The 131,557-nt window shown below is 43.0% G+C and overlaps 1 protein-coding gene, 1 long non-coding RNA gene and 1 pseudogene across 9 annotated transcripts; 1 reads left to right on the top strand and 2 right to left on the bottom strand.

Moving 5' to 3' along the window:
- Positions 1-14,179: 14,179 nt before the first annotated feature.
- Positions 14,180-93,255, bottom strand: Atg4c (autophagy related 4C cysteine peptidase). 8 transcript variants are annotated; one of them, XM_060365943.1, is made up of 13 exons: positions 92,714-93,255; positions 75,632-75,766; positions 74,259-74,342; positions 71,928-72,161; positions 69,339-69,669; positions 67,751-67,821; positions 66,367-66,503; positions 58,183-58,261; positions 57,416-57,492; positions 51,889-52,008; positions 21,838-22,012; positions 14,858-14,893; positions 14,181-14,455 (listed from the first exon to the last, which is right to left on the bottom strand). In XM_060365943.1, exons 2-13 carry the CDS (start codon positions 75,705-75,707, stop codon positions 14,409-14,411), a joined length of 1,467 nt encoding a protein of 488 aa, XP_060221926.1. In that variant the 5' UTR covers positions 75,708-75,766; positions 92,714-93,255; the 3' UTR covers positions 14,181-14,408. The 8 variants fall into 8 exon arrangements, with proteins under 8 accessions (XP_060221927.1, XP_060221926.1, XP_060221929.1 ...); XM_060365944.1 differs by lacking the exon at positions 92,714-93,255 and having other exon boundaries at positions 14,180-14,455; XM_060365946.1 differs by lacking the exon at positions 14,858-14,893 and having other exon boundaries at positions 21,810-22,012; positions 92,714-93,242.
- Positions 93,256-93,593: 338 nt separating this feature from the next.
- On the top strand, positions 93,594-131,031 carry LOC132646837 (uncharacterized). Its single transcript, XR_009585159.1, has 5 exons — positions 93,594-93,862; positions 120,553-120,755; positions 121,565-121,645; positions 122,962-123,159; positions 126,634-131,031. It is a non-coding gene; the product is annotated as an uncharacterized LOC132646837 (long non-coding RNA).
- On the bottom strand, positions 124,380-125,781 carry LOC132646836 (isocitrate dehydrogenase [NADP] cytoplasmic-like; annotated as a pseudogene).
- Positions 131,032-131,557: the final 526 nt, after the last annotated feature.

Raw genomic sequence — 131,557 nt, 5'->3', positions numbered from 1 at the left:
GGGAGGGAGGGGGGCGGGCACTGATATGTACCTCAGTGAGAGCCTGGCTTCTTTAAGCCCTAGATTTGATCCCGAGCACCACACAAAGGCAGACATTTAGCTGTCAATAGGACATACAGAAGAGATGATGGTGACAAAGCATCACATAAGGTCATCTTATTAGTACTGGAATTTGAAATCAGGGCTATACACTCCACTCCTATTCTGGGAGTAGCTGTGGCTTAGTCCTGTAACCATGGCAACAGGCTAGGTTCTCTAAGTCCCCAAGGCCTTTTCTGTGGTTTTGAGAGCCACCTTTCCAGGTGTAAGACTTAAACCTAAAAAGTGATTTAAAGATCGTATCTAGCAGGAGTCTCCAAAATACTGCATAAAGCATTGTTACACGATATAATGGCACTTGCGGATCATTAACAAATGTGAGAAACTGCATTGCCAAAACATAAAACACCGCCATTTTCCTGTACATACACAATTAGCAAGGTGGGGATAAAGAGACGGCGCAGAGGTTAACAGTGCTTGCTGCCCTGCGGAGGACCGGGATCAGTTCCTAGCACCCACACGGCAGCTCCCAACAACCTGTAACCCCAGTTTCAGGAGGCTGAATGTCCTCTTTTGGCCTCTGTAGGCATCAGGCATCCACACAGTGCATGTACACACCTGCAGGCAAATACTCACACGTCTAAAATAAATACAAATAAACTTCCTAAAAACAGAGCTTTGCCGAGCAATGTAACAGCAGCTGGCTGTTGACATTACATTCTAGCCAGTGTAATAAGTTTGTCACGTGTCATATATTCCAACAGGCAGCCCTTTGAGGTGGTACTATCATCACCCCCAGTGAACAGATACAGAAGTACACTTGTGTTTACACTTTGCAGTGACTCTCCAAAGAACTTCTAAGTGCCACAGGCCGCATCAGAACTCGGCCCTGATTTTTCTTTGTATATCCAGACTTGGGTTAAATTCTTGTCTTTTTCCCATAAACCCCAATTTTTAAATAGAATATTTTAAAATATTTTAAAAATAGAATGTGTCTCGGTTCCTATTTCCCCTTTATTTAACTTTAAACAGGACCTGAAATTCCATGGTGATACTACACAAAGCAATGGCCTGAGTTATTATTTTTTTATTCTAGGTACCACAAGACCAGACACATTATAGTCAGGGAAAGTAGGGACCAGTGTTGCCTTCAGGGATGGGAAATGGAAGCAGCGTGGCAGAGGGCCTTGCTCAGGTGTAGCGCCTGAAGTTGTTAGTGATGGAACCAGGACCGCAGTCCGAGTCTCTCAACTTCCAGGGTGAGTATTTTCCACATTCCCTCTTGAGAAAGGTGTGAAGAGATTCTGTGCCCCCAGACACATTAACCAAATCCTGTATATAAGGACTGTTGTGGATATAAACATGTTTTTGTTTTGGTCCCAGGTGTGGGATATGGGACTGATTCAGATGGTCCACAGCAGCAGACTATTTGCCTCATGCGGGCTCTGAGAGGAGCTTTTTCTCAGCTGCAAATAGTGTGAATCTTAGCGCCCTGGGAAAGAAAATAAATGCCAGAGCCCAGAGAGTGTGGATATCAGAGAAAGAACAGTGCTGCTCCTGGTTACTGTTGTGAAACAAAGATTTGGAGATCCGCTAAAATGAGGACTGGACGGGCTCCAAGGAACCCAACCACCCTAACCAGCAGGAAGCAGCTAAGAAAGAACTGCACTCCCTCTCCCACTAACCCTTTCTCTCTCCTACCCAGTGTTGGCGTGATGGAAGGGATGGAGGTGGAGTAGGAAGAAAAAGATAGAAGAAACGTAAATACGTTTTTTTAAAAAAAGTAGTCAACAAAGGATAATTCGTATTTGTTGAGAACAGACCATCTCTAGGGATTTTAGTGAATTTTCATATTTTAACTTATTTAGTAAAGGTATTTTGAGCAAATAACAGAGACCGTCTGTGCCTACTCTTCATACGTCCCTGGCAAGTGGCTAGTCCTTAACAAGTACTTGGTGTATTTGTTCATGGAACTGAACGTTTATAATTTGCAGAAATATCTCTTTTCCTCTATTTTTCCAGGAAAGAATGAGAAGGAGAGAGGAAAGGAGGGAGGGGCAGGGTAGGGGAAGAGGGAGGAAGGGAGGGAAGAGAGAGAAACAAAGATAGAGAGAGACAGGGAGAGAAAGAGACAGGAATACAAACAAACCCCAGGATGTAGGAATGTAGACTGGCCCAACTCTGCTAAACTTAGTCACTTCAGTTGAGAAGAATGAGCCCCAGGGAAGCAGAGTAACTGGGGATGAAACTCCTGGGGAAAACGCTCCTTTCTTCCACTACCTCAGCCACACCAGGCATTGTTAATGGATCACATAGCGCCTCCAGAGTCCTGTAGTGCCTTGCCCCAAGCAACTCCCATCAACCTGTTAGAACTGATATACATACTGAAATCTATTTGTCACCCCTGATAGATTGTAAAGGTTTGTCTCTGTGGCCTTAATGGACCCAGGGCCACTGTTTGCTTATTTCTTTGGCTCTTAAGAGTTCAAGAGATCTCTAAAGCTGTTCTGTGGTACCATTCTGATGAAAGCCTTACTGTGGGACCTGAATGGATTATTCAGAAACTCTGAACCCTCTCACACACCTAATAATCTTGGTACAAATGCCCAGAAGTAGTGAACACAGCCTGGCCCCTGGAAGAACTGAACAAAATCCTGAAGACGACCTGGGTAGAACTGAAACAAAATAATCCTGAAGACGGCCTGGGTTCTCTTACTGGCTATTCTACCTACACTGGGCTAATAACAAGATCTCTGACACAAACGTCTGTGTGTTCCAAGGCTCAAAAGAACCTTGACTCAAACTGGTAGTTGAAGAAATTGAGAAACTTCTTTTGCTTACAACCAAGGCAGGCCACATGTGCACAAATAAGCATTTTCTAAACTAGGCATTTATAGCATACCAAGGTTTTGAAACAGAATTGTTATAACTACAGATTATGCCATACTTGACGGGGCCACACATGCTAAACTTTTAGAAAATGTAATACTATTGAGCCCTTTATCTGATTAAAACTAGAGCAAAACCTTTTCATTAATGTACATGATAGAAAAGAAAAAAACAGTAAGAGGCCACCTGAGGATTAAATGTCCTGGCTCCATACTGTGTCACTTTAAATGCCATTATTCACAATTCTGAATTTCATCACAATGACTGACCAGATGTCTATTGAGGAAAAGACATTTAAATCATAACTGCTAACCAATACGAGAGCTCATCTCTAACAGTTTGGACTGGAACATTAACTCATGAGCATAAAGTGCTACTTTGAACAAAAGGAAAATAATCCAGAGGTTGCCACCCAAAAGCGAAGCTGAAGAATTTAACCAACCCATGGGCCAGCAAGATGACACAGCTGGTAAAAGTGCTTGATCCTGATGACCTGAGTTCAATTCCTAGAACCCACATGGTGGAAGGCCAGAACTGGTTCCTACAAATTGTTCTCTCTCTCTTTCTGTCTTTCATAAATGTGCACGGGATGGTACTGTTGTTCTTCAGGGAGCATGTCAGCTTATACAGCACAAGCATTGAAACTACATGAGAATAATGTACTCCTAGTCAGCACTGAGCTCACTGGCAGGGGGAAAAAACGAATTTGAAAGTTGATTGTTTTTGCTTTTGTTTGCTTGTTTGTTTGAGGCAGATTCTTGCTGTGTAGAACAAGTTGGCTTTGAAATTGCTTTTCCCTGCCCCATCCTCCCAAGTTCTGGGATTACAACCACTATGTTCTGCTCTGTTGTTTTTTTGCTTTGTTTTGTTTTTTCTTAATACCATACATATTTAACAGAGTTCCTAGAATCAGAATAACTTCCATGAACCCCAAAGAAGAAAAATGTTGTACTTCAGACACAGATTGTTTTTAAAATGTATGAGACCAAATATGTATCAGTCGTCAGTCGTGTTGACCATTTAGTGTGTGCTTAGGTGTCTGGACACTTTTCCGAGCACTTTACAAAGTCCATCCCTACTATTGACCTTACTACTTGGATGAAAAGGTGTCCTGGGACTCAGAAGCCCAGGAACCACACAGCTCCGAGGTGGGACACTGGAGCCCAGGAACCACAAAGCTCTGAGAGGAAGTCTCCTCAGCAGAGGCATTGTAGCTCCCAGGAGACGGTATCCTCAGCCGATTTGAGGATCTCAGGACCTCAGCCCCATTCTACTCCCTTCTTCCCTTCATTGCTTCTTGGCTTCCTTCTGATTGAAGAGTCATACCACACAGCAAATCTCACAAAAGAGATTTAATGGGAGGGTCCAGGGTGTGGAGGGAAAAATCCAGGAGTTGCTGCCCCCTGCTTCCGGGGGAAGGACAGCAGGAAACTGAGCAGGGTCATAGCCTTTAAATAGTATTTTTTAAGATTTTCTTTCAAACCCTGAGCTTAGGGAAGCTCAGGGATTGGTGGGCTTTCTTGTTCAGGGATTGGTGGGTTCCTATGGGAAGCTCAGGGATTGGTTGACATTCCCGCTCAAAGATTTTTTTGTTGTTGTTCAGACTTTTTACCTAAAATTAGCATAACTAAAATTACCTAAAATTAGGGTCCTGTTGAGGGGCTGGAGATGGCCTTTGTGACAGCTACAGAGGCTAGAAAAGCTGCTAAGACCGTTAAAGAGGCCTTTAGGAGTGGCCTGGCCGCTAGAGCATCTCAGGCAGGGGCCTGGCCACTCTTCCGCCTTGAGGGTTTACAAAGTAGACGAAGTTTACAAAGTTTACAAAGGGAAAGCCTTTCCCCGCTGCGTGAATAGTCAACACTCACAGTAACGGTCAGGCAGACATTCGGAGGTAAAGAAAAAGAGGCACAAGGAGGTCACAGCGCTTACCCAGATGTGCCCACTGGGTGACTGCTCTACCGACGTCTCCCAGTTCTGTTTCATTCTGTCTTAGCACCCGAGAAGAAGAGAATCATGGCTATATTTTCTTCTGTCTGGAAACTGGGATGGGAAGGAACTTCCCGTAAGTCAGTTAAACAAATGGGTAATTCTGCTTTAAAGCACAGACGGAGCTAAACCATCCTGACACTGTCTTTGAAAGCTGTATTAACAAAGCCTATAACAATTTAAATAAAAACGATTACCTTTTTTTTTTAACATAGTTTATCTTGAGGCTGGCTTGTCCAGTTTTCATGCTGGAAGAGTTGCAGCACACAGATGATGCCAATGACGCAGATGACCGGGCATCAAGATCAGTTGGCCATCCTTCCTTCATCCCGTGGAAGTTTTTCTAACATCTGGTCTCTCTTCATGCTGCACAGTCCCTGGGTAAGTCACACTGCTGTCCAAGTCGACTAGCCAAAAGCTTTTGTTTCGTCCAACACCAACACAGTAACGTTCACTGACTTGAGCACTCTGTGAAGCTTCCATAATGAAAGTTCGGGTACACGTAGGCATGCACACGTGGCCACGCCAGATGGAACTAGACTGCCACCGTGAGAGTTGCTGTGGGGTTGGTTTACGTGTTATTAAACCACCCATCTGATCTCTGATGACAGCCTTGCTGACACTGTCTGACCTAGGCTGACAATCTGGATAGAAATTGTGGGGTTGGCTGTTCAATGGCTGTGACTTTTACCAGCACTGCTTTTGGGCCTCAAATCAATTCTCTCTGTTTACAGACCATTTCACAGCCCTTTACCTGCAACATCACTGGTGTCAGCCTCATAAATACTCAGGTGTATATAATGCTTGAATTAGCATAATAGTCTAAGCTTGAGGCTCTTAGCCCAAAGAAGGACACGTCAACATGCTCTCTTCACTTAAGCAATTAAGAGCTATTATGCTGCTTCAGTGGAAATATCATCAAGGTTAAAGACAATCCCAAACAGCCCTCTCACCTTTTTATTCCAAGTCTAATAAATGAGCCATAGAAATTGAAATGTTAGTAAACAGTCTTAGTTGCAAGCTCTTTCTGGACCGTGCTTAATCAGATCCTCCGTCAGCAGTCATTTGCAAAGGATTTAAGTACATCTACTGGATTGCTCATTTAATGCAAGAAAACTGAGTTTACTGGTTTAAATTCCAAGTCACAGTGGGCACTTATTGCATCTTTTGGCAGATTTAAAAAACTTTTTTTCTGCCCCAAGTTACATAAAATATCCCTGCACTGTATTCCTAGTTATAATAGCTATATTTCTAAACATGATAATGATGTTGTGATTTTTAAATGTTTATCATTAGTGTGTGTGTGTGTGTGTGTGTGTGTGTGTGTGTGTAAGTGCACACAGAAGTCAAAGGACAACCTTCAGGAGGTAGCTCTTGCCTTTCACATGCATTCTGGTGGTCAAGTTCATGTTGTCAGGCTTGCTCAGCAAGCACTTTGGCCCACTGGGCCACCTCAGCATTCCTATTTTGAGTTTCAAAGAAAAGGACATGTCCCACATCTTTCCATATTGTTTTCTTCAAACACCTTTCGTATTGGCATTGCTGAATTCTAATTTGATCTAATGCTTACTGTTAAGCATACAGTTTTGAGTTTTGGCAAATGTATACAGCTGAGCAATTACTGTTCTAGTCAATAATCCACAACCATAACTAGAAGAAAAAAAAAGGTGGGCCCTTTCCCTAGGTATGGTAGTGTTCTACCAGCCTTTAATCACTAGCTTTACCTTCAAATAACTGGACTCATGCAGCACTCATGCACTAGTCTTGCATACTTGGCTTCTGTGTTTCCTTCATACCTTTTCCCTTGACAGTAGCTGTAGAAAGCAATGCTGTGGGAAACACAAGTAGGATAGAATCCAGCATGGAGCTGGCTGTTGAAATTCCAGGGCTGTAGCTTCCTCTTCTGTAGACTGGAAGACTCCCCACAGTCCATAGGAGGTCTGAATAAAATTAGTGACTAAATCCTGAGATAAGGCATCACTTCCTTAGATTGGCCATGCTCTGTCCAGCTTTTTAGCTCATTTGCCAGCTGCTCACCAGAGCACTCACTTCTATGACTGATTCCAGCCACTGCCAAAAGCCATGAGGAACTTCTTCAGCCTTTGACAATATTCTGTAACTTGGAATGGTGAGTACACAACTGTATACATTTGTCAAAACTAATCAACTGCTCACTTAAGACTGAATGAAATTTAGTTACATAAGATTATATGTTATAATCAATTATGTCAATAATGTGCATCATTAATTATATAATTAATAATATCATCATAAAAGTGAGTTTTATATAATCAAAAACTAATCAGAGTGGGACGTGCTTGAGAATATCTACAGAGCTGACATGATGAGAAATAACCTTGGCTCTGAGCTTCATCCACAGAGCTTGCAGCTGTGGTGAAAGGGTCAGGGTCCTCCCCACAACCTGCACATCTCACCCAGTCCGCAAACAATGCGAGCAGGATTTGTAACTGTTGTCTACAAATCACCGTCTTTGTGTGTGTGTTTAAAAAAGGGTTCGTTTGTTACATTTATTTATTCAGTGTGTGGGTGTGTCTGTGTCTATGTCTGTGTCTGTGTGTGTGAGTGTATGACTAGGTCAGAGGACAACTTTGTGGAGTCGGTTCTCTCCTTCCACCATGTGGGTTTGGGATTCAAACTCATGTCATGAGTCTCGGTGTCAACAACTTTGTGGAGTTGGTTCTCTCCTTCCACCATGCGGGTTTGGGACTCAAACTCATGTCATGAGTCTTGGTGTCAAGAGCCTTTTCCAGCTGAAACACCTTATTGGCCTGTGTGCTGGCTTTTTAAGATTAAAAAAGCAGTTGTGTAATGGATGTATAAATAGTATGATAATATCCTTGTATGTATAATAAAGAAAATGCAATAAAAGGACACCGGATTCACCATTTTGAAGGAACAGCTTCAGCACGTCTTATAGAAAGTTGAATACGTGCAAGAAAACCTAAGTCAAAATTCCGGTGATGGCCGTGGAAGCACACACCTGTATTTCCAGCTCTTAGGAGGCAGAGGCACTTGATCCCAAATCTCGGGCCAGCCAGGGATATATATTAAATTCAAGGCAGTCTTAGACTCCCAGTGAGAACCTGTTCCAAGAAACAAAACAAAACAAAAACAAAAACAGAAATCCCAACAACAACAAGGTCTGGGGATGTAGCTCAGCAGCCAAGCACTTGCCTGGCATGTGCAAAATTAAGGCTCGGTTAACATTTAATTGAAATATTATTTTCCTTGGAACACTGTCCCAGGTGCCACCGACATTCTGACTTAGGCACTCACTCTTTCTGGTACTACCTTTCCTGCAGCTGCCTCCACCGCAAACACGTTTGAGTTACTGCCCATGTATCTGTCCTCTTCAGGTTGCAATCCTTGAAGATATATTCCTTTCGGCCTATTCGTGCTCTTATGTCCTAGTGTGACTTGAGTGTGGTCTTTGTTTGTCAAACAGATAAAATCCGATTTTCAACTCATCCCAGTTCATTGTCTGTGGGGGCTTAGACCTTCAGGGTCCCCCTGGCAATCTCACTCTGACAGCAGTCCCCAGTCATAGGATCATTTCAGAATGACGTGAAATAGAGTCTAGCACTGTGACTAGTCCATGGCAGCTTCTCCAAAAGCCTTGCCCGACAGGCGCTGGCCTCGCTATTACTACACAAGGCCTGTTCCTCGCTCACCTCAGTCCCTCCGTTCTCCACGGATTATGTGTTATGTTCACCCCTCTAACACTGCTGTTTGTGCTATAGCTAAAGGACGGCAAGGGAGAGCAACAGTTTTGAGGCCAAGTGACCTGGGCTCTCATTTCTTAACTGTATGCAAGGTACTGGGTCCCTGGACTTGTTTCTACCCATGACATAGAGCATCATACATAGCTTTAGCTTGCTCTGAAGACACCCAGCGATCATACATAGTATAAAGCACCTAATACGACAGATGTTCTATTGAGCCCATTTTACTTTCAAATCCACCCTTATTTCTCTACCTGGTCTGGCTCACTTGCCCTCTCCCCCCTGCAGATCTGGGTACCGCCTCTCCCCTAACATACATCTAAAGCTCCCCCCCCCCGCAAGCATCTCCCACTGACCGCCTTGCTCTTACAAGTGTATACCACGGTACCCCACACAACTGTAAATCACTCTTCTAACTGCTGACACTAGAAACCAGTCATTTCTCCAGTACATCAATGGACCTCCTCCCCTGCAGCACAGACGCTTCTGATAACGGCATCTCTTTGGCTCTCTCCTCAGATAGAGGCGTGTCTACACAAACAATTTCAAGATGCTAGTACCCCGTAAGCCTTTGCTGTAGACCGAGGCCTCCCTTCGCACATTGTCTGCGGTGCTATGAGCTCCCCCATTCTGAGGCTGCAAAGGGCACAGGGAAGGCCAGTTAATAAACCTCCTGCAGGGGCTGGAGAGATGACTCAGCAGTTAAGAACACTGGCTGCTCTTCCAGAGGACCCGTGTTCAATTCCCAGCACCCACCTGGCAGCACACAACTGTCTCTAACTTTAAGAACTGACACCCTACACGGATATTCATGTAGGCAAAAACACCAACGCACATAAAATAAAAATAAATAAATTATTGGGAAAAAAAAAAAAACCCTCCTGAAATCAGAAGGTAGGTAGGTAGGCAGCAGTTCTGGAGAAGACGTGACATGCTGGCCGCATGAGGGCAAGCAGCAGGGCTTCCGTGACCTGTAAGTCCACGGGTCTTCCAAAGCAGAGCATCTCCCGTCTTCCTTCCGGTTCCTCGGGGCCAGAAACAAATACTGGGTACTCGTTTAAAATGCTGGGTATTTGCTCATGCCGGTATAAAAGCAGAAGAATGATTATGGAAACTCTCCATCCCTGCATTGCAGACACTGGTCAGTTTACAGGAGCCAAGAGAGCCCCCTGTCCTCACCCTGTCAGGCCCACAGCCATAACTTTGCCCTTGACTTATATGCCATGCCCCGCCCACTCAAGGCTCTAGTTTCTTGGCTCAACTGCAGTCGCCTTTGGATCGGGAGCGAAACGGTTCCCTTTTGCCTCTGCTAACTCAAAACTCTGGTTTTAGCTTATCTGGACTTGCCAGTCTAACCAGAGAGGAGCTGCGTACGGGCTGTAGCAGAAAGCCATAATTCTAGTCTTGGCCTTAAGCAACCAGTGCTGGGACCAGGATATAACCACTTGTCCTCAGAGACCCAGCCTCCTCCTTCACACAACTTGGTCTTGCCCAGAACTGAACCCAGGTGGTCATGAGACCATAATTAGTCATAGTTGAAACTACATTTCCTGGAGATGTATATGGAATGGCCTGGAGGACATGTTTTAATGGTTCAGTTATTAGAGTAAGGGAAGTTGCCACTACCACACAAAAATTGTCTAAAGTAGCCTATAACACATGTCTAATAGGGGCCAAAAAGAAGGCTCTGTGGATAAATATGACTATTGCCAAGCCCGGTGACACAGGTTCCATCCTCAGGACTCACACGAGAGAAGGAGACAGCATGCAGCAGCATTTACTCTCATACATACGCATGCACACACACAAATAAATGTTTAAAAATTTTAAAACATAATATCTCATACATACGCATGCACACACACAAATAAATGTTTAAAAATTTTAGAACATAATAGTAAATAGAAATGAATACAAGCTTCATGTCTTTCGCATTTCAAAAACCCGAACCTTCCCCTATTCAAAGCTCCATAGGAAAAAGCTCTGCAGGTTGTGGGTAAGGAGAAAAAAATGAGAGTAGTAGGTCTAGCCAAAGTGAAATAAGTAAATAAATAAATAAATAAATAAACACACACACATATATGTGTATATTTATATATATATGATTCATTGTGCTTCCTTCCTGCAGCTGTATAATAAGGCTAATAAAATGAGCCGATGGCATAAAAAGATCTTCTTTGCTATGACAAACACTCTGACAGACAGTCATCACCAAAACATCTCTGATATTCCAGTAGCAAAATCAAGCCTACAACCAGGACTGGAGAGCCTATGAGCAGCCAGTTCCTAATTTTATTCGGCCTGTTCAGACTATGCTAAGAGGAGAAAAATGACAAATAGCCACAGAGATTTTCTTGACACTGTGCTTAACTGAAATTTCAAAATAAATCAGTCTGGCTCATTTTTTAAAGACTTACAACTAAATTATCATTGGGTCGTTTTGTTTTGTTCCAGCCTGGGTTTCTGAGGGACTCGTGGTGAGATACCCGAGATCTGAAAATGGGCCACAGTGCGCAAACATTGCAGTTTGGTTTGATTTAGTCTAACTCTTGTGTAATAACTTTCTTTGAAGTGTGGGTTGAGGAGCAGGTTAGAAGCCCGAGGCCACAAGCTCATCTTGTTCTTGTTACAACTCGGATGCCCTGCAGTCCCCGCACTATATATCAGAGGCTTGGCACTGGAGTCCCTAGGCTCATCAAGAGCGAGTCCTCATTCCCTGCACAGCAGAGCTGTTGAGAGACAAACAAAAACATGGTTGTGTTTGCTTGGGAAATCCAGCTCCTTAAAGGAAACAGGTGGGTCTTGGAGGAGCCTGTGAGCCAGAGGAAGCCAAGGAAAAGTGGTTGAAAAGAACCCACCTTACAGAAAGGCCAGTGGTTTCTCCAGTCTTGGGAGAGGCAGGACAGGTTTTCTGAACGCTGCCTGGCTGCTCTCCTTCCCAAACTGTGGAATGGTGGCTTCCAAGCAGCTCCTCTGACGTGAGCGCTTTTCAAGCGAGGAGGAAGTGTGCATCCTGGACCTTCTGGTCTCACGTCTTCATTGACAAAATAGAGTATTGTGCCAAGTGATCTCTCACACCTCACCCTACTATGAAATGAGCCAGTTTTGGCCTCGTGACAGCCTTGAACCCACCTCTGAATCCGGGAGCATCAGAGTCTGCAGGGAAAATTCTGTGTGAGGAAGCAATAGGCCAAGGAGAAGCCACAGAGGTGGGGCACTTCTAGGGCAAAGACTCCAGGCCAAGGCTAGGGAATGAGGGTTGTTCTTCAGCCTTTAACGGCATGAAAGGATAAAACCAAGGCAGAGAGGGAAGCCTTATTGAGTAGTAAAAGGCCACCAGTTCCCATCAGGGACACTGTTGGGAGGCAATACTCTGGACATTGAGTACTGAATGTCCACCTCCCATCAGGACTTGTGACTTTTACTTATATCTCACATTGTCATTTGGCCAGGGCTTGAACGGTTGCGAAAACAGCGGGGTCTATAACATGAGTAGATGCTTACATTCTCTCTCTCTCTCTTTCTCTCTCTCTCTCTATTTTGTGGCATATGCATGGGGGGGGGATGCATAAGACCAGGGTCTCACCATGTGGCTCTGGTTGCCCTGAATCCTAAAATGAAGACTAGGCCGGCCTTGAACTCATCTGAATCCAGCGTCTGCTAGTGCAGGGGTAGGTAAAATGAACGGTGGGATAAACAGCAACCTGAGACCGAAGCGACAAACCCAAAATACAGCCAAGTATCCAAGTCAGCCCAGAGACTCACAGCAGAAATGCTGGCAGCAATGGCACAGGCCAAAGGGCAATAGATTGTGGGCCATGTCAGCGGCTGCAGCCAAGCACGTCATCAAAGTGCCTGAACTGCTCTGAGAGCCGGAAAAGGTTAAGACAAGAAAAGAGTACAAACAGATACAATTAGAGTTTGTCCAGTTTTCAGGAGACACAAAAAGGGTTGACAGGATCATCCTGAGTCTTGACAGTAAACTTGCTTAGCAGACAAATTGCAGGTCTGAGAGCTCAAGGCGATGAACTTAAGAGCGCCATATATAAAAGTGTGTTCACCATATATAAAAGCCAATTGAACTGAGCAGGACTAAAGGATTAAAAAAAATGTGGTTTGGGGTTTGGTGGCTACAGACTGTGTACCATTTAAGTGCTGAGAAACAAAGCACCTTTTATGTTTTTGTTTTTCTCATTTTGAGACAAAGTTTCTCTGTGTAGCCCTGGCTGTCCTAGAACTCCCTCTGTAGACCAGGCTGCCCTTGAACTCACAGAGATATCAAATGCTGGTGTTAAAGGTGTGTGCTACCGCTGCCTAACACTTGTATTTAAAAAAAAATGTTCAAGAAGTATGAACAAGCGGATACAGAGTCCAGAAACCATTTCTTAGGAGACAGCTCAGCTGGAGCGACCTGGCAAGTCACAAAGGCCACCTTTACTTCCTGAATAAGACTTTCACGGTTCCCCAAGACAGAAGGCTGGGCGTGAGGCAGAACTTACAGCACCAGGGTGAGGCCCAGCCAGGTGTCATGTTCTCTATAACTGAAGGTGGACTTCAAATGGGGACTTGCTGTCCATTCAAGAACCTCTAGAAATGGCTCTGACATTGGACTAAATTTGACTTCCAAGATTGTCTTAAACCTTGTCCTGAACAACCACTCAGATCTGGGGAGAGAGCTCTGCCCTGCACTGGCCTGTGAGCTGGAAAGTCCTGCCCTAGTTTCTCCTCTTAAAATGAATGTCCCTTCTCAGCAAATGACAAAACTCCAAATTATTTAGACCTAAAGACGGAAAATGAACTTTTATGGTGCGAACAAGGCTTAGCCTCCTCATCCTCCCAGATATAATCAATCAGACTGGTTTTGCCTGAGTCTCAAGAATGTCCCAGAAGCCCTTTCCTCATTTCCACCTCTGTATCCCCTGCCTCAGCGCAGGCTGTCATGTCACCCAGATGCTTCTCAAACTTCTAGTATGCCTGCACACTCCAGGTTAGTGCCAGCAGGGTAGGCACAGTCACTTCAGAGAGCACAGTCACTACAGAGCCATGCTCCTTCTTAAATAGCAACCCAACTGGCCACATAAAACAGTACCAGCTCTCGATGCATGGAGAGCCCAGGGCTTGTGTTCTCTAACTTCTCACATATGTACCCACTCCCATCAACACACACACACGCCCTGTGCTCCTACGATGCCGAATTATGAGTAATTTCCCTCACTTGCTTGTTTGATTTTTGAGACAGGGTCTCACTATGTAGCTCTGGCTGTCCTGGGACTTAATATGAAGACTAGGCTGGCCTGGAACTGACAAGGGCCTCTGCCTCCTGAGTGCTGAGACTAACGGTGCACTACCATGTCCAGCTATGTCTTTCTTTTCAAATACTCTTCTCACTGTCTAACATACCTTTTTTGCCTCCCCCAGTCTCTACCTTCCAAAATGGAGTGTGTCAGGGGAATCTTCTTTGTCTATTTTCAGATAATGGTTTTTGTCTGGGCATAGCCTTTTTATTTTTTAAGTTTATTTTAAAGACAGCCACAAGAACTCCTCCACAGCCCACACCATCTTCCAGAGTTCATTGTTTCTTCCTCTTTGGCACCTCTACGACTCCCCACATGGCTCTGTTACAGCATTTACAGTCTTCGGAAATGCAGTTATTCGTCGTCAAAGTTCCTCACCATTCTTGAGTTCCAGATGCTACCCGATATGCGATCGGGGAGCTGCTACAGTTCCTGGGATGCATCCAAGCTGGAGTTCTTACCTTGGGGGTGGCGACTGGAAAGACAATCTTCGCAGCTTCGAGCCTGGAAGAAATCATCACAGAGGAAAGAAAATCCTAAGTATGGAATCCAGAGCACCTCACATTTACAGAGGGAAGGAGAAAGTGAGCATGAGGAGGACAGGAGGAGGAAAGCCAGTACCAGGGTAGCTTACAAGCCAGAAAGTATACAGGAAGGAGGGATGAAGCAATGCAGCCCTGGCGGGCCAAGTAAAAGCCAAGCAAACAAATAAAACAAAACAAAACCCTAAGAATTATCACTGCACTTATTCCACACAGAATCTTGAGAAGCAGGTTAACATGAAGAATAAGAATACTTGTTAGCATTGCCAACAAATATTCATGACCAACACAGACTATTTCCTAGAGAAGAAGGGGAGGCACAGGAACACAAGTAGCTCGCACAGATCACACAGCAAGGGCTTGCCTGGCAGGCTTGTGCAACTCCAAAATGCTCCCTTGCCTGGGAAAATGAGAAAAACCGGAAGTCAGCCGGATGTCAGGGAAGTCCCCGGGATGTTCCTAAACTATTATACCAGAATTCTGTCTGTCCCTGCTCTCAGCACAGTCTGCTGTACAGCTGGTTACAAGACACAGGTTCAAATTCTGCTCCTAGAGGATGTTATGTGCTTACAGAGTATGGTGCACAAGTGTGGCTCAGTTGTGTGGGCTGTAATGATTGGTGCTGGGGGCACAAGCGCCTCCTCAAGATGAGCCAGTCACATTTCAAGTGCAGCCCTGTCTTGTGGACATGCACTAAATGTTTTGTCCTGAACAAATATCTAATATGCAGCTTTGATGTGGTCATTCATCTCCTGGCAGAAAAAAAAAAAATTCTGTGTCCTATTACCAAGGTATTAGGTCCTCCTTCCTATTCAATAATTGTAAGCTGGTTATGATGGTATGCACTGTGATGCCAGCATTAGGAAGCTGAGGAAAGGGGATTCTGAGTTCATGTCTGTCATAGGCTGTACAGCAAGTTCCAGACCAGCTGGCCTAAATCATGAGGCCATCTCCCACCCAACAAAAAGACAGTTTCCTCCCTTAGTGTGGAAGGGTGGCATAGTTCACTGTGCCTGCATCATAGGAAAACAGCATCCTTAACAACTCTGATTTTAAAGAAATACCTTAGATTTGGGAGAGTAGAGAGCTGCTCTTTATAAAAATGGTGATTATATGGGGGGGCAGGGGAGGCGCAATCAGATGAATACTAAACCTGAACAAAACATCAGCAAAGATCAGAACCCTCAGCCCAGGTGGAGCTGCGGCTAATTCTGGGAAAAGAAATCACGAGTAATTTCTGCAATCAACTCTCTCCTTGAAGGAACCTTAACTGGTTGGTAATGCGCAGTCCACCAGGCTTGGCTTGAGCAGCTAATTCTACTTGTTAAAAACTTCCAGGCGAGCTGGGCATGGTGGCACCCCTTCAGTCCCAGCACTCGGAAGGCAGAAGTAGGTGGATCTCTGTGAGTTCGAGGTCAGCCTGGTCTACAGAGTGAGTTCCGGTCAGCCAAGGCTGCATAGCGGGACTTTGTATCAAAAGGAAAGCAAATCTCAAAGCTTCTAGATGTTGGTGATTTCGGCTTCTAAGCTTGCCCCAAAAATGGCCCTTCTTTAGGCAGCCATGCCTGGAATCTGCTTCTCTATGAAATCTAGTGGCCAAAATGAGCTCTATTCACAGCACCTCCTCAGCAGTACATGGGTGGAAATAAGGAATTTTTTTCTGTGCAGTACAGAGCTTAAACATAATCACGTTACCATCCTAGACACCTATTAAAGATGATTGAAACAACGCCCATTGGAAGTCTTAAAACCTTAACCACCAGTTTTACTTCTAAAATAAAGTAAACTGCCAAAAGTTCTGATAAAAGTGACAATTGATATTTTTTAAGTAGTAGAGCTGAAATTTCCCTATAGCAGCAGACAAAGGAATCCTTACCCAGCTAAGTGGAAGAGCACCAATAAATTTAAGGTAGCTTACGCAACTTAGCACTAATGAATGTCATCTTCTGTTTTGTCATGAGAAAAGATCTTTCTGCCGCTAAAGGAGACTGATTTAGATTATGAATAGCTGTAGTGATTTGCAAAAATGGCTCCAGAGAGAAAGAATGAGACTCCATATACTCATGGCACTTGAGGTTTCTGCCCTTTTTGTTGAAAATTAATTTGTCCTGTGGGTTATTGGATTCTAGCTCAGCCAATGTATATTGCTCAGTCATCACAAATTTACTTAAAATTTAGTGGAGCTGAAGTTCATTCAACACGACAAAAGTCTACAGTTGAAAGCTTCTAAAAATCTTCTTTAAAAACTGGCTAACGGTGTAACTGAAAGTGCTGGCGTCTAAGTAGATTCACATAATATTTTGCAGGTATCAATATATACTGTATTACAGTGCTTGAAATGGATTTTTTTACTTGTTTTCCAAAGGAGAGCAGACAGGGGGAATTCATCACCCTTTGGTAAGGGGGCTTTCCACTGAAGTGGCCACCTTCTAAAACTTCGTAAATCCCTGGCCTGGCTTACTTCCTGTAGTACACCTCATGATATTTCATTTGCTCACATACTTTTCTAAATTTTAAAACAAAATGTTTTGAAGCCAAATAGACCCAACAACTTCTACTTCCAAACCCTAGAGGTGGTACCGGTGAAAACACCGGAAGTTCTGACACTCTGGGCCCCTGCTTGGTCAGTTCTGCAGCTAGCTTACGGCTGGCTTCTCATGCTGCAGTGTAGGGATACAGGACCAAGACGGCCAGGGTCAGAAGAGCCATACTTCACATAGCACTCTGCAAAAGGACAATGCACCTCTACCCAGCAAAAACAACCGGAGAAGAAGAGCGGGCATTGTTCAAAAGAGGCCATTGTAAGAAGACGAACAGATGAAACGGATGAAATTTAAAGAAGAAATTGTGAGAAACAGCTTTTAGTTAGGTCTTCCTTTAAAGTGATTTTCCTTCATATTGTCTCTGCTTCTCCTCTTTACACATTTAAATATCCTTACTACACAAAACACACCTAAGTGTGTTTGATAGTCTTTTTCTGCCTTTCAAAAATTTAGATAAATGTCAAAACTTCTTCAAGAGTTAAAAATCACACCAGAGAACCTCAACCGTAATGAAGGCCATGGGGGTTGCTCCTAATTAAATTAATGAGGCACAGGCGGCAACAAATGTTGTCTGTTCATCTCATTTACAGATGAAAGATCACTAGGTAACAAGACTGTTTCCAATGAAATGTCGTGCTGTAAGGTAATTAAGCTAAACTCAGATGATAAAAACATTAGGCTGTGTCCTCTCATTAAGAAAGCAAATGCTATTCAGAGCAACCTAAACCATAAGTGTGTGTGTGTGTGTGTGTGTGTGTGTGTGTGTGTGTGTGTGTTGGGGGTGGGGTGATAAGAGCTTTGTTTCAGCGTTCCAGGCCTAAAACCTGGTCTCTATCGACAACACCCTATCGACGACACCCTGAGAAACCCTAAAGAGAGCAGCCCTTTGCTTGAGGTCCGCTGCATAAAATGAGATTGAGTGCTAAGCTAATTGTGGACCGGAAATGTTAGATCAGCGAGCCCCTTCGGAACCTGAAGAACCTTCACGCTTCTACCCAGGCCTCCTCGTTCCTCTGAAGATGGATGGGCCTTGCAACTGATATGCATCTTATCTCTTACTTTCAGGATTAAAGAGAGCAGATTCTGAAGAAGCATAACCCGGCATAACCCGGGATCGAAGATTATCTTTTTTTTTTATTAAGCGCTAAAATCGAACTTGCAGGTGACATGAAAATGACCGTGCATGTAGGGTGCATCGGGGACCATCTGCAGACAAGCCCAGCCCTCTGAGCTGCAGCTGACACTGATCCCCTAGCCCAAGCATGCATCAGCCAGGTGTAATCTGTACACCCTTAACCAGGAATTAAAACTCTCCGTGCTGCTGCTCCTTTAATTGATTGATGCTAAAAGTTTAGAAAATACAGCCTAACCCTCGATCACAGAGCACCTTTAACCAAGCCTTCTCTTTCAAAGCAGCGCCCTCAATTGAAACTGGCAGAGCACATTTTTAGCTTTCCAGCAGCTCTGTCATTCTACAAGGGATGTGTCTGCCACTTCACAGGATAGCCTGAGCTGAAAGACATGTACTTTGAATCAGAGAATCAATAGAACACTTAATGGACAATTAGGAGAACAGCTGTAGGACTGTCAGAGGCCCATCTGTACACGGCTCAAACAGCAAGCCTGGACAGGGCAGGGAGACCAACCTACCCCGCTCCAGGGCCCTGGCCCTGGGACAAAGCCTCCCTCTCAGCTCTCATTTAATGTGAATATACTGTTCTTTTTCATTACAAATTTTAACACGTGTAGAAAATTATGGAAATTGCTTAAGCCATTCGTCAACTTACATCATGTGAATTGATCAATAAATTTCACTACTTTGTTGTTAATGTAGATAAATTTTGGCATTTAATTAAGCGCGAGTGAAAATGTGGCCACTTTTCATTTCAGCAGATGCATTTGTAATACAGAACTACAGGGGTAAATACAACCCAACCATGCATTATCGCTAAATATTTATAGACAATGTAGCAATTCCAAAAAGAGACACAAAAGAGATCTACAATGAAACAATTACTGTGTGCAAAATCTGAATTGAGGGCTGGAGTCTACAGGAGCTGTGGACAGAGTCTCAACATTGTAACCCCACCCAAGAATTGTTTATGTGTTGTTGTTGTTTTTCCTTCACAATCTTGCCTCTATAATAAGTTTATGCTCCCCAGAAATAATTTCAAATTTTTTTCACAGAATGAATCTAGATTGGAAAAGCCAGTTCTCTTAAGTTTTTAGACAGGTATTAAATTTTCCATGTTAGAATAGGCCAGTCCTTTTTATATTTCTGTTAGTAAATTTATTTGAATTCGAACTAGAGTTTTTCTCTTATCAAATCGAAGGAAAGTCTCGGGATGCTAATTTCCTGAACATGAACGTGATTTTGGTTACAAGGCTGGTCAAGAGGATACTGGGTAAATGGAGACCAGACGCCAGACGATGGAAATGGCAGAATGAACTTTTTAGGCTTCCTCCATATGGCCTGAGGGGCCCCAAGATGAAATCCTTGCTCCTGACAGCGAGAAGCCCCATAGCCTTAACCCTCCGTGGCGGAGGCTGACATGATGAACTGCTGTACCTCATTTGGGGGGGAAGGGGGGGGAGGAAGCGCCTCTTTGGTGATTCTGCTGCCGCCTTCGGGGGGGAAAGGGGGATTCGGAAACACATCGCTGTCTTTACAGCGCAGTCCATCCCATAATTCGGTTCCCACCATTGTCTGCGTGCCGGCTTTCAGCTTGGCTGAGCAACGACTGCATTTTCAGAGAAAAGCCAGCATGGTGCCGGTGTGTAAATCCTTTGTAAGTATTTACAAAAAAAAAAAAAAAAAAGTTTAGGGAATTCAAAGCTGAGCCTCACTCCTGTTTTAACAATGCCTCCATGTCAGATTGGCTGGCCATCGTGGCTCCGGCAGCTTGGCACTTCCTGCTGTTTTGGCAGAGCAGGACCTGCTCGGAGATGACTCTAAATTCAGACTCTAATAGAGAAATGAGAATTAAGCAGCCAAGGAGAAAATGGATAGGGTCTTTTTGCAGAATGAAATTACCCATCTAAATTCCCAGCCAAATTCTTTTTTTTTTTTTCTGGTGTAATCATGTGCTCATGTTTCTTTTTATTTTGAAATTTAAATTTCCTAGGACTTCGAGACTCATTTTTACACACCTGAAAGGAAAAGAGGTGAGAAACTCTACCCTATCTATTAGGGATCCTTTGTGATCTCTGAAATCGGGGCTTCATGAAGTCATAATACAAGTGCTTTTTCTGAGTAAAGTATATCTGAGACTTTGAGGGAAACTGAGGAAAAACACTCTTGCTTTTGCTAAAGAGATGCTGCCATTTGTTGAGTATGTTATGTGGACAGCGAAGAGTCAAGAAAGTTAAAACACTGTTGTAAAAACAAACATTAAGGTCCCCTAAAATAGAGACGTTAGTAGATTAAAGATGGCCACTTCTCCTGACAATAAATGCTGCCTGTTCCCTTATGAGTCTAGGCTACCCTTTAGAATTTTTTTCCAAACTGTTTTATAACAAAAGAGACATCATGCTTAGCCTAGCCCAAACCTTTAAAAGGCCTGAGGCTACTGTTTTGGTGGGTTTTTTGTTGTTGTTGTTTTGGTTTGGTTTTTAAGAGCCAACTGCCATGCTGAATTAGATTTAGATTAGCTAAGGACAGGTCACTTGGGGAATGGTCCTGAATGAGGATAGACCATTTTACAACTTCAAGTACCACCACCACCACCACCACCACCACCACCCCGGCTCCCCAAGGAAGACAGCTGAATAAGTGACCGCAGCAGAGGAGCCCAACCAGACCACAGAATCACATGAGAGAGTAGCAAATTCTTCTAAAGTGAGGACAGTAAGCTTGGGAGACTAGAGCTGGGTACTCCCAAACTTTTACCCTCCTTCACTAGTGTGCCGTATGTTTACAAGGAGTAGCTAATGCGTTTGGAAATTATGCAATATGTGATACTCTAATAAATTAAATTATACTTTAATTTAGTCCAAAAATATAGATGTCCTCATACTGTCATGGATATTTTAAAGAAAAAAGAAAATGAATTTGGGTGAGATTTGTTTCACAGCAATCAAAACTTCCATTCTTTCTCAAATTCCACACTCCTTTTGAAAGTGTAGTGGCGGGGGAAACCAACAACCATCTTCCTTTGCCTCTTGAAATAGGAACCCAATAAAAACAGGAAGCCGAGAGCTAAATTGGAAGGGAGGAGGGCGGAAATGCTTTTGAAAAGATGCTTAAATTCACTGTTCTGTGGGCTCGCTATTTTCTCTCCACGTAGCATCCCTCAGCCCTCCAACGCTACATCCATGCTTCAACTGAATAACAAGGCAAAACAGTTTCTGAAACAAGAATGACATCTGCTTTGAGCCAATTTACTTAAAAAGAGTAGACTTTTTCTAAAGCAAATGGTGGCTATTTGTGCTAGTTATATTAAAACTGTCAAACAAAAACTACAGCATTTGCTGTTGTTGCCGTTTTGGAAGGTTCTACGTCTCACTACTGGGCAAACCACATGCCCAACGTAAACACGGCCAGGTCTCCAGGTTAAAAACGCTAAACAGCAGGTGCTTGCGGTGACGCACAGCACTGTAAACCTAGCACTTGGGGAGGCAGAGGCAGGTGGATCTCTGAGTTTGAGGCTAGCCTGGTCTACAGTGAGAGTCCAGGACAGCCAACGCTACACAGAGAAAAACAAAAACAAACAAATATGTTGAACTCCATCTGCCAGGATCGACTGAGGACCATGATTCACTGTAAACCCTCACTCTTGTCATCGTGTGAATCCTCACAGACCCAGCTTTGTTCTCCAGTGTCTTCTCTTGGAGTTCTCCCTGGTTTCGTTTCCAGTTTTCATCCGAATCCACTGAGGAGTAGGACGGTTTTGCTTTTGTCTCTTTGTTTCTTGGCCAGGAATCGCTGGACTCTGAAGAGTCTCATGGGAAGTCAGGGCGTCCAGGTGGATGGAGCACTGTGGCGGAGGAAAGGAGAGCAAAACTCAGCTCTTTCTTAAGGATTTATTTCTTTATTTGCTTTGGAGTTTTGTCTACACATACGCGTGTGTACCTGGTGCCCACGGGAGCTAGGAGATATTAGATTCCCTCAAGTGGAGTTACAGGTGGCTGTGAGCCACCGTGAGGGTGCTGGGAACCTAACCTGTGTCCCCTGCAAGAACAGCAAGTGCTCCTAATTCCTGAGCCATCTCCCCAGCCCCGGACACTAAACTCATTAAGATGAATTTTCTGTGAGCTACACAACCAAATTAGACCATAACAGCCTCCCTGTCATATACGGGAGCATAGCTTCCACAAGTAATTGTATCTTTGGGGCCTGATTGGGTTATAATTGTAAAAAGCCCTTTAAAACTCTGCCGCCTTTTAGACTTGTCATTGTTTTTCAGGCTACCCTAATCTATCTCTCATGTGATCACCTTGATATGAATCCAAAACTCCTTCTCTGGTGCCCAAACGCAGAAATGAATAGATCCTTAATCTAATATTTTAGCTCTAATAATCTAATATTCAAAACCCGAGACGACTGTGTAAGATGCTTCCTGAGAGAAAGCATAACCACGATCCTTTGTCTTCCCCTGTGCTACAAGAACATCCAGGAACGATGTCTCTACCGTGAGGTCTCTAAAAGTTCACGGCAAGCTCGGACACACTTTGCTCTTGGGAAAGACCTGGCAGGAACTGAAAAAAAGGGTGATAGCTTCGTAAGTCACTTATTCCCGTGCTATGTCTGACACTGAAAACTCGGACACTGGAAGTGACTTTGAATTTCAAGGGTGTCTCAGCAAAACATTCACCGGTATTCTAGAAAAGGAACGCTGCAGTTCATTAATTCCAGAAAAACTTGGTCACCAGATGTGGGACTGAATTCTGCATGGGTCCCTCGCCAGCCAGGTACTCTTGGGCAGTCCTCTTACCCTGAGCTTCCGTGTTCTTGCCCAGAAAGTGTAGACTCCCCTTCATAGCAGAACATGACGTGTGTGTGTGTGTGTGTGTGTGTGTGTGTGTGTGTGTGTGTGTGCAAAGTGCCTGGAGAGTAAGTACTCAATACCGTGCCCAGAGCAGCCAGCGCGGACCAAACTAGATAATTACGAAATTGGCTGTACAATTAAACAATCAGATGTGAGCTTCAGCAGAGCAGGAGCCTGTTTGAGTCATTTCTCTCTCCCGAGGTCACAGACGCGATGTCTAAGGAAAGGTTCTTATCCTGGCCAAGTTCCCCACCCTCTCGTCACGACGGTGTTGTTACACTTTTGATCTCGCAGAAATCGCTTGGTTTAAGCTTTGTATCTTTTCACCTCCTCTGGCCACTACTAAGACGACGTAGTTTTGGAAGTGGGGCTTGTCAGAGCTGCTGCCTTGGCAGCTGGCTTTGCAAAAGTTTTCTTACAGAACCAGAGACCTTGGGCTTTAAGAGACTTTGTGGAGTTGTTGTGACTGAGTTTGAAAAGAAGTAAAAGTGAGCGAGGTTGTAAACAGCTTAACTTTGCTGTAGGTCAGCCAGGGACCAATCAAACTCAGATTTCATATCAGTCCCTCTTTCATCACTCTATTATTTACCTTATTTATTTGTCTCTCACATTAAGAGAAAATGTGGCCAGTATCACGAAGATTTTTTTATTCGCCCCAGAGTTTTGCCTACACGTATGCATGTGTACCAGGGGCACACCTGATGCCCACAGAAGCTAGGATGTACGGTATTAGAGTCCCTGAAAGTGGAGTTACAGGTGGTTGTGAGCCACCAAGAAGGCGCTGGGTACCAAACCTGCGTTCTCTGCAAAATCAGAAAACGAGGTTGCAGCACATCATCCCAAGCTTTCTTCAAGGAACTCAAGTTGACTTCGGAACACACCGGAAGATCCATGATCAAAACCACATGATCCCGGCTAGTGTGAAGACTCACCTCTGGTTCATGTCCACAAAAATCACACCCCGGTGTTGTGAGCACCCACTGAAGGGTGATCCTGTTCCAGCTCCAAACTTGTGTCTGGTGCATTATCCCCAGACCCATGAGCCAGTTCATTTGGTCTCTCCATACAATCACACAAAACCAAACAAAAACACTGGTGCTCCAAGGTAAAACTACCACGGAGCAGACTTTTTCTAATTTTAATTGCTTTCCTTGTAGTTAACATGGCTACTAGCAAAGTTAAAGCCAATGAAGACAAGAAGGAAGCTCGGGCTCACAGGGAGAAATAAAATTAGGGCACTGAGAAAATTTGTAGCGAGGAGGCTGAGCCACACATACAACTGGTAGGAACCACATTTTCTAGGTAGCCAAGAACACATAGATGACATGAATTTGTATCACAGCCAGGCTGGCTTTGTCATCCTTTCCCCCTCCTATTTCTACAAGCAGCAAGAGAAAGAGTAGAAAGGACATTTTTCAGCATCTCCACGGGCCTAATTCGGGCTGAAATGTGAGTGTCTTGCTCTTGCTCTGAGGTTAGATGTTCTGACTGCTCTTCCAGATAATTCTAAAGCTTCGCCTTTGGTATGCTTGTGGCTGTAATGAGTTTTTAAGATTCTAAAGGATACTCTACCGAAAACCAACAATTATTACAGTCTCAGTGTTCCTTTCCCTTGTAAGATAAAAATATTAAGAACATATCCTTGATTTTGTGGTGGGCAGGGTCTGTAGCTTGGGAGGAAGCTGATTTGAATAAGAGATGTGAGTTTGGTTCCACTTCCAGAGCACATCAAATAATTTCAATAGATCACAGAGAGCCAAATACTAACTCTTCAGAATTTGATATGTATACAGGCATTAAAATGTATATTAGAAGTATATTAATACAACTCTATGCCAACACATTTAATTCTTAAATGCTACATATACTTGTTTAATCTCCCATTTTAAAAGTAGAAAAGGTTAGATTATAACATCAGGTTAGCTCTCTTTGAAGCAGGTAATAATTAAGTTGATTCACTGTTGCAATTACTGTCAAATCCCCCTTAATTACCAGAGACTTTATAGCGGCTTCATTACACGTCTGCTATAATGCATTGTGGCCCTAAGGAGAGGTGTCGCAGGAAATTCTGCATAGCATGGATAATTCTAACCCGAGGTTACAGCTTCCAGCAAAAGCTCCCACACTGAATTTATCTTTTTTTGACATTTCTCCCTGTTACTTGAGCAGTTAAACTGAGGTAACATCACTAAAATACCTTCCAAACTTTGAAAGTTAGAATTGATCTCTCCACAGCCATTTAAAACAAAACAGAAAAGGGGATGGGGGCAGAAGGGTGGAGAAAGGATACAGCAGCCACCAATGACTGCCCCGCAAAATCATTTCATTATTTTAGTGATGAAGTCAGATCGTGGCTTTCAAACAGACATCAAATCTACATACCTACATCAGATATATGCCTCGCATTCCTTCTTTTTGTGGGTATTTTTAAAAGACGAAGACAACAAGTCAACTGAATTTCTAATAGATAATCTTGAAGAGATTTTTATTACAACTAATTCTTGGGGAAAGTAATCATTAAAATACAAACGTCGTTTCGAAGTTTTTCTAGTGCACTGGAAAAATCTTTACAAACCTCGGTCTTCCAACTCAACAAAGTTCAAAACAGATAACTGAATGCCTCTCAAAGATCCTTTTTCTAAGCAAGGAATTCACTCCACGGAATATATTAGATTCAGAAGGGGTCTCAGTGTTGATGACACTATTGGCATCTGTGTTAACAGCTAAGGGCCTGGCTTTGTACAGCAGTACAGTTATTAAATTTCTCCAGAGACCATGACTCATTAATCAAATATTCATACATCTCTGTAAATACAAGCTGAAACAGAGAATACCCTTAGAGCTGGGCATCCCGACACAAGTGCTCTTTCATGTAACCCTGACAAAATCCTGAGAACATGTGCTCATGTTTTGCATTTCTAATGTACTATGTACTCTTCAATACTTCATTTCCTAAAAACAGAACACAAATGACCTTACTCATTGCAAGTGTTAGACGGCCACAATTAAAATGACTCCACTATTGCTTCATAACATCTTTTTTTAAACGAGGACAGTGAATCGGTTCTTCTGTTCTTTGTTTACCATCAAACAAGTAATTTTTTCCCAGGCGGATGAAGAAACCCAGGGCCATGCTCCTATTAATACAAGAATTTGTATTAGCATGAAAACAACAAATTGCTACTTCAACTGGGAAGGCCAAATAACTTAACATATTAGAAGACATGAACTTGCTATATTTTGCAAAGCCCTGGGTCTGTTTTGTGCCACTGGGTGTTTCTCTCACTCTGTACAGTAACAAAAGGTCTTTCCCGTTCGCAGTGTCTGGAACATCGGGGTCTGAGAGGCAGCCAAAGAAGAGAGAGCACAAATGTTTCTTCATGAGGCTGCCAGGCTCAGGCTCCTCACCTCAGGGTGGGCAGGACGAGCTATAGAAGCGGGGAGAGGGGGGGGCACGGGATGGAAATGTCCCCCTTAGCGTATAGCTCACTCTCCCAAAACAGGGCCTGGCTCCTCAGTGCCCCCCGAAGAGAAGCAGTCCTGCCCGGTGCTCCTCAGCCCTTCCATCCACCGCAGCCCTCCAGATACACTGCCTGGGTCTTTATCCCAGGGTGCTCCCCGAGCTTAAATCCAAGACTTTTCTCTACCACACTCTCTTCACCCAGTCTGCCCCAGTTGTCCTCCACCACCCACGGGCCACTTCCTCCAGATCTCCCCGGTGTCCCTTTTGGAACATCTAACTCCATATGGCGAGGGGACACCCAGAATCAGCCGTGGGATCAGGACAAACCCCAGGTCTGCAAATAACCAGGCATTTGACACTCAATTTTTTCCCCATCTGTAAAAATGGAGATGATGAAGAGATCTGCTTCCCGGGGTGAAGAAGGAACTGAAGAATGGACTGGGGGTGTGTTTTATAACCCACGGTACACGGCAGCCGCCATCACTGTCATCCCTCACATTCTCTCTCTCCACACTGACTCCAACTTTCCCATTGTCTGAGGATACTAACTCTCTCCCGAGCATATCAAAGAGAGCCCTTCCGGTGAGCACAGCTTTGCACACCCATTTCCAGATGCTGGCTCTGCCATCACTCCGTGCTCTTTCCTGTGGCACTCATGCCATCTGTACCATCCACCACGACCCCCAGATCTAGACGCCAGCCTGAATTCTACTCTTCCTGTCACTTTCAACGGCATCTACTTCTCAAAACTGCTTTATAGTAACTCCTTTGCATGTGTGGTAAAAGCTATGGGATGCCTCAGAAAACATTTAAATTCAAATGAAAATAAATTAAGGGGAAGTTACTAAAATGTTTTTGGAATGTGATGTATGGTACAAAAAAAAATGTGCTTCTTCAACAGCACATTAATAAATCCATGCAACAAGCCCTACCATAATTTCAAAGATATGTAATCATTTCAAAATATCTTCATTAACTATGACATGAAAACATCTGATTCCCATCTGTGGCAAGGTTATACCTACGGCTGGTAACACTGTGCTTTGCTTTTGATTCTTTTTGTTTGGTTTACATGACTTACCTAACTGTTCATGCTTGAGCTTACAGCATGGCTATTGTTTCTTTTTCTTTTTCTTCTTTTGCTCAAAAAAACATTTTCCACGGGGATTTTTTTCTTATTTGTCTTTTAATTTTATTTTTTTATATTAATCACAGGTTATTTACTTTGTATCCCAGCCATAGCCCCCTCTCTCATTCCCTCCCTCATCTTTTCCCTGACCCTTTCCAAGTCCACTGCTAGGGGAGGTCCTCCTCCCCTTCCATCTGACCCTAGCTTATCAGGTATCTTCAGGACTGGCTGCCATGTCCTCCTCTGTGGCCTAGCAAGACTGTTCCTCCCTCGGGGGTGGGGGGAGGTAAAGGAGACAGTCGTTGAGTTCACGTCAGAAATAGTTCCTGTTCTCCTTACTAGGGTAACCCACTTGGTTACTGAGCTACCATGGGCTACATCCGAGCAGGGGTTCTAAGTTATATCCTATACATGATCCTTGGTTGGAGAAACAGTCTCATAGGGGGCCCCTATGCCCTGATATAGAAATTCACAAAATGAAACAAAGATGAAAGAAATTCTACGTTTAACTGCGCGTTAGTGGAGATACAGATGCAAGCTTCCCCTCCGAGCTCACGGATCCCTGAGGTCTGGTCAGAGGTTCATCGGGTTAGGAATGAAATGCATTAAGTGACCTGTACTTTCTCAGCCCTATATAAATCCAGTAAGTATGTCCACAGAATCTACAGATTTATTCCTGGGTAAGCGACTTCACAGAGAAGTTTTAAATCTTCCTGGATTCAGGTGGAAAGACTAAACCTCGGTTCTGATTTCTATCAAGTTCCTCCTTCACAGTGTCCTTCCTTCCCTGCCTTCTTCCAGGCATCCACCTAGGCACACAGTTCAGCCTGGGCCTCACAAGCCTCGGTCGTCAACACATATCAGCATGTCACTGCCGTGTTTTGATCATCACCACTTACTAATGCCTCCCCAGCCAGTGTAAAAGCAGCCACAGGCACCTCAAAAGTTCCTAGAGGATGGCTCCTTTCCCAACCCCACTTTCGTTTGGAAACTATGGACCATGACCATGGCATTTATAGTACTTTAAAAAAAAAAATTACAATTTATTCACTTTGTATCCCAGCTGTGGTGCTCTCCCTCATCCCCTCCCAATCTCACCCTCCCTCCTTCTTCTCCTCCCATGCCCCTCTCCAAGTCCACTGATAGGACCTCCCCTTCCATCTGACCCTAGCCTATCAGGTCTCATCAGGACTGGCTTCTTTGTCTTCTTTTGAGGACTGGTAAGGCTGCTCCCCCTTCAGGGGGAGGTGATCAAAGAGCCAGCTGCTGAGTTCATATCAGAGACAGTTCCTGTTCCCCTTATTAGGGAGCCCATTTGGAGACTGAGCTGCCATGGGCTACATCTGTGCAGGGGTTCTAGGTTATCTCCATGCATGGTCCTTGGTTAGAGTATCAGTCTCAGAAAAGATCCCTGGGCCCAGATATTTTGGTTCTGTCTCTCTCCTTGCAGAGCTCCTGTCCTCTCCAGCTCTTACTATCTCCCCCTCATTTCATAAGATTCCCTGCACTCTGCCCAAAGTTTGGCTGAGTCTCAGCATCTGCTTCAATATCCTGCTGAGTAGAGTCTTTCAGAGGCCCTGTGTGGCACTCATAGTACTTAAAAAAATTTTTTTTTATTTTATTTGTTTAATTGTGTCTATTTATAAGTGGGAGATGACTGTGGGTGAAGTGACCATGGAGGCCAAAAGGATGGGGGGGCATCAGATCCCAGAGCCAGGGTTACAAGCTGTTGTGAGTCATCTGTTAATGTGGGTGCTGGGAGCAAACTCTGGTCCTATGCAAGAATGCTGGGCACCCTCAACCTCAGAGCCATCGTCTCCAGCCCCCTAATATGACTTTTTTTTTGGGGGGGGGTTCTATCATGCATTACAGTTTTGTGTGTATATTCTCCACCCTTAAGTAAATTTCTAATGCTTGTATTCCAACACCAGTTCAAAACATATCTCTTAAGTCCTTTTCAAACTTAAGACAGAGATTAACACATGTTGACAACATCTTCAGCACTTATTGATCCGCATGGGCCAGGCATTCTCCTCGCTCACTTCACACATCCCTGGCTGTAACTGTACCTGTTTCTGCAGTTGCTATTATTTCAGTCAATGCCTGTTAAACAACTTGCTCACAGCCCATGTGAAGTGACAACTGAAGAAGCCAGTGGGACCTTAAGTTCTCTGTCGTCTCTACAGTGGAACGTTGAAAGCTTAGCAAAATAACCAAATGCCTTGTTTCCCTACTCATGACGATTTCTTTTCTTTTTAACCAAACTAATAGCACCAAGTAAATTAATAAAACAACATTTGTGAAGCTTGGTTCTGGCAAATGTGATGTTCTTATGTAATACGTTTTACTTTCTATCTACCTTTAGTGTTCAGCATCAGTTTAATGTTATGAAAAAGTTCAATAATAACAATATGTTTTGAAAATCGATATTGAAAAACTGAGGAAATTTTGGCAGAAACAGACAAAAATCCTAAACTCTGAAACTGTCAAGGTGGCTGGGTATGGCAGGGCACAGCTCTAATACAGCACTCCACTGAAGCAGAAACAGGCACCTGTATCACGTTAGCATGTTCTAAACCAACAGAGGTTACATAGTAAGACGTGAGACAGAAGGGGTAGAGGAGAAGGGGAGCGGGAGCCAGGAGAGCGGGGGGTGGGGTGGGGTGGAGAAACAATAAAGGAAGCAAGAAAGAACATGAGTAATCTTAAAAAAAAAAAAAAATAGAAAATAGGCTGGAGACCTGACTTTCTAATTTAAAATTTTCTAGCAGAGTTAGAGCAGTGAAGACAGAGTGGACTTGATAGCCCAGGACCCTGCAGCCCAGCAATGTAGTGTGTGCCCAGGTTTCCAAACCCCGCCCCCACCCCCACCCCACCCCACCCCACCCCACCCCCAGCACTCAACTGAGGCTTCAGAACCAAATCTTTATATTGATGGTCAACCGATTTTCAGCAACCACTCAAACACCATTCAACAGGAGGAGGGTCAGTCTTTTCAACAGTGGCGCTCGGACAGCTAGAGAGCCAGAGGCACAAGGGCAAATCCAGGTGTGTGCTTTAAAGGATACGCAAAATCAGCTCAAAATGAACGCAGTGTGGGAACTAAAACTGTAGCACTCTTAGAAGGAAATACAGGAACTGCTCTTTTTAATCATAGATTTAAAAAATGGCTTCTCAGATGTGACTCCAAGAGCACAAACACACGGAGGGTTGGACAGAAAACAGAGAAATTAGACTTAGGTTAAAATTAGAACTACTGTGTGCTCTCCTTCTACCACAGGACCGAAAGCAAATAGAGCCAGTGGACTACGGACAGAAACCTTTATCACAAAAGTAAGAAAATCCACAGATTGTGAGAAGAAATCCAAGAATCATACAACTGACAAGTAGCTTAGACCAGACCATGGAAAGAAATCCCTACAACCCAATAATATGATGACAAAATTACCAGACTTAGAAAGGAGCAATCAACTTGAACAGCTTCTGTGGGGTGTGAAAACAGTAAAGCGAATGGCAAGATGCCCAACACCATTGTTAACTGGGAAAATCAAGGTGGGTGAAGAAGAGGGAAAACTGGAAGGATCCCTACTCTGAGGAGCGTGTTGGTAGCTCTTCAAATAGTTAACCATCAATTTCTCCACATAATTACCAACCTAAACTCCTAAGCATATTCCCAGGAGGATCAAAAATATATGCCCATATAAAATCATGGACATGGCTGGCCGTCACACCTGAGTCACAGAGACAAAAATATATAAAATAATACAAATGTCGGTCAGTTCAGAGAGAAGCAAAATGTGATTTTTGCAATCTACTAGAATACTATCCAGTCACAAAAAGAATGAAGTAGGTGAGCATGTAAAAAATGTCGTACTAAATGAAGAAGTCAGAAGAAATGCCCAGAGGAGGTAAATCATACAAGGTGAATCAGTGGCTTCAGGGCTGGAAGTGAGAGGTGAAGGGCCGGAGGGCAGTAATGGTAGGCAGGCACCGAGCTCTTTCTCAGGGTAACAAACATGCCGGCTCATCCCAATGTCAGCCATTGCACAGCTCTGTGACTGCATCAAAACAAAAGCAGGTGGCCAGTGAGGTGGCTAGGGGCCACCAAGGCTGACTGCCTGAGTCCCATCCCTAGAACTCACAAGACAGAAGGAAGGACAAACTCCTGCAAGTTGTCCTCTGACTTCTACACATGTACAATGGTGGTCACATGATCACACACACATGCAGGTATACACACATACAACACACACATGCGGGTGTACACACACACAAAAATACACACACAGCCCTAACAAAAACTTTAAACCTACAGAATAGGACAGTAAAAAAAAAAATGAGTGTCAATATACAAATTAAACCTCAAAAAAAAAAAGCTGTGGTTTAAACCAGGCAATAGTGTCTCACACATTTAATCCCAGCACTTGAGGCAGAGGCAGGCAGATCTGTATTCCAGGCCAACCTGCTCCACACAGCCAGCTCCAGGTCAGCCAGGGCAACACCATGAAAACCTGTCTAAAGGAAAGAGGGACAGAGATGAACAGACAGGTGGGAGGGGATTATTTTAAAAAGGAAAACCAACAGTGAGCTGTGAGATGCTGTTTCACATCCCTGTGCTAACACTCTGGTTGGATAAGCGGCCCCGGTAGGCCAAGTGTTAAAGCCTTGGTTCCAGCTACCACTGGGAGGCAGTAAAATCTTTAGGAGGTGGGGTCTAGTGGAGAGGAATTACCCTGGGAGGGGATACTGTGACCTGACCTTCCTCCCTTCTTTTTACCCCACCAGGCACTCCTGTCCTGATGTGCCTACCTTACCACAGGCTAAAAAGCCATAGGGCCAACTGACTATGAACAGAAACCTCCCAAACTATGAGCTAAAATAGGCCTTCCCACTTTTTAAGCTGACTACTCCAGGTATTTTGTTATAGTAATACATTGCTAACACAGAGGAATACAATAAATATACTCATCTGGAACTTAGATGCACATTAGATATAGAATCCAGTCATGTCCTATGCCCGCAGGCCCCGCACCCCACCGCAGCTACCTTAAATAACAGACTACACAATTTTTTTATTTTATTACCAGTTATTTTGTAACTAGGTCATGAAGACAGAAAAATAAAAGTAATAAACCTGCTGGTAAGAAATGCAGATCTCATAAATTTAATTAATGTACAGACAGAAATAATCGGCCTCTGTGAAATGCTCAGGTGAATGTATGTCTACTCTAAAGTAGACAAGTATATGTTCCACTGAACAAGAGAATAAGGAGAGAATGAGTTATAGCTATATCAAGATCATGTCAGGCCTATATGATTAAAAATAATTTGAGCTCCAAATATTATTAAATATTTTAAATTCTCTTTTATAATATTTTAAATCTTCAACTATTATTTTAAAATATCTACTATTCAGTCCCTTCACATTCAATTGTGTCAAGTCTTTATAGGGGCAAATTCTATGCAAAAATAGGAGTGTCTCTCAGTGGAGACATGGGCTAACAGCCAAAAGGGTTATGGCTAAGAAAGCAGCCACAGGTCACAGGTCAGAGGTCACAGGTCACGGGAATGAGCACCATGCAGGCCAGAGGTCACAATAACGCTGCTACATAAATTAAAACATGAAAGGCTGAATGTGTGGTGGCCCTCTTCACCAAGAAACAGACTAATCAAATAAAAACCCAAATCCAACCAGTGGGCATGCTTCAAGGATTACATGTACGTGACCTACAGAACCACGAAAGCAACCTATTTCGGCGGCAAAAGGTGGGAGTAACTAATGGAAATGTGTCTGTGCTCTGTCTCCCCACTAGAACCCCTGTTCTAAAATCACTCTTGACAGCAGGCCTTCCCAAACAGACCTAGTCTCCCTGCACTCATTTGCTGTATTGTAGTGCAAGCAAACCGAGCTGGACATTACTAACTGGAAGGCAAGCTGTAGGTAAACATACAAGCTGGGAGGCTCTGAGCCTACCGCCTCTGGAGCTGCCCAGCATGGCTCTGGGGGAAGAGACAGCTTTTATTTTTGTGGAAATTAAGAATCCCTTACCTTTCCGAGGAACAGCTTTTCTCGTGTACTGGGGGGGGGGGGGGGGCTACCCTGAGCATACACATGCAAAGGCCAAAGGAGGACATCACAGTTCTACCTATCACTCTCAGCCATATTCTCAAGACAGGGCTTCTCATCGAACCTGGAGCTTGCCATCTCGGCTAGCCAACAAGCCCCAGCAATCCTCCTGTCTCCACCTCCAGCAGTGCTAGGTTACATGAGCGCACAGGCATGCCATCTTCCACATCAGTGCTTCCTGCCTTGCAGAACTTTAAGTCTGTGTTCAAAGCAAAGTGTGAGGCTGGGACGTACAGCCCTTCTCTCTGACCCCAACAACAGTTCAGCAGCTGCTTCCCTAGTGAAAGAGTATCCGAGCTTCAGCTGGTCCTCAGAGGAGGGTTTAGCAGCCGGTAACCCAGATAAACCCATCCCTCTGAATTTCCACCCACATGCCCAGTCGCCCCTACACGCTACTGAATCCACTCGAGATGCGTACTATTGTGCTCAAAGTTTCTGATTCTACACATTTACTCCCAGTCCAGGGAGGTGATTTACTCCAGGTAGGTGATTGTGTTGTAAGATTTGTTTGTTTTGACTACACAATACTCTGAAACAGAAGATGCTACCTCCTCTCTCCTTATCACAGTCCAGGTAAAATATCCTACTCTATGATAATATCTGTAACGAGCTGGGAGCGTAATGAGGTTCTTCTGCAGCAAGCTTTTATACAGTTCTTACACGGGAACACTCCAGTCAGTCCACATGGAGCACTCGCTTGTCCAATCCTGCGGCTGCTGGGAGCTTTAAGAGACCAGAGGACCAAAGCACATAAAATCCAGCACATTCTTGGCTTCTTACTTTTATACTGCTTTGACATTCTAGGAAAATGAGTATCGAACTTAATTTGTCCAGATTGATCTAGGGCAAAGGGAAAATTTAGGTTTTAGACTGCTTCAATTCAGTAAACCATCCTCACTGGGAAATGTCAAACCTGTTTTTTCTTCAGGCTTTCTGAGGCTGCCTCCCACCCTCTGTTTTGGCTTTACATGTAACGGTGTAAAAGGGATTCTCTGGTGAGGGAGGTGGATGTCTACCCATGGTACTAACTTCTGCTTCTTTGTAAGCCATCACTCCACACTGAAATACAGAAGCTTCGTTACACAGTTAACAAACCTGCTTCCCGAGAAACAGCATCACCTCCACTCATTGGAGAGAGAATTCATCTGCGATGACGGCTTTTTCAATAAGAGAATTAAAATAATCCCAACATTAAAACCAAAACAAAAACTTTTTTTTTTGTTCTCATGTTTTTAATTAAAGTATTTGTTTCATAGTCCTGGTTTGGTAATGACTTTTATATTTTTATATCACAAGTTGGTCTTTAAGTAAACTCACAACATACTTAAGGCAGATTTAACCTGTAAAAAGTCTTAGCTCCAAAATACCATGACATCACTTTATACAAACAGCAAAATCAGAAAGCATCCATATTTTTCTTGGCTTTTATCTTCAGACTGAAAATTTGAGGAAAACATTAGATTTCCATAAAATTTCACCTTTGAGATGTGAAAAAAAAAAACAAAAACACAACAATTCTGTAATTTTCTTTACCTAATTAAAATAAATATAGATACTACTGACAACTTAACTTTCAAATACATGGGGAAAAATCAACACTTTAGGACAGCTCAGAGGTAGAACACTGACCTGTCTATCATGTACAAAACCCTGGGTTCAATACCCACCCAGTCCTGAAAGAAAAAGAAGGAAGGAAGGAAGGAAGGAAGGAAGGAAGGAAGGAAGGAAGGAAGGAAGGAAGGAAGGAAGGAAAAACCAATACTTCATATTCATTCCTCACAGAAGGTTATGCAACATAAAGAGTAGCTGCTATGAGATCATTTTGGTTAAGTATTGCCTTAAAATCCTGCTCACATAATTTTACATGTCCGGTTTATTATCCAGATACATAAGCCCAAAGCATCCTCAGGTTACATTAACAGCAGGAAGCTGGGTGGTTCTGAAGATCCAGTCTCTGGTCTCCTGTCATTAATACAAAGTGAGGTGTTTAAAGTAATTTGGTGAGATCCGAATCTTTGGGGGACCTTATATCCCAAAACCTTCAGGGGACCCGTGGGCTCAGGTAGAAAATGCTGGGGCCCGAAATGCTCGCCGATAAGTCAGTGTTTCGTTAGCTCATCTTTGGGAAACAGGAATACAGCCAGAATCACTTGTTATGTATCACTGGAAAGCAAGAGCCGTCCACGCATTTCAGAAAAATACCTTTACCGTTTGGGTGTTTTCAAACGTGCGCTGTTAGGGGCATGCGCAGTTAGGACCTGATCGCAAGCGACCTCCAGCTCGCTCGTGCCTCTCCTCGGCTCTGCCGTGCTCAAGCTCTTCCCACAGGCATGCACGTTTTCATCCTCAAAGCAGGACAAACTCTTCCGTGCTAAACCTTTTGAAGTTTTTCTTTTCATCTTCCGAGAAAAGGTCTTCTTCACTGGGTGCCGTAGACGTAAAATCAAAGTCTCTGGAGTGGCCGTTTACAAAAGTAAATAATGGATATTTCTCCTTGGAGGAAATTTTCAACATCTGGAAGAAGCAGCACAATGAATCACTCATTCAGTGCCACAGTGCATAGTAGGGCCATGTGACAAAACTAGATGCTTTAGCCCCGACCTTGCCTTGTCCATCTCTCTCACTTCCATTCCTCCAGTGCTATTGTTTTCACTGTCCTGCGTGCAGACCTGAGGCTCATCACAAGGCTTACCCAGGAAAACACAGCCAGATGACCCGTCCTCTCCACCCCAAGGGCTCCCACGGTCTTCTAGCTCCAGAACTAACTCCCATTTATCTTCTTTCTTTTTGCAAGTGACAAGAATGTGACAAAATGGTGGTGAAACGTTGTCAGAGATTGCTTGAGAAGGTGGCACACATAAAAGCGGTGAGGCACCAAGTCAGGGGTCCAGTCTTACCTCAACTACCTCAAAGAGACCTTGGGCAAACCAGTCTCCCTTCTCACCTAGGAGACAGCCTAAGTCAGCCAATTCCCCTACTTCAGAGAATTGTTTTTAAAAGACTAAAAGCAATAATTTGAAGCTCTTCTAAAAAGAAAAAAATATATATATATCGAGGGCCAGTGAGATGGCTCAGTGGATAAAGACACAGGCCACGAAGCCGGGAGACCTGAGTTCAGTGCCAGGCACCCATGGAAAGAGAATTCGTTCCCACGAGTTGTCCTCTGACTTCCACGTGTATACAACAGCATAAGCATACTCACATTTAAAAATGACATAAAAACGAAGAAATGGGTTTGGTCTTTCCAAAGATTCCTACACTAAAAATTTTGCCTGAACTATTTCTGCTTTAACCCAGTCAGCACAAAAGGGTGGTCTCCTGTACAATCATGACACATTGCCTCCTTACGAAGAAAGCAGCCCCTAAAACCTCACGGGAAACCTGCAACTGTTACATAAAGTTCGTGTTCGAGTGTACATCGAATAATTTAAAACTTTCTGTTAAATAAATTCTATACTCTGTCTCCAGACTGGCTCCAACTTCACAATGACCCTGCCTCTGCCTCCCGAATGCTGGGGTTACAGGCATGTGCCAATATGCCCAGCAGAAATCAAAATTTTGTTGTCAATAAGCGCCACTGAAACACCGTGAAATTCAAGTTATACACAAAGGCTGAGGGAATATCCGCCATACAAACACACATCGCTAATCGTCAGTTAAATACGGTTTGCTGTCACCTGTAGATTTATCGAACACGCATGCATGCATGCAAGCATGCACATATGACATCTGTTGACGCTCTTGAAACATGGCTTAAATAGGTAGCTATGGCAAAAGAAACAATGTTAAAAACATCTCAACGAGACACTTAACATAAAGCACATTTTTAAAACCATTTTTAACACAACCAAATCCTAAAAACATTACAGTTGATGAAACCAGATTTTATAATTCATATCAGGCTTCTAATTTAAATGTTGCTGTAATTTATTTGATTTACCTTCTACAAAAAAAAAAAAAAAAAAAAAAAAAAGACGAAGAGAAGGACAAAAAACATGGAAAATAAAGAACAAGAGGCGGAAAGGGTTGGCATCTGAGGAATCATCTTCCACCAGCCAGCAGCTGGGGTATACGCCAGACCTGCCTGTCATTTCACATCCATCTCATGCCACTTCTAAAGTCCTGTATCCGATGGGTAAGCATCCATATCACTCTGCTTTCAGATCGGCATAGCACAGCTAACTTTAGAATCTTCCAACCTTCCTTTCGAGATCAGAAAAGAGTCACTGAGTGTGTTAGCTATGACCAAGATGCTCGTCAATTATCAGAGTTAAATATGCACCCCAGGGAAAAAGTCAGAAAGAAAACTTACAAAGTGCAATTTCCTGCAATCTAAGGCCTCCTAAATAAACCTGTAGATTCTAGCTTTGAGAACTATCAGTGACAAATCTTTCTGAATTTATTTTAAATAATACTAAAGACTCGCAAATAAGAAGTATACTAAAGATTTATCCAGGGGGCTCAGCAGTTAAGAGCACTGGCTGCTCTTCCAGAGGACCAGGATTCAATTCCCAGCACCCACATAGTAGCTCAAAACCATCTATAACTCCAGTGCCAGATAGGATGCCCTCTTTCTGCCTTCTGTTGGGTACACCTGTAAGGAAAAACTCCTATACACATAAAATTAAAAAATTTTCCCCAAATTAAAATTTAATGTCCACATAAAGCCTGCAGCACGGGGTTGGAGAGGTGAATCAGCAGTTAAGAGCACTGGCTGTTCTTGCAGAAGATCCTAGCTCAGCTCCCAGCTCCCACAAGGCATCTTCAACCACCTTTAACTCAAGTTTCACAGGTTCCAACACCCTTTCACCTCCACAGGTGCCAGGAACACGTGAGGCACACATACATCCATGCAGAGAAGCATTCATATGCATAAAATAAAAACAAAAACCCTACATATATATGTTTATAGCAGATTTTTTTAAAGTGTCAAAACTTGGACTTGGATGTAATCAAGATGCTGTTGTTGTTTCTTCAATAAGAAAACACATAAACTGTGGTAATCCAGAACATGGAACGTTTTCTGTGCTGAAAAGAAATGAGTTATCAAAATACATGTAAAAACTCCAAGTGCTTGTTGCCATGTGGAAAGGGTCAGTCTAAAGAGGCTCCATACTTGATGGTCTCTGCTATTCGACCTTTTGGCAAAGGCAAAACGATGGCACGGTATAAACAATAGTAGAGGACAGAGGATGAACGGGCATGGCAGAGAGGGTTTTCTGGCAGATAAACACTGTTCATGCTATTATAAGGACATGTGTCTCAATATGTCTGTCAAAAGCCACAGAATGTATAGCAGGCAGAGTAAATCTTAAAACTCCAGACTTGGGACAACAGCAACATGTCAATCCGAGTGTCTTGGTTGTCACAAATACACTACCCTGACAGGGGAGACTGATAGTGGGGAGGAGGGCTTGTGGGAAGCTTCCTGTTCAAGCTTGTTGTAAATCTGAAGCTAAAAATTAAAAAGATTATTCAACCTATTATAAGTGGACTATAACAGACAGATGACCAGAAGATGATGCTACGTGAAAACCTACCAGCACATCAACATAATGGCAAGGAAGACGTACTTCAAGACAAATGAGAACGGAGATGCCAAAGGGCGCTTTGCAAATTGTCTAGCTCACTCTTTCCTAAATAGACCAATTCAGAACCAAAGGACTCAAATAATTACGTAGCCATGGAAGATGACGACTACATCAACAATTCACTATTGGTACATGCAGCTTCAGCAACTGCAAACAGACTTTCCAGATACTTCCCATAGCTACGAGTACCACAACAAGACAGCTTTAAAAATACAAAAAACTACTAGTTTGAAAAATTGGCATACTCCAAAGTACTCGGGGGGATCAGGAGTTCAATGCCAGCCTGGACTAAATATATCAGGTTGATGTCTTAAATTGTCAGAACTAAAACTAAAGCTATGTACATATAAATACACGTGTATATAAAATATATATATTAAAGAGTGGCCAGATAGATGGTTCAGTGGTTAGGAGCACTGGATGCTCATACAGAGGACCAGGGATTGATTCCCAGCACCCACAAAGTGGCTCACAAACCATCTGTAACTCCAGACACCCTGTCTGGCTACAACAGGCAGCAGGCACACAGGATACACAGACACATGCAGGTGAAACACCCACAGACACGGATTAAAGGGAATAATGAAATAAAGGAAAAACAGAAAAGAAGAAAGGAAAAGACAGACAGACAAGAGCTGTGTGGCTGAATCGCACTAAGGAGGCAGGTGCTGTAAACTCCCTTACATCTGTCCCCTCGGTATTCAGTCTTAAATCCCAGTCATTCTTCTAGCTCTCAGGTAAAGATTTAGTTCTTATTCTCACCTTGTATCTAAGATCATCAACCCTCGTGAGCATCTCTCTTAAACGTTACTTCCTTCTGTTTTGCAGTATTTTGCTTCCCCGTGTCTTCTGAGTGACTCTTTGTCCCTTCCCTCGCTCACTGTCTCCATTTATTTCCACATCCCAAAGTAAAGACACAAAACTGATCCTTCATCTCTCCTATGTTATTAGCTCCTTCTATGTTCACCCCTCAAAAATACTATCTGCTCTCAGTTTCAACTGTTTCTCTGAGAAGCATCGTTGCCATCTATCATCTGCAGACAAGGGAGTGAACACTGACAGGTCAGGTGAGTTCTCTGAGGATGCACGGCTAAAGCAACTGACAAAGCCAGGGGCCACCATGGCAGCTTCATTCTACTATGGCTACTATGCTGTACAGCCTTCCACAGCAAATGGAGGCTCACTGCAACATCAGATCAAATCACTCATAACAAAACAGAACAATTTCCACACACCCCCCATGAGTTTCCTTCGAGAATTCTGTCAATAGAGATACCTTTTCTATTAATTAGTAGTGGAGTTGTTGCAAGTGACAAATAAAAACAAAACAACAAACCAATTAGCAAAGGTTTTAAATAACAGGAACTGTTTTATCAACAAAAAGTCTTTTTTTCTTTTTCTTTTTTTTTTTTTTACTCGAATTGTTTAGTTGACATTAAAACAGTTTCTGTAATTCCCTGGCCTCACTCTCCTAATTACAGTAAGATTGCTAATGTCCCAGATGTTTTGTTTGCCTTCAGGGTAGGAGTAAGTGGGCATGAGAGTGGCAGCCTTGCATCTACCTCCCATTTCATAGGCAAAACATCCTCAGACGCCTGGTCCACGCCCACCAATGTGCCACTGCCCAAAGCAACTCTAAATGACTGGGACCCTAAAAACAGGAGCGAGACGACATATTTTCACAACAGATACTACCGGGATCCTCCTGGAAAAAACAAAAAAAAGACATACTGTTGGTGTGCCATTCACTGTTGGATGAGGACTGTGGGGGAAAAAAAAAGAACAAGGCCGTGTGCTAAGGACATCTTCAGGGTCTGTGGTCAGAAAGGACCAGGCTGAGACCTGAATGACAGGAAGGGAAAAGAAGCACTCTAGACAGAGGAGCCAGATGGACCGGAGGCTGTGGGTGCCAGCACTCTCAGCCCATTTGAACAGACGACAGAAGGGAAACACGAGTGCTCTCACAGGTCCTGCTCAGTCAGATGAAAAGCTGGTTTGCATTTCCCTGTTTGCTTAAACGCTCAACTCATAGCCAGTTCTACCACAGACTCCTCACAGCATTCTTCCTAGAGTTTCTACCCACGGCCTTCTCTGGTCCTTCCTCGTGCCTTTTTTCCCCCGATTGCATGACAATCAGTTCTTCCGGTTCCAGCCCAGATTCCACTGACCTCCTCCAGACCACACCGATAGCTCCTCCAAGGCTCTGAGAACTTGTCCAGTGTAGCGTAAAGATGACTAACGTTAGCTGTGGCCTTAGGCAGACTCCGTTTCAAAACCAGATACCGAAGACCTGTGTGAGCCTGATCGAGTTACTTGACCAAACTGTCTCATCCTACTCAGCCATAAATGCCAGTGATGCTACCATCTACCCAACAGAGTTACTGTGCAGGCCGACTCAGTCAGCATGTATGAAGGCCTCTCAGGACTGTCTGGTGTCTAATGTGTTGGCTTTACACTGTTATTACCGTTACCACAATATTAGTCTTCTGGCATTTATTAAACACACAGTCATTTATCGCTAATGTCTATTCTTGAGACTATAAACCCCTGTAGATTACACAAGAAATCAAAGGTTCTTATCACTAGTTCTCAGAGGGAAAAGGGATGCAGCTGGAGAACATAGAGCTAGAAGGAGCATCTCTGGGAAATATAATCATAAACATGAGCCTGGAACATAAAGCCATTTCACAAAGACATTTCTGAAAGAGGGATGGACACGGTAAACTGTGCGCCACTGGAGGAGCTGGGACCGTTGACCTGAGAAGAGGAAGCCGACTAACTGTCCCACTCAATGACTATTGAGAGCCAGGCACACCCCAACATAAAGCAAGCAACAAAAACAGACAGCTGTTCAACAACAGGACCTACCTGGAAACTGAATGGAGACCAGTCTGCTGGTTTGCTGCGGGGAAGGTGACTCTCGTGTACACGAGAGTCTGTGACAGAGACCTTGAGCAGCCTTGGCTGGGCACTACCACTTACGAGTTATCACCGTTTTCCCTAAAGACTTGTTTTATGTGTATGAGCGTTTTGCCTGTGTATAGTATGTGGGTTCTGGGACTCGAACTCAGGTCCTCTGCAAGAATAGAGCGTGCTCTTAACCACGGAGACATCTCTCCAACCCCAATAATTATGATTTGGTGAAGGTTGCTGACTTTTCTAAAACTTCCCTGGCTGTAAAAAGAATGTAACAGTATCTACCTCAGAAAGTTCAAATACAGTAAGTGAGATAAGACGTGGGGTGCTTAGAAATGGACTCGGCAAGCATTGATTTGCACTAAACTGCTTCTGTGATCTTGAAAGTCAATAAATTTAATACCCATTTCCTCCAGACCTACAGAATTACTAGCTATATGAGCTTTTTATGTTAACCTCTATTCTATAACTAAATGATTTTTGCTTTTAGTTTTTATTGATTTATCTGTTATTTTTACGTGTGTGTGTGTGTGTGTGCATGCATGTGTATGGGTATGTATGCTTCTATGAATTATGCGCCTCATATGCATACAGGATACCCTGGAACTGGGGTTACGGACATTTCTAAGTTGTCATGTGAGTGATGGGAATTGAACTCGGGTCCTCTGGAAGTGCAGACAGCTCTTAAGTACTGAGTTATCTCTCCAGCCCCAGTGATTAATTCTTACTAATTTTTTTCTGTGTGATTTTCTAGCCTCAAACAGTGGAACTATAGGGTAATATGCTTGCCAACAGAAGAAGTATCTTATTTGATAATCATCGTCAGGTTGGGAATAACTGAGAGAAAGAATAAAAGGAACATGAGGGAAATTACAAATACTCCCATTACCCTGCTTACAGGACACGGGAGCAGAGGGCGTGCAAGCTAACTCCACAGGCTAAACATGCATGCTGGCAGAGCCCAAGGAAAGCCAGCGGGCACGCCCTGCTGAGCTTAGAGAGAAACAGGGCACAGATGCAAAGAGATGTCATGAAAAAGCAGAACAAACAGATAAAATGGTCAGGCATGGTGGCGAACGCCTTTAATCCCAGCACTCGGGGAGGCAGAGGCAGGCGGATCTCTGCGAGTTCAAGGCCAGCCTGGTGTACAAAGTGAGTCCAGGACAGCCAGAGCTACACAGAGGAAACCCTGTCTCGGGGGGGGGGGGGGGATAAAATAAAATGAAGTCATTTTATCAATTTCAAGAAAAATCCTTTAAACAGAGATAACCCGGACACTCAGTGAACAGGATCCCACATGGAGATGGCTGAAGTCAACACAGTGGCTGACTTACAGCAGAACGGTAAACCGGACACTTCATAAACCTCACAGTTTCAGTCTTCAGCATGGTGTCACAGACAGCGCTAACTGCAGAGGTGACAGCCTGTCAGAGAGGGAATGTGCGTGCTCAGGGGTGCACAGCCTGTCAGAGTCGTTAGGTCGGAGCAGCCAGCTCTCAAACCTGAGACCTTCCAAAGAGAGGCATTCTCATTCGGGGGACGATAACTGACGACGACATCAAACTTGTCCACAGCAGCTCCCTACGGGAAACAGGGGTGCGGGCCTCCAGAACAAAAAAAGAAGGGGAAAGACAGGTGATTTGGAGTTGGGCTCATTAATCCCAGGAAAGAACCAGAAGCACAGAAGGGGAGAGAGGGAAACAGTCGTGGGAAGGGCAAAGTTAGTCTAGCTTTGCTTAACCCCACGAGTCATCACTTTGTTCCTAAACAGAGAAGCTTACGAGCAACCAACAGATTTTTAAGAAACATATGCATGTTATCTTGACACATAGAAAAATTAGCTTTTTAAAAAGTATACTTTGCATCATACATACTTACAGTACTAAGCAAATAGACTATTATATGTGGCAAGATAAAGCCACAGCAGTTTAAGGAAATACACTAGAATAGGTGACAAATACTAAAGACCTTCTATATAGCTCAGTCACTGAACTCTTTGATAACTTGTAAGAAAGACTTTTAACAACGCCTCTTTAATTCAGTCTTTCATTCAGCAAATATTTACTGACTCCCTAGAATGTGACAGGTAACTCTACGCCCTGATAATTCAATAAATTCAACCAATTTCCACAACTTTGCCAAGAGTAACACTGCAGTGGAAAAAGACATGTGCATGCCTGAAGTGGCAAATGCACACAGACATGTTACATACGTGTAAAATGAACGATAGCAATACGTGCTGAGGAAGGAGGCAATTACATGCAGACAGAAGTCTAAGCAGGGGGCATGAATAAAGGCTTGGAAGACGCGAAGGAAAGAACATGAGCATATCTTTCGTAAGGGAATGCTACATACAGAGCAAACACCACCAAGAAGAGGATCAGCGACTGTGGTTGAAGAGAGCTGGGAGAAAAGGGCAAGAGTGAGGTCAGGGGCTGATGGGAGGGGAGGCAGCCTTCCCTCATGGGTCAGTACAGGCTTGAGCTTTCACTCTGAATGTGTCGGAAAGAGACCACAGAGGTATGAATGAGATGTTACTAGCACAACCTTAATCAAATTTTTAATTATTTTATTATTTTGTGGGTAGGGGTATTTCGCCTGCCTGCCTGTCCGTCTGTCTGTCTGTCTGTGCAGTACATGCACACTATAGCCATAGAAACCAGAAGACAGCATCGGATCCCTTAGAATTGGAGTTACAAAGGGTCGTAAGCCATCACTCACGGGTGCTGGGTCATAAACCAGGTCCTCTAGCAGAGCACTGAGCCATCTCTTCAGCCTCTTCAGTACACTTTAAATAAAATCACCATGGTGGCTGCATTGACAACAGAGTGTAGCTGTAGCAAGGTGGCTGCTAGGGAACTAGAGCAGACATTTCAGGGAAGATGTCATGATGGGCCAGAGTAACGAGAGGCCAGAAGTTACCGCTCAAAGCACACGCTTCGGACACAGGGTGTGAGGTGGAGAAAGATCCAGGTTGAGGGCCCGGCCCATACAGAAATGGCATCACGGATTTATAGAGTAACCGAAGTCTTCCTCATTTGCTGGGCTTTAGACTTTAGCACTTTTATAACTTACTTTAGTGACCACATTCCTCTGGATAGATATTAAAGAAAATGTAAAACGTCTCTTTCTATATGGAGGACCTGTGGCAAAATTCCAGTAAAATAAAAAAATAAAAATAATTTTATGATTTTTAAAATGGATCTTTTTTTATTTTAGTCAAGTCTCACAGTTTAAAAAAGAAATGGCTAAAAGTCACTTTATAAATACCATTGTTAGGAGAGTCAGATAAAACAGCGTGTGTCAAAATGCCTCTACCACCAAGGGCAACCGTAAGGAAGGGATAAGACAGATAAAAAGCTTCTGAAAGCAAACAAGATGAGCACATTTTTTTTTGTTTTGTTTTTTTCTTTTTTGGTTTTTTGAGACAGGGTTTCTGTGTGTAGCCCTAGCTGTCCTTGAACTCACAGAGATCCACCTGCTTCTGCTTCCCCAAGCACACGGGATTGCAGGTGTGAGTCACCACGCCCCGCTGAGATAACCACATCTCACCAGTGAGAACCTGTCGCTGGTGGAGGGGATCGGGAGGTGCCACAGGCCAGAAGACAATGGGAGAAAGCGTTACAAACACAGAGCCCTGCGTCCAGTAAGAATACTTCCAGGATCGTTCATTTCCAAAGCCACTAGGTGGGGCTGGGCAAGGCAAGCTTCCTTTCCAGGGTGGGAGAGGTTCCCGGGGCCTACTTAAGTGCAGTGATGCAGTAGACATCTCCTTAAGTGATGGAAGTTAGGTGCCAGCCAGTGAAGTTCAGTTTGTCACTGTTGTCCTCAGCTACACATTAGCAGGGCAACCAGTAACAGCAGCACTTTCTAAGGCTCAGGTCCTAGTGTGATGAAGTCACTTCCTAATTTTGACAGCTCAACTGAGACTATGCAGGAGAATGTCCTTGTTTACAAGAACTGCGCACTCAGTTACTCAAGCATGACGGGACATGATGCTAGCACCTACTCGCAAATGCTTCCGGAGCAAAGTTAACCATATTATATTTTCAACTCTCCCTTAGAATTCCAAACTGTTTCTTTTAAATGGAGGCAAAATAAAGACACACACAAACAAAAACAGTATTTTTCATCAACAAACAAACAAAAGAAATAACTATGCAAGCCATTAAGAAAGACACAAAATGACCCCAGATGGAAGCAGTGTGAGAAGGAAGGGATAAAGGCATCAGAAAGGGTGACACTCACTATAACATGGGGAACTCAGAATCCTACAAGATTCAACTTTTGGACAACAAAGCACAGAAACAGATCATAAGGCAGGAAATATTACCAGAAATGGAGGAAGCAATTATGATTCTATAATTGCAAATGATTCAGTCAGCTGGGCGAGGCGGGGCAGGCCTGTAACACCAACACGTGTGAAACGGAAGCCAGAGGCTCAGGGATCCGGGCCGTCAAGATGGCTCGGTGGCCAAGGGAGCCTGCTGCCAAGTATGACAGCCTGAGTTAGGTTGTGGGAATCTATATGGCAGAAGGAGGGAACCGACTCCCAAGAGTTGTCTTCTGACCTACACATGTAAACACACACACACACTCACATACAAGCATGCAAGTAATAAGTGGATAATATTCAGAGAGAAAGAGAGAATGAATACCAGGCTAGCCTCAGCTATTTAGTATACAAGGCCAGCTGGGGCTACACCAGGCTCTGCCTCAAACAAAACAAAACATCAGTCGAGGGGCTGAAAAGTTGGCTTGGTGGTTTAGAGTACTTGTTGCTCTTCCAGAGAACCCGGATTTGATTCCCAGCACCCACATGGTGGCTGACATGGTAACTCCAGTTCCAGGGGACCTGATGCCCGCTTCTGACCTCCTCAGGCACTGAGCATGGCCAGGGAGCACAGACATCACGCAGGCAAAACATCCCACATAACATAAAATAAATAAATTTTTACTGAATCGGCAGAAAAAAATTCAACCAATCAGTAGATGCAACTGAAGAGTAAGACCTAATAATCATAACTGCACATAATTAGTGATATTACCATAAAATATATAAAACACAGAGCAAGAATATGTAAGGAAGAAGCAGAGGATTCCTTTTTTTTTTTTTTTTTAATGCAAGAACAAAGAGCCTTTATTTCAGGCTTAAGCTGGCACTCCCCACCATCCATCGCAGTGGATTAGGGAGGAGAGCCCTGTGCAGCTGCAAAGCTGAGTTTTCATTATGGTTTGAGCAAGGAAGGGGACTTTCCAGCTTGGGCAGTTAAATGATTGGTTTGCATTTAGCAGAAGCAAGCTTGTCATAAGCTGACTGGTTGGTGCTGATCTGGGGGACAGGGGCCACTTCACGGAGTATTCAAGCAACAAGGCGTGCCCAGGTAAGAAGCAGAGGATTCTACACCCTTAGGTAGAAACTTTCCCACAACTTACCTCGGGCTGTTGGACCTGGCAGCTCAGGCCCCCTTACCTACTGAGCCATCTTGACAGCCCAAATTCCTGACCCTCTTGCTCCTACATCTACATGACTCATTGCTCTAACAGCTCGTGGTTTCAGTGCTCAGTCCATCTTGGCGGGAAGGCGGGGAGGCAGGAAGGCAGGAAAGCTCTGCTGCTGGTGAAAGGGCTGTGTGAGGAGGTTGGACCAGGAAAAGGACTGGGGCCAGAAACAGGACTAGAAGCCTAGGCGGGGCAAACATACGGAAATTCCTAAGTGTAGAGCAGCATGAAAGTTCTGGAAGAAATGAATATGTTCACAATCTTTGGGTAATAAATGTTTTGATGATGCTAAATTTTAAAAACATTAAAAGTTATGTTTTAACATTTGCTGTCTTAAAATTAAAGGCATCATTAACAAGTCAAATAGTAGCTCAGCAGAATATATTTCCTATATACAAAGACAGCCAGGTAGCAGCGTCCAGATTTGTGAAGATTTCGTAGGGCGGGAGAGATGACTCCGTGATGAAAGCGCTGGCAGAGGACCTGGGTTCAGTCCCCAGCACCCACGTGGCAGCACACACCATCCGCAACTCCAGAACCAGGGAATCTGACGCCATCTTCTGGCCTTCCCAGGTACTGCACTTCATATGATACACCTACATACTTGCAGGTAAAACACCCATACATGGGCTGGAGAGATGGCTCAGAGGTTAAGAGCACTGGCTGCTCTTCCAAAGGTCCTGAGTTCAATTCCCAGCAATTGAATGGTGGCTCACAACCATCTATAATGAGATCTGGTGCAGTCTTCTGACATGCAGGCACAGATAGAGACATAATAAATAAATAAATAAGTAAATAAATAAATAAATAAATAAATCACCCATACACACAAAAATAAATGTGCACCAGGAGATGGTGGCACACACCTTTAATCCCAGCAGTCAGAAGGCAGGCAGGCAGAGCCCTGTGAGTTCAAGGCCAGCCTAGTCTACAGAGTTAGTTCCAGGACTGGCAGGACTACACAAAGAAACGTTATCTCAAAAAACAGACAGACAGACAAACAAGCAGATAAATAAGTAACTCTTCAAAAAAAGAAAATACAAGTAGAATATTATTTGTAACTAAAACATGAAATAAGCAGTTTTAGGTTCCTTAACAAAAGGAATTTTGAGAAATTTAGTCAGAAGGTAAGACATGATGTTTGTGGTTGTATGAAGTATGGGTGTGATGGACTCATACAATCTGGAAGTTACCAGTAACAAGTAAGAAAAGGAATGCAGCCGGGGAAAGAGCCACTTGCACTGGATTTGCAGCCTAGGTTATTTGTTTACAGAGTTCTTACAGCAGGAGGAAGACCAGAGCAATGACAAATATCTCAATGTATCTATCCAGGATAAAGTAAACACTTTGTCTGACATAGATTACAATAGCTGACTATGGAGACCCTGATAAATCAATTAATTGAATTGGAAAATTATAGTATATGTGTAATTTTTCATAAGCTCGGTGGTAGAAAACAGGCATTTTTCTTCACAGGTCCATATGACTGAAATTTAAATTCTGGTGTCATAAAAATCCATTATTAATGTGCTGCTCCAGCCTGACATTCACGCTTCTCTACAATCTTATGTCAATGTACGTTTCTGGTGTCTCTCATCCCGCGCTCTTTCCTAGAGCAGTGTCTCCTAAGCCGCAGACAGTCATGCATGGCCTTCACGGCTTCCCTCTGCGCCTTACCTCCGTGGTTATCAATGAACACTTTTCTTTTCATACAACTTGAACAATTTTGTAAAGTACACGGAAAGGGGAGAACATGTTGACTATACCCACCAAGTTTTCTAATACGAAAAGGGAGAACTGTGCAGATTAAATGTCTTTAGTGACACCTGAAAGCAGGTAGTATATCACGCCCTGGGTTAACTTCTAATGAGTTCTCCAAGTCTGCTGAACATCACAGCTCTGTGAGGACTGACGAGCCTAACCCACACCCTTCGGGGTCTGGCTCAGGCAGACAGAGGACGGAAACCCCGCCCTCTGTGTACACTGGGCATCCATCAAAGTGGACCCCTCTCCAGCGTTGCTTCTCTGGGCCTTCTCTCTCCTCGTTTCCTTAGCTTTGAGTACGTTTCCTTCTTACTAAGCAATGGAAATTATGCGTACACTTTCAGGCTCGGCTTAAAGATCACCATCACGATAAAACACTTTGACTTGGATATGCCATCTCTCTGGGTTCAACTGGCTCCCTTCCTCATCAATTCACTCCTAGTTCCACATGGACACATCGTATTCAATGCAATATATGTCCGCTTGTCGTATTCCCCCTCCTTAAGCGTAAATGTTGCTCGAGTCGAAAAGCTTTATGTCTCTTTCAAAGCAGGGATCCCACCTTGGCCGTTTTATGCTTTGTATTTAGTGTTACGAACATCCCTGACAGACTCAACGCCATCCAGTAATTAGCTTAATGATTTCTAGTAACATCTTTCAGTCACACAGCTTAAGGAGACTCTTTACCCATACAACAAACTAAACATGACGCTCCAGCCTGCCTAGCTTCATTTTCAAAATGAAAAAGCAATAAATAAATAAATAAATAAATAAATAAATAAATAGATCCTATTGAAAAAAATATAAAAAACATTTGGCTGAAAATGACAAATTCTGGTTTTAAGGTGTGTGTGCTTAACTTAGACCCACCCAAGCAAAAGCAATTGACAAAGTGAGGCTTTGCTATGACTCAAAAGCCATTCGCTTAAGAAAGCAGTTAACTGGCTCTTGAAAATTCTCCGAACTTCCGTCTCGGCACAGTTTCCCTTTCCCTTTGCTCCGATACATCAGCAATAATCGTAATTGCTTTTCTGGTGAAGAAAACCATAACAACTATTTTTGGTAAGAAGGACCAACATGCAGCTCCTCTGTAAATGCCTTCCACTTGCCTCGCCCACAGGAGTAGCCTGCGCTCCTGTTTCAAACACACTTTTCTGACCCGAAGAGAAAGTGCTAAGGAAAACAGGGCAATTCACCTTTTGTGGGAGATATCAATATCAGCATCTATCACCAGATTGCCTAGATGTGTATATCTTAGCGCACACACGGTATTTTACAAAGACAAAGAATTATCAAACCAGAACATACACCGTCAATCATGATTTCAGGAAGGAAGCAATGAGGACGCCATGTTCTGCTCTGCTCACTGGCCTCCCAGTTGCCAGGGAGAGTGAGGAGGTGAGGACTGTGGTAGGGACAGAGGAAGGTCTCACGGGCCTCCCTCTCTCTTCGCTCATTTTTTTTTTTTCTGTCACATTCTCATTTTTTTTTTTCTGTCACATTCCTGTGAAATTTCTCTTTTATCTCGGCAGGTCAAGTAACCTAAAATTCTCATTTGAGGCTTTGTACTTAATATTTTCATACTATTTTTACACTGTCGAAGGAAGATGGGATCCTCCTGTGACTACTTTCCTGGATGAGTAAAATCAGCTGGAGGTTAAACAGTACAAAACCCCTTTGCTAGCCGAGTGCAAGCTCACAGTGATTCTAGCACCGTTCTGTCAAAGGACAGCCTACGGAACTACCGGCCCCCACAGACACCATCCGGTTACTCTGGCTTCTTAAGCAGCGAGTCTTTTTTTCTTTCCTACGGTGCCGAGTACGGGAGGCCTTAACGCTCTGCGTGTGTCTCAGCCGCACTCACACAGCAAGAACACGCACCTGTTTAAATGGAGAAAGTAGCCAAGCAACGACTTCAGCGAGCCCTTAGGTAGCCAGCCAGGCCACAAGAGGCCCGGTTGCCGGAAGGTGACAACACACTTCATTTGATAAAGCAAAAATATCATTTCTCTTTTTAAAAGAAAATAAATAAAAGAGGCACTTGGACTAAAAAGAAATGAAATTTGACTTGATCAAATACTTCATTAATTTTTTTTTTCCACCCCTAAGGGAGTGCCCTTTAAAATCCTCTTCAAGTAGGATGTAAGCCAATTGCTGGCCCAGGGCCACAGTTAGCAGGATTTTTGTTTCAACACTGCCACCTAGTGGCCAACGCTTTTAACTAGTCACTGACTCCATTTGTCTCCCCAAAGCTGTTAACAGTAACATCCAAGGAAAATTTTTACAAACATTTAGCAGTTTACACACTTATTGTTATGAAATAGAGATCGTGTAACCTACAAACGTTATTGCATAGTGCTTTTAACAAGGTACCTTAGTGATTTCTTCAGATGCTCGTTCAAAGTCCTGGACGTTTCGACAGTAAAATCCTATCGTACAACTAGGATCCATTTTTCGAAATGACATCTTTTTAGGAGAAGGGCAGTGGAACGTCTGTAATTTTCAGAATAGTTTGAAATTAATCTACCTTTTCCTGATAGGCTGATGTAAATGCTTCTTCTCAACACTATAATAAACACATTTTCTAAGGAGTGTTTTGGCCATTCCCATTCTCTTTAAAAATGTGAAACACAAGAAGCAGCATTGTCCATTTTTAACCAAACCTTCGCCCTATATGACACTGCTGCTCAGCAAAATAAAGCCAGTTCTTCAAGTGAGAGACGCCTGCCTGCCTGCCTGCCTGCCTTCAATACATTTCTAATGCTTGAAGAAAGGAAGCAGCAAAGATGACCAGAGTCAGCATACGCAGTCTAGTCTAGAATGCTGTTAGCCAGCCATCTCTATGAGGGGACGTCTCATTCATTAGAGGTTCTTCATTGTTTATAAAATCCATTGCGGTTTTATCCATATAGCCAAAAGTGAGAAATGAACCAAATTACCTATAACGGAGAACTGACTTAAAACTTTTATGTTTGGGGGCTGGAGAAATGGCTTGGGAGTTAAGAGCACTGGCTGCTGCTGCAGGGGACCCAGCACAGTACGAGCTGGCTCGCCAATGCCCCCTTCTGGCCTCCATGGGCACTGCACACATGCAATGCATAAACTCATATACCTAATATAAAATAAATCAGTCATTTTTAAAATGTGAAAAAAAAATCAGGATGAAAGGTGAATAAATTATTAAAAATAAAGTAAAATTTAAAATGTGGAAAATGTCATACCATAGTTATTTGTAATTAAACTCGAACAAATAAGTACACCTGGATAGGGGTTCTTTCTAATCTTATATGTGCCTGTGAATACATGAAGGTTCTTCCTAATGTTTAAAACCCCTTTAATAAGATTATTCTAACACTCTAACACACACACCACAGACTTGTAAATGTACTATACTGATACAGTCAGCTTCAGAGTTTTTGTTTGTTTGGTTTTGTTATTCTTGCTACCATTTCGTTCATTTATTTCTTGATACAGGCCTTCATTGGGTAGCCCTGGCTAGCCTGGAAAATTGGCTATGTAGACCAAGCTGGCCTCCAGCTCACAGGGCCCCATCAGCTTCTGCCTCCTGAGTGTGAAATTATTGGCACATAATTGACTATTCTTCCAATTTTCTTTTCTACTGTTTTACATTCTTGTTCATTCCCATAAAGGACATGAGATGAGGCAGGTGAAACTCACCCATGGCAGGGCGTGGGGCTCTGCAAAGGATACACATTCTGAGCAGGCCGTCTCGGGGTTCATTCAAATCCAACATAACAGTAAACATCTACCAGGCCCGGACTTGTACAAAGCACTTTAATTAGTGGGGTCCAACCAGATAAACCACATTTCTCAGGAGCTAGCCAATACAAGTGCTGTCCCACTGGACTGTTGCTAATATAGTTTCAACTATTCTGTTTTTGACAGATTAAACCATTAGTTTACATATAAAGGAATGTGTTGGGGTACAAGGCACGGTTCTAGGTCATCTTTATAGAAAGTCTTTTAAAACAAGACATCTAAAAGGCAGCCTTTCCCCCAATTCATTGAAAACCAGTAACAAGAAATGATTCTTCCATTGCTACCACCTGATAAGGAAGACAGTCAGAAAGTCTGTACAAGGACAACGGAGCATGTCTGCCTCCCGTGCGATCGTGTCCTCTGCACACAGCACTGGCTAGAGCTTCTGGTATCAGTGACCCAATCAGTATGTGCTTGTTCCTCTGCGATTACCACGGAAAAGAACCACAGATACTACGCTGTGGCTTGTCTACTTGAGGATGACAGAGAACTTTTTAAAGGTCCTTTTTTTTTTAATTTATTGATTTATTTATTATTTATAGAAGAGGGCATCAGATCTCATTATAGATGGCTGTGAGCCACCACGTGGTTGCTGGGAACTGAACTCAGGACCTTTGGAAGAGCAGCCAGTGCTCTTAACCTCTGAGCCATCTCTCCAGCCCCAACAGAGAACTTTTAATCACCCACACAGCAGGCATAAATCTCCGATTTCACTCACAAGTGAAGCTGCTAGTGGCTGTCGGGCGTGAGAAGCAGGCCTCAGAAAGGCACGTTAGATCTGTCTCTGTGTTTGCCCAAGATTCTAAAGCCAAAACACTACTGTTTGTCGCAAAAGAAGTCCACCTTTTAAATACATCCCGCAGTGGTGCTGCCCCACTATGTTCATTTTATGATAATTCTTTAAGCTATGCATGTATGGTTGAGTTTGAAAATTCTGCAGCCTTCTACCTCACATGCACAGTTTAGGGAATAATGACCTTATATACTTCCTTCTGTAATGGGGAAATACATTCCTGAAAAAAAAAAAAGTCAACTTCTATTTATTTTATTTTTTAATGAGTCATTTTTTCTTTGCCTGAAGGAATAATTATTAGGGCCCTATTAAATTCCAGACATGATTAGATGTTTAATTAAGGAATGCATATCCTAGAGGAGAGACTGTAGGTTTATACTCTTTATATAAGAATGGTAATTACTGGCATAATGGATTCTATTAGCTAAACATGTAAACAACACCAGAACAACTGTTTTCAGGGATGCCTGTGCTTTTCTGGAGCTTGAACGAAGCTTCCTGAGAAGTTATACCATTCCCATTAACCGCAAGTTCACGTGTGTGATTCTTTCCCTGAAAAAGCCATGTCTCACTTGTCCAGCTGTCCCATAACTTTAGGGCCACTATTTTTCTTAATTTATTGGTGGTAATTGAAACAGTTACCATTGTGTGATCCTTCTAGGGTCTGAAATTTGGAATTGGGAGACCTGTAAATTTGAACAGAATCACATACCTATTAACAAGGCTCTTCTTACCTTTGAGGACTTAGGATTTTCCAGGAGTGCCGGCACATGCCTCTAATCCCTGTACCTCAAAGACAGTGGATCTCTGTGAGTTCAAGGCCAGAATGGTCTACACAGTGAGTTCTAGGCCAGCCAAGAAAACACAGTAAGACCCCCATCTCAAAAAATTTCTGATTTAGGAAACCTTAACTCATGACTCACATATATGTAATGCTTTCCTAGTTTGCTTTCTTTTGCATGCTAACAGCAGAGCCAAAAGTAACTTAGAAAGGAGTTTATTTCAGCTTATGGGTCACAGTCCGTAAATGAGGGGAGCCAGGGCAGGAACTCAGAGCTGAAGCCATGGAGGAATGCTGCTTAATGCCTCACTCCCTAGCTTCTGCTCGACTAACTTTCTTATACAGTCCGGGGCCTCCTCTCTAAGGATGGTACCACCCACAGGGGGCTCCGCCTTCCTACATCCATTAGCAATAAGAAAATGTCACACACACATGCTGGCAAGACAATCAGATAGAGGCAATTCCTCATTTGTGACGCCTTCAGGTAACTCTGAGCTGAAGCTGACTAGGAGAAACACTGTATATACATTTCATGTTGAGTACGCAGATACATATGTGCATGTGAATTTATATTTAATACATGCCTACGTATGAATACACACATGTATCATAGTCCTCCCATTTCAATGACTAAAGTTCTGTCTTATTCTAGTCACTGACAATGGAAACCAGAAACTCAGGCTGCAGTCACTGCTCAGGCCTCGAGTTCTCATTCTCTTCTAGTTCCTCACTTGTCTTTTTCTCTGAGGTTGCTCAACTGCTCCTGTCAACCCCACTGTCTCCTTGAAAATCACACCACGTTCTTCATACACTAACAGCTACCTGCAGCTGGGTGTGACAATGCACACCTTTAATCTTGGCACTGACTGGAGCAGAGGCAAACAGATCCCCATGAATCTAAGCCCAACTTGGCCTATAGCGAGGGCCACATAGTGAGACCTCAGAAAAGCAAACAAACAAACAAAAACCTCAATAAAGACAACTACAAATGAGGAAGATTCTCTTCCTTCTAGTATAGAATTCTACTCAATTTCACATGCTACATCAACAATATATCCTAACATATTCATGAGATAATATCACAAGCATGAAAATTAATATAAAAATAAACAAAAGCATTTGAACATACATGGAAGAGCTCAAGGGAGGTCTACAGACTCCCATCTAGAAAATGCAATAAATGACAGTTCATAAAAAAAAGAAGTTGACCAAACTTAATTTCAAAACATTGAAAGTTCAACTTTAAACATGTAAGAAATCAACATGGTAGAATAATAGCAAAGAATATACTTAAACATATTCTTTAGCTTAAATCTTCTACTTAAAATTTCACAATCCTGTTAGATCAGTCATTTAAAACGTCAGGATTACAGGTAATTATTTCCCTGGAGTTTGATAAAAGGTTTGCAATTTTAATTTCATCTATTTTTTTAAAAAGTCTACAAAAATGATATTAATAGGTAAAGTATAAAAGAGATGCTATTCACTGTCACCAGGTTTCAGTAGCATATACACAGGACCTCAGAGCAAGGATACTTGGGAATGAGGCAGTTTAAAATCTTCACTTGATATGACAAGGGCAGGAAGTGCAACTTTGGGGTTGGAGATTTAGGTCAATGGTGGTACTCTCGCCTAGCAGGGGTGCGGCCTTAGCCAGCGTATACACAGCTGCCCCAAAGACTTCCTAAGGTTTAAAAAGGTTCACATACAACACTCTGAATGGAAGACACAGCTGAGGGACTCAGAACTCACAGAAGAGGCTAGCTTGTTTCATAACGCATCTTCTGAGCTAGACTTTAATCTTGTAGTTTCTTTTCATATACACCCCTTTGAATACTATTAAGGATTAATACCAGGTCAAAAGGCATTTCTGAAACACACCATTTAACACATTTCTCAGAACTAGCCCTTTACAATCAGTGTCCTTGCCATTTGCGATCAAAATCATTTAGTCTGTAACTAAATGATATAACAGTTATCCATCTCACTTAGGAACTCAAACTCTTCTGACGCAAAATCCTGGATGGCAAAGTGACCATCTACAGGGAAAGAAGAGTCTATGAAGATGAGCTTCAGCAACTGGTGGAAATCCATAGAAGCACATGAAATGTAAGCAGAGACCAAGGCTCTGCCAGCGCGGAGGCCTCATCCTGTCACCCTAGCCAAGTCGGTCGGCCTTTCTTTGGGGAAACCATTCTTTTGTCTCCTCTCCTTCCCGGACAAACCTAACGCTATCAATCCTTCTGTTTATGTACTGCTTAGCTACCTGGCTACAAAAGTACTCAGAGGCTTGATCATTCATTTCAGTACAATCAAGGTACCTAACGAGGTGGAGACGGACATAAATGAAGAAGGCAATAAATTACAAATTAAAATTCAGCAGCCAAGCTCTCAGCCTTTGACCAGTGCTGGCTGTGGTTTTGTACACTAGCAAGAGACTAACTTGCGACTGTAATACTAGAAAAGCACGGGCTACCTAGCACACCTCTGAATAACAGTCTGCCTCAGACGATAAGAAAACAATCCCGGCTCTCCATGTACAGTACCTCAAGGGGGAAGTCCTTTATGCTGACATCTACAAAAGACTGGCAGTAATGAGGGTCCATGTAAATCAAACTGTCATCTACAAGGACAAAACAGAAGACAAGTAATTCAAAAAACACCTTATTATGACACTGCTTACAATCCAATTTCTATGTAGAGCAGCTGAAAAAAGTCTAGGTATAACAGGCTGCCAGCCTGATACTGACGGAGACGCGGGTCTGCGCGGCATAGATTAACTTTGCATAATCAAATATGCTTGTATAAGCAGAATTTTATAAAGTGATGAGACTGTCATTTAATTTTTGGTGATAAAATTACTTTCACAAACACACAATTATATTCTACAGTTTGCATATGAGAAATGCATTGCCCTCTTTGTTCTGACAGCAAGAACATATTGCTTGTCATCCCACCATCAGCTAACACCGCTAAGAAACGGCAAAAAAGTAAATATGTAAATAGCAACTGCCAGGACGTGGCAGCGGCGTCTTCTGGAATTCGGGGAAACCAATAAATTATGCTTTGTTTGTGCAGTAACAGAAATTAACCACACACTTTAAGGGATGGGATTATGTTGTGGACCACGTGACAAGTGAGTGGCTGAGGGAGGGCTGACAACAGCGGGAGGCCCTCAGTCACGGGGCTCCAGCAACCATCTTGTTTCCAAACAACCCCAAGGTAACTTCCCGCTTTTAAAAGAAAACAATAATAATAATAATAATAATAATAATAATAATAATAATAATAAACAATAATAATAGTCACTAACCTTGAAATCCAGCAAAGTAATAGGACTGCTTCGGTTTGCCGCCAATAATACCTACACAGTATTCGAGGCTTAAAACACCCTGTCAGAGGAAATTAACAGATTTAAATCAGGAGACGAGCGGGGGTGATCTGGCACAGCAGAATCCACGCTGCCAATTTTAGAAGCACCCCAACTTCTCGCCAGCGGTAACTAATCTTTTACGTTTGCTCTGTGTCCTGGAATCCTAGTCTTCCAAGCTGCCTTCCTTTCTCTTTAAACAATGCAGTATTAATTCACATTGCTTTTTTTTTTTTTTTAGCTTTCTGAGACAGGGTTGAAATTTGTGTAGCTTTGGCTGTCCTGGACTTGCTCTGTAGACCAGGCTGGCCTCGAACTCACGGCTATCCGCCTGCCTCTGCCTCCCCGAGTGCTGGGATTACAGGTGTGCGCCACAAAGGTTTCTTCACATTGCATATTTTTATCAGCGTGTTTCTCAATAATGCAGACAGGCCACAGTGTGCCACAGAAAACATGACGTCACAAGCAAGAGAAGTCCTACCAAGCAGAGCTGCTCTTCTTCTTCGTCTTCGTCTTCTTCGTCTTCGTCATCTTCTTGGTCTTCGTCGTCTTCTTGTTTGTTTGGTTTGGTTTTGGTTTTGGTTTTGGTTTTGGTTGTTTTGATACAGGGTTTCTATATGCAGCTTTGGCTGTCCTGGAATCCACTCTGTAGACCAAGCTGGTCTCACACTCACAGAGATCCACCTGCCTCTGCCACAGTGAGTGCCGGGATTAAGGGCGTGTTCCACCAACGCACGGCTTCTTGTTCTGCTCTCAATAAGAGCATCCTCTATGATCTAGAGCATCAGTTCTCACCCTGTGGGTCGCCTTTGGGGATCAAATGACCCTTTCATGGGGTCACCCAAGACAGATATTTACATTGCAATTCATACCAGCAGCAAAATCACAGCTAGGAACTAGCAATGAAAATAGTCTTATGGCTGGGGGGGGGTCACCACAACATGAGGAGCTGTATTAAAGGTCACAGCACTAGAAAGGTTGAGAACCTCTGATCTAGAGGATTAAAAAAAAAAAACTCAGATGCCCCCCCACCTTGCCATCGTCCAGCTCACACATGTTTTACTACAGTGCAAAAATCTGTTATACATTAATCAGAAACAACACTTGGAGGTGAATGTGGTGGCATGAACGTGGTACTCAAGAGACTGGGGCAGGATTGGCAGTTCAATTTCCAGACCCTTTCCTTGCCAAGCTGCTTTAGGCCATGGCGTTTTATCACAGCAACAAAAAACCTGAGAAACTGTCAACTTGACAGAAGCTAAATCGCCTAGGAGACACAGCTCCAGGCAGATGTGCGAGTGTCTCCAGAGAGGCATACCTGGGGTGAGAAGGAGCATCCTGAATATGGGCGGGGCCATCGTACAGACTGGGAACGCTGCTGGGTTCTCCTCTCTGCCTCCCTCGCTGCTCCCTAACCAGACACCCCTCTCACCCTCCTGCACCTCACCCTCCTGCCCCCTCGCCCTCCTGCCCCCAGGCCTCCCCTGCCAGGATGAGCAGTCAGGCATTTCGTCACAGCACGAGGCAGGTAACGAACTCATCTGTGTATGGACAGTGTTCTTCCTTCAGCAAGTTAACCAAATCAGAGAAAGTGTTTTCTAATCTAATTGGTTTTCTTAAAACTAATATGTCGACACTGTAAAAAAGAGATGTTCACAAACACAAAAAAATACAATATTCAAAGATTAATTTTTTAGCTTTTTTTTTTTTTTTTTTTCATTTTTGAGGCAATGTCTCATGCTGTCCAGGACAGTCACGAGCTTACTACATAACTGAGGATGACCCTGAACTAACCTCACTGCCTCCCCTTTCCCACCTGCTGGCATGTGCCACCACACCTAGCTTAGAGCTTGTTATTATTAAAATTTGGGGGAAATATCTTCTTGAGGTCTACAAATAGTTCACACACATATTTGCCAGTACAATTTTATAGGTGGCTCCACTGGATATGCTACTGTCTTTATACACTGTACACTGGATATGCTACTGTCTTTCTTTTTGGGTTTTTAATCCCTGTGCATGTGTGTGCCTGCGTAGGCTTATGTACACTATAGCAGTGTAAGCGCCTACAAAAGCCAGAGGGCAGCAGGTCCCATGGAGGTACAGGAAATTGTGAGCCACCTGATGTGGTGCTGGAAACTGAACCTGGGCTCTCTGCTAGAACAGTAAGTGTTCTTAACCACTCAGCCACTTCTCCAGCCCTACGCTACTTTATCTTTTTGGCACTCATCGTACCAGGAACGTCTTTTTCATATCGATAAATACATACATCTCTTTGACAACTAATGGTTGTATTCTATGCCTGTAAACCCTCATAATATTTGAACTGTTCTAGATTATTCATGTTATAAATAATCCTCTGCTACAGTTCAAATATTTTTATTTCCTCTAAAATTCACATGCTAGAAACTTAATCCTTATTAAAACAATATTAAGAGGTCAGACCTTAGGGTCCTGATGGCTCTACCCTTCTGAATGGATTAAAAATGCTCTAAAATAGGCCTGAGGGAATAGGTCCTCTGTCTTGCTTGTCTGGAAGAGACCCTTTGTCTGAAGCCAGCCCCTTGATCCTGGCCAGGAACATACAGAATACAAGAGAACGGATCTTTGCTCTTTATAAATTACCCAATCTCAAGTACTCTATTGCAGGAGCACAAAACAGACCAAATCAGCCTCTAAAGAACAGCCTCGTGGGCTGGAGCGAGGGCTCAGTGGTTAAGGGCATTTGCTACTCTCACAGAAGACCCAGGTTCAGTTGCCAGCACCCAGGTGGTGGCTCACAACCAGATTCCAGTTCCGCGGTATCTGCCAGCCTCCTCAGGCACTATGCACATAGTCACACAGATAAGATGGAAATAATTAAATCTTTTGAAAGAGAGCCTTAATTAATTACAATCTTGCAAAAAAACCAAAGTGGTTCATTATGAAAAGCAGCAACTGGTGAGCAATAAATAAAACATTAAAATCTTTGCTAACCTTAGGTACCCTGAACCAACTAACAATTAAAAATAATCCCATGAAAGAAAAGCATTTAACGGTAATCGTTGTTTTTGGTTTTTGGTTTATTTTAACAGTACGGTTTCTATTTCTTTCTCTTTAAGTAAAAACTGTCTTAGTTTCACAAAGCAACTGAATCAGCTGAATGAAATGTTAATGTCCTGGGGACAAATGAAGAAGTGACGGTCTCTCACGGCGGCGAAAAGAAAGAGACCCATCTATACCAAGAGCCATTGCGGACTCTTCTCAGAAAAAGACTGTGGCCATGTCTGTACTTCCTCTACTTCGGACTAGAGCAGACTCCCACAATGCACACCTGGTGACGAGGCGCGGCAACACCACATCTGCACGAGGCTGTACCTTTAGAAACTTGAGCTGCCTTTCGGTTTTTCAGAGTGCATCTCACACCGTTAGTGTGAGGATTTCCTGAATTGTATCCACAAAGCAACCAATGAAACTGAAGCTAACCCATCAAAAAGCAGAGTCCTAATTTGTCTTGTGGAAGAAGGAACTTTGAGTTCTCCTCATTCCATCTCCTTACAAAAATAAAGCTTCTTGTGTGAAGGATGATAAAGCAGACAGCAGACGTCTTTCTCCTCAGGCAAGGTAGCAGGACTCCGGGGTGGTACTATTTCTAGGATACTGTGGAATGACCTTGAGTAATACATTTCAAATCCATAACTACATGGTGCATTCTGGACTAATACTGCACATTGGTGGGGGGAGGGGGGATAAAACTGCTGACCACAAACACAAAAAGATGAGCAAAGCGGCGGTAGAGGAAAAGGGAAAGTGTCAGCCATGGCCTCTCTCCGAGGGCTTCCAGACACACTGCTTTTTACTTTCCGGTGGGTGGCTCTTCGCATCAACCCCTCTGGCCACGCAGAACACCTGCCATATAATCCCCATGCAATCACTCCAGGCGTTTTTGTCTGACTCTTCAACCCTCAAAAGTGGCTCTCATTTTAGTCGATTACAATGTAAACCCAACGAGCAGATGTTCAAGAAAATGTTGTCTTTCGAAACGTTCTTTAGTAGGGGAACTTTAAGACAACAAAGTGATGGTCTTGTCTCCAGTTCTGAATTTGAACATATCACTTGATTTCTCTGGGCCTTTTCTAGTTTATAAAGAAAACGGACCTGGCTATTGTGAGGGCAAAGCCTGTAGGCTTCTCTCGCCACACATTCAATACACAAATACAAACAAAAGCCATGGAGCAAAAGGAGGAAGGTCTGTGTGTCACTTTCACGCTGCACGCCAGCACATGCATGCTCTGACCCTGATTACGGAACACGCCGCTCAGAGAGCCTCTGCAAATCACTGAGCAGCTGCTCTGTGTGCGGGCGGGGATCAAGAAAGGGAGCATACCTACATAATGAACATTGATGGGTTGTTAAATACTGTTATCACATGAAGAAAAGGTGGAAACATAAAAGTAACGGGGTCTTCGGCATTGCACTTGAGAAGCGAATGCGTCGGTAGCTGGCTGGTGGACGTGACGGCAACTCTTAGTGGATTCCTCGGGTGCTCGTCGGATGCTGCGGTCCTAGTGTCACTCTGGCTGCTCACAGATGTGGAAGCGGCAAACAGCAATGGCCTGAGTGAGGTGGAAGGCAGAAGCCAGCAATGCTTGTCTCTGGAAGACGGAGACCTCTGGGAGTCTAGTCAAGAGACGTCAGCTTCTTTAAGATGAATTCCAGGGCGAAGCTCTAATCATTCCATGGGGAAATTAGCAGGTAATGTTTTATGGCAGCTAAACCTGGAATCCCAGACACTATCTTCTCAAAATTCTTGAACTCCATTTTCAAGGGGATTTTTTTTAATTTTTTTTTTTATAATTTACTTTATATCCCAATTGTAGCCCCCTCCCTCATCTCCTTCTACCCTACCTCTCTCTTCCCCCTCCATTTCCCTCCCCTAGTCCTCAGAAAGAGGGAGCCCTCTTCCCCTTCCATCTGACCCTAGCCTATCAAGTCTCATCAGGACTGCCTGCATCCTCTTCCTCTGTGGCCTGGCAAGACTGTCCCACCAGGGGCAAGTGATCAAAGAGCAGGCAACAGAATCCATGTCAGAGGCAGCCCTGCTCCCCTTCCTAGGGAACCCCATGGAGAATGAGCTGCCATGGGCTACATCTGAGCAGGGCGTCGAGGTCCTCTTCTTTCATGGTCTTTGGTTGGTCCAGCAATCTCACCACATATTTCTCTGTCTCCTCAGGGCTGTGTTTAACTAGTGTGTTGAAATGTATAAAACTGTTTAAAGAGCCTGAGTTTGAACTACCATAATTTTAGTTTCACTTAAAATGAGATGATTTGAAACACTGTGTTCATAAATTGGTTTTACCCTTGAAGACACATGTCTAACCATGAAAGGGAATGGCTAAATGCTACATCTGTAAGCATTTCATTTTCATTGTTTTCAAGTTTTCATTGTCAGGTTCTGGTACCAATTTTGTTTTTGATATCAAAAAGGACTCGATAACGTTGCAAATCATAAAATCCTCTCAGCGTCTAGCCTTGACTTAGCCTCTTATAGAAGTAGCCACAGTCAATGTCAACATTTTATGAAATTCTGGGGTGGGAGAGGACTAAATCCCTCAGTCCTAATGAAATTCTGTACTAGTTAAGATTTTCATGTCATTATTCAAGCTTCATGTTGCACACCCACATTTTCTTCATGCAATGCTCCGCTCGACACAGGTTCTGGGCAGTGGTGGCATTGTCTTCACTGCACAAGCCCCTCTCTTCTAGCTACTTTTCCCAGGGCACCACTGGAAACTACCACAGACGCCGTGACACGAACATGGCTTTGTTTTCTACTGCTTTGCAGAAACCCGTTGACCTGACTGTGCCTTTTAAGGACACTAAGGAAGCCATGTTTTCAGATTCACCGTCAGTGCCTTTAGTGACAGTGATGATCTGAGCTGCATCTGTCTGGCTGAGGTGTGACTGCGTGCCCACACAGAAAAGTTACAGTTAGTGGCTCTACTCCCCAACCTTCTTTCAAAAAAATTTCCAGTTTCTTCAATTTACATGGCCACAGCCAGGTGAGACAAACTGATTTTAGAACTGTCCCTTTTCTCAAAGCACGTAATGTTATGCCCGCCACGCTCTACATACATCACTTAATAAACTCACCACCAAGAGATGATTTTTTTTTGGCTATTAAATATGCTGTCACATAACTAGCTTTTACAATAGAATCTGTCCAAATCATAACTTTCAAAAATGATTTTGTTGAGACTCGTCTTTTGTTTGCCACCGCTATTCTGTCCTCGTGACACACAATCCTGACACACATCAAATCTGACAGCTTGTATTACATGCAGTGACTTTTCAAATTACGATCTTTGAAAACTTACACAAATTCCCTACCAGCTGGGCAAACAACCTTACATTTTACCTCAACAGAAAACTCATCACTTTGCACTCAACAGTCGTCTTCTCTCTATAATGTTTCTTCTTCTGGGCTTCTCTTCTCCTCCCCCCATCCTGGTGTGCATGAGTCTGAGTGCATTGTGGGTGCGTGTATGTGGAAAGATGATATTAAGTGTCTTCCTCGGTTGCTCTCTCCCTTATTTCTTGAAACAGGGTCTCTCACTAGTCCTCACACTCATTGACTAGCTGGACTGACTGACTGGCCAGCAAATCCACATCCCTCCTAGTACAGGGATTTAGGGACCATGCCCACCTTTCTGAGGGCACGTGGGGTTCAAACTCAGGTCCTCCTGGAGCTTGCCTAGCTGAGCCATCTCCCTAGCCCCAGTTCTGTTTCCCTTTGAGACACTGTATAAGCAATACTAGGATTAAAACACAGTAACATAGGGGATGATAACTATTTTGACCATTAAATTAACTGATAGAAAAGCAGAAAGATATGGGTCCTTCATGTCCCAGCTGCTGATGCAGTGCAAAGGGAAGCCAGCTGGCGAGTACGGTGAACAACCCAGGAGACGCAGCTGAGGAGTGGCAGCAACCTTGATTATCAGATAGAAAACTCTTCTGTCTTCTAAATAACATTAGATGCCTATTATCTGCCAGCGTTGTTGAAAGCATTACTGGTGATTGCTGCGTTTCACTCTCCTTCACGTCACCATGGGTACGTGCAGTGTCTGGTGCTGTACTGGACCATCTGTGCTTACAAGATAGCACCTTGGAGGACACAGACTGCAACACGTGCAGGCAAGGAGAAGATCACGCACACATGGGTTGTGCACGACAACACAGCGGCACGGCCATCACACCAACATTCACACTAAGGGACCATGCGATCTAGTCACCAAAGCAAAAGGAAAAGGGGGGAAAATCGTAACACCTGAGGTAAGTTTACACTTTTGCTAGGTTAGCATTCATAGCTACCCTGGGCTGCGTGTCGCCTGCAGGTTAAGGACTGAACACCTCTGCACTGCGAGTCAAAACAAACCTCAACTCCCTAAGGTTTATTCTGTCAAGTAGTTCATCACAGCAAGGAGAAAAATCATTTTATTAAAACTGAAAGTAATATTAAAGCTACAAACTTAACCAAATACTCAATATTACTAAGGCATTGCTTCAAAACTGAATGTCATAGCACCTAACACACTAAGCACATGACCAGACAGGTTCTTTTGGTTCAAGAAACAAAACTATATGCTATGGGATTGAATAGACTTTAAACTGGGTCCTCCCCTCCTCCATACTGACTTCTGCCTATATAACCAATTTCTCACTGGCATCGTGGTGTCACAATAGCAAGTTATGAAATACAGTAGTAAGTCTAACAGTTTTTATAAGTAATTATAAAAGTGTCATAATTAGTCTGACATGTTTCAATGTTGGTTTTAAGATTAACAAAGATAAATATCGTGTTAATCAGAAAAGGACACTGGAGTAGTGGCCATATTGCGAACCTCGCTCCTCCAGGCCAGTCAGTCAGCACAAAGACTCAAAGGCTTTTCACTCAGTCATAGAGGGATGCTCTTCAGACTCACACGTAATCTCTCAGTGGCGAAACTGAAGAGCCCCAATTGCCAAACTTCACAAGGTGGGGTCACAACTTACTTCTGGAAAAGATTCTGAAATGCTTCTATATTTTTCATATTAGATACTACTGCCTTGAGCCCCAAAACAGAAAGAGCACTGAGCACCTCTTACCTTCACAAACTCCAGGTAGTCCGTATTGGTTCTCTCTCCACCAAGTCTAACAGGAACTAAAATAATAACAGCCTTGTCACGTGCATCTCCAGAGGTCACAGATTCAGTCTGTTTGTCAATGACATCAGAATTGTAAACTGGGGAAACACAATGGGCATGCGTGTATTAAATGCTATAGAGGCAGCCGAATCAACATTCTTACTCTTGCCCCCCCCCTCCACCGCTGGTCATCCGGTCTCCGGTATCCCCAAATGCAAAATCCCGTGCACACAGCCCCTGGAAATTCAGCAGAAGTAAAACACAAGTCTTGATCTCCCTGAGCGTATGTTTTAGCTGGGAAATGGAGGACAAACAGCAAAAGCCAAGATAAGCCAGAGAGTGCTGCACTTGATTCGGTGACAAACTCGGGCCTGCGGGGTGTCTAAGCAGCAAGGCGCTCGCCCCCCAAGCCCGACAGCCTGAGTCCCGCCCCCAGAGACCACAAGATGGGAGGCGAGAACCTGTTCCTGCGAGTTGTCCTCCGACTCGCACATGCTCACTACTCTCACGAACTATGAAGAAATGTTTTCAGAAGCAGAAGATGCCAAACGCAAGCCACTCTTTCAGGACTACGTGCCCTTGTTGGTGGCCAGCTTTGTAGATATCTTCCTATTAAACCTGACAGGCATATTTCCTACTTCTCTAAAGCATTAATTTTATCCTCTTAATAGCTTTCCTGTGGAAAAAAAATAACTTACAGCATGGGGTGGCTTACTTTATTTCAGGAAGTTAAAGCCTCTATTTCTATTGTCAACAGAGTTTCAGGATAACTACAGATACCGGCTACCAAAAGACGACCCCAAACAACCATGAGGGGTGATTTTTTTGGCACATTGGCAGGAAACATACTTGTATGGGAAACTCAGAATTTCCTTTCCTCAAATGTCTGACCTTCCTGCCCAGGCCTCCTTGGGCCAGAACTAGAAGCACGAGTCATCATAGCTGGCTTAAGCTGACTAACTAAAGAGAATGTTCGACCGAGCGTGCCGATACACCCTCAGCACTGGCTGCTGGGGTGCCAGGGTAGGCGAAACTAGAATTGTAAGTTCAAGACCAGCCCAGGCTACACAGTGAAAGCCTGTCTCAGGGAGGAGAAAGATAGCAAGATAATCATTGTAAATGTCCAAGCTTTCTTGGCGAATATGCTTTAATTAATATTTAATGGCATTTACTCAGGAAAAAAAAAATACTAAATTCCTGTTACTTGAAAAGTACAGCAGGGGAACAAATGACTGTCATTTTCATAACCATCATAACCAGGAAGAGATGAGCTACACACACGCACACGCACACGAAGGGTCTGAGCCAGTATGCTAACACAGCTGGAATTTTACGCAGTCCATACCTGTGCAGTCCTGTGCAACATAAATAGTTATTCCTTGCAAATCAGGGTGCCGCGCTTCTTCAACTGCTTTTCTGGGAAAATAATAAACATCCTTAGAGTCCCAACTAAGACTTCCTGTTGGCACCTAAAGATTTAGGTTAAAAAGGACAACACTCTGTGGCTTCTCTGCCTTTCGTGTGTAGCCAGTATGTCTGCTGTCGAATCTATCCTGTGAAGGGTGTCAAAATCAGCTTCACTTTCCAAAGCTGAACATTAATTACACTGTATTACCCAGAGGCCCTAAATGAAGGCTCTCTAGACAAAGCATGCCTTCAGAACCTGGGTAGAAAACTTATCTCCCAGCGCTCAAAGGAGTTCCTTTTGTCGTCAGCTCCCTGGATAGCCTAAGCAGCTAGTCACATGGATCCAAGCTTTGCTCCACAGTAAGATATCTAGTACAAAGAATGTTATTAACCGTCCTTGACCCCAGCTACACTTCTCAAAGTTCTTTTTTTTTTTTTTTTTTTACTTTAAACAATGGTTCAGCTTCTTCACACCATTCAAAAATCAGTATGAGGGGCTAGAGCATAACTCTGCAGTACAGCACTTGCCTAGCACCTTGAGGTCCCCGGTTTGATACCTAGAGCCATGGGGCAGGGGGAAACAAGACACAACAATCGGAGCAAATGAGTTTCCTAATTTAAAGTGTCAAAATTCAGTAAGCAAAACTGCAAACTATGAGGCACTTCTGTGTATTTTCAATGGCACGTGTTGTGATCAAAAAAAAAAAAATCTAAAAAAGAAATTATGCAGATGTGGCAAGTAAAATATTTAATTTGTCTATATCTTTATTTCTGTTTAACTTTAAATATTCTACTATGTAAGTTCCTGTATATTAGTATAGATGAAACACCAGATAGCTATGGCCAAATACAATCTGCAGACTGTTTTTATAAGAATGGTTTTGACAGTTTCAAATATTGAATGAGAAAAAAAGAAGAATGAATTACAGAAACATGTAAGTCTGTAAAGCACCAAATACTTACCATTTGCCACTACAGGAAAAGCATATTAAGCCTGGGGATATCTTGAAAGTTAGAAACTATCTATTGTGATTGTGCTTTTATAAATGTTTGCTTCATGGGCTGGAGAGATGGCTCAGTGGTTAAAAGCACTGGCTGTTCTTCTAGAGGTCCTAAGTTCAATCCCCAGTAACCGCATGGTGGCTCATAAATGTTTGCTTCACTATTTTATCATGCATATGAATTTGAAATGTGAATGGAAAAGCTAAAACAATAATTTTAGCTCTTGACACCTTATTAGGCATCAATTAATTGATTACATTAAAAAAATACTAATATGATCTGCCTCCAGACTCCAATCTAATCTAACGAGAACCTAGTTAGAAAGAGACACTGGATATTTGTACCTACAAGCAAGAGCAGAAAACTGACCTCAGGTAAATGCAACCGTAGTCCCCATGTCTTGACCCCCATTAGCAAAGCAAAGCAGCAGGTTTTTGTGTGGTCTCTCAGAGCTGCAGCTGTGTGCACTCACTTCAAAGTTGGTATTTCTGAACACAAGATGGAAGGGCTGAAGACAACGATACCTTAAAATGTGAGCGACCACGGCTGGTCCGTACCAATCGCCAGCCTTTTTCCCAGACTTCTTCCCGAACTCGATCAGTCGATGCAAGCCGAAGACAGCCACGGGGGAGTCTCCGAACCAAGAGATGATTCTCCTGTGGTAAATCTCGTTCCGCACTGCCTGGTCGTCACAGTGCTTCCCCACCGTCTCCTTCAGGGATGCCGCTGGGGTTCTGAGCGTTCTTTCCCCTGAAAGCGACGCTTCAAATGACGCAGTAAACTTTTTGACGGTGTTGGAAGGCCACGAGTCAGAGTCCGAATTCTCGATGTGCAGTGCATCAGGCCAGGTCCAAGCTATAGCAATTCCAAAGCAAGACTCAGACTTTTCAAGCAGAAAGACCTTGATGACCACAGTAAGTAAACATGCAGCATTTAAAGCCACCCAGGTTACTGAACCAAAACAGAAACTCAGGACTGTACAGAGGCAGAAATCAGAGTGTTTGTAACAAACAGGGTGGGATGGCTGCCAAAGGATTTAAGATTTCTCTGTGCAATAATAAAAATATTCTAAAATTAGACATTGTGATGGCTACAGAGCTGTTAGAATACTCCAAACCACTGAAGTGCTCACTCTAAATGAGTAAATGCATACAGATTATATCCCAATAAAGCTTCTTTAATTTTTTTTGAAATTAAAATTCATGGCCTCTTTTCTTTAACTGTTGTTATCGTTATGTATGTGTATATGTGTGTGTGTATAATATATATACACTCCTAAATATATAACCTGATCATTACATATAGTGTGATTTGTATGTACATGATTTCAGGGCTGACCACTTCAAAGCTGCTTTGAAAGAGGAAAAAAAATGTATGCCAGGCATGGAGGCACACACCTTAAATCCTAGCACTTGGGAGGCTGAGAAAGGCCGATCTCTGTGAGTTGGAGGTTAGCCTAAATGCACAGTAAGACCCTATTTCAAAAGAAAGGAAGGAAGGAAAGAAGGAAGAAGAAATTAGCCATACAAAGCATGTGACTCACGCCTACAACCCCAGCACTTGGTAGGTTGAAGCAAGACAACGGGGCACTGAGGCCAGCCTAGCCTACACAGGGAAAGCCTGCCTCAAGAAAAAAACAAAAACAGTGCAATGGGGTTATAGATTAGTGTTTTTCTGACATTCTCAAAGCCCTGGAATTCATCCTCAGTACTACATAGAAAATAAAAAAGCAGAAGGGAAAACGAAAAGAGGAAGAATGGGGGCAGGGGAGGAGCAGTGCTCAGGAGGCCCAGGCGGGGGACAGGCCAGGAAGGCATTCTAGACCAGAACGAGCCAGATGGCAAGACGTGCTTATGAAATAAAACAATAAACATATGAGTAAAAGAATATGGTAACATCAATGATATACTTAGATCTGAATGTCTCAACTACTCTGTAATTTCTAAATTTTCCAAACTGTGCTACATGTAATTAAGAAAAAAAGAAAAGAAAAAGAAAGTTAAAAAAAAAAAATAGCTGCTAAACTCAGGTACAAATGGATAACCCTTCAATATGGTTTTCTTTTTTGGCAATCCTCAGTCTAAAGACTCCCATACTCCAGTGCCAGTCGGCTGGACTTCTGGGCTTCCCAAAGGCACATTAAGAAAAAAAAAATGTTTACTAATATTTATAGCATTCTGAGTAGATATCTTTAGAAAGATTAGTTTTGATTATATGTTTTTAAAAAAAGGAAGGAGAAAAGGGAAGGGAAGGGGCAAGGGTAAAAGGGAAAGGGAAAAAGAGAAAGGGAAAGGGGGAAAGGAAAAGGGAAAAGGGAAAGGAAAAAGGGAAAAGAGAAAAGGAAAAAGGGGAAAGGGAAAGGAAAAAGAAAGGGGAAGGCAAGGGGAAAGGGAAGAAGGGGAAGGGGAAGGAGGGGGAGGGGAAGGGGACGGAGGGGAAGGGGAAGGAGGGGAAGGAGAAAGGGAAGGAGGGGAAGGGGAAGGAGGGGAAGGAGAAGGGGAAGGAGGGGAAGGGGAAGGAGGGGAAGGAGAAGGGGAAGGAGGGAAAGGGGAAGAAGGGGAAGGGGAAGAAGGAGAAGGGGAAGGAGGGAAAGGGGAAGGAGGGGAAGGAGAAGGAGGGGAAGGAGAAGGGGAAGGAGGGAAAGGGGAAGAAGGGGAAGGGGAAGAAGGAGAAGGGGAAGGAGGGAAAGGGGAAGAAGGGGAAGGGGAAGAAGAAGAAGGGGAAGAAGAAAGGGAAGAAGGGGAAGAAGAAAGGGAAGAAAGGGAAGAAGGGGGAAGGAGGGAAGGGAAGGGAAGGGAAAAGGAAAAAGGAAGAAGGAAGAAGGAAAAAGGAAAGGAAAAAGAAAAAGAAAAAAAACATTCTTCTGCCTAGGACTTAATACACTGAAGAACCCAACTAAAATAAGAAAACGTGAGCTACATTCACTGTGGTGAGGAGCCATGTTGAATCTGCAGTTCTGAAAGAAGAGTCAAGTACATGTAGGACAGTCAACTCAGCTCAATACAGATGTAATCGATTAATTCTTGGGATTAACCTCAGAAGTTGGACGTGCCACGCAGGCTGATGCTCAGAGTAAAAACAACAGCAGCCAGGGACAGAGAGACGTGAGTTACCTCTACCAAGGAAATGCAGTATGAGGCCCTGGGCCAGCAGCATCTGGCCAGTCCTCAGAGTGCAGCCCCAGCCGCAGTCCGTCGTCAAGGCAGAAGCTTCTATTTGAGGGAACTCCTCCCTGTAGGTCAGCCATATTCTAGAGATGAAGTCCTTGCGGAACTCTTCCACGTTCCCGGCGATTACATGGTCTTCGATGGCGCACCCTGATCCTGCAGGCGGCAGCTTGTTTTCATCTACAAGACAGGTGAAAATGTAACGTATGCAGCATGAGGACAGGTGAGGAAGTGTGCCCAGTGGCAACACCATTGCTGGGTTTTTTTTTGTGTTTTGTTTTGTTTTGTTTTTCTCATTTAAAAGGAATACAAGCCTTAGCGGTCTAATCACACAGGGATGAATCCTGGGGTGGTCTGTGCTCTGGGCAAACAGTACAAGGATTAACAGTAATGTGCCGGTAACAGTCAGCATCTTTCACATGTGTAAAATCCCTTCTGGATGACTGACTTTTTACCTCAGTGGGCTCAGGACACACTTATTAGAGCTCTGTGAAATGTGACTTGCAAATAAGATGTCGTGACTTGTCAATATGTAAAAATGAATATCACCACATGAGCTAATGCTTTAAGAAGGTGCACATTGCACTGTCACGAACATTTATACTCAAATTATAAAGTCAAAACTAATAACTTACAGAGTAAGAATGTAAATTTTTTAAAGCCTAAACGTCTTTTTGAATTCGGATACCATTCTTCAGAATGTGTTGCTACCTACACATATCATTTTAAAGGCCTTTGCAGACTGACTGTCTCTATCACAGTTGCTATGGAAAAAAAAACAAACAAACATTTTTTTGCCCAATAATTTACAAAGCACTTTTCTCAAAATGAACAACCGTTTTCCTCAGGTATTCCCAGACAGACCACTTCACCTTTCGCCTGCAGCTGGAGACGCTGCACAGCACTGGTGGATCCTAACAAGCATTAGCTCTGGTTAGCTTGGATGTGTGGGGGTGTGAGCGAGTAAATACAACTAGCTACAGTATCAGTCCCAAGAACCCCAGCATCCCGAGCCTTTTTGCAGGACGGGAAAGGCCGAGAGCCTTCCATTGGACTCTCTCCTCATTCTTCCTTCACCATCCCTTCTGCTCACTTTGAAATTTTCCCATCCCTCTAACTTCACATCGATTCAGCAGATGATGATAAACAAATGAATGCCAAGCTTCCACTGACATGACTTTCTCTCAATATTATAGAGAACTTGAAGTAAGTTACAAATAAAGATGCCTGGAAATTAAACATGACGCTACAATATGTCTAAATGTGCCACTGCTGACAGCAACATTTGTTCTAAATGACGCTTTAAATAGCTCCTGGCTCTCCTCATGCCTCATCTTACAAACAGAGCTCCGATCTCCTCTCAAGAGGTAAGCCATTTCTTACCCTCCTCAGACCTGGTCAGCACTAAATACCATGGAGAAACTGTCAGTACTAAATGAACTCTGTCCCAAGAGCTTTAGGAAGAATGAGGACTCTTTCAAGGAACCACACAATAAAAAGTAGGGGAAGGAAGCAAAAAACAAAAGAAAGTTGCTAGTAATATTGGAGGCTTAGTGGAGACTGACCCCACAATACTAAGAAATTCAAAAAACTACAAAAGCTGTACAAATAGATGGAGTCCAGGCAATGAACTCTTCAATGACCAGAGGGTCCGTTCCACTGGATGGAAAGAACTTTAGGAATGCCTACAGTCAAATGAAAATGAAAACACAACCGGCCAGAACCTCTGCGATATACTGACACAGCTTAAGAGGAAAGCAGAAGGGAACTCCATGAGGGAAGAAGGGTAAGGGGAGAGGAGAGGAGGAACAAGAGAAGGACCTGGAGAACAGGGCCATGGAAGCAGTAGGGAGGATGAAGCCCCAGCTAGAGGGGAAAGGAAGGATGGGAAAAGGAAGGCGTGAAGGAGAGTTCTGGAAAGAGCCTGCACCAACAAAGCCTGGCTGGCTGATAGGAGTTTGTTTCCATACTGCAGAGAGGTTGGGATGTGAGGCTTGGGCAGATCCTTGGTGACGTCACCAGGGTGATCATTTACTTTATTATCGTATACTAACATTACCAGAGAACTTCACAAAGAACACATGCATATCAACTCAAGTAATATTTAATTAGTACTTACGCAGAATCAAAGTCCAAAATATCGAGGCTGTGGCAAAAGTTGACATACTCCTTACCCCCAGAATTGCACAAGGACCAAATCATGTCATAACACATTATGTTAAACAAAGCGTAGGTGGCTGACATGCCACAACAGCGCTTTACACATTTATCACTTACCTTCATATTTAAAATGATAACACTTCCCAAGCAATAAAACAGGTGAATTTCTACTAAAATATGTCTTTGTTTTCAACACCCAACCTGCATGGAGAGAAAGAGGGTTCTGGTGTTAAGATTTCAAAGTAAAAGTCCTGCAGTATTTCTTTCCTCGTGGTTGACTTCAAGTCATCATTATCACTATAACTATGCATTTCTAGAAGTTGCAAAACACTTAAGACAAAGAAACAAAATTAGAGGCTATTTTTGCTAGTTTAAATAAATTTCAGTCTTTTGACCAAAATCTGCCACTTCAGAAACATGAAAGAGGAAAAAAAAAGTGATTTTGGTTTATTTTGACAGGTCACAATGCTCTTCTGTCACAAACTGAAAAGGTAGGAACTCTACTCCTGTTTCCCTCCCACTAACTTCTGTTCACCAAGGAAACACAGATTATCAGCGTTTTGAACTGTCTTCCGTCTCAGATATTTTAAAGGCATGCAGTACTTGGAAGCCCCTGGAGAAGAACCTAAGGAGAGCACACAGTAGGCCAGCATGCCTGGTAAACTTGGTCTCTGATATAACTGTCTAGATGTAAACAAGGCGCTCAGGCATCCTCATCTGGGCTTTCAGTCTACTCTCCTCAGCCCCAACTCAAGTCGCAATCTACTCTTCCGGTTGTTTCCTTCCCATCTGTCAGCAATGGGAGAGAGAGGTGCTGTGCTCTTTGGCATCCATGACAGCAGGAACCAGCCTGAATCTCCAGCGAAAGCATGCCAAGGGTATGAGATCTCTGACTGCTGTTCCCGACTCAGCATTGGAGATACGTTTACACAAAATGTGTACAAGAGCATTCACAGCAACGCTACTCAGAGAAACTCAGAATTAACCGATGAAAAGCAAGCAAAATGTCAGGTAGAATCACACAATGAAGTATTACTTAGACAGAGGAACTACTGGCCGATTGTAACGCCATACACTAGAACCCCAGTACTCAGTGGACTAAGGAAGATCATGAACTCAAAACTAGCCTGCACCAGATAGAAAGAGCCAGAGTTAAATGAGACCTTACCTCCAAAAAGAAAAGAACTGGGACTGCAGGGCATCTCAGGGGCACATACAGTATATGTTTACTATATAAAACTCACTCTGGACCAGGCCTTGAAATCATAGATTTTCCTGCCTCTACCTCCAGAATGCTGGGATTACAGGCATATACCACCATGCCCACATTTCAACATACTATACTTGAGTCTCTAGGCAATGTTCATAATTATATTCCACTGTCATCAAGAGATTCTTATCACACTGTTTACAGTCCATCCATATTCCAGACATAATAGAGTATTTCATTCTCAAGTAAATTTACCCAACGCTTAAATCACAATACTTACTATATTTCATGTTGTTCCAAGCAGATATAAATTTAGTTTTTAGCTTGTCAACTTCATCTGTTCCTGAAGCCTCCATATTCAAATTCTAAAGAAAAAGCCATCACTTGATTCCATTCTTCTATTAAAGTCGATATACTGAAAGAAAAAAAAATAAGGCAAATAAGTAAACAACACATATTATATGGTACCATACTGCTAAAGTTATTTCAATTATTAAATATCATTTAAAGAAAAGTAATCAAAGCAAGCTGAGGCCGTGGCTCAGGTGCTGGAGTCCTTACCTAGCATGCACACAATCTGGATTCAATTCTAAGCTTAATTCCAACCCCCACATAAACCAAGAATAGTGGTCCATGTCTGAAACCCCAGAATTCTGGAGGAAGAAGAGAATCAGAACTTCAGGTTTATCCTCAGCTGCGTAGTGAGTTCAGATTCAACACTAGCCTGAACTACAATGACCTCATGAACGAAAGAAAGGAAGAGAGAAAGAAAGAAATGCAGGTAGACAGGAAGGAAGGAAGGAAGGAAGGAAGGAAGGAAGGAAGGAAGGAAGGAAGGAAGGAAGGAAGGAAATTTTCATTTCACAGAGCTTTTCTAGAATATGATAGCCTATAAATATTTTAACTATATAAAGCATATAATATATAGTACGTAAAATAAAATTACCATATAACCAAGTGATAATGTGCCCACTCGCTCACAAATGCATATAATAAAGTACCTGAAAAGTATAGTCAGCTTTAATGCTTGCAAGAACACCCAAGGCTTCTCTATTTGTAATTACAGAAGCTGACTGGAAATCTTACGGAAATGCTGACTGTCATCAGAATGGGAACTTCCGCTTACATTAAGTAGTCCTTACTTTCCATAAAACTGTATCAAATTGTTTTGCTTTTGAAATTCTGACATTTTCTACATTATCTTCCTGTCTCAATACTGAAGCATTTAAAAAGATAAAAAGGGTGGCTTAATTTTATAACAGAAAGTGCTTTTGATTTTAACTAGGAATAAATGAAACTTGAAGGAAAATTGAGATGTGTGATAAAAATCTGAAAGCCTGAGCAAATTACAACTGTGACTCCCGGGTGAAGATAAAGGGTTAAAAAGTACGGGACGTCAACTATTTTCAAAGATTAAAACTCACAGCTGCTTTCCTATCGTTAAACTGTGAGTCCGTCCAGAACAATCAAGTGCCGAACTTGCTGACGGAGGAGATGAGGCTTAATTATTTGGAAAGCAGGTTGTAAATCTAGGGGGTGGGCCAAGTTTAAAGGCCACCCCCCCTCCCCCCGAAAGTTACAGTATCAGACTGAGGCTGCTCCAACCAGCTCCGCAGGCCAGAGACTGAGAGAAAGCTGTCTTTAAGCAACAGAAAAGGTCCTGGAAGGGAAAATGAAGAAAGCTGGCGGTGCCAGGATGCCGTGGGAACCGTCTGTAACTCTAGAGGCAGCAGCACTGTTAAGAGGTTAGCCTGGGCTAGGTAGGGAGCTGCAGGCCACCCGGGGGGGTGTGAAGAGGGCCTGACTTTGAAACCTGGTAAAATGAATCCTCAGTCAGCCATCTTTGAAACGGAAAAACATGGGCCTGGAAATAAAATTACAAAATCTTCGGCTTCAAACAAGCAAAGGCGAGCTGTGGGAAACCTCTGGAGACACGTCCGGGACCGGAGCCTCCGCTAGAACCACATCTGGCGCGGAATACTCCTTTGTCAAACAGGTGTGACCAGGGTGGTTTCCCGGGCTCTGGGTGAACAGGGCCTGCGGTGTGCTACTGCTTTGCCAAGCTGTGTCCTAAAGTAGAAATACGACCAGAACACAGGAGAAATTATAGTTCAACAGAGATCACTTGTCAAGTAAAAATATTTAAATGTGTTTCCTTATTAACGGGCTTCTGTTCAGACTAGCTGAATGAATGGTTTGCTTTCATATGCAAAAGATAGTTCCAACAAAATTCTAACTCCAACAGTCACTCGACCTCGGGGGTTTACTGACGGAACATGAGAGAGGGGGGCTTGAGAAATCGCAGGTTAGGAGAAAGAGACAGAAAACTTAGGATAGTTTCAAGAGGGCGATCAGTCAGTACTGGAAGCACCAAGTTTATGTTCGAATCCCTTTTTACAGACAAAGCAAACACAGTTCACATTGGTCCAAGGACGGGGTTCATGAAACAGTTAAGCTCGCTTTCCTGTACGGCAGACATGGTCCAAGGTCTCACAGACAAGTTAAGGAAACTTGGCAAAAACCCCTGCTAATTTCTGTCTCAAGGGAGAGGCTAAAGCACGCTTTTCAGTGGATAACCTGTAGCAAAGCAAGCTTGCCAGGCCAGCAGCTGTCTACGGCTTGAGAAAGAGCCTCTTCCCAGAGTTTTACTACTGCTTTGTGGAGGTCTTTGATTTGCAGAGTACATCTTACTACGGGTCAGCTCACAACTGTCTCTAACTCCAGTTCCGGGGGAACCAACACCGTTTCCTGGCCTCCACAGGGTGTACGCCGGCAAGACGCTTGTACACATAAAATAAAATAATCTTAAAGAAAAAAAAAAAAACATTTGGTCACCCCATCTCGGGGAAGGTTTTTTTTTTCCTCTCTCTCTCTCATTTAGGCAGCTTCCCCAAAGCAGGAGGCTCTCATCCTGGGTTTAAGTGAGATCACCCAGTGGCTCCTGCACGAGATTTTGTCACCCGGCACCCACACAGAGAACAGGCAACTGATGCAGACAGTGGCATTCAGCTTTTTATTGCCATCACTCTGCCATATGCAAAAAAAAAAAAAAAAAAAAAAAGACTTTACAATGAAGACATTACAAAGTTTTCCAGTCAGCTACTAAGTCCATAGAAACCTCACCTCCTTAAACTCTCAGGGCAGCTCTGACTAGAGGAAATCACAAAGATCACTTTGGTTAATTCAACTAATGTAGTTTCACCTGAAAATAAGACTGCGGTGAACAGTGTGACAGCTGAGTTGTTATGCCCAAGTCTCACGGACCCCAAAGACCACCAAGGGGCCAATTCTGATGCAAACGCAGTAGGGCCTTTTTATTACAAGCTGGAGCTCAGGCCCACACTCTCACTAAGCAGTTGAGAGGAGAGCCCCAAGCTCAGGGGGTGAGGGTAGTTTATAGGTCCCAGTCCCTCCCAGCATGCCCAAAGCTGGGGAATTCCAGCCTGGCAAGCCTCTATTGGTTGAAAAACAAAAGGATGTTGCATTTTAAACTAACTGGCTGTGGGAAGGTGCCAAAACCATTAATGTCTGGCTTCCCTAGTTTGGCTGTCCTAGGGGAGAGCAGCGATCTGGGCCTGTTTCCTAGCAACTGTATCTCTAGTGGGCAGGAAAGAATGCAGTAAGGCTGGTTCCTCCCTGCAGATGGCTGGACATGTCTGGACTTTGTTCAGGCTTGTGTGTTGCACTTTAATCCAATAACCTCCCCCCAAAATTTTAATTCTTTGGTCTCTCAGAGCGAGTACAAGCACTTGCTGAAACTGATCTCCAGACCCCAGAGCCAACTGCCAGAAGTTGTCTTCTGACCTCTCTAAATAAGTTATGGCACACAAACGTGCATGTGCACACACACAAACACACACACAATGACTTTTTTTCCTTCGGAAAGACACTGAATATTTGTCTTACTATATTCTGAAGTCCCCCTACCATGCCCATTTCCCTTTCCAGAAACTTCCCTGGGTTTTGTTGGCTTCAGTACAGTCCCCCTGTGGAAGCCAGGCCAGCCTGGAGCCTGCTACCCTCCTCCTTCCATTTCCAGAGGACCAGGAGGACAGGCATGTGGCACCCTGCCTGGCCAAGATTTTAAAAAATTAATTAGAGCCAATTTGTGCAAGCTTTAAGGCAAGTTATACGAACCTATAGCGCTGGCCTGTCTGGAAGCTGAGGCAGAAGGGACACCTGGACTAGCGGTTCAAGGACAGCCTGTACTACTCAGGAAACCTTGATTTAAAGGAGGAGGAAATCATCTCAGATCTAGAAAGCCTGGGCCATAGCCACTTCCCAGCATGCTTCAGTCCCTCCAGGGTCTCACACCTGACCGCTGTGTCAGGCTGATTTTTATTCTATATAGTTGATGTTACAGACTCGGCCCAGAAAATCATCAAGACAACAAACCTCGCAACTGCCAGATTTCTTCTCAAAAGGTGCCAACGGTTTATTTCTTTTCACAGTTTAAAACGTTATGGACATCAGTAAATCCCTTTCCAAACAGACATCTTTAATGCCCACTACAGCTGACCTAACTATCATCTCCACATATCTGCTGACCATACATTCTGACAAATCTTTTCTTTTGCTGTTTTGGGTTGGTTTTCTGTTTGTTTTTGTTTTCGAGATAGAGTCTCTCTATGTAACCAGGGCCGTCCTCAAACTCTCGGAGATCTACCTATCTCTGCTCTCTCGCACTGGGAGGAAAGGCATGTGCCGCCACCACCAGTGACAATTCCACTTTTAATTAGAGGATGATCACGTGACAGAGGCAATAACTCCAACTGTCCGGCAATAACTACACATTAAGGGACCCCGACGATGCTCACTCCTAAACTTTAATGCTGTGCAGAGCAGAGATGACTAAGCAAAGATCTTCTGGAAGACGGTCATTTTCACAGTCATTTTTCTGTTCTTAACTATGAATTAGGACAGCTATTAAATTATAAACTAATAAGTAAAGGGGCTATTCAAGCCAAGGCTCTTGAAGAACAGGTGAAGGTAATCAGCCTCTCCCATCCGGCAATAGTCCCATCCAGAATATTTTACCCACTGAAGCTTTAAAGCCAGAAAGCTGGAGACAGAACCATAGGGAATGGCTGTACAAAATACATCTTAGTCACAGTGTACATAAACATATGCCAGGTTCCTTCCTCCGCTGGTATTCTGTGTCAAAATAAAATACAAAAGTTGCTTCCGAATACTTAAAAGTTTTCTCATTAACACTGTGGGAAAGGAAGGAACACAAGGAAAGGGAGAGGGGGTAGGAAGAGAGGGAGCAGTGAGGGGATGTGCTCATGCTACAGAGCGTGTGTGGAGAGGTCACAGCACGACTTTTGGAACCTGTTCTGCTGTGGGTTCTGGGAAGCAAACTCAGACCAGGCTTGCCCAACCAGCAACATTACCTACTGGCCCGCATCACCAGCCTTCATCTTGAATTCTTCATGTGCTTTTTGCTACACCATTAAATAAAATGAAGAGTAGAGTCTGCTCTGAGTTTTTCATTCCTTACCACCCTTTTTATGCTTTGCATTTTACTATGTTTTTATTCTTTTTAATTGTTATACACGGGAGGGAGAGTAGGCACACACCCAGGCAGGGGCCGGTGGAGGCCAGAGGCATCAGATGCCTGGAGCTGGAGTCCCAGGCAACTGGGAGCTCTCTAGTCTGAATGATGAGAACAGCACTTGGGTCCTCCACAAGATCGGTAGATGCTCTTAGTTCTTAAGCCATCTGTTCGTCCCTTACACGCCTACATTTTTATTAACAAATACCAATCCCTTAGCAGCTATCATCTCTGCTTTCCACTCTCTCCCTCCATCTCAGTTCTTTGTTTATAGAAATGCTAACGATGTACCCACTCCTTCTCCCTCCTACATCTGCCAATCACCGATGTTTATGCTCTCAGCTTAGACTCTAGAAAATGTCAGTCCTCCTTCAATGACACCTAAGAGTCCAGCACACTTAGCATAAGAGAGGCAGGGGTGCTCATAGTTACACCAGCTAATGGACAAGCTGACGGCACTAAAACAAAGATTAGGAAAAAAAAATTCAAACATAAGCAGCAACCCAAGATAGAGAGGACACGAATCCTCAGAATGAGGTTAGAAAACAAGGAAGGATCAATAGCAAAACAAATAGCTCAATAGTTTAGCCCAAGAATGCAACTAGTAAACATTGAGGATTCCTCACATGCTCCATAAAAACATTATGCTGATACCCAGTTATTTCATAAAGATAACCTAAACGAAACGTAATAACCAAACATCATCTTGAATCCGAACGGTGGAGAGGGCTCTAAGTACGGAGCAGACACACATTTCCTACGCGCCTGTCCTGCAGCTCCAGTGCACATCTGCGCTGCAGGCGGGAAAGAGTCATCATCGTGACCACCCTACGTGAGACACAAGGGCTGAGATGAACTTGAAGATTCTTGTAAGAAGTATTAATGAGGGGGCTCAAGAGACGGCGCACTGGTTAAGAGCACTTGCTGCTCTGGCAGAGGACCAGGTTCGGCTCCCAGTACCCACACTGGGCAGCTCCAAACCGTCTGTAACTCAAGTTCCAGGGAATTCCACACCCCCTTCTGGCTTCTACAGGCACGAGCCCATGGTGCACGTACGGACAAGCAGACACATATACATAAAATAAAAATAGATACTATTAAAAGAGTTATTAAGGGCTGGAGTGACAGCTCATCAGTACTTGCTGCTCTTCAGAGGACCTGAGTTTGAGTCCTAGCACCCACATGGCTCACAACCATATCTATCTATCTCCAGTTCCAGAGGACCCAGTGCTCTCTTCTTACTTTTGATGGTACCAGACACACACGCCAGGTGTACATACATCCATCTAGGCAAATACTCATATACATAAAATGAAAATAACATAAATCCCAAAAGAAAAAATAATTAGTCTTTCCTTCAAACCATTAAAACAAAAATGTCAGGTAATACACACCTTTAATCCTAGAAGTTGGGAGGCAGATCTCTGAGTTCAGTGAGGCCAGCCTGGTCTACAGAGCAAGTTCCAGGACAGCCAATGCTACTCTAAGAAACCCTGTTTCAAACACACACACATATTATTAATATCTGGACTATCGGAAGATAGCCTTATTATCTTGGTTTTATCTCTTATATATAGAGTTTACTACATTTTGATAAACAAATGTTATGTCACAATCTCAGTAAGTCTGATCAACTCAAGTCAACTACAAACACTTGAAGATTTCATACTTTAGAAATGCAGTTTTGCCAAGCTGTTAAATATTCAGTCTACACATAAAAATCAACACTGTAAGAACTGAAGCTAACAGAAATCTCCAGACTGAAAAGGAACTTACAGAACATCAAATAACTAGACGGCATTAAAATCCTTAATGGCTCATGATCACTGGTCCTGTGTGATACACTCCAATCCATCAGTGATTTCTCTTAACCAGCAATGCGTGGCAGAGAGACGTAGTGAAAGAAGATGTGGAAGTAAGGGAGGCTTTACACAGATGGCATTCAAACTGCAAAAACCCCAACCTGCCTACTGGTTCACACTCACCCATCACAAATTGTTATCCTAATCAAGGATCCAGCCTTGGCCTATGTAAGACCTCCTTGGCAACACCTTTGCCAGCCACACTTCCTCAGCCTCTGACCAAACACTTCCAGAACAAGGTACTTAGCGATACTGTACTAAACCCAAAATACAGTTAAAACCGTAAAGGCCCAATACTGTTTTAAACTGTTCGTTCTTCTGAGAACTGTTCTAGAGAATCCATGTTAGCTTTAGGGTATTTCCTCATGTTTAACAACTATATTTCCTTGAAAGGTGGTCTATAGTGGGCTAGGGAGATGGCTCTATCCATAAAGTGCTTGCCTGGCAAGTATGAGAACCTAAATTCAATCTCCAGAAACCACGTAATATGGAACTAAAATTCTCCCCTACGATTTCCAGTAACTGCTTGTGTTTGGGTCCTTAGAAACTAATCCTTCTTCAATTTGAAATCCCAGCTGGTGTGTGTGTGTGTGTGTGTGTGTGTGTGTGTGTGTGTGTGTGTGTGTGTTTTGTTTGGATGGGTTTTGATTTGCTTTTTGTTTTTTGTTTGGTGTTAGTTTGTTTTGAAACAGGGTCTCTATGTAATCCTGGCTGTCCTGGAAAATTGATATGTTGACCAGGCTGGCGTCCAATTCACAAAGGTCTCCACCTGCCTCTGCTTCGAAAGTTCTGAGATTGGCAGCACGTGAGCACGTGCCTTCACACCAGCCACCAGCTGGTATTTTAAATTTTCTTTCCAAATCTCCTCCAATCTTCTCTTTTCTACCTGGATGAGCCCCAATTCCTTTAAAGGATCAGAAGGCGGGTAGGTGATGAAGACCTGATCACTGGTGAGGGATTAGAAACAGGGTGCAGGAGAAAGCTAAAACAGTGGAACTGACACCATGCAAGAATGTGTCACACAGGTACACACACAAGACAGAGTGCTAAACAACTCAGAGATTTCAAATCCAATGCTGAGGAGGACAACGGTCACACCAACAGAAACAAGAAACCAAGCGGAGAAGGCTAAGTTTAAAACAAGGTGTAGTGAGGGGCTGGAGAGAGGGCTCAATAGTTAAGGGCACTGGCTGCTCTTGCAGAGGACCCAGGTGTTTCCCAGGAGCCACGTGGAAGCTCATGACCGTCTTTAACTCTAATTCCAGAGATCCAACACCGTATTCTGGCCTCCACAAGCACCAAGCAAGCCTGTGGAGCCATACATGCAGGCAAAATAGATAGACAGATAGGCAGACAGACAGATAGACAGACAGACAGACAGACAGACAGACAGAGTTTTAAAATGAAATAAGACAGTGAGTTTGAAGTTTGTAAGAAACATGGATAAACTTTTTCCCAAGTCATCTTTCATTGGCCACTTTTACAGAGAAAAACTTTATATGTTATGTAGTTACTGACCACATAAAGACAAAATATCACATTCATTCACCAAATAATTTGAGAAGCAAGGAACTAAGGGAGATAAATCAAGCCATGAAACTCAGCTCCTGCCATCACCTACTTTATATGATAATGGCACACCACTAAATGGCCTGTATCACAGCAGAGATACAAAGGGTGATGGGAGAAATATTCCCAGTGAGGGCATCACACAGGGTGTCACAGAACAAACACAGTCACAACTGCACTGTTCAGATACAAAGACCAAAGACATACAAATGCAGCTTTCTGTTCTGAACATAACCCAGGAAAACACTACACATGACATTCAGAAGTGCACTAGTCCCCTCAACAATTGCATCTATTGTTAAAGAGTAATGCTTGAATTGTGTCATCACTCCAAAGAACAGCATTGTTTCAAACAGTCACAAACACAATCGCTTCGGCTTACAAATAAAAATGGTTTGGGTTTTTTTTTCTTTCCTAGTCATTCTTAAATAACATTACAATTAGGAAATATACCCAGAAGTTTGAATCTTGATTAAAAAAAAAGCATAAAAATAAAAATTTAAAAAAAATAAAATAACTGGCATGTTCTTCGGTGGATGTAACTGCTCCTGGGGTCTCAATAACTGTATACTATGATAAGGCTTACGTTATAATGTCCACTGTAGTAGTTTTATAAATAACTGATTTTTATAATCTATTAAGAAGTAGTGTACTAGACACCTGTTTTAAATTGATAATATAACTTTGAATACAATAGCTTTAGTGGAACATGGTTTAGGGTCATGAAATGACACAGTAATCTTTCTTTGCAGGATTCTTGTTGAGCACAATGATGAGCTGGAATCTTAAAATCTTATGTGTGTGCAGAGGATAGAATGGGTAAGGAGACAGCTTGATAGGGCTGAGAAGCCCAATTCTCCCTACGGTAAAATAACAACATATAACATACGATGTTATATAATACAATATATGTAAACATAGAGAGAGAAATGAACTGGAGCAGTGAGGAGAACTCTTCAGTGGTGAACTTGAACAGAAAGCGTTCTATGAACTCATGGCTTCTTGTTAAAAGAGTACGCATGGGTGGCTGTGAAGGACCTATTTAAAAGGTTCAGCAACAAGAATACCCAATAACATATTCAGCGCCCAGATCTTGGTTTCAACTCACAGTAAATAAACCAAGACTTGATGGTTAAATAGCTGATTCCAGATCTCCAGCACAGACTGTACTAGATGAGCACAGAACATCTCAGAGTACAAAACAAAAAACAAACAAACAAAAACCCAACAACCAATGTGAACACATCCAGAGGAAATAGGAACAAGCTTGGAGGCTGCCACTGGCCAGATCTGAGATAATTTATTACTGAAACAAAACAAGAACAAAAACGAAATTTTTTTAAAAAGCAAGGTAAAAAGATGGTGGGGCTACAGAGATGGCTCGTGGATAAGAGCACTGACTGCGCCTCCAGAGGAGCCGGACCCCAAGCACCCACAAGGTGGCTCACAACCGTCTGTAACTCCAGTGTCAGGAGTGACACCCGATGCTGACCTGACGCCCTCTTCTGGCCTCAGAGGTCACTCCATGTACGTGGTGCACAGTGAATGACGGTAACAGATTACAACTCAGTGCAAAGAAATTCTTGTTAAAAATGTAGGTGCATAGTTCTGAGAAATAAAAGGAAGAACTCAGAGTATGCAATCCCATGCTTAAAATCACGGCATTCTGTAGACCGATGTGGCTGGAAACTGCAAGCTAAAGGAGAGCCAAAGAAAGTCAGCGAGACTCTCATCAGGATGGGGAAATGGCTCCTCTCAGAAAATTGCAGAAAATGAAAAGGATTGACGGAACTGAGAAATTACTGTGAGACAAACAGCAGTACAGGGATCCACTCAGACAAGAATTATGGCTACTCAAGCATACAAAAATTACTAGAAAATAGAATAGCCACATAATTTGAAAGTATCATCCCAGAGTAATTATTCAGCGCAAACAGGGAAGGTATGATAGAATATAGAAAGCTGGTCCACGGCCGCAACGATGGGGCAAGCTGTCACAGTCTTCTGCTAGGGGGGAAACAAAAGGTTGATGGTGCGATCACCTGAGTCACAGATGTGCACTATGTGTCCTGGTGAGCTTCTCTGCTGCTGGAGTGAACACTGACCAAAAGTAAGTTGGGGGAGGAAAGGGCTTATTTCATTTTAGGATTCCCAAGTCATAATCAGTCATGGAGGGAAGTCAAGGAGGAGCTAAAGGCAGCAGGTGGGAACTAAGCAAGGAGGTTGGAACTAGAGCAGAAACCAAGAAGAAACTGAGAGATGATAAGACATACCCTACAAAAGTAATTGGTATATACTCAAAAAAAATGTATCAATTGTCTTTAAAGATAGGGGCACAGGGAAGGAAGGAGGGAGCAGTGGGGGAAGAGAAGGTTCTCTGCCAAGGAAAACGGAGAGGGGTGGGGTGGAGCTCAGGGGCAGAGCAGTTGCCTACACGCCCATGTTCCAATGCCCTAGGTGTAAGTGCCAGCGCTGCAAAAGTAAGGATAAAAAGAGAGAAAGGAAAACAGGCAAACGACCAAATAGTCTACGATCTATGACTAGATTCAGTATTCTTTAAGCTATGGTAATATTGTCATGTTTGGGTCACTGGAGGTTTTGAACGTTGATGAAACAATAGATAACATTAAGGTTAAAGTACAATGGTCTACTAAGGGTGGCTTGGCTGTGGGAAAATGACCCAATTCTTAAATTCTGCATGAGGAAGTGCTTAGGAGTGATGCGTCACAATAGCTTCCTCAAACTTCCAAACAGCACAGTAAGAAAGAAGGGTCTACCTACCTGTAAGCAGATCGGTGACCGGTGACAAGGCTCAAATGAGGTTAAGTGTTAACATCTGGCAAGCTAAGCCTGGGCTGGGAGGAAAGTGTGGAAGTTAGGTTGACCTTAGAGCAGCTTAACTACTTCTTCCTTTGAGGGCAAACAGGAATGCAGCATTCCAAAGCTGGCTAAGATTAAAGAAAAAGTAGTAATTCTACCAAATGGTAGAAGCCCGCCTGTGTGCTGATCCACCTGAGGCCCCTGGAGCCTTGCCTGAGACCTCCCTTGCTAACTCAGCTCAGGCCATAACCAGAGAGGAGCGGCTAAGTTAGGTAACATTTTCTCCAAAGCCAAATGAGCAAGCGATACAACTAAGACACTGTCGCCGAAGTCGGGTGATCTCAGAGTCAGCGTCCTTATAACTAATAATCACCGACATAGCACCAGGGGCGCTGGGGAGCCTGTGCACCCAGCACCCTTCTGACCCTTCATGACAGGGCTAAGCCCGGCTCTACTATCCTCAGGGTCTAAGCTGTGCTGCACAACTCTGGACGGCCGTAACAAGAGACCCTGAGTGCAGGCATCCTGACTCCAAACCCAACTGCTTTGTCAGGCACTCCACACTCACACCACTGTGAAACAGGAAGTCTGACCTGACCGTACTAGCCCAGTACCCATCAAAAATCACATGTCTGTATTCCTCTATGTACATTTGTTTTTATAGATGAGCCAAGTACACGAAGTTAGAATTTACCCAGACGCCCTGCCAAATCTCAAGCGAAAAATAACAAAATTATATTTAGTAAGGTGCCACTCAGTGTCTCACTAAGGGTTTCATTGCTGTGAAGGGTCACCATGACCACAGCAACTTTTACAAACTAAAACATCTAATTAGGGCTGGCTTACGGTTTAAAGGGTTAGTCCACTATCATCATGGCGGGAAGCATGGCAGCACACAGGCAGACACGGTGCTGGAGAGGTAGCTGAAAGTTCTACATCTGGATTTGAAGGCAACAGGCAGAGACAGAAAGCAACCCTGGGCCTGGCTTGAGCCTCTGAAACCTTACTGCCTACTACCAGTGACGTACTTCCTCCAACGAGGCCGCACCTACTCTAAAAAGGCCACTTGTCCTAATCCTTTCAAAGGATGCCACTCCCTATGAGCCTACGAGGCCATTTTCATTCAAACCACCACACTCAGCCATACTGCTGTAAATGGCTTTAATGTGTCACATGTAGATTCAAAGCAGATGCCAACATATTTCCAGATGGTTCCACCTACAGCTCCACGCTTCTGCATTCAAGGATAAAAGACTACCTAAAGAATCAGAGTGAAAATCCATTATTCAAATATACTAAACTCAAGAGGCAGAGGCAGGCAGAACTCGGTGGGCTTGATGCCCTTCTAGTATACAGAATAAATTCCAGGCCTGGCTACAAAGTGAGACACTGTCTTACATACATACATACATACATACACACATACACACACACACACTGAAGCAATGGCACAGAGAAAAAGATTAACAAAATTAATCTTTAGTATAGCTACCACAATAAAAATACTAATAACAAAGGTTTTACCCCTAGAAGCCTTTCACTGTTCTCTTTCTCAAAGAATGCACCACAATCCATCAAGTTCTAAGACCTCTGCCTTATAAAGGGGTAGTCAATGACATCTTCTCCCTCACCTCTCACATCATAAGCTTAAGTATCTTCCCCTGATAATCTCCTCCCACCTGTAGGCAATTCTAACATTCTCCTTACTGGGCTCTCCCATCTTCTGTCTTCTCTAAATTACATTCTCTCTCAGAATAGAAAGCATCAAGTCCTTTTTGTCTTTGACTACCTAGTGTATGCCTGCCTTCCCTGGTACACAGAAAATTTGATTTTGTGATAGACTATTTTACTTAACTGTGCTGGCTTGACAAACTTGACACAAGCTGAAGTTACCTGAAAGGAGGGAAACTCAATGGAGAAAATGTCTCTACAAGATCCAGCTATTTGGCATTTTCTTAATTAGTGATGGCTAGGGGAGGCACTGGCCCATTGTGGGCAGTGCCATCCTTAGGCTGGTGGTCCCTGCATTCTACAAGAAAGCAGGCTGAGCAAGCCATGATGAGCAATGTAGTTAGCAGCATCCCTCTACGGCCTTTGCATCCGTTTCTGACCCCAGGTTCCTGCCCTGTTTGAGTTCCATTAATGATGTGCTACAGTGTGGAAGTGTAAGCCAAATAAACCTTTCCTCCCCAACTTGCTTTTGGTCATGGTGGTTTATCTCCGCAATAGAAACCTTAACTAGGATAATCACTACACTGTGACCTAGAAGAATGGCTAGTCAACAAATAAAAGTTATATGTGTGGTAAAGGCTACAAATGGATTCATAAACAGTCCTAAAAATAAACTGGCTATTGGGCTCACGTTCCAACATAAGGCATGACTAAAGACATAAATTCTGATAACAGAATTCTGCAGCTTAACTCTGAAACCAAACGTCATATAGTTGACAATCTTGGCCCATTTAATTAGCAGTAGTTCATAAAGTAGCAGTAAATTTTAAAATCCTGTTGTTTGATAAAAACAGGTGAATCTGCAGCTGACCTACCTGATCAGCTTCCTTCAAACCTGACAACCAGCTGGCCTAGCCTCTAGCCTAGTAAGCCCATCCCTATAAATCAACAGCAAATACTCAAATTCCTTCCATTCTCAATGTAATCTTTAAGGCTCTGCTGCTACTCACAGCTTCACATCTGAGCCCTTGCCATTGGTTCACTGAAAAGGTTTGTTGTTTTGTTTTGTTTTTCTGCAAATTCAGGCATTGCATACCCACTTAAGTGCATGACAACTGACAACAAAAAGCAGTCCATTGGGGCCTTTCTAATCTCTAGACTCTACAATTCAGCTTTAGGGATTTGTTCACTTTATGCTTACACCTGGAATTACTTTCCTCAAAATTGTTACTTAACAAAATTTCTACCCACTGTTTAAGAAACATGAAATCTCCTCATGAGACGAATGGTGATAGATAGATGATAAATACATGGGAAATAAATAGATGGAAGCCTAGACAGATGATAAATATAATATAAATAAATAGATATAAAATAGATAACTATATATAAACAGAAAGACAGATAAATATGACTACTTAGCACATATTTGCTGAACTAATGCTCTTTATTCATTACAAGCTAAAGAAATCTTTGCAGCTTCAGTGCGTTGGGAAGCATCAAAAAGAACTGGACTTAAACACTTGAGCTTTAGTTTCTTCATCTGCAAAATATCAATGATAATAGCTCATTGAGCTCATATAACGTAGAGATAATGCTTTGAAATTATATAGTACAGAGAGGAGTCACAGAGGCAGGATTTATGATCAGTGTCACGATTTCATTAAATAGTAAGAATCTGGTAAATGACTAAAATTTCAGGAAAAAGGAAACTTGAAACTCAAAACTCTCAGAGAAATATATATTAAAAATTATGTAGTTATGTAGTTTTTACCTTTTTTCCAACAAAGAATTTCATGAATAAATTAATTCTGGAAATAAAAATGTTGGGTTTTGCTTATTTGAGGTGATCCTTTTTTGTTGGGTGGCTTAGGGTTTATTGTTTGTTTTGTTATGTTTTAGAGACAATAGTTTCACTTTATGGCCCACGCTGACCTAAAATAAACTATGTGTCCCAGCCTGGCCTCAAACTCCTGGAACTCCTCCCTATATCAGGCCCCTGAGAGCTGGAATTACAGGCATGCACCAACTCAAGACAATATACATTTATCATCTTAAACATAACTAAAAATATTTCAGATTAATTAGAAATAATCCCAACTAAGAAGAGTTGGTTTTAATTTTATTGATAGTTATAGATTGGATCTCTTAAAGTAGAATGACTGGACACATGCCTGTAAACCCTGACACTGAAATAGGAAGACAGGGTTAGAGTCAGCCCAGCCTCATAGGGAGACTGGTTTTTTTGTTTTGTTTTGTTTTTCCTGTCAATAGTGATTTATTTTTAGGTGGTGTTCTGGGTAGCCCAGGCTGACCTAGAACTTACTTTATAGCCAAGGGTAATCTTTTTTTTTCTTTTTTTTAAATTTTTTTTGCAATTTATTCATTATATATCCCGGTTGAAGCCCCCCCCAGTTCCGCCCTCCCACCCTCTTCCCTCCTATCCCCTTCCCCTAGTCCACTGAAAGGGGGAGTTTCTACTCTGTCATCTGCCCATAGCTTACCATGGTGAGACTGTTTTAAGACAAAACAAAACAAAGAGAACTGTTTATTAGAAACAATGTAACAGTAATTACAAAAGTCACTCAAATTGCAGGGTTCCTATAAAACAAGACACAAAATATCTATCTGTATAACATTAGCAAATGCTAATACAAAAATGATATCTAAAGCTATCAGACTTGTTAGAACAAGCAAATCTTCAAATCAGAGTTTCACAAAACATTTTTCAATATATTTGCATCTGAGCTGGGGAGTTAGCTCAGTGGTCAAGAGCACTGGCTAGTGTCAAGTAGGACCCTGGCTGGAATCCCAGCACCCATGTGGTGGCCCACAAGCACCTGTAACTCCAGTTCCTGGAGATCCGATGCCCTCTTCCGACTTCAGGGGTCACCAGGCACACACACGATGAACAGACACGTGTGTAGAAAAACACTCAAACACACACACACACACACACACACACTATATATATATATATATATATATATATATATATATCCAATTTTATAGAATTAGCATCAATTAAATGGCCTCTAAACTCATTTTACTAAATTATACAATTCTTCTCATTGCCCAATTTTTGGCTTTTATGGAGGGTGAACCAGTCAGTTACCTTCTGGCACTGGACTGATTAGGACTCTTCCCTGTTTGTAAAAAAAATAAGAAGAAGAAGAAGCTTTATACTTTGAAACTCAGAAAATATACAGACTGCATTTCAAAGCCTTTCCAGTCCCTCTGGGCACTTCCTAAAGACTCATAATCTAATTACAAACCACAAAGCAGCAAGCAGACTGGTCCATCTGCTATCAGCTGACACGAAATCAGTTCTAAACCCCACCGAAATGTAAGATCAGAAAAGGTAAACAAACAGAAGAAAATTCCCACCTAAATAATTCAAACATCAAAAAGCCACAAGACGGTACAGTCTTAACTCCGAAGGAGCAATGAAGCTCACGTGGGAAAGTAATCAATAAAAAACGAGAACGTAAGACAAAGAAAACCCTGAGAAATAGAAACTCAAGCAGAGTCATGCAGAGCTGACCCCAGCCACATCGGGTCAACGCAGGGAAGACAGTATTCTGAGTTTCCAAACCCTCAAAACCCCTCGGATGTGGGTTGCCATCTGAAAGTGGGCGAGAGCCAAAAGGGTGAAGTCGGTATTATTAGCATAGCCAGGGCAGAGTGTTACAGACTGGGCTTACCAACAGCCCAGAGGGGCAACGGGGCTACAGACGGGCAAATTGAGACCTAACGTTTCCCCGCACGCATTTTGTTTGTTTGTTTTAAATGGAAAGAAACACAGGGAAGAGTCGGTGGGATAAGGCAGTCAGGGGTAAAACATCTGGTCAGGAAGGACAGAACAGCTGGCCACTGGAAGGCTTACAGTTCAAAGGGCGAAGGGACGTCGGAAGGTAACCCGCAGGAGGAAGCAGAATCCAGAGAAGTTCCAAAGCCCTCCGGGAACCCAGACCGTTGGCCGCGGGTCTGCACCAAGGGCGGGGGTCCCCAGAACCGGCCATCCGGAGACTACAAACACCAAGCTCCAACCTCCTCCACGCCGCCAGCCTCAGGCCGACCCCTCGGCGACACAGGACTGGATAACTGTGCAGGCGCGCAGGAGTCCCCACAGCAGGACACACTCTGGCTCCAGCAGCGGCGCCGAGCAGCGCGGACGCACCGACGTGCGGGATGAGGCCCTGCGCGGCCACCGTAGCTCCGGACTCCAACGCCTCCGCAGGCCGCGATCCTGCAGGCGTCCGTGTCTGAGGCCCTCAGCTCCCGGGCTGCAAGAGGAGAGCCTAGAGCGGTGCATTTGTGAGTAGCAGCCCAGTGTTAGGATTTGCAGCTGTCCCCTGTAGCTGTAACTACTGGATCTCAGGTGCCACGCAGCGTGAGCGTCTGCGGCCTCGGAACTACAAGGTCCAGCATGCACAGAGCTGTGGGTCCTTACAACCAAACCTACTTGGTTAAAAATACTGTCTAATCCAAGGCAAGCTGCGGTTAGGAGTATTGATTACATCCTGGTGGAGCGTCTAGGGACGTGTGCATTCAGTTTTCACATTCAGATTCTTGTCAAGGATTGAATTACAGGACCTGCCTTTTAAGAAATATGGGAGAAATGCCAAATCACGACAAAATGGAATTCTGCTAATCTGTCGTTTTCAGTGACGCAGGCTGTTGGAGCAGTGCGTAAGAAAGAAGAGTAGAAACTAGTAGGAAAATTAACAAACAAATAACAGTCTCCACTACCCGACAGTTGAGAGAATGAAGGCCTTCTGGAATATAAAATAGGTTCTTCGAATTTTAACTGTGTTTCAGGATCAGAAATGAGTGGCGTTTTGTTTTAAGACAGGATCTCTCAATACTATCGGGGCTGGCCCGGAACTCGTGATCTTTTCTCAACCCCCTGGTGTTGGATTAAGAGATTTGTGCTATGATGCTGGGAAAATTATTTTTACTGTTATGAAAACAGTTGCCTAGAATTACTAGAGTAATTTTATTCACCATTCACATGGGCCACCCAAATAAACAGGTGAGACATTTATTAGCAGAGATAGTAAAGTATCTGCTCCTTTACTTGGATAGTTTGTTTCATATTTTGAAACACAGAACACTCTCTGATGGTTTACACGAGATGACTTACTACAAGCTGTCCTGGGCCTTTTTTATAACTTATAGAATTGTATGAGGGTTCTCTAAAGGAGCTTAACTGATGGAATGAATATAGATTAGGAGGGGATTTATTAGACTGGCGCCCAGGATGTAGCCCAGCTAGTCCAACAATGACTGCCCCACACTGGAAAGGGAGGGACTCCATAGTTAGTCCATGCGGTGGGAGGTCTCAGGAATCCCAATCTGGCACTGGATTCCTGGAAGATTCTTGGAAGTATGTCTTCCATTGAATCCCAAAAAAAGGTGAATTTAGGACTGGCAGCAACAGGATAAATGAACTTGCCAGCTAAAATGAGGGCAAGGGACATAGAACAGTTTCCTTCTATGTCTTTTTATTTGGCCTGCTACCAGAAATCGTGGTCCAAATCTAGGGTGGGTCTTCCTACTTCAAATAAGGTGATTAAGAAAATTCCTCATGGGCTGGAGAGATGGCTCAGAGGTTAAGAGCACTGGTTATTCTTCCAAAGGTCCTGAGTTTAATTCCCAGCAACCACATGGTGGCTCATAACCATTTATAATGAGATCTGGTGCCTTCTTTTGGTGTGTAAGCACACATGCAGGCAGAATCCTGTATAAATAATAATAAATCTTTTTAAGAAAGGAAAGGAGAGGAGGGGAGGGGAGAAGAGGGAAGGAGGAAAGGAAAGGAAGGGAAGGAAGGGAGGGAGGGAGGGAGGAAAGAAAAGAAGGAAGGAGGGAAGGAAGGTCCTCACTAGAGTGCCCAGAAGCCTTAGTCTGAGTTAATTCCAAATGTAGTCAAATTGACCATCAGAATTATCCATCACACTTCTATTACCAGAATGACTGTATTTTAATTTTGACATACTATATTGACAAGCCATGAGAATCAATGCTTGGATTTATATGATAAGTATTCAAAATTATGGCATAATACATGTATACCATGAGCAAGAGCTTTCTGTAGATTTATGGTGAAACAAACTTGAATTGGTTAGAAAAGGAAATGGGAATGTCTTTCATTTTTACAATTTCACACAGGAGTCACAGAGGGACTTTCTGTTCTCTAACACTGGCATGAAATCAGCTACCACACAAACTGCTTTCCAACTCCAGCATGCTGAATTATGCAGTATAAGCAAGTAAATATTTTAAATCTATGATCATGGAAAACAGTCTGCTGCTTTTCATACTTCTGCACCAAACTGGGATTGCAGTGGAAGAGAACATTTCCAGCAGCGATTTGGTGAGAATGCTGATGAACTATAGTTGAGAGAAGTGTGATTCATAGGTGTTTGTAATAAGTAAACACTAGCTTACATCCACTTCATAGCAATATTAAGGAAGCTTTTTAAATATGCTGCATCTCTGGTAGACATAGCTAAAAGCAGTTTCAATGATCAATTGTGTAAATGAATACAAGACAGAGGTTTAAAAGTGCATAATTTATGTAATGGACTACTTTTTAGAGAGTCTTAGAGCTGCAGCACTCAGCAATGCTTTCTCCTATAAATGTGTCTTTGTCTACATATACACAAGAGTTAAAACTGGACTGCTCATTTCAACAGATTGGGGACAAAGCACTATTAGCTCTTCCTGAAGCAGGGATAGTTTTGATAAGTAGGAGATAATTAGGGGACATGTCAAGGGGAAAGGACAGAGATAAAAGCTCCAGCTTTTAGAAAGTAAAAAACATGTATATAACCTTGACCGAATAATCTTTTAAACATTTATTAAACTGCAACCCTTTGTAAGCTGATCAATCTTCTCAGAGGCAAGAATGGCCTTTTGAACCTCTCTGTCCCTAGACTCCAAACACTATACTCTATAGAGACCAACAAGTTCTCAGAGTTTCTTGGCATGCACAGAGATGCTAAGGCTCACAGCATCCTTCTCACTCGTACTATTAACTCTTGGTTTATCTGTGGTTTTGATTGCTGTTGTCTTGTCTTGAGACAGGGTTCCTTATAGCACAAGATGGTCTCCAACTCACAAAGTAGCAGAGAATGACCTTGCTAAACTCCTTATCCTCCTGTCTCTAAATCCCTAGTAGTTTTATTGTAAGGTATTTCATTTGAGCTGGGTGCCTATTTTATTTTGCTTTATCTTTTATATAGGTCTTGCTGAGTTCCTCAGGACTTGAACTTACTCTGTAGCCCAGCCAGGCCTGCTGCTTGCCATCCGCCTGCCTCAGCCTCCCGAGTACTGGGATTACAGGCCTGTGTTACCAGGTCCAACTTTAATATAACATTAGCTTTCTGTTTTGTTTTGGGGAATGTTGTTGGTTTTTTTATTTGTTATTTGAGACAAGGTCTTATTGTGTGGCCAAGGCTGACCTGATACTCACAGAAATCGGCCTGCCTCTGCTCCCAAACGCTTGGATTGAAGGAGTGTGCCACCATACCTGGCTAATATATTATTTCTAATGCCCATGCTTTTTAAAAAAATCTGTAATCCAAGTTATATAACAAAATAATGATTGTAGCCAGAATATTTGATGAATCAGAATGTCACACTTAAGAACCATGAGAAGCAATTTCCTGGAGCAAGGAAGGCTCATTTGATAAAGTGCCTACATGCAGGCATGAGGACCTGAATCCAGCCCCCAGCACCCACGTAAAAGTCAAAAGGGCAGTTCATATCTACTCCTGTGCTGGAGCAGGTAGGAGCAGAGAGGAAACGCCCTGAAGCTTATCTGTCAGCAAACCTCACTAAATTAATGGGCTCAGTGAGAGCCTGCTGTCTCAAAAAATAAGGTGTTTAGCAACTGATGGGGGGGGGAGAAAAAAACAATGTTGACTCTGGCATCCACATCCATGCACACCCATGCATACACACCCACACGAACACATACATGCACAAAGACCCAAAAAATATTCTAACCTCTGCAAAATACATTCTCCTCAGCAAAATAAATCGCATTTAAGTCTTAGCAAATATTTAAAAAGCAATTAATTTTTGTATTGTTTCAGATCATATTTGAATAAAACTAGAAATTAACAGTTTGTTAAACTACGGGAAATATGCAAGTACATGGAGATTGAACAAAAATACTTCTGAATAATTGATGGGTCATTGGATAAATCAATAAGGACAATGAAAAATTTTTGGAGTCAAAGGAAAATGAAAAGACAATTAGGCAAAACTTTTGGGATACAGATAAGGCAGTTCTAGAAAGTCTTACAGTTTTACCTATATTTGAAATCATGAGCCAGGCAGGGTGGTGCACACCTATAATGCCAGCACTTGCTAGGCTGAAGCAGAAGGATCAGGAGATTGCAGCCAGCCTGGGTAAAAGATAAAAGATCCTGTCTCAAAACAGTACGAAGGTGTTCTCAAATAACCTCAGGTTACACCTCAAGGCTCTAGAATAACAAGAAAAGTCCAGGCACAAAATTAGAGGAAAGTGATAAAATCAGGGTTGAAATAAAGTGGGGACAAAAAGGGCAAAAGATTTATGAAAAGGAGGCTGGACAAATGGTTCAGAGGTTAAGAGCACTGGATGCTCTTCCAGAAGTCCTGAGTTCAATTCCCAGCAACCAAAAAGATGGCTGATAACCATCAATAATGAGATCTGGTGCCCTCTCTTTTGGCCTGCAGGCATACATGCAGGCAGAACGCTGTATACATAATAAATAAATAAATCTTTTAAAAAGGGTTATGAAAAGAGGATTTGGTTATCTTAGGAGAAGAATGAACTTAATTAAAATAAATGACATAAATCCATAAAATTAAAAAAAAATGGCTCAGGTCTATAATAAGATTGAATCAAAAACCCCACAAACAAAACTGCAAGATCAAATGTATTTTTAAATATTGTTTCTTTACACTTATTTAAGTGTGTGTGTCATCAGTGTGTGTTTCTGTGTCTGGGTATATGTGTCTGTGTGTGTGTTGTGCTTACATACACGGTCATGGTCATGCCACAGTATACATGTGAAGGTCACAGTTCAATTTGCGGAAATCAATGCTTTCCTTGCACCATGCAGTTCTGGGACAAGCTCAGGTCTCCATGTTTGGCAGCAAGCATCTTTACCTGCTGAGCCGTCTTAACATCCAAGATCAGACAGATTTACGGTTGTGCTCTACTGAACCTTTAAAGAGCTATCTCCAATGCCCATCAAACTATTCTCTAAAATGGAAAGGGAAAAAAATGCTTCTAAACTGTTTCTGTGAGGCCAGAATTACCTTTGAAGAGTTTAAGTTAGCTCGAGTATGGTTAGTCTGAGAATAACTCTGTTTTGAAATAAGGAGCCATCTTGACTAGAAGCTGAATTCAGGTAGCAGGAAATATCACAAACTGTGCACCTGGCAGAAAACAAAGTTAACTCTCCTAGCAACAGCCTTCAGGAAATAATACAGAATAAATGCATCATAGAAAATAGAGACAAACTCCCTGGCAATAATCAATGGGAATTGGTTGATAATCGGGTGGGAAAATTCTCCCCAATGTTTCAGATATGGTTTAGAAAAATAGCCATTGTGATTATATGCCTTAGCCATTGTATTGTGATTGTGTGCCTCAGAAAAGGCCACCCTGCCCTGCTAAATTTCACTCAATTCTGTAACACCAAGACTTATGCCCCACTGCTTGCCACCATGGAAACCCCCTGATCACAGACTGTCCCTTTAAAAATCCTGCTCATTCAGAGCTCGGGGTCCCTCTTCTCTACTGCTGTGTCAGTGAGACTTAGGTCCTGACTTCTTCGATCGCTCTCGTAATAAAGCTCTCTTGCAATTGCATCAAGTCATCTCCTGGTGGTCTCTGAGGGTCCTGCGAACCTGGCATTACACCTTGATACCAAAACCAGAAAGAGAAAAGTTGAGACAGACTTTCCTAATGACAATAAATCTTCAACAAAACACAAGTCAAATTTAAATAAATAAATAAATGCATAAATCATAAAAGTAAATAGTGAAGACTCATACACCGTGATGAAGTTGCTTTTATTCCAGGGATATGAGGACTGTTTAACACCTGCACATCAGTAAATGTAACACAGCACACAAGTGGGACCAAGGGCAAACTACATGATCATCTCAATGGAGAACAGACCTTTGACAAATCTCTGAAAAATCCTCCTGACAAAAGCCCTCAAGAAACTAAAATATGGCTGAGGAGGTGGCTTCCTGGATCAAATACCAGTTCGGAGACTGGAGTTTGGATCTGTAGGGAAAGAAGCCAGACAGAGGTGGTTGACACATGTAATCCCAGCATTCATGAGGGTCTCCAGGGCACACGAGGTAAATAGACTAGTCATGGTGGAAAGTTCTGGGTTCAGTGAAGGACACTGCCAAAATAAATAAAATGAGGAGCTATTGAGACATCAGGGGTCAGCCTCAGACCTCCACACATGAGCACACATGGGCATGTACACTTTCACACACATGCACCCACACAGGTGTAAACATGTATTCACATATGCATACATTCAAAGAAAGAAAGGACCAAACCTCAACATAATAGTTTACATACAACAAAATACTGACTAGGAAACCACTACGTGTTTCTTTTAAAATCAGGAGTGAGAAAAGGGTGTCTACTCTGTCTACTCTTTAGGGCTTCAGTTTTTCACCAGACTAATAAGGAAAGAGAGAGCAATAAAAGGACCACAAATTAGAAAGCAAGAAGTCAAACTATTCCTATTTGTAGAGTATGATTATATATTTAAAACCTTAAAGATTCTTCGGGAAGTGTCTGACTTCCTTTGCTTGTAAACTAGCCTAAGGTATTAAAAAGTACCATGAATTTTTAAAATGTTTATAATAACGTGAAAAAATGCTTTAAGTTGTCAAGAGAAGCAAAACCAGGTTGATGTATAAAACAATCATTTCTTAGTAGATCCAAGCACACACTTTTTTGCCTCTGTTTGTGTTCCTGTCTGTGCTTCAGAGGTATTCGTGAACTGCCATGTATTTAAAATAGATGGATATACTGATTACGGCAAGCAGTCTTCAAAAATGGCCTCCAGCGTTGCTCACTTGCTTGCATTTGTAGTCCTGTGTAATCACCGCCCCTTGATCATGACCTGGGCCTTGTGCTGGTTGCCACGCCCATGACTAGGCTGCATAAAAAACCATGACTTCTATCTTGTTGGCTATCTTTATGAGCTTCTTGGCTCACCTGCTTCCGTGAAGCAAGCTGCTATTGTTGGAGAAACCCTGTAGCAATGAACGGAGGGCGGCTATGGCCAATAGCCAAAGAGAAACCACAACTCTCAGCCCAGGCACCCCAAGGGCCTGAATTGTGGACAGCCAGGTAGCATGAAGGTACAGTCTTCCCACGCCCATGCCTTCAGATGAGAACAAAGGCCTCAGTCTACACTTGGACCAGCCTTGTCAGAAACCAGGAGGCAGAGGCCATGCCCTGATTTCAATAAAACATCATGAAATAATAAATGTTTCTCCAAGTCACAAAGAGTTGAGGGAGTTTGCTATACAGAATACATAATCAACAGTGTGGCTGAAATATTTATTATACTAAAAAGTGCACACACACACATACATACATACATACATACATGCACGCATGCACACACACTTTTATATTTGGGTGCACTCAGTCATAAAGACACCGATTTTGAACCCTAGCTAAGATAAGAGTAAGAGTCTGGCAGTCTAATGAGGAAGTGCTTGCCTGGCATATGTGACTGACACCCGACATTCCATCACACAAAAAAGTAAAAGTAAAATAAGCATTGAAAATTGTCTTACTTTTCTAAAATGTTTTAAAGTGGCTAATTAAAATTTGTGAATATTAAAGTTCAATTTATCTGAGTCATTTTAATTTTCACTAGATAAAAGTATATTTGCCATTGAATTTTAAAATGACCCCCCCACACACACACCTTTCCCCCCTTTTGGTCCCAAGTTTACAAGTTAACTTTTTTTAAAAAAAGATTTATTTATGGCAGGCGATGGTGGCACACGCCTCTGGGGAGGCAGAGGCAGGCAGATCTCTGAGTTTGAGGCTAGCCTGGTCTACAGAGCGAGTTCCAGGACAGCCAGGATTAAACAGAAAAAACAAAAAAACAAAAACAAAAAAAATAAAATAAAAAACTGTCTCAAAAACAGTTTTTTCAAAAACAAACAAGTTTGTTTGTTTATGTTTTGTGTGGACCGGTTTTTTATCTGCATGCATGTCTGTGTACCACCTGAATGCCAAGTGCCTACAGACAGTTGCAAACTACTTAGCCATTTCTTTGGCCCCTAAAATTAACCCATGAATACCTGTATTTCAGCTAGGAATAGGCAAGAGAACTGTAGGCCAAGAATCATCCTGAGGGCGTTCACATATGTGCGCACAAGCCCACACGCATGCGCAAGCTGCATCCGCATACGCCAAAATGTTTAACATCAAGCATGCCAGGGATAGCAACTCACCTGCACCTTGTGTGAGATTGTTAAAATACAAAAGTGGCCCCCATGTCCGCCTGTTATGTCAGGAATGCGAGGGGCAGGTTAAACTTTTCCCAACGGTGTGTGTGGGGGGGGGGATGTTGTTTTGTTTTTGTTTCTGGTTTTTGTTTTGTTTTGTTTTGTTTGAGACAGGACCTCAAGAAGCACAGGCTAGCCTCACAGTCCTTGAAAATGGCCTCGAACTTCTGATCCTCCTGCCTCTCCTTCCCGGGTATTGGGACTACACGCATATACCACCATACCACCCAGTTCATGAGATCCTGGGATCAATTCTAGGAATTCGTTCACACCTGACAAGCACTACATCCATAGCCCACCGATAGTGCTTTAAAGGTTGGTTTGTTAAAAGCTCATTTTGGTGGCTGAAGCAAGAGGCAGTTCTAGAGACAGTGCAGCTCAGTAAGGTGTGCTGCGTGATGGGTATTCCTTCTTAGAAAAATCACCAGTGGGCTAATTACCCTTGTTCCATGTCTCAGAAGTGCCCAACACCAGAGGGTTCAGGGTGCTCTGTGTCTATGTTCTTTCTGGACAAGGTGCTAGGGTTCCTTCCAGCCCAAAAACAGGGTACGCCCTTTGGATAGTATTCTCTATAATGCTGATGCATGTCATGGAGTGGAATGCCCCTGAGGCACCTTTAAGACCCTAGCCACCTGGAACCACCCAGGGTGTGCCAGAAGGACTTTTCTCTTCAGAGTCTGGGAATCCAGAAGCAGAAAACAAACAAACAACAACAACAAAAAAAAACTGTAACAAATAACTGATTTGTAGCCTCCATCTAGCTAATTATTAAAGACAGTGTTGCAGGAATCTGTTTGAAATAAACACTCCCACACCAAAGAGAGGCAAGAGGGGAACATCATGGTGGGCTGGAGCCAGGACAGCTCCTGAAAGGCTTTTGATCTCAGGTCCAGTTCAAATTTTCATTATACTCCAAAACCACAAGGTGGGCGTGCAAGCAAGCAAGGTTTTACAGAAGCGTACGTGACGGTCAGCAGGCTGTGAAGGACAACGACCCATTCTTTCTGTTATTTTTCCAGGCCATTCTGTTACAGGTCGCAAGTGAAGTCGTGCTTGGCAAATATGCCAGAAGTGCTTTAGGTAAATCAATAAATCAGGATCTAAGAATTGGTCTTTTTTAAGTTATTCAACATAAACCAATGAACACAAAATGGTACATAAAAATAGTTGCAGAAATTAAATACCAAAGAAATAAAGCTGCCAATCAACACATGGACTAGTGGACTAAATACAGTTTCCATAAAAAGAGACACAAATATCAAATAACTAGCTGTTTTCTTTCCAAATCCCTTGTCAATGGTGAAATGCAAGGACAATTCATGGAGCGGACCTAACCCCTCGGCTCAGGTGTAGCCCACAGACTCAGTCTCCAAAGTGGGTTCCCTAGTAAGGAAAGCAGGGACTGTCTCTGACATGAACTCAGCAGGCTCTCTGATCACCTCCCCCTTCGGGGCACAGCCTTGCCAGGCCACAGAGGAAGACAACGCAGCCCCATGAGACCTGATAGACCTGAAGGGGAGGCGGACCTCCCCTATCAGTGGACTAGGGGAGGGACATAGGGGGAGAAGAGGGAGGGTGGGTGGGATTGAGAGAGGACGAGGGAGGGTGCCACAGCCAGGATACAAATTGAATAAATTGTAATAAATGATAATGAAAGAAAGAAAGGAAAGAAGGAAAGAAGGAAGGAAGGAAGGAAGGAAGGAAGGAAGGAAGGAAGGAAGGAAGGAAGAAAAAGAAGGAAAGAAAGATCTGACAATAAATGTCAGAGAGAGTGAGGAAAGATGAAATGTATTCACCATTGGCAGGGTGCAAATTAATACAGCCACCACAGAAATCAGAATGGAGGGGCCTCAGAAAATTAAAACTACAACTACCATGTGACCCAGATATGCCACTGCTGGGCATGTGCCTGGAGAAGTCCATCTCCTATCTCAGGGCTACATCAGTGGTTATTACTGCTCTGTCCACTACAGCAAGGACACATTAAATGTCCATCAGCAGATGAATGGGTGATGGAAGCCTGCTACGTTTATAAAACAGAACATTATCCAGCTCCGAAGAGAATAAATGATCCTTTCATCACCGCAGAAAAGGAAACTGAGGCAGGCAGAACAGTTGAGTGAGCACAGCCAGTTTGCTCCACACAGTGAGTTCCAGGCAAGGCAAACCTACCTAGTGAGACACTGTCAAAAATAATAATAATAATAATAAAATAAAACTGGTCTGGCTTAGCAACTAACAGCAATGCTGCTCTCCAGAGGACCTGAGTTTGATTCCTAGAGCCCGCATGGTTCACAAAAATCTGTAATTCCAGGGGATCCAATACCCAATTCTGACCTCCATGGACACCAGGCATGCAAGTGGTATACATACATGCATACAAGTGTGTATTTGTGTGTGTGTGTGTGTGTGTAGCAATGTACATAGGGGGACAGTAAAGCACTTAGGAAGGAGAACAAGAATGGAGACTTTCAGATGATGTGGAAGGACAGAATGCAGCCAGTCATGAATATAGGAGCTGATTGTTTTTCTAGTTTATCTCTGGCAGTTGTAGTTTTAATTTTCTGAGGCCCCTCCATTCTGATTTTCCTTTCAGAGAGCAATTCCCAGGCATGAGATACTTGTTATAAATTGTGACTGATATGTCAATGACACCTTCCTTAATTATGAAGCATAGTGCCACGCTTCGTGGATCACACTTCCCCAGAAATTTTCCTCGGACTCATTTTCTGGAGGACGGCAGGCATAAAACTCATCGGAGTAGACGTATTTCATCCAGTGACCAGGAGGTGGCGACCATGACCTGGTGTTTGATTTTCAGAGACTTCTTAGGATCATATGTTAAACCAATACCTTTTTTTTTTTTCTTTTTCTTTTTTAAGTGGGCTAGACCTGTTTCTGCAGGAATTATGGAATGAGTTAGCCAATATTCTAGTAAGGCTTAACATCCGCAGTAATAAACTCACTTTTAGAAGAATCTCTTCTGTCGAAAGGTCTATATTTTTAGGTTGTTATTTTGTAATAGCTAATAGAATAGATCTAAGACCTTTTTTTTTTTTTTTGCTGCAATCAAGAATTTAAATTATTTCATCTGTCATAAATAAATGAACTGTGTGTTCAGTGCTCAAATTCAGACCCAGGGCCTCACACACATGGCAAATGCTCTCTCACCAGACTGCATGTCCAGCTCTTGGTGTTCTGAGACAGACTCTCACTATGTAGTTCAGGTTGCCCTTGGACTTGCTAGATAGCCCAGGCTGGCCGCAGACTCTTCCTCTTTCATCCTGGCTCAACTCACAAATGCTTCAATTATAGCTGTGTGCCACCATTACTACCTTTTTTATGTTCAGTGGACAATAATTTCTAGTTTTTCTTGTCATTGGATTTCTTTTAACAATAACATTAGATCTGGCTGATTCTGCTTTCCATCTTCCTTTATATCATAGAACTCTGTGATCCCTGATGTGGTGGCGCACACCTTTAGTATCAGTGCTCAAGTGGCTGAGGCAGGTGGATCTCTGTGAGTTCAAGGCCAGCCTGGTCTACAGAGTGAGTCCAGAACAGCCAGGGCTACACTGAGAAACCCTGTTTCAGAAAGCAAAACAAATAAACCAATGAAGCTCTGTGATAATTTACCAATAATAATAATGATGATGAAACACCATGACTAATAGCAACTTGGGGAAGGAAAGGGTTTACTTGGCTTATATATCCTGAATCATAGTCCACCTCGGGACGCCAACGCAGAACCTCAAGCTGGTAGAAACTAATCCAGAGGCCCCGGGGGAGGGGAAGTGCTGCTACTGGTATGCCCATCACGGCTTGCCAGGACCCAGGACCACACTGCCCAGTGTGCTGCACAGTGGCTGCCCCCCCCCCCCCGCCCCATCAATCACTAACTACGAAAATGTCCCACAAACTTCCCTACAGCCAAATCTTGGGACGGCATTCTCTCCATTAAAAGTCACGCCTCTCAGATGACTCCAGCTTGTGCCAAGCTGACACAAAACCAGCATGCACCACCTTCAAAACAAAATGAGAAAACACTACCTCGGTTATCCCAGAGAACCTCTGTTTTCACAGCACTCTGCCTCCATTTCAGGATGCAGTCCTTTGCAGGCTTCATTAGCCCTACTGCTAGCTCCTCAGGTGTGGGAGTCATATACCACTTCCCAAGATATCTGTGGCCATAGCAGGTACAGCCCCATCTACCAATCACACCTACATGAGTTTTGAAAACTTCTAGGACTTGTTTTCTCAGAAGCTCTAAGCCTGTAGGCAGGACTGTCTTTGCAGATGGATCCCCATTCTGGGTCGGTGCACACCTAGAAAGGGGTCTCAGGGCACAAATGTTCGGGTCCTTGTACCCCTTTCACTAGTCTCTGGCTGCAGGCGGCCCTCAGAGAGGTGACAGAGTACTGAGTGAGGTGCCAAGACAATTCACACAGGCAGGCTGGACTCGGAGACAATAGTGCCAAGAGCTGAGGAAACCGTGCCTGCTATGCAAGGTACTGACTGGCTGGCATACTCCTAAATCCACTTCAGACTGGCTTTTGAAGAAGAAAATGAGATCCAAGCAGAAGAAACTAAGCTGGAAAGAAATACCAAAACCAACGTCATTAGAATCTGTCAGTCAAATTCTACCATGTAATTCTTAATTCCATGAGCCAGTAGATTCCATTTTCTGTTTAGACTCTCTGAAGTTGGGTTTCTGTCCCTTGCAACTGAGACTCCTGGTTAGCGACTCGCACTGTCTGAAGAAAACAATAATCACTGTTTCCTGCTTCAAACACTTATCACAATGCTCACGTGATAATTGATTTGTTTATACACCTTCCTAACTAGCCTGTAAAACCCCTTCGAAGATCATACTTTATTCATCCAATTTCACACATCCATGGCGATGCCAAAATAAAGAAGATAATGAGTAAGTGTTCATTGAATAAGAAAATACAAAATTATAAATAGTGCATGGGCATAGACATGGAGCTCACAGAATGCACAAAGTAAGGAAAACACAGCCCAAATGTGACTTTGCAGGGCAGGATTCGTGTTTTCAGACTTCACATTTCTTCTATTAGCCCTATCAAAATCAGTTCATCCTAACATACTCAGATCCTTTTTACGCCCCCTCTCTCTCCCTTTCTCTTTCTGTCAGAGTTCAGAGGTAGAATGAACTTCCCATGACTTTTCTGTTTCTTTTCTTTGGCTTTTCTGTTGTCCTTAAAGCTGACCCTCATGCTGGCCACCACAGTTTCCATTTTCCTTTGTTCATTTTTCACAAGAGGAGAAAGATGCATTTTGGAGCAAGAAGCTGTCTTCCCAGAAGCCCCCAACATATACTATTTTGTGCCTAATTAGTCTAAAATGGTTAATATGGTCAGGAGACGGTAAATTCACTAAATGAGTTGGCAAACTGATGAGTTCAGTGAACCCACTGAGGATACCTCACCAGGACCCACTTCTGGAACTGAGTACAATCCGTGAATAAAATTAGGAAAGGGTGTTTCACAAGTCAACATTTGTGGGGTTGACACAAGGAGGATCAAAAATAGATTCAGGACAGCAAACCTAACATCCATCACAGAGATCAACACTGTAATCGAAGCCAAAAGATTTTGACATAAGCCCAGCAAGAGATGGTCATGCCCTGGGCAAGAGTCAGTGGAGTTCAGAAAAGTGGACAGACTCAAATGGTGCTCAGAAGGTATGTGGACAGTGCTGGATGCTTAGCTGGCAGGAAAGCTTGAAAAGTGAGGACCAATCGCAGACGACTCCAAGATGGGAGTTTTCTCACGTTCTCTAATGTTCTGGTCCTGGGTTTTTCCAGTGTTGACTAAGCTAACCCGAAGAGCTCACTTTGGTTCCTGTGGAGACACTTGGGCTTTGTACTGCTTTTCTCTGCCACACTCCTTCACATGCCACGTTCGTGTCTGCATTCGCTTCTTCACACACTGTGCCAGGAAACAGTGACTCAGCACTAATCATTGGTGAACACGGTCAAGTTGAAATTATTTCAAAGTTGTTTTTGAAGTGTTGGAAACTGGCCCATGTAAAATTATAGACACAACTGAAGTGGCTGCTCTGGGGACAATTCCCCTGTGGCCCTTTTGGATGAGGGATTTTCAGATGTCAGTTTAAACTCCTCATGCCCCTAGTCAGTGTTTCACTCATATGGCATTTGGATGGGGGAGAGGTGTGGCAGGATATTTGAACATACTGTGAACCACGAGATTGTGTTATTTACTGGGAAAAAAAAAACATGTTTCTAGTTGTGGTGTGGCTCAACTAGAAACTCGAACAATCCAAAAGTTTTTGTTTGAATGTTATAAACAGGATTAAATAAAGTCAACCACAGGTCAAGAGGCAGAGCAAGCAACCAGTGGACCGGGCGTGAACATAGGGGAAGAGTGTAGAGATACATGGAGGAAGTCAGAAGGACGGCTAGAGAGCCACACAGAAGTAGAAGGGAGGGACATTCAACGTGAGGGGGTCTCTGAGATGGTGTGGCTAAGGAGAGACACGTTTTGGGACATCAGCTGAAGAGGAAGGCCAGCTGGGTGTTTTCTCTGCCCTTCTGAGCTAGCTTTTACCCCAGCATCTGGCTCCCGAATCTTTTTTTTTTTTTTTTAAGATTTACTTCTTTATTTTATGTGAATGCTCTATCTGCACGTGCACCTGCATGCCAGGTGGGCATCAGATCACATTATAGATGGTTGCAAGCCCCCATCTGGTTGCTGGGAACCAAACTCAGGACCTCTGGAAGGGTAGTCAGTGCTCTTATCCTCTGAGCCATCTCTCCAGCCCCAGCTCCTGAATCTTAATTGGTAAAGTTGAATGACTGAGAGTTTGTTAAAAACAGCAAAGAGGCAGGGTTTCTTTCTCAACATTTTCAGTTTGTCGCTGAGGGAAGGAAATCACAGGCTGGGGGATAGGTCAGTGACAGAACACTAGTCCAGCAAGTCTAAGGCCCCGAGTTCAGTTTCCAGCATCAGTACATGCTCGCACAAATCCACGATCAAGGCAGCTCAAATCCCAGCATGAACAGGAAGGGGCCCACCCCAGTCTGAGGAGCTCTGGTACATGATGCCTTCTCGGGGAGGGTAAATTTCCTTCAAGGTGGCAGACACACACACACACACACAGAGGATAACCTTGTTCCAGTAAGTTGCCCTATACCCACACACATGAGGTGGGAGGAACAGTGGGAGGGGTTAGGAGAGAAATTGGAGGGCAGAGAACATGGGGAGGTGAAATTCTAAAGCAAACAAAAACGTCCTCAGAGGAAGACACAAGGACATACAGTACATGGAAAGGAGCCAGGTCTGGGGAATGTTGATAATACATGTAATTTCTTTTTTTTTTTAAGATTTATTTATTTATTTTACATATATGAGTATCAGATCCCAGTATAGATGGTTGTGAGCCACCATGTGGTGGGTGGGAATTGAAATCAGGACCTCTGGAAGAGCAGACAGTCCTCTTAACCACTGAGCCATCTCTCCAGCCCGAGTACCGGCATCATTAGCAAGGTCTGTTGCTAACCTTCCTATAATGCAATCGTGTCCACAAAAGCTGAGCTCTCAGGTGCCTGGCACGTGACCTTCAGACTCCAGCTTATTGCTGAGCCTCGACTCAAAGGCACAACGGCAGGGACCAGCTTCACCTGCCCACACGAAACAGTTTAAAACCAAAGGATGAGGAACAACGGTTCTCAGACGCTGATCATGGACGCATGAAAAACAGCAGTCGCTGAGGCCGAGAAAACAACACGTGAGCCCCGTGACCACCTCATTTCACTGCCTAGAGGGAGTTCTCTACTGTGCCTCAGGAACTGGGGATCCAGGTAGAACCTCACGTTTTTGCTGAGCTCAGGATTTGGAGAGACTAAGGCAGCAAGAATCAGAGCAGGCACGTTACACAGATGAGTCCCCTTCATTGCTTGGGGAAGTCAAGAGTCAATGTGTGTGTGTGTGTGTGTGTGTGTGTGTGTGTGTGTGTGTGTGTGTAAAATGTTGTGCCTAGATCACGAGACCCCAAAAGACCTCCAGGAGTCGAGTCCATTGCAAAATACATAAGGATCTTTTTATTACAAGCCATAGCTCAGGCTCATATTCTCACCACCAGAGCCGTTGAGAGCAAAGAGCCTCGTGCTCAGGTTAGGTGGTTGATTTAAAGAGTCTGGTCTCTCCAAGTGCACCCAAGGCAGGGGGATTCCTGCCTGGCAAATATCTATTGGTTGAAACACAAAAGGGGGTGTTGCATTTTGAATTGATTGGCTATAGGAAGGCCCCAAACTGATTAATGGCCTGGCTTCCCTTGTTTGGCTGTCCTAGGGGAGAGGGGCAATATGGGCTGGTTTCCTAGAGATACAGTTGTATCTCTAGTGGGCAGGAAAAGAATGCAGTAAGGCTGGTTCCTCCCTGCAGGTGGCTGGACATGTCTCCACCTAGTTGGCCTTTATTCAGTCTTGCACTTTAAACTTTGAACCAATACCTCAAAAAACTAATTTTTAATTTTTTGGTCTCTCAGTGTGTGTATGTGTGTGTAGCCCATAGACCCAGTCTCCAAGTGGGTTACCTAATAAGGGGAGCAGGGGTTGTCTCTGGCATGAACTCTGTGGCTAGCATTTTGATCACTTCCCCCTGAGGGGTGCAGCCTTGCCAGGCCACAGAGGAAGACAATGCAGCCAGTCCGGATGAGACCTGATAGACTAGGGTCACATGGAAGGGGAGGAGGACCTCCCCTCTCAGTGGACTTGGAGAGGGGCATGGGAGGAGAAGAGGGAGGGAGGGTGGGATTGAAGGAGGCAAGGAAGGGGCCAGAGCTGGAATACAAAGTGAATAAATTGTAATAAATAATAAATAAAATAAAATAAAAATTAAACTGGAAACATGAGGATAAAAAAAAGATTTTTCTGCATAAGTTATGATGACATTCATTCTACAAAATACTATATAACAACTAATAGTATATTTTAATGTCTCACTTGTTGACACAGAAATATGCTCATTAATACTGAAGTTTTTTAAAGGTTACAAAGCAGTTTGTGCAGAATTTTAAATAAAAATAGAACAAATATTATAATGTCTGGAAAGGTATGTCTCAAAAAATCTCCGTAATTCTCCATTTTATGAGACAGACTTGCAGGGGTGTGTGTGTGTGTGTTTGTGTGTCTGAATGTGCATGTGTCTGTCTGTGGGTGTCTAAGTGTACTCCAATCTCCACATTTTTTAAAAAAACAGAGTAAACTACTACATCTACATTCAGCTGAATGATTCGTTTATTACTCAGATAAAACTATTTCCTCAGTCCTTAGATCTCTAATCAGTATCATTTATTACATTAGGATAACTGTATACACTGACCAATAATAACCACTAAGCTTTCCCACTAATAGCCTCAGAGAGAAATGTTGCATAATTAAATGATAAGCCTGATAAAATAGGAGCAGAGAGGTCTTACACATTCACTAAAACACATCAGAGTGGCTTTCCCAGTGTCTGGCTGATCCAACGCTTTGGCAAACACTGACAGTGACCTATGTCCGGAGGGAAAGACCACATGTCACGTCTAACAATTTAATGTCCCAGATTTACCAGAATAGACCTGATTTCTTTCTCTCTTTGTTTTTCCATAGCTCAGGTCATTCCTTTGTTGGCGTTTGATTTCATGCCCTGATTTTTTTCTTCCCCTGTAAATAAACTAGTATATTTGGATAAAAGATCGGAGGCTAGATTACAAATTATACTTTTAAAAGAATTTTTAGATTCATTTTATGAGTGTTTTAGCTGCATGCATCTAAGTGCCCCATGCGCATTCCTGGTGTATTCTGATCCTCAGAGTTGAGACCCAACAGCTGCTACCCAGTGAAGAAGGCAGTCAACCCTCTAGCTGTTGTCCAAAGCTCTCTCCAGGTTTGCTCCAGCTCAGATCCCCCACCAGATCCATATCCAGCAGGGTCTGGCCTCTGCTCCTCTTTCTAGCCGTGTACTTCACAGTGTCGTGATCTGATAAAATTTATTCTCTCCACTTTGACACTTGGCCCTGAATCTGACCTCTCCTAACCCCGTGCAAGGCTAGAAAAGGGGACATTATTCTGCTGATCAGATTTGCTTTGAGACATTCTTCACAGTATGGAAAAACACAGTGTGCTCCTCACAGTATATGGAAAAACAGCATAGGACGGAAAGGTGTCAGAGCCCCTGGAACTGGAGTTAGAGACAAGCGTGAGCTGCCACGTGGGTGCTGAAAACTGAACCCAGTTCCTTTGCAGGGGCGATGAGTGTTCTTAACCACTAAGCCCTCAAATTATAATTTTTACTTAAAAAAAAAAGTGGCCACCAAATCAAGAGGGCTGGAACCACTGATGCTGAAATAGGGTGATTTCATGCTGGTAGGCACAGCAGACTTACAAGAGATACGAATGTTTTAGATGTTAAAAATCTAGCTGAGGGTCTGGAAGATGGCTCTGTGGGGTAAGAGCATGTGCTGCTGCTGCTGAGGACAGGAGTTGCTTTCCAGCACCCACATCAGGTGGCTCACAACCTCCTGAACTGCAGACGCGTGGAATGCAAAGTTTTCTGGCCTCCAGGAACACCCTTATACATGTAAGTGTACACACAAACACATAAACAAAAATAAAATGAGTATTTTCTTTAAAATCCATTCGGACCTAGGCATAGTGACATGTGTGCATCTTTAATTCCAGTATTCTAGAGGCAGAGGCAGGAGGATCTCTTGAGTTTCAGCCCAGACTGGTTGACATTGAGAGTTCTAGAGCAGCTGGGGCTACAAAGTGAGAGTCTGTGTACTTAAAGCTCAGCAGACAAAGGGGCAGGGAGAAGCTGAGGGAGGGAGGGTGAGATTGGGAGGGAATCAGGGAGTGGGATACAGCTGTGATACAGAGTTAATAAAATGTAACTTAAAAAAAAAAAAGCTCAGCAGCCACTAGAAACCGCAATGCCGAATTCTCGGTCTGAATCATAAATAGGCAACTCTAGTTTATAATAACCTCTTAGATATCATGTAAGGAACTCGACAAAAGGATCTTGAAGGCTCCCAAAATGAAGACATAAGGAGATGTGGACGCTAATTACTCTGGGTGGGCCAGACTATGCCACATACGTGTGTCTGAATATCACACTGGACCCCACTGACACACAAACTTTCTTCGTGTTAATAAAAAATAAACCAATACTATGTAAGTTAAAAATAAAATAGAAAACTGAGCTGTTCTGCATAAAAAGTAAAAGAAAAGCAGAAGTCTCACAACATTCGGCTTGTTATTCTTGCTTTTATTTATTGCAGGAAAATTAGACTAAGAAAAAGTGAAAGTTACTAACAGTTTTCCAGTTTTGTTGTTTTTTTGTTTTTGTTTTTTTTAAGCATCTAGTGGGAAGGCTGGTATGTTGGACACACATGTAATTCAACACTTGATAAATGAGTTCTCAGTCAGCCTGGACTATATAAAAATGCCCTTTCTCCAACCTCACCCCTGGAAAAAAAAAAAATCAATCTCAGTATGCTATACCTCTCCATATACCGTGAGGAGCACACTGTGTTTTTCCATACTGTGAAGAATGTCTCAAAGCAAATCTGATCAGCAGAAAAACGGTCCCTTTTCTAGCCTTGCATGGAGTTAGGAGAGGTCAGATTCAGGGCCAAGCATCAAAGTGGAGATAATAAATTTTATCAGATCACGACACTGTGAAGTACACGGCTAGAAAGAGGAGCAGAGGCCAGACCCTGCTGGATATGGATCTGGTGGAGGATCTGAGCTGGAGCAAACCTGGAGAGAGCTTTGGACAACAGCTAGAGGGCTGACTGCCTTCTTCACTGGGCAGCAGGTGTTGGTTCTCAACCCTAAGGATCAGAATACTTCAAAGAGTCAGACTTACTAATAATTACATTTGTGCATTTTGTTAAGCTTATGAGAACAGTCTTTTTTAAAGTTTTATCATATGACTTATTAAAATTATTTTATTATCTGAAATTTCTTTCTTTCTGCCTTTCTTTTCTTTTCTTTTTTTTTTTTTTGGATTTTTCAAGACAGGGTTTTTCTGTGTAGCCCTGGCTTTCCTGGACTCCCTCTGTACATCAGGCTGACCTTGAACTCAGAGATCCACCTGCTTCTACTCTCAGGGCTGAGATTAAAGGTATGCACTGCTGCTGTCCTGCATTACTTGCATTGTTTTTTATTTATAATGTTGACCTTTGGGCTATTGTTAATTCATTAGGCAAGAATAAAACCACAACCACAACTCTTGAGCCACATATGAAGTAAGCTTTATTAAATACTGACCAGGATGATGGCCTTTGCCCAGGTCCATACCCAGAATTCCCAGATTATGGCACCAAATTATATTAGTCCAGGGTTTATAAAGGCAAAACCCACAGGCTGTGTATTTCCCACCTTTGTCCAATCAGGGAAAATATACATTCTGATGTACTTTTTGCCTATGTGTGATCAAGCAGTTGGGACAGTTGGGGCAACCAAACTTGTTTACATAAGTAAAAACACATGGCTTGGTATCCTACATGAGCAATATCCCCCAGCATTCCAGGAAGTTGTCTGTCCATGGGTAAATGGAGCTTACAGGTTAGAGGCATTTTTTGTTTTATAGATCCCTTAAGCACAGTCATTTAAAATTTAAAACCTAACTTTAGCCATCACATCCTCCAATCCTTGAGTTGTATCCTGAGCCAAATCCTTGACTGTATGGTGTGTACCTGTTTATATTGGGATCTAACAACCATCATGGCACTCAGACAGGAATTTATGTACCTAGTTAAGGCATTAATGATACAAGGGCCAAGAGTAATTAACAGAAATAAAGGAGCCAAAGGCCCTGTGATGGCTGACATCAGAGTTACTACTTCGGAAGAGAACAAAAATGAGAATGGGAACCAGACCAGTCATTTGTCATTTTGTTGTTTATTTTTGTTTATTTATTTATTTTGAGATAGGATTTCTCTATGTAACAGTCTTGACTGTCCTGGAACATGCTTTGTAGACCAAGCTGGCTTCAAACTCATGTAGATCTGCCTGCCTCTGCCTCCTGAATGCTGGGACTAAAGTCATGTCCCACCATGCCCAGCTAACAATTTTCTCTTAAAGCCATCCAATAACCTTCTTGTTTTACATAGGCCAGGTTGAGTGCTCTACCATATTGTAGAACTACTTCAGCTGATGAGTCTATCTGTTCATAGATCCTGATCTATTTGGTTTTAGCAGGTACCTTTCCTGGTATGCCAACAGACTGTATAGGTAGCTATTTTGTGTCCCCTTTGCCAGGGAGTTTCCTTTGGACCTAATAGTCCAGCTTTTTGTTGAGGTTAAGGGACAACATATTCTCTTCTGTAACTATTTTCTGATGAAATTAGAACATCAATACCAGGCTTAGGAAGGCCGGAATGCTAGTCAAAGGCAGGGAGGCCATCCAGGCAGTGAGGTGTTCATCAGAAGCGTTTAGTTCACTGACCTAGCCAAAGAGACAGGGAGCAACCACACTGGCTGGACTGGTTCCCACAAGCTGTCATCAAATTCAGGGATCACAGCAATTAGGAGTAGTTTGTAGTCTGCAGCTGATTTCTGGATGGTAAATCTGTCGGCCAAGTGGAAATCTGCTGGGGGAGATAGAGACTAGAGATAGAAGTTAAAGTTCAGAGCTGGGTGCAGTGGTACACGCCTGTAACGCCAGCACTCTGGGAGGCAGGGGCAGGTGGATCTCTGTGAGTTTGAGGCTAGCCTGGTCTACAAAGTGAGTCCAGGATAGCCAAGGCTACACAGAGAAACCCTGTCAAAAAAAAAAAAAACATAAAAAGAAGAGGAGGAAGATGAGGAGGAGGAGAAAGAAGAAGTTGTTAAAGTTCAGGAATTTAAAGGGAAAAATCCTATATTCCAGGCCCATAATCCTGGTAGTTGAGGTAGGAGAAGAATCCCAAGACCAGGAGAGAAAGAGATCCCACCCTTAGGAATAGATAGATAGGGAGACTTAGGCATTTGATTAATAGGATTACATACCTCAAGTCTGTTGACCTCTGAGAAATGAATCCAAGTCCTATGACTTTCTTGACTCCTTGAAGCTTACATGATTTTTTTTTTAGTTTATAAAAAGATATGAGTTTTAGATATATTAGAATTACCACTGCTTATAACCTGTACTGAGATCCACATCGTAGAAAAAAAAAAAAAAACAAAAAAAACAAAAAACATCTAACAGGTATCTGTAAAACAGCTGGAGTAGACGCAGGCCTTTGAGTCATAGCAAAAGCTATGGCTATGGGTTAAAAGCAAGAATATACTTCTGTTTTTCCAGAAGGCTGGATATATAGACTGCACAGAGGTGGTTTTAGCATGATGAGAAGTACCTTTAAATCCATACTCAGATGACAACCAAAGGAAATTTAAAATCTTGAGCTTGTAAGAGGATATTGGCAGTGCTTTACCAGCTTATCAGAGCTTCATTGATCAATGTTAAAACTCCGAACAACAGCATGGTGGGAAGAAAAATCTGAAACATTTTTCATTCTAGATCTTTTCTTATCCCTTTACTACTTGAATTCACACACCTTAAATCACTTTCTTAGACCTCCAGAAATTATGTAAGCTTTTACATCCTCAGAAATTACTTTCTTAGACCCTCATAACTAGCATAAACTTTCAACCTTTTCTTTTTATCTAATCATTTCCCATAAGACAGGAGCGATTGATTACTGAGAGCAAAGCAAGTTCCTTTAAATAAAAAAAAAAAGTTACACCTGAAACCTGTTTACCGTTTAATTTGGAGCCTCTTAGCAAGGAAAACCTGTCTGCCTTTTTCAGCAAGAGACCTGGTAGTTCTAAAAAAGAGCAAGACCTAAGTTTTACATATGAAATAAACTAACAAGGTAACTGCCGCCAGGGAGAGAAGCTAGGTGCTTGTGGCTGCCAAGCTGCCAAAGCTACAATTAGCCATCAACACCATCAGCGATCTGAAAGGGTAAATTATGAAAATATAAACAAAATGGTGTCTGTAGCAATTAAAATGTCAGAGACTCACCCGCCACCTAGACAGTTACCTTAGGCTCCCGTAGTCTTGAAGGCTTTGTTAGGGGCAGCGGTCAGTTTTCAGCTGTCACACAGGACAGAATGAAATCTTCAGCTGCTGCACAGGGCAGCAGCAGCCTTTGGCTTCCAGACCTAGAAGGTCTGACCAATTTTCCTGTGGATGAGGAACTTGGGAATATTGGCCTAACTTGACCTAGGCGGAGTAGGGCAGTCCACCCAGCAGTGTCTGTAGTTTGTGCAGGGCAGCAGGGAAGACATTGGGGCAGTTTTCCCCAGTGGTTAGCGTTATCACAATCCAAGTCCGTACCCCAACTGTCTTCTTTGGAAACCTTAGGGTCGCTAGTAGGAGTTGGCATTTCTGTCTATCGCAGGAATCTTTTTGCGTTAAATGTTTTAAATGCCATATTCAGCAGTTATCTGAAGAGTTTGAGGACCAATATACCTGATTTTAAATAATTTTTACTTGTTTTTAGTTTTTTGCTTTATGCTTAATCTTGAAAGTATATTGAGGAGTCTAAATAAAACTTACTCCTGCAATTAATTACGTTAGTATTTAGAATGACTACAAGTATAGTTCTGACCTCACTAAAGAATTTGATCATTTACAAGGTGACTCTTGAATGTCTTAATCATCTTTACTGGTTTCCAATAAGTTAGTAGCTTTTATAAGATTAGAATTTGCATTTTTATCCCTGTTAGGTTTAGTCTTTAAAAAGAAGGAAAAAAAAAAAAAACAATTTCTGAATTGAAGCTCTTCCAGCATAAAAATGAAACCTTAAATCATAAATGCAGTCCGTACAGGGACTGGCAACTTTACTTTCCTGGTCCTCACATAGGCCACGACTACAGAATTCAACAGTTCCTTGTATGATTCGGTTTATCAAAATAGGTGACGCTTAACAAAGTCAGCATATGCAACAAGGCCAGAAATCCACCCTTAAGTCAGTCCTTGTTAGCCTGAATAGACCTGGGGTAAGGAGAGATGTCCTAGGGCTCTTTGCCAGGCCGCTTAGGTCATTGTCACACTGCATCGTAAGATACAAATACCCCGGTTTTGTTGTTCAGTGGTTGTGGCACTAACTTTTTAGCCTTTATTTATTTTAAGATTACTTTTTTTTGTTTTGTTTTGTTTGGTTTTGTTTTGTTTGGTTTGGTTTGGTTTGGTTTGGTTTGGTTTGGTTTTTTGGTTTTTTTGAGACAGGGTTTCTCTGTGTAACAGCCCTGGCTGTCCTGGACTTGCGCTGTAGACCAGGGTGGCCTTGAGCTCACGGAGATCCGACTGCCTCTGTCCCCCATGCCCTAACACTAGGACTAAAGGTGTGCGCCACATGTCTGGCTAAGATTACATATTAATAAAGACATCATACTATACAACATCTTACAAACATGTATGTCCAAAAGCCTTATAACTTAAAATATTTAAGGAAAATATGCAGGTTTTTTTTTAACTTGAATTTTTTTAAACTCCAAAATTTCTTTTTAAAGAAGTTTAAACTCTCTCAACCATGGGCTACTATAAGATCAAAAACAAAGTCCCCTTCCTTACTTTAAGAGGGAAGAAAATGGGTACAAAAACAGTCTGAGCAAGGCAAAACAAAACTCCAAGAGGGCAAACAGTTCAATATTCAACCTGGGATGTGCTCCCAACCCTCCGGGCTTCCCCCAAGGGGCTCTGGTCAGCCATCCAGCCCCACCCCTGGCATGGCTCACAGCCGTCTCCTAGACTCCAGCCGGCCCCGCTTCATTGTGACTGTCGCTCTTAGCAGCTATCGTATGTTACTGGCTTCTCCAAAACTGCCGGATCTCTCTCCCGGGCTGTCTTTAGGACCTCCGGCCCCGCCACACAGTGCCAGGCCTCGGCTGCTCCCCGTGACCACCTGGGCATCGGTTTTAATAGTTCAGCTACCAGCACGAGGTACACTCTGGTCTATGAGCACATGGAGTGCTGCATAAAACCTTACTAAACAAGCATTGTTTTTCAGTCCTGTCTTTTACACATCTTGTTTCCAAGATTTTGTTTTCAGTTCAAGAATTATCATACAAAAATCCACCCTGATCCAAAATATCTTGGAGGCCGGCTGTTGCCGCCTTGGTTGGTTTAGACCGTGTAGTCACCATTCATTAATATGGCGGTGAAATCACATGGCATCCTCGCCCTCCAACCCTAGCAAAGACAGCTTCCATCCATGTAGCTGCCTCCATCCTGACAGAAGACAGCAGCTAAGATGGCAGCAAGCCACACGACTCTCTTAAGATTACCTACATACAGATGTTTAACTATTGACCCTGTGTTACGAGTTCTAAGTTAACCTTTTAATTACAGATCTTTAACCACACCCAATAAAGTTACAAATCTTGAGGTACAGAAAGTTCACAAACATAGTCTTACAAACATGGAGATGAGGTTTATATCTTAGCAAAGGTTTTAGGCAGTTCAATGAAACCAATTATCTATTTTTTTTTTTTTTGATGTCCTGCTTTGCTCTCTTATGCCTGTCACAAAACCAAGTGGCCTGCCCGCCACAGGACAGTTGGAGATTAAACGAGCATGCTTGGGTCTAGAGCAGGGAAAGCCATAACTCAGCTCCAGAGCCAGCTTTTTCCATAAAGTACAACAGCATGTAACAACTTTGATATTATCCATACCCCTCCCCCCAAAAACATTTGAATCCCCACTAAACTGAATGCAGTGGCCAGAAAGCTCAAAGATGAGAAATGGTGAGCCCTGACTGTCCTTTGGCAAGTGGTATCATGGCTAGCAGCTGGTAGCAGCAGAGACACCATGAACAAAATCAATAAACACACAAAGCTCACACACTCAGGGGAGACCAGTCAGAAACAAAACACGCAGTGGCCACATTCAATTTAGCCTGACCCGTTTCTGTCTTGGCTCTCACGTTGGCACGCTAAAAGACACAGACCCGTCTGGCACACACAAAACAGATACACACAAAATGTTACAACACTTAACTAGGTTTGACTGGTTTCTGTCTCGGCTCCCAGCATCCAAACAACCCGAACCAGGCAGTTGGGCAGACGTCTCCCTTTTTGCCCTGGCTGAGAGAAGGTTGGATCCCATGTATCCCTCCTCATCTCAACCAGAGCAGATGCCACAGAAAATTACTATAACTCGCCAGGGAGGCCTCCCTGGATGCTTACTGCTTTTCTCAGCGTGGCAGCTCCGGAGCCTGCAAAGCCTGCAAAGCCCAAAGCTCCGGAGATGGCCCTTCAGCCCGGGAGTCCCAGATGTTAAATTGTTGGGTCAAAAAACGTTTTCCAACCTGTTCACTATTCAAAGCATTTCTGAAGCAGCATCCTTCATCCTTTCTGCCCCACGGTGTTGGCTTTTTTTTTTTTTTAAGATTGCCATACACACCAGAAGAGGGCACCCACCACGTGGTTAACTGAGAATTGAACTCAGGACCTTGGGAAGAACAACCAGTGTTCTTAACCTCTGAGCCATCTCTCAGCCCATTAGCTGTTCTTTTCTCTAGAGTCCTTACTGGACCTTCTAGGCTGGGCTCAGTGACCTACTTGTGTTCTCAACGCTGCTAGAAAAGAATATCATTCCCAGTGTCACACAAGGAGACACGCCAAAGCAAAAGTAATTTACTTTTTCAAGGTTTAGACAGGTCCTAAGCTGGGCAAGCGAGCATACCACACCAGGGGAGGAAATTCAATTTAGCTTCTATTCTCTAACACTGACTGTGTCTCATCCCGTTGGTGGGAACTAGAACTCACAATCTGACGAGATGGGCTAATTCATAGTCCCTGCAAAGACAAGTGTGTGACAGGGTCAATTCCCAGGAACGGCTGGCACTCAGGGGTGGGGCAAAGCTATACCTCGGAGATAGGAAAAGTTTCTGGGAGCTGGCCCTGGGCAGACAAACAATCTCTGACTTAAGAAAAAAGAAAAGTTTTTCTCAGCACCCTTCCTGACCCTTTTCCTCTTTCTGCTTGACACCTTTGTGTTGAAACGATGTTTAACATAGCCTGCCTCTATAAGCCTCTCTATGGAAACCCTCCATAAGCCCCACACCAGAGACTGTGTTTTCTTAGCCTTTGTCCACAGCCTCCTCAAGTCTGTATCCTTTTTGTTACAGGTATTGTTACCAGACTCAGGGAGTACAGCCTGTTTTCAACAAGCCACGGTCAGCCACCTGTCTTCAATAAGCTGGTTAAAAAAGTCAAATTAATAATGAAATACGGGGGGAGGGAAGATATGTTCAGTGTGGCCACTCTGAGAAGAGGGGTACAGCCATCCAGTGATTCCCCCAAGTCTGTCATTGAGGATCCTGACAAAAAGGTAAGGTTTAAACCAGAAAGCAAGAAATGTACACACCTAAGCAGTCAGGCATGGGACGAATTGTAACTCTTCCTACAGAAGATACATTTCTCCTCTGGAAGGCCTCGGGGCTTCAGCCTTTCCTCTCCCAGCATACCTGCTAATTTCTTGGAGTCCTTTCTTCCAATAGTCCATAGCCATAGCACAGAACACGGTGTTTCTTTAGAAATACTCATTCCTGCCAGACAGATTGGTCATCCCTCGATGCAGCGGTCGGTTTCCGCACAGCATTCTTTTGTTCTCTGAAGATGTCTTGGGGAAAATAAGAATGCTGATTGCCTTTTACATTTTAAAAAACACTTAATACGTTTGAGGTTGTAAATGTCAAATAATTATAATCTTCTGCTTTGATTTTACTGGTTTATTGAGTCCCTTGCTGCTTTTCTACTGCCCCCTTCGTTTTTTTTGGTCTTGTTTTGTTGTTCTCTGAGCTATCTACATTTCACATTATTCTATTATTCTTTATCACAGTGGATCGCCATCTGGAATGACTTTTGAAAATCATTTCGATATTTAGTATGTGTGTATGCTGTGTGCATGCCATGGTGTTTTCTTAAGTAGAGCACACAAATATTGTGTTTTCTTAAGCAGAGCACAGTTTTTCCTTTTCTGCTCCTAAATTTTATGACTCACAAGCAACATTTTTTTCCATGGCATTTGTAGTTTTTGTCGGCCCTTGTCCTTCCTAAAGTACCTTCTGTACCTGCTTTCATTTGAAATGTTGTCAGTTTCCTTCTATTTGCTTATTTAATGTGTATGTGTGTTTGCAGGCCTGGTGCCAGTGGAGACCAGAAGGGGAGGTCAGGTCCCCTAGATCTATGGTTATGGATGGCTGTAAAACCATCACATAGGTAAAAATCGAACCTCGTTCCGGTTGTTATTAAACAAAAATCCCAGTTGCTCTATTTTACCAATAAAGACTCAGGAGCCAGATGCTGGGGTGAAAACCTGTGAGTTCAGAGATGCAGAGAAAGCACTAGCTGACCTTCCCACTCAGCTGAATTCCCAGAAGGAAAAAGCCTTTCTACTCCTTGTAAATGGAACTTTTATTCACCTGTTTCAGTGGTTGTCTGGGAGGCTTAAACTGCCTCCTGCTAACCTAGGCCTAATCCTGAAAGCTTCTAGCCTCCATACAACCTAACTAAGGCCTGGAATGTTTTCAGCCTCTGAGACTCAGTGCTGAATAAGCTCACCCTTTCTGTTCTTACTAAGCTCTGGGCTGGCTGGTTCAACTCAGCTGTTCTGGCTCAAACTCCTCTCCCAGCTGACTGATTCAGTTTGACTAATTCTCTCTGAATTGTTCTGCTTGACCTCAAACTAACTCCAGCATTCTGCTCTAATCTCCTGACTCCTTCTCCTTTTCTGGCTCATTTGGTCTTCACCTGAGTCTAGCTTGTTATCTCTCTGCAACCCATCTCTTTATTACTGTCCCAGTAAAAAGATATATACATACACATATATGATATATATAATATCGTGGAAGATATTAAAATGACTAAAAGTGCTTCTCACGTAACTTGAAGAAGTTTCAGAGCCTTTCTTTGTTTGCTTCCTTACATTGTAGAGCACATTTTTTTTTTAATTTATTCCTGAGAAAGGACACGTCTTCTCTACAATTTTAAGAACCCAAACATCTGTAATATTTGTGTTTTGCCCTCAGTTTGGATGGAAGTTTTATGGAAGTCTAAGTAGAAACCCTTTTCCATGAAATTTTGAAGATATTTCTCCATTGTGCCTTTACTAGAACAAGCAAGAAGTTCTTCGTAGTATTATATTTTGTTTTGTACTGTTCTTTCTTTCTTTTTAGAAACATTGAAGAACTCCTTTGTCTTTATGTAAAAAAAAAAAAAAATAGGGCTGAAGAGATAGCTCGGAGGTTAAGAGCACTGGCTGTTCTACCAAAGGTCCTGAGTTCAATTCCCAGCAACCACATGGTGGCTCACAGCCATCTATAATCCTGTGCCCTTTTCTGGCATGTAGGTATATGTGCAGGCAGAATAATGTATAAATAATAAATAAATATTTAAAAAAATAATCTTGGTGAGTCACAACACACAAACATTTTAAAAAAAATAGAATGTGTGCACCAGAACACAAAACAGGTTAACAGGCCAAGATGGCCTCTGTCTGTCATACCTGAGAAAGTGGTGTTTCTGTTTCATCCCAGTGTTAGGAAACGACTTCACACCAAACACAATTGGCTAACTGGCACAAAGAGACAGAGCAAGGTCCTGGGAATATGGGCCCTTTGGGGCTGACTGCCTTTTGGGAACAGAGAACTCCTGGAAAGAAGCGGAGTCCGCTGAGGCCAATTGACTCATTGGAGCTGACACTGTGGGGAGATCGGAATTTTGGAGGTCCAAAGGTTAGTGACCTTATCTTGAGTTCTAGTCCAGAGCAGCCATTTCTTGCTCACCACTGTATCAGACCTAACATCCGGTAGCTCATAGATTCCTTTCGGAATCTATTAACTTAGCTGCCACTAGCTTCCACCAACACAAAAGCTAAGAGAGCATCGAGGCTTATAGGAAGGTTTCTCCCATCTCACTGTACCTGCCTCTCTGTTCACAACAGTCTATACTGGGATCTGATGCCCTCTTCTGGCATGCAGGTGTACATGCAGCTAGAGCTCTCATATGTGTGAAATACATAAATCTATCTTTAAAAAATAATTTAAGATATATGAATAATAGAAAATGTTTCATATTTCTTTTCTTTCTTCTATGCGATTATGTTTTGAAGACTCATTAGTACTTGATCTTAATTAAAATTAACAGTTTAGAAGGACTGGACTGGAATAGTGTTTAGTATCAACTTCTGAAAAATCACATTTATATAAAAGAAATGCAACAGGCCAGCAGAAATCCAAAAAGGATGCAGCTCCCATTATTGCACATGGATGAAGTGTGCTGTCTGGGGAATAGGATAGGGCCCAGGAGGAGGAGAAATCAAAGAGGATAAACCTCCACCTTGTATTTATTCTAGATCTGGAATTCTCCAGTGGCCTTAAAATATATTAGTGTATTGGGCACATAGATGCCATCTCCAAAGATGGCTGCCATGAATTTTAACTACACGCATCTTACCTGCTCCAGTCCTGTGTGACGTCACTATACAGCTCTCCACACACGGCTCATCAACACCTGCACACAAGCCCCTGTTGCTCACACTCACCGACAACAGTGGAAGTGAGTTTCTTTTTCACCCTTACAGGAAACCATACTGTAGCTACTGTTTGCCCGCGGAGCACTTCTGATTTTAGTCATCTATATTAGAATAAAGGAAAAAGTGACAGTTAATGTGAATGGGTACTAACGTAACTCCTAGACTGCTACCACATAATAAATAAAATAAAATTAGAAAAAAGCAAAACAAAAACAAAATTTAAAAACTCCCCTGCCACATTCGCTAAGGTGGCAATAACTGTGTGAAAAAGAAAAAGGCTATAAACATACAGAAAAGTTCAACTTTGTCTTCTAAACAAATTACAAAGTCATTTTTGTTTTATCCTTGGGTGTTATTTTTAAAATATGTAAATCTGTGGACCTAGTACCACTAAGACTTGTCCTAAGCCCAGTCTTGACCCTAAAGCTTGGCCTGAGCAGGTTTGGCCTTCAAGTTCTCTCCAGGTTTGTCCATGAACTCAGATGTATTCAAGCAGCTGGAATGCTGTACACGGGGTAAGGCTTAAATGCAAGCAGCCAAGTCCTTAGTTGTAAAGCCAGCCTCAACGGTCTCAATGCAGATTTCCTGCGAAGAACCTGAGCTCAGCATTGTTGTCAAGCTTTGCTCTGTGGGCTAAGCCTCAAGACCAGGTAAAAATGAAAGCAATGGGGTCCGTGAATGTCTCCTGTCCTTTCTGGTACATGTGATAGTGATGTGTGACAGTGCCATGGGCAGCCTTTGCTTCTACCGTCTTCCATCTGGACCAATTGGTACCCTGGTCACCATGTCAAGGGAGCCATAACCTTGGGCAACAGAGTTTGACTGTACATCACCATCATAGGTTTTGCAGGCCCAGATGAAGCCTCCCTCTGATATCATCCTGGGCCACCATGTCATCAATGAGCCTGCACTCATCCCAGATCTTCTGAGCTTCAAGCTGGGATTTGTACTGCTTGAAAGATGTCCTGAAAGATGTCTTTGACGCGTTTGTCGTGCTTCCTCATAATCGTGTTCTTGATGCTGAGGTACAGAGGCCAGCCCCTTGACAGCGCCATTTGGGAGGAACGGTGTGCAAAGTCTTCAATTGACTCGTCCCAGTTGTACATGCCGATGGCCGCCCCACCACCTTCAAAGCTGCACCATGTATGTCAGCTTTCGACGTCCATCTTGTGGTGTGTAGGCTACCTCTACTTTTCCAGGCCCAGGAACAACAAAAGCAGTTGCTCGGCGATGACCAATGAGGATGGGTTTCACCCAGCCTGACACCAGCGGGGGCGTGTTTGGACAGACCATAGCTTCCCTGGAGACAGTGTCACCCGAATTGTTCTGATGGTGCCATTTGGTGATTTCCACATTTGTTTCAGCTTGAACGCCTCCTTTCATCGGGGGTGATAGCAGCACACTTGACGCCAAATTTGTATTTCTTTCTAGTCTCTGCAGGGTCCTTGGTGACCTGGTCCCTGGTGGAGTCAGGATACTCTACGCCTAAGTCATAACGACGCAGATCCAGTTCCACATAGGAAAGAAGAGTTTTTCTTTCATCAATTCCCAAACGATTCGTGTCGTTTCGTCTCCTTGCATCTCCACCACAGAACCTCCATGGATTTTTCTGGACATTTTTACGTCAATAACCCAGTTCACACCCATGCACACACATGCTGTCTCAACCCAGTCCCAGCTGGCTCAGTGTCCACCACAACCTTCTAACTTTCTATGCTATTGTTATACTAAGATTTCAAAGGTCCAGAATTTTGACATGAACCAATGGAGTTCTGATAAGCTGGTAGAATACTGAATACTTGCGATTCATTCACAAGCTCAAGATTTAAAATTCTCCTTGGATGTCTAAATATAGAGTTAAAGATGCTTCTCATTGGGCTATAAACTATCTCTGTCCCATCTAATAGGCATCTCTCTAGACAGAAGAAGTATGTTCATGTTTATTTATTTATTTATTTATTTAGTATACAATGTTCTGCCTGCATGCCAGACGAGGCCACCAGATCTCGTTATGGATGGTTGTGAGCCGCCATGTGGTTGCTGGAGATTGACCTCTGGAAGAGCAGCCATTGCTCTTAACCTCTGATCCACCTCTCCAGTCCTCCATGTTTTTTTTTTTAACCCAAAAAGTTTTAGTTTTTGCTAGAACTCAAAGGTCTGAGTTTATGCCAACTGTTTTACAATATGGATTTTGGTACAGATTAATACTAATATATCTAAAACTTTTATCTTTTTTAAAAAAGATTTATTTATTTATTACGTATACAGTGTTCTGCCTGCATGTATGCCTGCACACCAGATCTTATTATAGATCGTTGTGAGCCACCATGTGGTTGCTGGGAATTGAACTCAGAACCTTTGGAAGGACAGACAATGCTCTTAACCTCCGAGCCATCTCTCCAGCCCCAACTTTTATCTTTTTTGTAAACTAAAAAATTCCTGTAAACTTCAGGGAGTCAAGAGAATCATAAGGCTTGGATTCACTTGTCACAGGCCAACTGAGCTCTAGATAAGTAGAGCCTAGGTTTCCCCACCTGTTACTTTCTGAGGATGGGATCTTTCTCCCCTGGTTTTGGCACTCTTCCCATCCCCCAAATTAATAGGTCTTGGGGCCAGAACAGTCCACATGTGAGATTTTTCTTTTAAGTTTCTAAACTTTAACTTCTGTTCCTAGTCTACATATGCCTCAGCATCAGGCTTCCACCAGGCTGACAGACACCATCCTGGAAGGCACTGAAAGCTGCTGCGAACCACTCCAGCTGATGTGGCTGTTCCCTGTCCCTTTCGCTGAGTCAGCTACCCAGATGCTTCTGATAAATGCACATTTTCCAGCCTTTGGCTTGTCTTTGTCTTCCTGGGCCCTGACAACAACACCCTAGCTTCGGCTGGAAGTAGTTACAAAGAGAATTTGTAGTCCCTTACCCCCTTGCAAAAATTGAAATGCTGGATTAAAAGGAAACTCCCTGCGTAGGGGACAAAAATGATATACTGTGAAAGTTGGGCTCAGATTTATCAACAGGTAGATTCATTAGCTGAAATAGTTCTACAAGAAGACAGGGCAGTTGGTCTGCTTTATGTAGAACAAAGAGGTACTGAATGACTTGAAGAAAAATAATGTGTTTCTATACAAACCATTCCTGGCTGTACTAAAAGAAACACTGCAAGAGGGGGACCTGAGATGAAAGAAATGACTGGTGCTCTGTCCATTTCAAGACTCCTTCTAGAGAGTAACCCTGATGTCAGCCATCACAGAACCTTTGGCCCTTCTGCTTCGGCTAATTACTGTTGGCTCTTGCATCACTGATGTCTTGATAATTTCTCTCTGGTCACCAGTAAGTTGATGGTTATTAGATTCCAATGTAAACAGGTACCCATCACAGAGTCAAGGACTTAATTCAGAATACAATCCGGGGGTATAGACGGGAGCAAATGTAAGAGCCAAAGTCAACCTGTGAGCCCCATTTTTCCAAGGACAAGGTTAACTATCTGGGATGCTGGGAACTGTAGTTCTTGGGAAATAAGAAAGCCACATATTTTCACTCAGAGTTGAACCAATTACACTGGATATGCTCAATCACATGTAGGCAGAAAGTATGTCAGGATGTGTTGCTGAATATTAATATTCATTATTTAGCTTTTAGTTAAACAGCAGTTATTCCTAAACCAGCTGTATACCCAAATCACCACACAGAGACTAGGATTTATTTAGTTAACCTAAAGCACAATGCTCGGCAATGATTACTCCATCCTAAACCTTCAAGCATGTATAGCTTCCTCCCAGTCAGATTTCCTACATTATACTTGCTTTTAGTCATATCTTTGGTCTCGTTTATCTCTCCTCATGGTTCTGAGTCCTCTCCTAATGATCTCTGCTTTCCTACTCCTCTCGCTTACTTCCTTGTCCTCCCCTCCGGACCAGGATGTCCCACCCTATTCTCTCCATTACTCAGCATTGGCTAGGTATTTTATTGACAATACAGAGAACAAATGGTGGCATGTTTTACATAAACTTGAGACAGGTGATGCTTAGAATAAGTCAATGCAATGTCCGGATTGAACCAGATAGTGGGGTAGAGAAATCAGCATTTGAATGAACAAGGGTAAATGTGTGCATTCCACAAGAACATTGTACCAACGAGGATGTATGCCTGCCCCTGAGTGAACCTGATGGGAAATGCAATAAACTGTGTGTTTTGCCTTTTTAAGCCCCTACAAAACATTAATCGTGGCCACTCTCTGGGACCCCAAAGTGGATCTGACTAGAATCCATCCTGGTCAATATTTAATTAAAGCTTGCTTCAAATTGACTCAAAATTATGGAACTGGCTTTTCCCTCACGAATCTCAGGATGAAGACAAGGTTCAGTTCCCAGCACCCTCATGGCAGCTAACAATCTTTATAATCCAGTTTCAGGAAATCCGGCACCACATACGTACGGAGTACAGACATGCATTCAGGCAAAACACTCATACACATGAAATAAAAAAGTAAATAAATCTTAAGAAAATAAAAGGTTAATAATGTGAGTTTAAAGTGATAGTTGAAAAACACCTACCAGCTTCGCATGTGGACTACGAAATTCATTTCCATCCCATTAACAGGCTGCATACCATCTCCTTCTGTAGGCATTTTGGTCATTCACACATGTGTTTGCTAAAAATAACCCCCTTACTGTGAATAAACATGGTCTTGCCTACTGTGAGGCCAAGCCTCTCTCTTTCTACCTTCCATCTCTCTAAAGCTTCTTTTTGAATAATCTAAAAAAAAAAAAGTGTGCCTGTGTGTGAATGTGTGTCTCTCTGTGTGTGTGTGACTGTGTCTTTATGTGTATGTTTTTCTCTGTGTGTAAGTGTGTCTGTGTGTGTGTGTCTGTGTGTGTGAGAGAGAGAATATGTGTGTGTGCATTTGTGCATATTGCAATTAAATTGTGAGCAGAACAAAAAAAACTGAAGACATTTTTCCAGTATTAAAGAAACAAATTTGTTGTGGTTTTTTTTCATATTTTGCAGCAGTCAGTGAAGAAGACTGCCATACAGACAGATGTGAATTCCTATCTTTCTTCTTTCTATATTGCTTTCATCCTACTCTTTAAGTTAAATAAAAATGTCAACCAGCATTCATACTTCTGTCGTTTGCAGCCATGCATTGGCCACAGATACTAAAGTTCATCGAGAGTAAACTAAATCACCGTGTAAAGGCAATTAACCATAATGATTTTGTAATTTGCATAATTATTTGTAAATTGCAGGTTATTCCTACTTTAAATTAGTAAAATACGGTACACATGCACATAAATATTACCTTTCAGATTTGTTTTATTCTTTTATTTTATGTGTGTGAGTGTTTTGCTTCCATGTCTGTGCATTCGTGTGCCTGCCTGGTACCCTCAGAGACCAGAAGAGGGTGCTGGATCCTTTGCTACTGGAGTTACAGATGGTTGTGAGCTGCCGTGAGGGTGCTGAGAATCAGAGCCAGGTCCTCTGGAAGGTGCTTTTAACTGATGAGCCATCCCTGGTACCAGATTTGTTCTTGAAAACCGACTGTTAAACATTTCTCTGCACCTTGCCTCAGTATGGCTGTCAGCTTCACAGAAACAGCAGCACGGATGCCGTCCCATCCTCTGCCGTGCTCCTCTGCAGCATCAGACTCCATCTTCTTTAGCATTTCAACACAGACTCAATACTCTGCAGGGACTTTCCAGACCTTCAGTACCATGTGGGGACTGCTGAGCTTCCTGGATTGAACAACTCTCTCGTCTTCTGCCTCCCTAGGGAGCAGATCATGGTTGTTGACTTACTCATCCTCCGTCGTGTAAAGGAACTGAATAGATCCCATTTTTATTTAAAAATTTTTTGATCCATTTAACCCTGCCTCAGTCCAGAATTGTAAGTTCCTTGTGGACAGTAACTACTTCTGTTTGATTTCCCAAGATTCTACACGTCTTCTTATATAGGTGCTTAACAGAGTATTACTGTGAATGAGTAAATGCAAGTTTAGAAACTTTGCCTTCTTCATGTTTATTCTGAGAACCAACAGATACAAATCAAGTCCTGCAAGAGAAAAAAAAAATGAGTATGCCGAACTGCCTCTTGATTGTGAAAACAACTGTGTAACATTCAAACATGTGTTAAGAGAGAGGAAAGATGGTTTTTGGGGGAGAGGATACACAGCACAGTTACCCTCATACTTGTTTTCGTGGTTGCTTTTTGAAAATCAAGTCCCCGTTGCGATATATCCAATGAGACAGTCCAGTATCCTGAACCCCAAAACAAGGCCCAATTCTTGAGATTTTTTTGTCTCTCAGAGGTACCAGCATTTTTCTGACACCATCATTGACCAGGAGAACTGATGGCTTGCTTCGTGGCTTCAAGATTTTTATGTTAAGATAAATGGCAATAAATAAGAGCCAGGAGACACAGATAACAAAGATTCATGTAGGGTGTGCCTTTTCATGAGCGCGAGCTATACTCTTTTACATGCTATACATATGCTAGACTGAAATCTAGCATCTTAGTTTCTGTGAAGAACTTTACGTTGGGGATTTTTTTTTCTTATACTACAAATGAGGGTGGCGGCTCAAGAGCTTTGGGAAGTTGCTTACAGGACAGATCTGCTCAGCAGCAAGACTGAATTTGTCTCTGATTTGTCTCTGCTGGAGGTGTTTTAATCGGACACTGTTTCTGGAAACATCAGCTGTCCATATACCACTCAGTTCAGGAAACTGTTCAGCTACTGCTTTCAGCTACTGCCATGTCTGCCTGCCAATCATGTTATTATTTCCCTCCTATATTCCTTGGACTTGTAAAACTTTTTATTTAACCTAATCCATAGAATTATGGTTGACGTATTACATTGTCTGAATACATGGATTTGTGTAAATAGATGCTAGTGATTAATCTTTAAAATGTATCTGCTTACTGTCTAGAATGGAATGAAAATAACAAGAAATAAAAAGGAAAGGACATGACAGTTCCTAGGTAAGGTGGAGGAGGAAGTTTACAGATAAAAGGGAGAGCATAGCCAGAGACAGGGACATCTGGAAGAATCCAGAGTGGACATGACCCTGAGCCATTCGGCCAGACAAGGAGGAGAAGGGAGAGCGGAGCGAGGGAGGGGAAAAGACGGGAGCGTGGGAGGGGACAAGAGGGGACAGAGAGGGGGAGGCGACCAGGTGCAGCAGCCAGAAAGCCCAAAAGAGAGTATATTTAAAAAAATGGTAACCAAAATGGTTGGATTATATAGGGAGGGGCAGCTGGAGGGAAGGGCAGTCAGTCCCTGATCTGGAGAGGTTTAGGGTAGGGGGCCACCAGGAGGGCTCTGTAACAGGTAGGGACTGAGGGATGATGGGAGAACCTAGCAGCCAGGTCCACTTTGATATGTTAAATAGGCACCTCAGCCATTTGTCCCAGGGTTTGAGATTTAAAAAAAAAAAAAAAATTACCTTAAGTATTCACTCGTATTTCCTAAAACAAACACTGCATTTTGCAGTGCTCCCTGGGGGTGTTGTACCAAGGTAGGGCCATATTTGTGGGCTTGCCTTGGTTTAAGAGGCGATAAATCAAGCTATTTTTCTGAGACTAGGGAGCCTGACTCACATT

The sequence above is a fragment of the Meriones unguiculatus genome, chromosome 12 (genome assembly GCF_030254825.1).
Source record: "Meriones unguiculatus strain TT.TT164.6M chromosome 12, Bangor_MerUng_6.1, whole genome shotgun sequence".
NCBI lineage: Eukaryota > Metazoa > Chordata > Mammalia > Rodentia > Muridae > Meriones > Meriones unguiculatus.
This window is presented reverse-complemented; position numbering and strand designations above follow the sequence as displayed.

What these genes read in the sequence shown, in the direction of transcription:
- Atg4c (XM_060365943.1), bottom strand. Translation starts at nt 75,707, where the DNA reads ATGGAGGCTTCAGGAACAGATGAAGTTGACAAGCTAAAAACTAAATTT. An exon ending in ACTGCATTTCCTTGGTAGAG is followed by an intron (nt 69,670 to 71,927) that starts GTAACTCACGTC and finishes GAATTGCTATAG; the next exon opens with CTTGGACCTGGCCTGATGCA. An exon ending in TGTTGCACAGGACTGCACAG is followed by an intron (nt 66,504 to 67,750) that starts GTATGGACTGCG and finishes GTGTTTCCCCAG; the next exon opens with TTTACAATTCTGATGTCATT.